At 44.6% G+C, this 144,179-nt stretch overlaps 1 protein-coding gene across 2 annotated transcripts; it reads left to right on the forward strand.

The window, feature by feature from the left end:
* Positions 1–15,356: 15,356 nt before the first annotated feature.
* Positions 15,357–94,343, forward strand: NSUN3 (NOP2/Sun RNA methyltransferase 3). Of its 2 annotated transcripts, XM_077294106.1 has the most exons (7): positions 15,397–15,485; positions 22,559–22,827; positions 28,788–28,892; positions 29,924–30,258; positions 56,836–56,990; positions 58,579–58,700; positions 94,076–94,343. In XM_077294106.1, the coding sequence occupies exons 3-7, from the start codon at positions 28,798–28,800 to the stop codon at positions 94,332–94,334; spliced, it is 966 nt and encodes a 321-aa protein (XP_077150221.1). In that variant the 5' UTR covers positions 15,397–15,485; positions 22,559–22,827; positions 28,788–28,797; the 3' UTR covers positions 94,335–94,343. The 2 variants fall into 2 exon arrangements, with proteins under 2 accessions (XP_077150220.1, XP_077150221.1); XM_077294105.1 differs by lacking the exon at positions 22,559–22,827 and having other exon boundaries at positions 15,357–15,485.
* Positions 94,344–144,179: the final 49,836 nt, after the last annotated feature.

Raw genomic sequence — 144,179 nt, forward strand, 5'->3', positions numbered from 1 at the left:
TGTATATTATATTCCCTGAGCCTGATAGGTGGGGAATGAACATGAAATATATGTAGAGAATAGAGGAATGAACACATATCCCATATATACAGGTGTATATTATATTCCCTGAGCCTGATAGGTGGGGAATGAACATGAAATATATGTAGAGAATAGGAGAATGAACACATATCCCATATATACAGGTGTATATTATATTCCCTGTGCCTGATAGGTGGGGAATGAACATGAAATATATGTAGAGAAGATAGGAATGAACACATATCCCATATATACAGGTGTATATTATATTCCCTGAGCCTGATAGGTGGGGAATGAACATGGAATATATGTAGATAATAGAGGAATGAACACATATCCCATATAAACAGGTGTATATTATATTCCCTGAGCCTGATAGGTGGGGAATGAACATGAAATATATGTAGAGAAGATAGGAATGAACACATATCCCATATAAACAGGTATATACTATATTCCCTGAGCCTGATAGGTGGGGAATGAACATGGAATATATGTAGATAATAGGAGAATGAACACATATCCCATATAAACAGGTGTATATTATATTCCCTGAGCCTGATAGGTGGGGAATGAAGATGGAATATATGTACATAATAGGAGAATGAACACATATCCCATATAAACAGGTGTATATTATATTCCCTGAGCCTGATAGGTGGGGAATGAACATGAAATATATGTAGATAATAGAGGAATGAACACATATCCCATATAAACAGGTGTATAATATATTCCCTGAGCCTGATAGGTGGGGAATGAACATGAAATATATGTAGATAATAGAGGAATGAACACATATCCCATATAAACAGGTGTATATTATATTCCCTGTGCCTGATAGGTGGGGAATGAACATGAAATATATGTAGATAATAGGAGAATGAACACATATCCCATATAAACAGGTGTATATTATATTCCCTGAGCCTGATAGGTGGGGAATGAACATGAAATATATCTAGAGAATAGGGGAATGAACACATATCCCATATAAACAGGTGTATATTATATTCCCTGAGCCTGATAGGTGGGGAATGAACATGAAATATATGTAGATAATAGAGGAATGAACACATATCCCATATAAACAGGTGTATATTATATTCCCTGTGCCTGATAGGTGGGGAATGAACATGAAATATATGTAGATAATAGGAGAATGAACACATATCCCATATAAACAGGTATATACTATATTCCCTGAGCCTGATAGGTGGGGAATGAACATGAAATATATGTAGATAATAGAGGAATGAACACATATCCCATATAAACAGGTGTATAATATATTCCCTGAGCCTGATAGGTGGGGAATGAACATGAAATATATGTAGATAATAGAGGAATGAACACATATCCCATATAAACAGGTGTATATTATATTCCCTGTATCTGATAGGTGGGGAATGAACATGAAATATATGTAGATAATAGGAGAATGAACACATATCCCATATAAACAGGTATATACTATATTCCCTGAGCCTGATAGGTGGGGAATGAACATGAAATATATGTAGATAATAGAGGAATGAACACATATCCCATATAAACAGGTGTATATTATATTCCCTGTGCCTGATAGGTGGAGAATGAAGATGGAATATATGTAGATAATAGGAGAATGAACACATATCCCATATAAACAGGTGTATATATTATTCCCTGAGCTTTATAGGTGGGAATGAAGATGGAATATATGTAGATAATAGGGGAATGAACACATATCCCATATAAACAGGTGTATATTATATTCCCTGTGTCTGATAGGTGGGGAATGAACATGAAATATATGTAGATAATAGGAGAATGAACACATATCCCATATAAACAGGTATATACTATATTCCCTGAGCCTGATAGGTGGGGAATGAACATGAAATATATGTAGATAATAGAGGAATGAACACATATCCCATATAAACAGGTGTATATTATATTCCCTGAGCCTGATAGGTGGAGAATGAAGATGGAATATATGTAGATAATAGGAGAATGAACACATATCCCATATAAACAGGTGTATATTATATTCCCTGAGCCTGATAGGTGGAGAATGAAGATGGAATATATGTAGATAATAGGAGAATGAACACATATCCCATATAAACAGGTGTATATATTATTCCCTGAGCTTTATAGGTGGGAATGAAGATGGAATATATGTAGATAATAGGGGAATGAACACATATCCCATATAAACAGGTGTATATTATATTCCCTGTGTCTGATAGGTGGGGAATGAACATGGAATATATGTAGATAATAGAGTAATGAACACATATCCCATATAAACAGGTGTATATTATATTCCCTGTGCCTGATAGGTGGGGAATGAACATGAAATATATGTAGAGAAGATAGGAATGAACACATATCCCATATAAACAGGTGTATATTATATTCCCTGTGCCTGATAGGTGGGGAATGAACATGAAATGTATGTAGAGAATAGAGGAATGAACACATATCCCATATAAACAGGTGTATATTATATTCCCTGAGCCTGATAGGTGGGGAATGAACATGAAATATATGTAGAGAATAGGAGAATGAACACATCCCATATTAACAGGTGTATATTATATTCCCTGTGCCTGATAGGTGGGGAATGAACATGAAATATATGTAGATAATAGGGGAATGAACACATATCCCATATAAACAGGTGTATATTATATTCCCTGTGTCTGATAGGTGGGGAATGAACATGGAATATATGTAGATAATAGAGTAATGAACACATATCCCATATAAACAGGTGTATACTATATTTTCTGTGCTATATGGGTGGGGAATGAAGATGGAATACTTGTAGATAATAGAGAAATTAACACATATCCCATATAAACATGCGCATATTATATTCCCTGTGCCTGATAGGTGGGAAATGAATATGAAATATATGTAGAGAATAGGGGAATAAACACATATCCCATATATACAGGTGTATATTATATTCCCTGTGCCTGATAGGTGGGGAATGAACATGAAATATATGTAGATAATAGGAGAATGAACACATATCCCATATAAACAGGTGTATATTATATTCCCTGAGCCTGATAGGTGGGGAATGAACATGAAATATATCTAGAGAATAGGGGAATGAACACATATCCCATATAAACAGGTGTATATTATATTCCCTGAGCCTGATAGGTGGGGAATGAACATGAAATATATGTAGATAATAGAGGAATGAACACATATCCCATATAAACAGGTGTATATTATATTCCCTGTGCCTGATAGGTGGGGAATGAACATGAAATATATGTAGAGAATAGGAGAATGAACACATATCCCATATATACAGGTGTATATTATATTCCCTGAGCCTGATAGGTGGGGAATGAAGATGAAATATATGTAAATAATAGAGGAATTAACACTTATCCCATATAAACAGGTGTATATTATATTACCTGAGCCTGATAGGTGGGGAATGAACATGAAATATATGTAGAGAATAGGGGAATGAACACAAATCCCATATAAACAGGTGCATATTATATTCCCTGTGCCTGATAGGTGGGGAATGAAGATGAAATATATGTAAATAATAGAGGAATGAACACATATCCCATATAAACAGGTGTATATTATATTCCCTGAGCTTTATAGGTGGGGAATGAACATGGAATATATGTAGATAATAGAGGAATGAACACATATCCCATATAAACAGGTGTATATTACATTCCCTGAGCCTGATAGGTGGAGAATGAAGATGGAATATATGTAGATAATAGGAGAATGAACACATATCCCATATAAACAGGTGTATATATTATTCCCTGAGCCTGATAGGTGGGGAATGAACATGAAATATATGTAGATAATAGAGGAATGAACACATATCCCATATAAACAGGTGTATATTATATTCCCTGTGCCTGATAGGTGGGGAATGAACATGAAATATATGTAGAGAATAGGAGAATGAACACATATCCCATATATACAGGTGTATATTATATTCCCTGAGCCTGATAGGTGGGGAATGAAGATGAAATATATGTAAATAATAGAGGAATTAACACTTATCCCATATAAACAGGTGTATATTATATTCCCTGAGCCTGATAGGTGGGGAATGAACATGAAATATATGTAGAGAATAGGGGAATGAACATATATCCCATATATACAGGTGAATATTATATTCCCTATGCATGATAGGTGGGGAATGAACATGAAATATATGTAGAGAATAGGAGAATGAACACATATCCCATATAAACGGGTGCATATTATATTCCCTGAGCGTGATAGGTGGGGAATGAACATAAAATATATGTAGAGAATAGGAGAGTGAACTGTGACGGGGTGTACGGCAGAGCGAGAAGGGACAACAGGCCAAGGGATGATTCAACAGATTTATTATCAAGAACGCTGGAACAACACATGCAGGTAGATCTACAGAGTCCACAATTAGTCCAACGGAAGCGGTTCGGGGGCACCTACCGATAATCCTTGTGCCAGCTAACAAAACAATAGTCCACACGAGTCCAAGGGATCTCAAAATAATCCCACGAACGACGAGATATGTCCTCAACTCAATTCTCGCCCCGTTCGCTTCCACAGTCCCAGATGGACATGGGGTCTTGCCTCAGCTAAGAATTCCCACTCCTTCTCTTCCAGTCTCCAACACACATCTGATCTCAAAATAAGAATGGACTGTCTGAGCTCCTGGGATCCGCCCCTGAAGGGGGTAGGGGTCACACCTTCTATTCAATGGCTGAGTCCACCAGAAGATTCTATTCTGGTCGGCTCCACTTAGTCTAGGTCTTATGTACATTTGACTAGCCCCCTGCTGAGAGGAAGAATGGCTATTCCTTCACTAGTGTTGACAAAGCTTAATTACATTAAAGCTTAGGGCTGCAAGTATTGGTGGAAGGAGACATTGTTACAGGTGACTCCCAGCACAAGAAAATACATATATTACAGCTAATAGAAACCAGAGAACAGTTACATACATCAAATGGCATATTATTCAAATACAGGACAGGGCAAAAGTACAGATCATGACAATATTCCCTGAGCCTGATAGGTGGGGAATGAACATGAAATATATGTAGATAATAGGAGACTGAACACATATCCCATATAAACAGGTGTGTATTATAGTACCTAAGCTTGATATCTCTTCAAATGTAACATGTTTGGCAAGAAAAAAAACAATACGACATGCCAAATTATCCCCTGTGTATAATGGCCAAAGTAATGGCACCTAGCCCTTTTAAGATACAACACTAACAATTCCCTAATCCAGTGTTTTTCCAGTTCTAGTTGCCTCTTGGGATTAGTCACCTTGTTGTGCAGAGGTTCTCACATCCTTCTCTGCTTAGCCCCATTTTATATTCTTATGAAAGTGTGGAATAAGGTTACTGAAATTGTGATTTTGAATTGTTTGTAATATTGTATATAAGTGAGGCCCCTTGCAGAGAGGATTAAAGACACACATACTCCTACCGTATGCAGGGCAGGGAATGCTAAATGAGATTTAATTATCTCCCATGTATCCTGAATGGGAGTGATTCATTGTTATAACCACTTTCAAATCTGGTGCATTTTAACTGGTTCCTCTGTTCTCCTGTATCATGTGATGAGCATGTAAATGTATGTGTAGAGGTGTGAGTCAGAATTTTCTGAAGGTTGTGCAGTGAGGAAGAGCTGACAGAGATACTAGCCTGAAAAACTAGTTCAGAGGACTCTCAAAAATGTCACCTACAATTATCCCATATATTTTTGGAGTGCATGAGCAATTAGCATTTGATGTAGTTGTCAAGCTTCTAAGCAAGACAGACCTAAATGAATCAAAAGTTATTTCTATGGCCCCTGCATTGCCTAAAGGAGAAGTATATGTGTACTGCTCACAGTCATCGGAAAGGGCACATCAAATGGACTTCAAGTATGATCAGTACAGGTGGGTTTGCAAAGGTTCTAATGTGACTTCACAGATGAAACATTTGCCTACAATTATCAAACAATACTACTACCTTAAAGATCCAAATGGAGTGAAAAAACAAACATTGTCTGGCTTCAAGAAACATGTATATTTTCTCAGAGAATCAACAGAGATGAACAGATTATATGTCATTCACTATCTTGGTGATGAAAAGCTACATAGACCCTCAGCCCATGGTAATCAGAAGTTGTCAAAACGACCCTTCATTCCTACAATGAAAACAGTGTTCACTGATGCTCACAAAGACATTATGATATCAAAGAACTGTAAAAAAACCTACAGCAGTTTGTTGGCCAATATGTTGCAGACTGAAAAACTGCATATGCCTGTGGTTTTACCACGTGATTTAAAACAGGTTCAAAATGTGGGCTACAAATTAAAGAAGGAGAAGAAAATCTGTAATGATGAAATATTCTGTTTGTTTGAGCTATGCAATCAATTGGATTCATTTTTTATTAGAATTCAAACATTTCCACAACTTACAGTATCATTTGGTCACCCAGACATAATCAAAGAAGCATGCACTCTTATTCAGATGTCCTGTCAAGATCCTAGTTTGCCACAATTATTATCATATGATACAACTTTTAACATAGGAGATTTTTATCTGTCTCCATTGGTTATGAGAAATGTAGCATTAGTAAGTGATCCTATATTCCTTGTTGCATTCCTCCTTCATGTAAAAAAATTTATGAGGGATCATGAATATTTTTTAACTGAAATTCTCCGCCAGCTACACTGCAAAAATATGACATTAGTGCCTTTGGTCACTGATAGAGAAATCGGAATTATAACAGCACTGCAGAAACACTTTCCTCAAATAAAAAATGTGCACTGTGTCAACCATATATTAAGAGATGTTGCTTTATGGATTCGGAATCATGGTGGAAAAAAAGATGATCTGAAGGTCCTTAGGGATCATATGATTCAGCTAATTAACAGCAATTGTATTGAGGACTACAATCAAAAATATGAACACTACAGCAAAATGTGGAGCAGTGCCTTTAAAACATACTTTGATCAACAATTCAAGATGGCTTTGCCAAAGCACTCAACAAATTTTTTTACAGAACAGTTTGCTGTATTTCGAAAAGACCGCACAGCAACAAACAATATAAGTGAGAGCTTCAACAAAATGGTGAAAGAGCAAACAGATTGGAAAGAATTACCTGTTGATGCACTAGTGCTTGCAATGTACCATATGCAGTGTTTTTACCTTTTTGAATTTCAGCGAGCATATTGTAACATGGGTAAATACCATGTGAAAGATCAATTTTCCTATTTAATTAAGCATTGCAGTGAAGTAGATTTTCCCAAATTTTATGAACTAGAAAAAATTGTTGAGGCTATAAAAGGAGAAGTTCCAGCTTCTGTTTTTACTGTGGAAAAAGGAAAAAATTTCAGACTGACACAGACATCAATTGCTAGAATGATTGTTAACTCTGGACATGTTTCACTTTGTGCACAGTCATCTACTTTCACAATTAGAGACTTCAGGGGTCCTAAAGTACAAGCGGTCAAACTTGCACCAGAACCAACATGCTCTTGTAACAGTACTGGAAAATGCTACCATATTATCGCAGCTGAAATTGCAGTTGGTCTAAATGATGGGAATGACAAACATACCTACTCATTAAGTTTGCTTCTAAAGGTACCGTCACATTAAGCGACGCTGCAGCGATAGCGACAGCGATGCCGATCGCTGCAGCGTCGCTGTTTGGTCGCTGGAGAGCTGTCACACAGACCGCTCTCCAGCGACCAACGATGCCGAGGTCCCCGGGTAACCAGGGTAAACATCGGGTTGCTAAGCGCAGGGCCGCGCTTAGTAACCCGATGTTTACCCTGGTTACCAGCGTAAAAGTTAAAAAAACAAACAGTACATGCTCACCTGCGCGTCCCCCGGCGTCTGCTTCCTGACACTGACTGAGCTCCGGCCCTAACAGCACAGCGGTGACGTCACCGCTCTGCTTTCACTTTCAGTTTAGGGCCGGCGCTCAGTCAGTGTCAGGAAGCAGAGGCTGGGGGACGCGCTGGTGAGTATGTGCTGTTTGTTTTTTTAACTTTTACGCTGGTAACCAGGGTAAACATCGGGTTACTAAGCGCGGCCCTGCGCTTAGTAACCCGATGTTTACCCTGGTTACCAGTGTAAAATATCGCTGGTATCCTTGCTTTTGCTGTCAAACACGGCGATACACGGCGACCTAGCGACCAAATAAAGTGCAGACCTTCTAGCAGCGACCAGCAATTTCACAGCGGGATCCAGATCGCTGCTGCGTGTCAAATACAGCGATATCGCTATCCAGGTCGCTGCAACGTCACGGATCGCTGGCGATATCGCCTAGTGTGACGGTACCTTTAAAAGAAAGCGAGGCAGAAGCAAAAAATCTGGAAGAAAGAAGCCAAAGCTGGATGATTATGATTATGATATTTTACCTGCTCCCGATTCTCATTATGCCACTGGTTCTCCAAGAAATTTTGAGGCAGATGATACAAATGGGCCTGTGAATGATTCATTTTCTAATGACTTTTTGGGGAAAAATTTACTCCCAAAACATTCAACACCAAAAAAAAAGGCAATGAAAGTTGACTTGATTAGCGAACCATGGAATGTGGAGCCTAAAAAAGATGACCTTGCGCTAATTGAAAATCTGAAGGAGGAGATTAAAGAAACTCTTGAACCATTTGCATGGCTCTGTGGAGAAGCTATAGAGGAAGCCATTATGAACTTTATTTGTAAATTGAAGTATACAGAAAAAATATTGTTGTGTCCAGTTTACATTTACCAAAGCATTGTGAGAGGCTGCAGTAGTTTATTCTACAGTTTCTTAGCAAACAACCATGCCCTTAATAAGGATCTTTTGCTAGTTCCTTTTAATACAGATGTATATGGAACTGGTCAGCACTGGTGCTTAGGAGTGATTATATTTAAAACAAAGGAAATTGTAATACTTGATTCATGCAAAAACTTTGAAAGAGCTCAGACAAACATTTCAAATCTTGTTTCAATTGCTGCAGCATGCTACCAGTTGGGTAATTTAAAATGTGACATGACTGAGTGGAGTACCTTATTGTGTGAGGATGCTGTGCAACAAAGCAATAGCTATGATTGTGGGGTTTACACAATACTAAATGCGTACACTATCATTACCGGACAATGCTATACTAATATAATTAGTGAACATGCAAGAGTATGGATAGGTGTAAATATTGCGCAACATAAATTATGCAGCTGTTCCAAAAAAAGATGGAAAAAGCAGACTGTCAATTTTAGTAAATTGCATCGGTCTTTAAAAAAAAGGCCCATAACATTAAACTGTCTGAGAGACCCTTGATGGATTACTTAATTACCTTTATGGATGCTCATAGCACATGGTCAAAATGTGAAGCTAAAACTTGTCATGGAAACTATACCCCTCTGCATGAAATGGTTTTTTGTTGTTGATGCAGAAATTGGTTGCATTTGGAATGTCTTAAAATAAATGCAAAAAAATTACCAACTTACTATATCTGCTCCAAATGTTCTCAGTAAGAAAGATAGTGGATTTACATTTAATAATACTCACTTGGCATAGCAGTATGTGATTATTGTGAAAACCACTTCCGTAATTTGGACATTGATATTAACAATGCGATTTCAATCTTTGTTAGTTTTGCTGTTCCTGATAATTATTACGTAGTTGTTAGTTTATTACTTCTATTTTCTTCTCATTTATTTATTTATAAAGTTTGTGAAGATCACTTGATGGCATGGTGTTTAACCCCTTACTGAAATTACCGTATTTTCTGGTGTGTAAGACGACTTGGCGTATAAGACAATCCCCAACTTTTCCATATAAAATATGGAGTTTGGGATATACTTGCCGTATAAGACGGGCTCATCTTATACGCCCAGTCATCTCATACGGCGTGTACGGTGTGGATGGTTCCCAGGGTCTGGAGGAGAGGAAACTCTCCTTCAGGCCCTGGGATCCATATTCATGTAAAAAAAAAAATACAAAAAAAATATATATAGGATATACTTACCCTCCGACTGCCCGCGGCTCTCAGCGGTGAAAGCGGCAGCCTCCGTTCCTAAGGATGCATTGAGCTAAGGACATTCGATGACGTCACGGTCACGCAACCGCGACGTCATCGAAGGTCCTTCGCTCAATGCATCCTTAGGAATGGAGGCTGCCGCTTGCACCGCTGAGAGCCGCGGGCAGTCGGAGGGTAAGTATATCCCATTTATTTTTTTCCTCTCCTCCAGACCCAGGAAACCATACAGGACCGCTCCCTGCACACGCCGTACCCAGAGTATAAGACGACCCCCGATGTTTGAGATTATTTTCAGGGGTTAAAAAGTCGTCTTATACGCCGGAAAATACAGTAAGTGCATACCCGCAAATGGATGTACAGGTACATCCTGACGATTAATGCAGGCACATGGGTCTGCAGCATCCATGGGAAAAAACCTTAATGACTGATTATTTTGCAGAACTATAATAACTGTTATTAATAACAGTAAGAGTGGTTTCATGCCCTCTATGTCCACTTGCATTGATCTGTAAAGCTATACTGAAATATGTACAGTACCAGCTGTCAAAAAGGGGCAAAGAATGTAGATGCAGCATACGTCATTTAGTTGGAATATTTAATATAATATAATTAGAATTGAGTTGGAATATTTCTAGGCAGTCATGTTAAGGCTGGATATTTGATGTATATTTATAGTGTCTATTAAACTGTTGTAAAAGATGTGAGAGTGAATGGGTCACTTACTGGGGTGGTCGTGTTGGTTATTGACACATGCAAGGAATGCCACCTGTCAAAGGCCATCCTTTTAATCTTGGTTTTTGATGTGAGGTCACTTTGAATAAAAAAAGTCTTGTAGGCAGACTGCAGTAAATACACAGAAATTTTTCTACAAAATGTCATCTTAGTAACTGCGGTATTTGGGCAATATTCGGAGCTGTCCATAAACCAATGGATATCCTGACTATGTCATGTAATACGGGCGCTGATGGGCGGGACTTCCGGCGCGCTTGCCGAAAGCGCTTGTTAAATTGCTGCTGTCAGAGTTTGACAGCGGCATTTAAGTAGTTAACAGCCACGGGTGGATCAAGATTACACCCGTGGCTGTTAGAGGCACATGTCAGCTGTTCAAAATAGCTGACATGTGCCGCAAAAGATGTGGACTCAGCGCAGGGTCAGAAAGGGGTTAAAGGGGTCCAAACATATATACACCTGTATATATGGGATATGTGTTCATTCCTCTATTATCTACATATATTTCATGTTCATTCCCCACCTATCAGGCTCAGGGAATATAATATACACCTGTTTATATGGGATATGTGTTCATTCTCCTATTCTCTACATATATTTCATGTTCATTCCCCACCTATCATGCATAGGGAATATAATATACACCTGTTTATATGGGATATGTGTTCATTCCCCTATTCTCTACATATATTTCATGTTCATTCCCCACCTATCAGGCATAGGGAATATAATATACACCTGTTTATATGGGATATGTGTTCATTCCTCTCTTCTCTACATATATTTCATGTTCATTCCCCACCTATCAGGCACAGGGAATATAATATACACCTGTTTATATGGGATATGTGTTCATTCTCCTATTCTCTACATATATTTCATGTTCATTCCCCACCTATCATGCATAGGGAATATAATATACACCTGTATATATGGGATTTGTGTTCATTCCCCTATTCTCTACATATATTTCATGTTCATTCCCCACCTATCAGGCATAGGGAATATAATATACACCTGTTTATATGGGATATGTGTTCATTCCTCTCTTCTCTACATATATTTCATGTTCATTCCCCACCTATCAGGCACAGGGAATATAATATACACCTGTTTATATGGGATATGTGTTCATTCCTCTATTATCTACATATATTTCATCTTCATTCCCCACCTATCAGGCACAGGGAATATAATATACACCTGTTTATATGGGATATGTGTTCATTCCCCTATTCTCTACATATATTTCATGTTCATTCCCCACCTATCAGGCACAGGGAATATAATATACACCTGTTTATATGGGATATGTGTTCATTCCTATCTTCTCTACATATATTTCATGTTCATTCCCCACCTATCAGGCACAGGGAATATAATATACACCTGTTTATATGGGATATGTGTTCATTCTCCTATTATCTACATATATTTCATGTTCATTCCCCACCTATCATGCATAGGGAATATAATATACACCTGTATATATGGGATTTGTGTTCATTCCCCTATTCTCTACATATATTTCATGTTCATTCCCCACCTATCATGCATAGGGAATATAATATACACCTGTTTATATGGGATATGTGTTCATTCTCCTAATCTCTACATATATTTCATGTTCATTCCCCACCTATCAGGCTCAGGGAATATAATATACACCTGTTTATATGGGATAAGTGTTCATTCCTCTATTATTTACATATATTTCATCTTCATTCCCCACCTATCAGGCTCAGGGAATATAATATACACCTGTATATATGGGATATGTGTTCATTCTCCTATTGTCTACATATATTTCATGTTCATTCCCCACCTATCAGGCACAGGGAATATAATATACACCTGTATATATGGGATATGTGTTCATTCCTCTATTATCTACATATTTCATGTTCATTCCCCACCTATCAGGCTCAGGGAATATAATATACACCTGCTTATATGGGATATGTGTTTATTCCTCTATTATCTACATATATTTCATGTTCATTCCCCACCTATCATGCATAGGGAATATAATATACACCTGTTTATATGGGATATGTGTTCATTCCTCTCTTCTCTACATATATTTCATGTTCATTCCCCACCTATCAGGCACAGGGAATATAATATACACCTGTTTATATGGGATATGTGTTCATTCCTCTATTATCTACATATATTTCATGTTCATTCCCCACCTATCAGGCACAGGGAATATAATATACACCTGTTTATATGGGATATGTGTTCATTCTCCTATTATCTACATATATTTCATGTTCATTCCCCACCTATCAGACACAGGGAATATAATACACACCTGTTTATATGGGATATGTGTTCATTCCCCTATTCTCTACATATATTCCATGTTCATTCCCCACCTATCAGGCTCAGGGAATATAATATGCACCTGTTTATATGGGATTTGTGTTCATTCCCCTATTCTCTACATATATTTCATGTTCATTCCCCACCTATCAGGCTCAGGGAATATAATATGCACCTGTTTATATGGGATATGTGTTCATTCCCCTATTATCTACATATATTTCATGTTCATTCCCCACCTATCAGACACAGGGAATATAATATACACCTGTTTATATGGGATATGTGTTCATTCCCCTATTCTCTACATATATTCCATGTTCATTCCCCACCTATCAGGCACAGGGAATATAATATACACCTGTTTATATGGGATATGTGTTCATTCCCCTATTATCTACATATATTCCATCTTCATTCTCCACCTATCAGGCTCAGGGAATATAATATACACCTGTTTATATGGGATATGTGTTCATTCCTCTATTATCTACATATATTCCATGTTCATTCCCCACCTATAAAGCTCAGGGAATATAATATACACCTGTTTATATGGGATATGTGTTCATTCCTCTATTATCTACATATATTTCATGTTCATTCCCCACCTATCAGGCTCAGGGAATATAGTATATACCTGTTTATATGGGATATGTGTTCATTCTCCTATTATCTACATATATTTCATGTTCATTCCCCACCTATCAGGCTCAGGGAATATAATATACACCTGTTTATATGGGATATGTGTTCATTCCCCTATTCTCTACATATATTCCATGTTCATTCCCCACCTATCAGGCACAGGGAATATAATATACACCTGTTTATATGGGATATGTGTTCATTCCCCTATTATCTACATATATTCCATCTTCATTCCCACCTATAAAGCTCAGGGAATATAATATACACCTGTTTATATGGGATATGTGTTCATTCCTATCTTCTCTACATATATTTCATGTTCATTCCCCACCTATCAGGCTCAGGGAATATAATATACACCTGTTTATATGGGATATGTGTTCATTCCTCTATTATCTACATATATTCCATGTTCATTCCCCACCTATCAGGCTCAGGGAATATAATATACACCTGTATATATGGGATATGTGTTCATTCCTATCTTCTCTACATATATTTCATGTTCATTCCCCACCTATCAGGCTCAGGGAATATAATATACACCTGTATATATGGGATATGTGTTCATTCCTCTATTCTCTACATATATTTCATGTTCATTCCCCACCTATCAGGCTCAGGGAATATAATATACACCTGTTTATATGGGATATGTGTTCATTCTCCTATTCTCTACATATATTTCATGTTCATTCCCCACCTATCAGGCACAGGGAATATAATATACACCTGTTTATATGGGATATGTGTTCATTCTCCTATTCTCTACATATATTTCATGTTCATTCCCCACTTATCAGGCTCAGGGAATATAATATACACCTGTTTACATGGGGTATGTGTTCATTCTCCTATTATCTACATATATTTCATGTTCATTCCCCACTTATCAGGCTCAGGGAATATAATATACACCTGTTTACATGGGGTATGTGTTCATTCTCCTATTCTCTACATATATTTCATGTTCATTCCCCACCTATCAGGCTCAGGGAATATAATATACACCTGTTTATATGGGATCTATGTTGATTTCCTAATTTTCTACATGTAATTCACGTTCAGTTCATATCCAAGATGCATAAGAAATCTATAATACCTCTCCATCTCTTTGGAGCTAAAAGTTATTATGTTCATTCTTTTTATTTATTCCTTTTCTTCATTCTTTTTAGTATGTCCCTGTGAACGTAGCCTTAGGCCTCGGTCACACTATCAGTATTTGGTCAGTATTTTACCTCAGTATTTGTAGCCAAAACCAGGAGAGGAACAAATAGAGGAAAAGTATAATAGAAACATGTCACCACTTCTGTATTCATCACCCACTCCTGGTTTTGGCTTATAAATACTGAACGTCGCCTCAGTTTGTCTCTTCATAAACCTAAACTAGTGTTGGAAGGACCGGTGTGCTGGCACTTGTAGTGCGCTGCTCGTACCTTCCCCTGGTTGGTAACAGTAATAGCCTCACACCAGTAACACCATGACATGACGGTAAGAACATCATGGCAGAGGCCGTGCTCATCACACTGTCACAGGGGACACAGAAGCCAAAACTAGGAAGACTAGAGCTAGCGAACAACTGAACTACAGAGCCCACAATGCGCCTCTTCCGGAAGTGACGTACTGCGCGCGGTCACATGACCACTATCTCGCTTGTTTAATTTTGACCCTTTCGATTCCGGAATGTCATCTAGTTACTACACGTGGAGATGATTGTGCGCGGTCAGTGGTTAGACCGCAGCAGGTGAGTAACTGCATAATACGCCGCAGTTCACATTACTCGGCTTGGTCCATGCGGTAGAGAATGTTCTGCTGCTCCAGATCAGACATGTGACCGCAGCCGCTGTGGCGGGGTACACCGATCGGGGAGACGCACAACCAAGGGAACGTGGGCGATCACACACATGACCACGCCCACACGCTGGACACCACGCCCACAATAGGCCCCTCCCTGCACCCGCAGATATTAAATGCGATCGTATTGTAGTGAAATTGTGGAAATCTCAGGACGGAGACGGGGAATGCTGGAATGGCGATGTCCAAACGTCTGGAACTATTCAGTATCCAGTGTCAGGCGCAGAATTCCCGGCACTCACCGCCCTGGCTGCTATCAGTCAGGTTATTAGTGACTGCGTGCACTTGGCCTGAAAATCATCAAAGTCCGCAGCTGGCAGCTCCCTGTGCATTGACGACTCATGCGGCCTGGTGATGTCCTGAAGAAAACGAGTCGCGCTGTTAGTGCACCTGCCATGAAGCCTAGAGGGGTCCGGCTGCCGTACATTTATACCACCTCACACCATAATCCCGGGATCCGGGTGACGTTACCTGGTAGGGCCACCACATGCAAGGCCAACGTGGTCTCTACACCAACCTCCATGTATGACTGCATCAAAGACAAAGCGGACTCACAGCTGACGAAGACAGACCCCCATACTGACCTCCGTACTGACCCCCGTACAGACCCCCATACTGACCTCCGTACAGACCTCCGTACTGACCTCCGTACAGACCTCCGTACTCACCCCTGTACAGACCTCCGTACAGACCCCCGTACAGACCTCCGTACTGACCCCCGTACTGACCCCCGTACTGACCCCCGTACAGACCTCCGTACAGACCCCCGTACAGACCTCCGTACTGACCTCCGTACAGACCTCCGTACTGACCTCCGTACAGACCTCCGTACTGACCTCCGTACAGACCTCCGTACTGACCCCCGTACAGACCCCCGTAATGACCTCCGTACTGACCCCCGTACAGACCTCCGTACAGACCTCCGTACTGACCCCCGTACAGACCTCCGTACTGACCTCCGTACTGACCCCCGTACTGACCCCCGTACAGACCCCCGTACTGACCTCCGTACTGACCCCCGTACTGACCCCCGTACAGACCTCCGTACTGACCCCCGTACAGACCTCCGTACTGACCCCCGTACAGACCCCCGTACTGACCTCCGTACTGACCCCCGTACTGACCCCCGTACAGACCTCCGTACTGACCTCCGTACTGACCCCCGTACTGACCCCCGTACAGACCCCCGTACTGACCTCCGTACTGACCCCCGTACTGACCCCCGTACAGACCTCCGTACAGACCTCCGTACAGACCTCCGTACAGACCTCCGTACAGACCTCCGTACAGACCCCCGTACTGACCCCCGTACAGACCTCCGTACAGACCTCCGTACTGACCCCCGTACAGACCTCCGTACTGACCCCCGTACTGACCTCCGTACTGACCTCCGTACAGACCTCCGTACTGACCTCCATACTGACCTTCAGTGCCGCCCCACTCTGCACCATGATAGCCTGTGAGAGCGCTGGTGTGAGGTCAGTGGCCTCCTGTGGCCGGTTGTCTGTCGTGTACCCTCGTGTTGGATAGATCCCTCCTGAGGGATTGTGTGGATGCTGTTTGATGCCTCAGGTCGGGGTCACACTTTGGAGTGCAATGCGAGAAACTCTCCGTACAGACCTCCGTACTGACCTCCGTACTGACCCCCGTACTGACCCCCGTACAGACCCCCGTACTGACCCCCGTACAGACCTCCGTACAGACCTCCGTACTGACCTCCGTACAGACCTCCGTACTGACCTCCGTACAGACCTCCGTACTGACCTCCGTACAGACCTCCGTACTGACCTCCGTACAGACCTCCGTACTGACCCCCGTACAGACCCCCGTACTGACCTCCGTACTGACCCCCGTACAGACCTCCGTACTGACCCCCGTACAGACCTCCGTACAGACCTCCGTACAGACCTCCGTACTGACCTCCGTACTGACCCCCGTACTGACCCCCGTACTGACCCCCGTACTGACCCCCGTACAGACCTCCGTACAGACCTCCGTACTGACCCCCGTACAGACCCCCGTACTGACCTCCGTACAGACCCCCGTACTGACCTCCGTACTGACCTCCGTACTGACCCCCGTACAGACCCCCGTACTGACCTCCGTACTGACCCCCGTACAGACCTCCGTACAGACCTCCGTACAGACCCCCGTACTGACCCCCGTACTGACCTCCGTACTGACCTCCGTACAGACCTCCGTGCTGACCTCCATACTGACCTTCAGTGCCGCCCCACTCTGCACCATGATAGCTTGTGAGAGCGCTGGTGTGAGGTCAGTGGCCTCCTGTGGCCGGTTGTCTGTCGTGTACCCTCGTGTTGGATAGATCCCTCCTGAGGGATTGTGTGGATGCTGTTTGATGCCTCAGGTCGGGGTCACACTTTGGAGTGCAATGCGAGAAACTCTCCGTACAGACCTCCGTACTGACCTCCGTACTGACCCCCGTACTGACCCCCGTACAGACCCCCGTACTGACCCCCGTACAGACCTCCGTACTGACCTCCGTACAGACCTCCGTACTGACCTCCGTACAGACCTCCGTACTGACCTCCGTACAGACCTCCGTACTGACCGCCGTACAGACCCCCGTACTGACCTCCGTACTGACCCCCGTACAGACCTCCGTACTGACCCCCGTACAGACCTCCGTACAGACCTCCGTACTGACCCCCGTACAGACCTCCGTACTGACCCCCGTACTGACCCCCGTACTGACCCCCGTACTGACCTCCGTACTGACCCCCGTACTGACCCCCGTACAGACCTCCGTACAGACCTCCGTACTGACCCCCGTACAGACCCCCGTACTGACCTCCGTACTGACCTCCGTACTGACCCCCGTACAGACCCCCGTACTGACCTCCGTACTGACCCCCGTACAGACCTCCGTACAGACCCCCGTACAGACCCCCGTACTGACCCCCGTACAGACCTCCGTACAGACCTCCGTACAGACCTCCGTACAGACCCCCGTACTGACCTCCGTACAGACCTCCGTACTGACCCCCGTACTGACCTCCGTACTGACCTCCGTACAGACCTCCGTACTGACCTCCATACTGACCTTCAGTGCCGCCCCACTCTGCACCATGATAGCTTGTGAGAGCGCTGGTGTGAGGTCAGTGGCCTCCTGTGGCCGGTTGTCTGTCGTGTACCCTCGTGTTGGATAGATCCCTCCTGAGGGATTGTGTGGATGCTGTTTGATGCCTCAGGTCGGGGTCACACTTTGGAGTGCAATGCGAGAAACTCTCCGTACAGACCTCCGTACTGACCTCCGTACTGACCCCCGTACTGACCCCCGTACAGACCCCCGTACTGACCCCCGTACAGACCTCCGTACAGACCTCCGTACTGACCTCCGTACAGACCTCCGTACTGACCTCCGTACAGACCTCCGTACAGACCTCCGTACTGACCTCCGTACAGACCTCCGTACTGACCCCCGTACAGACCCCCGTACTGACCTCCGTACTGACCCCCATACAGACCTCCGTACTGACCCCCGTACAGACCTCCGTACAGACCTCCGTACTGACCCCCGTACAGACCTCCGTACTGACCTCCGTACTGACCCCCGTACTGACCCCCGTACAGACCCCCGTACTGACCTCCGTACTGACCCCCGTACTGACCCCCGTACAGACCTCCGTACAGACCTCCGTACTGACCCCCGTACAGACCCCCGTACTGACCTCCGTACAGACCCCCGTACTGACCTCCGTACTGACCTCCGTACTGACCCCCGTACAGACCCCCGTACTGACCTCCGTACTGACCCCCGTACAGACCTCCGTACAGACCCCCGTACTGACCCCCGTACTGACCTCCGTACTGACCTCCGTACAGACCTCCGTGCTGACCTCCATACTGACCTTCAGTGCCGCCCCACTCTGCACCATGATAGCTTGTGAGAGCGCTGGTGTGAGGTCAGTGGCCTCCTGTGGCCGGTTGTCTGTCGTGTACCCTCGTGTTGGATAGATCCCTCCTGAGGGATTGTGTGGATGCTGTTTGATGCCTCAGGTCGGGGTCACACTTTGGAGTGCAATGCGAGAAACCCTCCGTACTGACCCCCGTACTGACCCCCGTACAGACCCCCGTACTGACCCCCGTACAGACCTCCGTACAGACCTCCGTACTGACCTCCGTACAGACCTCCGTACTGACCTCCGTACAGACCTCCGTACTGACCCCCGTACTGACCTCCGTACAGACCTCCGTACTGACCTCCGTACAGACCTCCGTACTGACCCCCGTACAGACCCCCGTACTGACCTCCGTACTGACCCCCGTACAGACCCCCGTACAGACCTCCGTACAGACCTCCGTACTGACCCCCGTACAGACCTCCGTACTGACCTCCGTACTGACCCCCGTACTGACCCCCGTACAGACCCCCGTACTGACCTCCGTACTGACCCCCGTACTGACCCCCGTACAGACCTCCGTACAGACCTCCGTACTGACCCCCGTACAGACCCCCGTACTGACCTCCGTACTGACCTCCGTACTGACCCCCGTACAGACCCCCGTACTGACCTCCGTACTGACCCCCGTACAGACCTCCGTACAGACCTCCGTACAGACCCCCGTACAGACCCCCGTACTGACCTCCGTACTGACCCCCGTACAGACCTCCGTACAGACCTCCGTACAGACCTCCGTACAGACCCCCGTACTGACCCCCGTACAGACCTCCGTACTGACCTCCATACTGACCTTCAGTGCCGCCCCACTCTGCACCATGATAGCTTGTGAGAGCGCTGGTGTGAGGTCAGTGGCCTCCTGTGGCCGGTTGTCTGTCGTGTACCCTCGTGTTGGATAGATCCCTCCTGAGGGATTGTGTGGATGCTGTTTGATGCCTCAGGTCGGGGTCACACTTTGGAGTGCAATGCGAGAAACTCTCGCCTCAATACCCGACACTGCCGCCGGCACTCGGACCGGAGCGTTCAGCTGCACAGAAATACAAGCATCCGCACAAGTGCCGGGTATTGAGGCGAGAGTTTCTCGCATTGAACTCACAAGTGTGACCCCAGCCTTAAAGGGATTGTCTGGTCCAAATTAATAAGTCGGCGGTTGCTCTGTGTGACTGCAGACTTATGAATCCCCCCCAAAGCATACACTGTGCGCTGCAGGGATTCTCCGGCTTCTGAGTTGGGATCGGAGGGTATATATGAGTTATACATACTCCCGGGCAGTGGGTGCGGCCTCGCTCTCCATACACTTCTATGAAGTGAGCCGGTGCCCTCTAGTCGGCCATGGCCACTGTCCGAGTCACTATAATATACAGGGGTCCCCAACCTGTAGCTCGGAAGCCACATGTGGCTCGCAGTCCCATGAATTGTGGCTCGCGGCTGTCTGTCAGCTTGGTGCATTAGCTCCAGTGTAGCAAACAGTTATGAAGAGCACATCTGAAAATGGTGAATTTTGTGAGCAGCCCTGCACAGAAGAGCAGATCTGGACGCACATATACTGGTCTTAGGGGTTGTGAGATGATTTGAGTATGGTACGCTGGAGACAAGATGACACCACCTGTCAGAGGAGATGCTTAAAGCTGCATGTGACAGTGACTTGGGAGTGCTTTATAGGAGAATATATCAAAGAAAAAGAAAAAGCATCACTGCAGTGAATCGCACACCTGCAAACAGTAAACGACAATATGTATAAAATACAAACTGTTTTATTAATAGCTCAAAAAACACATCACAAACAATAAAAACATAATTAAAAACATATAAGCACCATCAGAGACACACAGGAAAAATGGACCATAGCACAGTGTAATAACATGACCCAAAACCTAATGGCTCATGGGGTGTAGCGCAGACCTGTATATATAGTATAGAGACAGTGCCCAGAAAAAGGTACACTAAATGATGCCTAAGCAAACAAAAATATATATATTAGGCACAATGGATAGTCCCATAAAGAAATAGTACCTGAGGGTGAGCCAAAGGAAAAAGAAAAAAAAAAAAAAAGCCAATGGGTCACAAATATGCAATAGTACCACTAGGTCACAGCAGATATCACAGGAAATTTCCTGTGATATCTGCTGTGACCTAGTGGTACTATTGCATATTTGTGACCCATTGGCTTTTTTTTTTTTTTTTTCCTTTGGCTCACCCTCAGGTACTATTTCTTTATGGGACTATCCATTGTGCCTAATATATATATTTTTGTTTGCTTAGGCATCATTTAGTGTACCTTTTTCTGGGCACTGTCTCTATACTATATATACAGGTCTGCGCTACACCCCATGAGCCATTAGGTTTTGGGTCACGTTATTACACTGTGCTATGGTCCATTTTTCCTGTGTGTCTCTGATGGTGCTTATATGTTTTTAATTATGTTTTTATTGTTTGTGATGTGTTTTTTTGAGATAAAACAGTTTGTATTTTATACATATTGTCATTTACTGTTTGCAGGTGTGCGATTCACTGCAGTGATGCTTTTTCTTTTTCTTTGATATAGTCTTTTTATCACTGCCACCGCACCCGCAGAAGCTTCTTTACATTGTATATGTAGTGCGCCCAATCCTTTGTTGTTGCTTTATAGGAGAATACTGAATGTGGGTATTGTAGGAACCCCTGGATCTTTGTATACTGCTTTGGGGTGGTTGATTTTTGTGGAAAAGCTTTGGTTACCATTATGCTTGTAATGGGGGCTTTAGTTGCCACTACTGTGAGGAGGGCGGGAGCTGAATGTGGCTCGCGACCCTATCTCAAGTCTGGATGTGGCTCACGACCCTCTGTCAGAGCTGAATGTGGCTCTCAAGGTCAGAAACGTTGGGGACCTCTGCTCTATTTGATCAGCTGCCACTGCTCAATAGACGTGTATGGAGAGCCGCTGCGCCCACTGCCCGGGAGGATATATAACTCATACATACCCTCCACTCAGAAAGCGGTGAATCCCTGCACAGTAACTGCACACTTATGGATTTGCAATTCCTTTAAACTTGTCTTACAGCTCTGTCAAAAATTCAGAGACCACCACATCCAAACCCTGCCATGGGCAGCCCAATCTCCAGACCTGAACCCCATTGAAAACCTCTGGAATGTAATCAAGAGGATGATGGATAGTCACAAGCCATCAAACAAAGAAGAACTGCTTACATTTGTCTGCCAGGAGCTGTGCGAAAGATCGGTGGAAAGCATACCAAGACGCATGAAAGCTGTGATTAAAAATCATGGTTATTCCACCAAATATTGATTTCTGTACTCTTCATGAGTTATAACGTTAGTATTGTTGTTTCTAAATGATGATGACCTTGTTTTCTTTGCATTATTTGATGTCTGAAAGCACTGGGGGGTTTTTATTTTGACAATTTTTCTTTGTCAGAAAAAAATACTAAATTTATTGCTTGGAAATTCGGAGACATGTTGTCAGAAGTTTATAGAATAAAAGAACAATTTACATTTTACTCAAAAATATACCTATAAAGAGAAAAATCAGACAAACTGAACATTTTGCAGTGGTCTCTTAATTTTTGCCAGAGCTGTATTTCACTACTTCATTTCAGTATTTCAGTACTACATGCTATATGGCTACCTTTGCACACCATTTTTGTGGCTTTTTGGTGCTGGTTAGTGTTGAGCGATACCTTCCGATACTTGAAAGTATCGGTATCGGATAGTATCGGCCGATACCCGAAAAATATCGGATATCGCTGATACCGATACCCGATACCAATACAAGTCAATGGGACACAAGTATCAGAAGGTATCCTGGATGGTTCCCAGGGTCTGAAGGAGAGGAAACTCTCCTTCAGGCCCTGGGATCCATATTCATGTAAAAAATAAAGAATTAAAATAAAAAATATGGATATACTCACCCGTCCGGCGGCCCCTGGACCTCACCGATAGGAACGGAGGCTGCCGGTTACAAAGAACGAGGAGTTTAGGACCTGCGATGACGTCGCGGCTTGTGATTGGTCGCGTGAGCGGTCACATGAGCGTCACGCGACCAATCACAAGCCGCGATGTCATCGAGGGTCCTAAACTCATTCTTAGGAACGGAGGCTGCCGGTTACAATCGGTAAGGTCCAGGGGCCGCCGGACGGGTGAGTATATCCATATTTTTTATTTTAATTCTTTGTTTTTTACATGAATATGGTTCCCAGGGCCTGAAGGAGAGTCTCCTCTCCTCCAGACCCTGGGAACCATACACTGGGAACTTCCGATTCCGATTTCCGATACCACAAAAATATCGGAACTCGGTGTCGGAATTCCGATACAGCAAATATCGGCCGATACCCGATACTTGCGGTATCGGAATGTTCAACACTAGTGCTGGTATAAAAAATGGCCTGTTTGTCTTTTTTGTTTTAGAAGCGTTTTTTTTTGTTTTTGTTTTTTTTTTTGTCGTACACTGTTATGATCCTAAGTGGTTGAGGATCACAAATTACTCCAGCTAAGTAACAAACATAGGACAAGCTCTAGGGAGGTGGCAAACTGGACTGACCGCAAATCTGAACCTATCCAAACACACTAGAAGTAGCCGGTGAACGTGCCTAAAAATCCTAGACGTCTCGAGCCAACCTGAGGAACTAACTACCCCTAGAGAGAAAGAAAGACCTCTCTTGCCTCCGGAGAAATAATCCCCAAAGATATAGAAGCCCCCAACAAATAATAACGGTGAGGTAAGAGGAAGGCACATACACAGGGGTGAAAGCAGATTCAGCAAATGAGGCCCACTAATACTAGATAGCAGAAAATAGAAAAGGGAATCTATGCGGTCAGTAAAAAACCCTTACAAAATATCCACTCTGAGATTTCAAGAACCCCCACACCAACTAACGGTGTGGGGGGAGAAACTCAGTCCCCTAGAGCAACCAGCAAGCGAGGAAATCACATTTTAGCGAGCTGGACTAAAAACATAATGAACGCTGATAATCAAAAAATGATCAAACAAAAACTTAGCTTGTCTTGGAGAGACTGGGAGCAAGGTAGCCACAAGGAATCTGAAGAGCACTGAATACATTGATAGCAGGCAAGGAACTGAGTATCCAGGTGAGCTAAATAGGAAACCAACCAAGGATAACGAACCAGCTGATGCTGCAACCTGCAGAAAGACAACACTACACAGTACCGCTTGTGACCACTAGAGGGAGCCCAAAAATAGAGTTCACAACAGTACCCCTCCTTGAGGAGGGGTCACCGAACCCTCATCAAGACCCCCAGGGCGATCAGGATGAGCCGCATGGAAGGCACGAACCAAATCGGCCGCATGAACATCAGAGGCGACAACCCAGGAATTATCCTCCTGACCATAGCCCTTCCACTTAACCAAATACTGAAGCCTCCGTCTAGAGATACGAGAATCCAAAATCTTCTCCACCACGTACTCCAATTCGCCCTCGACCAGCACCGGAGCAGGAGGCTCAACAGAACGAACCACAGGTACCACATACCTCCGCAACAAAGACCTATGGAACACATTATGAATGGCAAACGATGCTGGGAGATCCAAACGAAAAGACACCGGGTTAAGGATTTCCAAGATCTTATAAGGACCGATGAAGCGAGGCTTGAATTTAGGAGAGGAGACCTTCATAGGAACATACCGAGAAGACAGCCACACCAAATCCCCAACACGAAGTCGGGGACCCACACCGTGGCGGCGGTTGGCAAAGCGCTGAGCCCTCTCCTGTGACAATTTCAGATTGTCCACCACATGGCTCCAAATCTGCTGCAGCCTATCCACCACAGAATCCACCCCAGGACAGTCAGAAGACTCAACCTGACCCGAGGAAAAACGAGGATGGAAACCAGAATTGCAGAAAAAAGGTGAAACCAAAGTAGCAGAACTAGCCCGATTATTAAGGGCAAACTCGGCCAAAGGCAAAAAAGTCACCCAATCATCCTGATCAGCAGAAACAAAACATCTCAAATAAGTTTCCAACGTCTGATTAGTTCGCTCGGTTTGGCCATTAGTCTGAGGATGGAAGGCCGACGAAAAAGACAAATCAATGCCCATCTTAGCACAAAAAGTCCGCCAAAACCTGGACACAAACTGGGATCCTCTATCAGACACAATATTTTCAGGAATGCCGTGCAAGCGAACCACATTCTGAAAAAATAGAGGAACCAAATCGGAGGAAGAAGGCAACTTAGGCAAGGGCACCAAATGGACCATCTTGGAAAAACGATCACACACCACCCAGATGACAGACATTTTCTGAGATACTGGAAGATCCGAAATAAAATCCATGGAAATGTGCGTCCAAGCCTTTTCGGAACAGGCAAAGGCAAAAGCAAACCGCTGGCACGAGAACAGCAAGGCTTAGCCCGAGCACAAATCCCACAAGACTGCACAAAGGAACGCACATCCCGCGACAAGGAAGGCCACCAGAAGGACCTGGCCACCAAATCTCTGGTACCAAAAATCCCAGGATGACCCGCCAACACCGAAGAATGAACCTCGGAAATAACTCTGCTGGTCCATCTATCCGGGACAAACAGTCTCTCTGGTGGACAACGGTCAGGTCTATCCGCCTGAAATTTCTGCAGCACTCGTCGCAAATCTGGGGAAATGGCAGACAAAATCACTCCCTCTCTGAGAATACCAGCCGGCTCAGAAACTCCCGGAGAGTCAGGCACAAAACTCCTAGAAAGAGCATCAGCCTTCACGTTCTTCGAACCAGGCAGATATGAGACCACGAAGTTGAAACGGGAGAAAAACAACGACCAACGAGCCTGTCTAGGATTCAGGCGCTTGGCAGATTCAAGGTAAATCAGATTTTTGTGATCAGTCAAGACCACCACACGATGTTTAGCTCCTTCGAGCCAATGTCGCCACTCCTCAAATGCCCACTTCATAGCCAACAACTCCCGATTACCAACATCATAATTCCGCTCGGCAGGCGAAAACTTTCTTGAAAAGAAAGCACATGGCTTCATCACAGAGCCATCAGAGCTTCTCTGCGACAAGACAGCTCCTGCTCCAATCTCAGAAGCATCAACCTCGACCTGGAAGGGAAGAGAGACATCTGGCTGACATAAGTCTGGAGCTGAAGAAAACCGGTGCTTCAGCTCCCGAAAGGCCTCCACGGCCGCAGGAGACCAATTAGTCACATCAGAACCCTTCTTGGTCAAATCCGTCAAAGGTTTAACCACGCTAGAAAAATTAGCGATGAAACGACGGTAAAAATTAGCAAAACCCAAGAACTTCTGAAGACTCTTAACAGACGTACCCAGGAGCTGTGTGTGTGATGATCAGGCTGTCATAGTACTGTGTAGTCACTGTAACCGCTCCCTGCTGCGCCCCGACGTCTAAAAGCGAGCAGCAGCAGGGAGGAAATACAGTGAAGGAAATAAGTATTTGATCCCTTTCTGATTTTTTAAGCTTGACCACTGACAAAGACATGAACAGTCTATAATTTTAAGGGTAGGTTAATATTAACATTGAGAGATAGAATATCAAAAATAAAATCCAGAAAATCACATTGTATAAATTATCTAAATTTATTTTCATTTTGCAATGAGAAATAAGAATTTGATTCCCTAACAACCATTAATAGTTCTGGCTCCTACAGACCAGTTAGACACTCCTAATCGACTCATTACCTGCATTAAAGACAGCTGTCTTACATGGTCACCTTTATAAAAGACTCCTGTCCACAGACTCAATCAGTCAGACTCTAACCTCTACAACATGGGCAAGACCAAAGAGCTTTCTAAGGATGTCAGGGACAAGATCATAGACCTGCACAAAGCTGGAATGGGTTACAAAACCATAAGTAAGATGCCGGGTGAGAAATAGACAACTGTTGGTGCAATAGTAAGAAATGATCCAAAGAACACCGTCCCCAATGTCAAGCATGGAGGTGGAAGCATTAAGTTTTGGGGATCTTTCTCTGCTAAGGGCACAGGACTACTTCACCGCATCAACGGGAGAATGAATGGAGCCATGTACCGTAAAATCATGAGAGACAACCTCCTTCCTCCGTCAGGACCTTAAAAATGGGTCATAGCTGGGTCTTCCAGCAAGACAGTGACCCAAAACATACAGCCAAGGCAACAAAGGAGAGGCTCAAAAAGAAGCACATTAAGGCCATGGAGTGGCCTAGCCAATCTCCAGACCTTAATCCCATAGAAAACTTATGGAGGGAGTTGAAGCTCCGAGTTACCAAGCAACAGCCTCAAAATCATAATGATTTCGAGATGATCTGTAAAGAGAAGTGGACCAAAATTCCTCCTGACATGTGTGCAAACCTCATCATCAACTACAAAAAACATCTGACTGCTGTGCTTGCCAGCAAGGGTTTTGCCACCAAGTATTAAGTCTTGTTTTCCAGAGGGATCACATACTTATTTGTCACTGCAAAATGCAAATACATTTATATAATTTATACAATGTGATTCTCTGGATTTTATTTTTGATATTCTATCTCTCAATGCTAATATTAACCCGCCCTTTAAAATTATAGACTGTTCACGTCTTTGTCAATGGGCAAAATTACAGAATCATCAAGGGATCAAATACTTATTTCCTTCACTGTATGTTCATTTTCTCCCCTGTATCCGCTACTCTTGTAAGCCAGCCAGACACATTATCACATGGTTTGACTGTGGGCTTATACATTTTGATCGTAATGTTAAGAACTGCATATTCACATTTGTATGGTTTGCTTGCCTACAGTACATGAATGTATAATATTTGGTTGATTCGTTTAAGGGGTGTTCCCATCTCCAAGACCATATCCCAATATGTAGTAGGTGTAATTATATTAACAAATACCTCCAATTTACGACCACTCGTATAGTGACAGTGGTCGTAACCAGTTAGTGGTCGTAACCATGGATAATGAAGCCACCACAATGCCCTGCACATGGGTTAACCAATGTAGCGAATCAGAAGAACTATCTACATTTCTAATTGGAGGTATATGCTAATATTATTATTACTACTATTACATATTGGGATAGGGTTTTGGAGATGGGAATACCCCTTTTTTGTTTCTAGTTATGATGTACCAGCATTTTATGTACAGAACCTGCATCTTCATAAAACACAGGTTACATAAAAATTCAGATAAGCAAAGTAGTCCGTAATGATAGTGAAATATACGGGCACAACGCTGCACCCCATGTCTTTGCTATACTAGCTTTACTAACTGACCTTTCGCAGGCGGCGGGTGCCGTCAGCAGGGTCATGGCTGCACTTATTTGTCTCTTCTTAAATTCTGTCTTTTTAGGTTTCCATAGATGGCAAGGCTGAGAAGACAGATTTGCCGTGTCGTGCTGGATCACTTTGATAAGGCGTATTCCCAGGAGCTGGGGGATCAGTGGCAGACAGTCAGGTAAGTTTAACGATCAAGTTACAAAGCCGTTGAAGAAAGCGGAGCACATTGGAGCGTACTTGGCAGCTTCCTGAAGGGTTTGTGCCGAAGAGCACACCGGGCATCGGAAACTTTCCTCCAAACCACACACTGCACCACTTTATGGACACCCCGCCCCTTCCCCATCACCATTTCTTGTGCCCCTAAATATGTACTTGGAGGACACCATCTGTCTGAAGATGAAGCCCTCCTGAATCTGATACAGGAGGATGCACACAACCTCTTTTTTTTTTTTCTGGTGGATTCCGATCCTGTTGAAAAAGCGCCACAGCAATGTAAGGCTACTTTGACACATCAGGTTTTTGCCGTCAGGCACAATCTGGCAAATTTTGAAAAAACTGATGTTTTTTTTTTCCACCGGATCCGTTTTTTTCTCATAGACTTGTATTAGTGCCGAATGGCCTAACGTTTCATCCCTTTTTTGCCGGATCCATCGAAAATTATTTTTCCAGCGGCCGGAGAAAACGTACAGAGGAACTTTTTTTCTGTCCAGCGAAAAAACGCCCAACGTAGCTGCATCTGCCCCGTAGCTGGATATCTCTCTCTTTCTCTTTCCCCCTGATGCCATGGAGAAGCTGCAGCTTCACCTCCCTCCTCCCCATCTACTGTTTACCATCGCATTAATATGGTGACGTTACACTGTCTCTCAGCAGCTATTCTCTACTACTAGTACTCTGAACAATGGCCGACTTTAGTCCAATATGTCTGGCCACATCTATGAGGTTTCTGACCATTCACAGGGAGTCTACAGGTGAGACGGAAGCTGCCGGAAAGCGGGTACATGCCTCATGAGATCTCTCGTATCGTTTAATGAATTCACATATTTTACAGATTTATTAAAAAAATATAATTTTAGGGAAACGCTCTGTCTTCTACATTTGAACGTTGGTTGTTATTGGTAGAGAGGAAGCATGTTTTTAGCTAAAAGGGTTTATAATAATAATAGGATAATATTGCTCTGCCGTCTATGTAATCATGTGTGCCATCCGCAGGGCAGTGCTGACGTCCCCCGGCCTCTGGCAGTACGCCGTCTTACTGAATAATTTCCAGTGCAGTTTGGAGACGGAGAAGCGTCTGTCGATGTGCGGTTACCACCAGCTCACTCATCATACCTTTCCTGCATCGTTGAGGTGCTACATCAACAGGAATCCTGGGAAATTTCCTTCACAGCGCCACCAAACCGGGGAGATTAAAGGGTATTACATCCTGAACGCTTCTTCCCTGCTGCCAATGCTGGCATTGGATGTCCGCCATGGAGAGAGAGTCCTGGATCTGTGTGCTGCCCCCGGTGGCAAATCTGTAACACTGCTGCAGTGTGCATCACCAGGTAACTGTCTGAGGTTGTCATAAAACCTGGACTTATGCTTAGTAGGATTTCCCGCTGTGTTAAAGTTACCACTGAGAAATAGTGATGAGCGAACATGCCTTACCTGAGCACGATGCTGAGTTATCCGAGAATCTGGGCGCGCTCGTATATTATGTTCGAGTCCCTGCGGCTGCATAATTTGCAGCTGTTAGACAGCCTGAACACACGTGGGGTTTCCCTAACAGCTGCAAATCATGCAGCCGCAGAGACTAGAACATCATATACGAGCACGCCCAGATAGTGTATCCGATAAGATAAGACATTATCCGAGAACGTTCGCTCATCACTATTGAGAAACCATCCTAACAAAAGAAAAAAGCCCCACGTACTACGAGAATCCGCTCACCTCTTCACTGCTGCCTCTCCCATAGTCTCAGCTGGACTGGATGTGATGACGTCCGGCTGACCACACATCAATCACCGTAGTCTGCTGCCAATTAGTGACCTCAGCGGTCAGGTCACCAGTGTTCATGACATCTTCACCTCTGGACCACCTGAGACTATTGGATCGGAGAGGCGAGCAGACCGCTGCCGATCACCTCCTATTCTCTGAAATATCGGATCGGCAGAGGCCCTAAATAATGTGACAGAGCTGCGCTGTTCCGCTCCTTACTCTAGTTACACCCAGCTGGCACCGGAGGTGATAATTGCTGATTGTTCGGTATGCCGGGTGTCAGACCACCACCAATCTTATACTGATGACCTATCTTGTGGGTTTCTATTAGGCCATGTTCACACATAGCGTAAACGCTAAAGAGCTTCTGCTACTTTTTTAGTGTGCATAAAATCAGCTGTGCTTTAGGCTATATACAAAACCGGACTTTTTCTGCAAGAAATCCGTTTGCTTTTTGTTTCCGGAACTTCCCCAATGTAGTAATATAGCGGAAAAAACGCAAAAAATCTGCAAAATTAATGAACATGCTGCGTTTTTACCGCAATGCGTTTTTTTCGCCGAAAAAAACTCATCATGTGCACAAAAATTGCAGAATGCATTAAAATGATGGGATGCTTATGTAAGCGTTTTTTTAGTGTTTTTTTCCGCGGAAAACGGACGAAAAAAACGTAAAAAATCCTGAACGTGTGCACATAGCCTAACAAGTTGTGTGATTTCATGAAGATTTATAGAAACCGTGTTTTAAGGCGCTGTTGAACCGTGCATTTTGTTTATTGCTTGCTCCCTATAGGCTTCTATGAAGAGCCTGAAAAAACGCAGTTACGCTTTTTACGCCTATCAAGAAAACCAAAGCTCAATAGTCAGAGCTTATTACTATAGTGTTTTTTTTATGCAGGAAAAAGTCCGTAGGAAAAAAAGTGTTTTCATATTATTATTAGTGATCAGCGAACGCACTCAGATAAGGAGTTATCCGAGCATGCTCAGGTGCTAACAGAGTGTCTCCGGCATGCTCAAAAAATATGTTCCAGTCCACGCGCCTGCATGTCTCGCGGCTTTTAAGACAGCCGCAACACATGCATGAATAGCCTAACAAACAGGCAATCCCTTCATGTGTACCCCACCAAATGCAAGAATGAAGGGGTATACATAAAAAAAAAAGTACAATAATCTTAAACAATACAAGTTATCACTGGTACAGTAGGAGAGAGGACCCTGCCCGCGAGGGTTCACAATCTACAAGTGATGGGTGAGAATACAGTAGGTGAGGACAGAGCTGGTCGTGCAGTGGTTTGATTTATCGGTGGTTACTGCAGGTTGTAGGCTTGTCGGAAGAGGTAGATCTTCAGGTTCTTTTTGAAGGTTTCCACAGTAAGCGAGAGTGTAATATGTTGGGGTAGAGAGTTCCAGTGTAGGGGGGATGCAAGGGAGAAAGCTTGTATGCAATTGTAAGAAGAGGAGATAAGAGGGGAGTAGAGAAGGAGATCTTGTGAGGATCGGAGGTTGCGTGCAGGAAAGTACCGGGAGACAAGTTCGCAGATGTATGGAGGAGACAGGTTGTGGATGGCTTTATATGTCATGGTTAGGGTTTTCAACTGGAGTCTCTGGGTAATAGGGAGCCAGTGAAGGGATTGACAGAGAGAAGAGGCCGGGGAATAGCAGGGGGGGGGGACAGGTGGATTAGTCAGGCAGCAGAGTTTAGGATAGATTGGAGGGGTGCGAGAGTGTTAGAGGGGAGGCCACAAAGTAGGAGGTTGCAGTTGTCAAGGCGGGAGATGCTGAGGGCATGCACTAGAGTTTTTGCAGATTCTAGGTTGAGGAATGTGCGGATCTGGGAAATATTTTTGAGTTGAAGTCGAGAGGAAGTGGAAAGGGCTTGGATATGTGGTTTGAAGGAGAGATCAGAGTCAAGGATTACCCCAAGGCAATGAGCTTGTGGGACTGGGGAGAGTGAGCAGCCATTTACTTTAATGGATAGGTCTGTTGGGGGAGTCGAGTGAGATAGGGGAAAGATGATGAATTCTGTTTTGTCCATGTTAAGGTTTAGAAATCTAGTGGAAAAGAAGGATGAAATAGCGGGCATACATTCTGGGATTTTGATTAGTAGGGAGGTGATATCTGGTCCAGAGAGGTAGATCTGTGAGTCATCAGCATTAAGATGATACTGAAAGCTGTGAAATTCTATGAGCTGTCCCAAGCCGAAGGTGTAAATGGAGAAGAGCAGGGTCCCTAGGACTGAACCTTGCCGGACTCTGACACCTAGGAGGCAAGGTGAGGAGGTGGTGTGTGAGTGGGAGACATTGAATGTCCGGTCTGTTAGGTATGACGCGATCCAAGATAGGGCCAAGTCTGTGATGCCAAGAGATGAGGGTCTGTAGTAATAGGGAGTGGTCCACTGTGTCAAAGGCTGAGGACAGATCCAGGAGGAGGAGGATAGAGTAGTGTCGCTTTGCTTTGGCAGTCAGTAGGTCATTGGTGACTTTTGTTAGGGCAGTTTCAGTGGAGTGACGTGGTCGGAAGCCAGATTGTAAGCTGTCGAAGAGGGAGCAGGAAGAGAGGTGGGAGGACAGTTTGAAGTGGACATGTTCCAGTAGTTTTGAGGATGGGTCAAGCGAGTGCTTTTTAAGGATGGGTGTGATTGAGGCATGTTTGAAGCATGAGGGGAAAACACCAGTTGTTGGTGATAGGTTGAGGAGATGTGTTAGGGTTGGGATGAAGACTGTGATGAGGTTTGGGATGAAGTGAGATGGGATCGGGTCAAGTGCACAGGTGGTGAGATGTGATCTCGAGAATAGGGTGGAAAGTTGATCTTCTGTAATGGTGGGGAAGCTGGTTTTGGAGGAGGAGGGCTGAGTAGTTAGGAGGAGGGACCATGGGGGTTGTAGGCCAAAGCTTTCTCTGATGTTATCAATCTTCTGTTTGAAGAATGGTACAAAAGTGATACAACATAAATCATACATAATAAATACACGCTAATACAATATGCATGTAAAAGATGAAAATTTCAAACGGCTGTTGCTTCACTCCAGTGAATCAAATTCTGTAATGCAAAGGGAAAATTGCAATTAAACAGCCTAATAATAATGTGATGCCTAAGCAGGGGAACCACTGGTATTTGAGATAAAAAAAAACCTGTAGGCTGATAAAATACATTTGTGATACTGTGGAAGAAAGATGGCTGACAGGTAAAACCGATAACACAAGAGCCAATGCATGTATTATAGTAGTTACCTTTCTCTGTATCCGTCGGGGCTCATCAGAAAAGCCTGGTGAGGTGGGAATAGCATGACCTAGCATGGTGGTGCATATCATGACATGCGTGATAGCGATTTCATATGCGCCATGTGCAGATCGTCCGAAAATAGCAGGAGAAATCCAAGCAGAAAAAGGAGTCTTGCGCAGTAGGGGGCGCGTTGGTGAGCCAGAGGAAGCCAAGAAGGACGAACCATAAAGGGATATATACGTTGTGCGAAGACAGATAGGAATGAAAAGAGACAAAAGGTGATACATATAAGACTAATAAGACACACAAGGGACAAAAGGATGTGAGAAAATGGACGGAAATCACACATGAAAAGCGTAGACACAAATACCTGGTAGACCCATATGGAACCCGTGACAAAGCAAAATATATTGAGTATGTGGTAGAGAAGGTAGTAACATAAGAGCAGTGAGAACCTAAATGAATGACCATGAACATGCCACATCAGTAAAAGATCTCATACTCCCTATTGAGACCAAGGGGTTCCAATGTCTGTAACTTGTAAATCCAGTAGGTTTCTCTTTGTTTTAATTTGAGAATTCTATTGCCAATCTCGTCCCGGCGTTGGAACGATTTCCAAAACCTGAAAACGGAGTTGGACCACATTGTTTCCAGCAGAAACAAAATGGGAGGGTATCGATAACATTGTCCTTTTGCACCTTATAGTGGATTTGTGCTGGGAAATAGGGTCTCAGATATGTTGCGTGGTCTCCCCAACATATCTGAGATCACACAGTCTTCTAATAATATGGAGAACGAATGACGTATCACACGTGAAAACATTCTTGATAGAAAATCTCTTACCTGTCCACGGGTGAGTAAAGGTGTCCCCTTTGATAATATTCGAACATTGTAGACAATGGAGACATGGAAAAGTTATTTTCCGTGGGGTCGACAAAAAGTTTGAGACCTATATCCGCCTTGTCTAAAAAGTCCCTCAAGTTCTGCGATTTCCTGTGACAAATTAGGGGGGATGAGAAAATTCCGGTACGTCAGAATATGATTTATGCAGTAATGGCCAAAGGATGGATAAAGGTGCATAAAAGGATGGTAAGTTTTCACAAATATGGAAGCTCTAGGAGCTCTGTTATGTTTAAAGTCTGAAGGTTGACGGTGTTTGTACATCATTGGGATAACTCCTCGAATGCAGACCCGGTCACAGGTATGACTGAACAAATTGTCTACAACATCTCTTCTCATAATTTGTCTTCATCAGAACTATTCCTTCTTCAAAAGAGTCTCTCCTTTTGCCCTACACCGACATTTAATGAATTTCTTTTGTACCAAAGGATTTAATAGGCCAAAATATTGGTCACTGTCTTTTTTTTTTTTTTTTTCTCACTGGTCGGTCGAATAAATGCATTTTTTAAAATAACTTTAATCTTTTGCTTCAATATTCTGCCGAATGTTTCTTCTACCAAGTTATTATACGATTTTCCTTCGGAGCACCAAATTATTTTGGTTGTGCAAGCCCTTAGTCTTATACATTATATTCCTGAGAAAGCATAGTTTGGAGTACCGGCTAAGGACCACAGGGAGAGATGTAACTAGGTGATTGAAAGGTTTCTCACGTGTGTGTACATAGGGAGAAACCTGTCAATCACCTGAGGAAGGGTTGAGGAGAATCAGTCCGGGGCGGATCCAGACTTGTCTTGTCCCTCCCTATAGTCCTCAACTAACTTAACAAACTTTGTTTTTTTTGAAAGTCATACCAACTTGTAATCATCGAAACCAAAGAAATGAGATGTTACATAAGCTGGTACACGTGCAATATGTAAGAGTACTTTTACACTGTGGCCATTTTACTGTCAAAACTAGTGATGAGTGAGTGTACTCGTTGCTCGGGTTTTCCCCAGCATGCTCGGGTGGTCTCCGAGTATTTGTTAGTACTCGGAGATTTAGATTTTGTCGCCACAGCTGCATGATTTACGGCTGCTAGACAGGCTGAGTACATGTAAGGAATGCCTGTTTGTTAAGGAATTCCCACGTGTGTTTCCAGGCTGTCCAGCAGCCATAAATCATGCAGCTGAGGTGACAAAAACTAAATCTCTGAGCACTAACAAATACTCGGAGATCACCCGAGCATGCTCTGGAAAACCCAAGCAATTATATACTTCCTCATCACTAGTCAAAACCCATGAAAAAAATGAAAATCGGCATATACCCTATAGTAATAGTACATGTAAATAACACAGGCTGTTTAGTTAACACAATTTTGATCAGAAAAGCGTAAAAGCCATCCCACCATACCACGGTGTACTCGTCCGGAGAGACCTATCCTGTCTCTAGTATGAAAACCTCACCTTGCGTCACTTGACCTCAATGTGAACAATGGCAGAGCAGGACGGGACCCGACTGAGACACCCGTCCATGGGAAGCTATACAGGTGCAATGCTTAGCTGAGAAAGGAGATCCACGTTCCTTTTTGTACAATGTTTAAGGCACTACAGCAAAAGCAAAGAAATTAGCCGCAGCACTAGCTGGTATAGTTTCTTGTGCTTTAGGCTACTTTCACACTTCCTTCTTTTGTCCTCCGTCGCAATCCGTTGTTATGGGCAAAAAACGGATCCTGCAAATGTGCTTGCCCATAGACTTGTATTAGCGACAGATGGGCACACGTCGCATCCGTCGTGCGACGGATCCGTCGTGTTTTGGCGGACGCGACGCACAAAAAAGTTCAATGTAACTTTTTTTTGTGTGACGTTTCCGCCATTTCCGACCGCGCATGCGCGGCCGGAACTCCTCCCCCTCCTCCCCGCTCATCACAATGGGCAGCGGATGCGTTGTATAACTGCATCCGCTGCCCACATTGTGCTAAATTTAGCACAACGTCCGTCGGTACGTCGGGCCGACGGTTTGCGACGGCCCCGTACTGATGGAAGTGTGCAAGTAGCCTTATATAAACAAAGTGTCCCCCTTTCTGATCCAGGCATTTCGTCTATATGGCTTCCCATAGGCAGGTGTCTGAGCATTCGGGTCCCTGTCCTGCTCTGCTCTTCTTCCAATTGAGGTTGACTAAGTCAAGGTCACCTTGTCGCGGTGGGATGGCTTTTACACATTTGATCAAAATCATGTTAACTAAGTACCTTGTGTTATTTAAGTGTACTATTACTATTTACTTCTTAGTGTATATGCTCATTTTGTTTATTTCTTGAGTTCTAGCTGCTATCATGCAGACATACACTGATTCACGCTACCCATGGTTTGGGGAGCACAAATCTAGAGACTGGTTCCCTTTAAGGATCTTACATTGGCCAATGGTTGGAAGAAAAATCATGTAATAAAACCCAGAACAATCTTTATTATTAAAATGAAGGGCAAACAATGCCACCACGAAGTGACCAAACCACAACAAAAACAAAAACGTGTTCCACCCAATTAAAAACTATGGGATGAAGCTAGCATTCCCTGCACCGGCTCCTAGATGATATCTACCTACCAGCGGAGGTTGGCACCCTAGGGGGGAGCGTATTGGCGCCCCCGCTCCTCGATGACTGACCCTAGGAGCCCTGGTATACCCTACAACCACTGGTGAGTCCCACTACCCGTAGGCTAAAGGACCACTATATCTATACAGACAATAGCTATTCTAGGGAAAGCTAGCACCCATAGACATGTAAAAACATTTTGAACACACGAGGACCAGACCGGTGTAAAGCTTGGAAAGTCTGAGCAGATGTAGGTAACTATTTATGGTGGCTGATTAACAGATGCACCCCTACCCCTCAAAACGGGGGTTACCTGGAAATATCAAACAGATACTCTAAACACTGAGCACCAAGTGTGTGTAAACCAGATCCGCTAATAACTGATCACCAAGTGTATGTGTCAGCACAATCCGGATCCACCTATACCAATTCAATTCTGATATCAATACATAGCCTGTTGATGCTTATAGACCACCATCTGACATCAATACACACACAATCTGCTATCAGTACACCCACTATTGGTGCTTAACAGCCACCATAACAAAAATACCGGAGGGAACCATTGATACTCATCTGCATCACGCCAGACTTCCCACACCGTCTGTCCTTTCAATATTAACGCCTCAACGCGTTTCGCCTGCCTAGGCTCATCAGGAGGCTTGATGAACTGATATCTTTGTGTCCCAAACAAAATGGCTAAGTGCCCGCCGATATCCACCTACTTTTTTCTCCCGCTTGTTGCGCCGTGTCCAGGCCACTCCCCCCCGCTTCCTGCTTTGTATTCCCGTCATCTCATACAGATAACTCGCAGGCGCATGCGCGGGCTGGAGCGCAGAACCGCCCGTCCATTCTATGCAAGCTCATCACAAGCGTGCGAGCGCTTCCGGTTCAACCGGAGATTACTTCCTGTCTGCGTCACACCAAGGCGCTCGCCGTGAGTGTAATCTATAGCGGGTTGCATAGCAACCACATGGAAGCGCCTGCTTATTTATATTCTAACACACACTATTGGATACCTTCGGAACGACTGGGGCAGAATGAAATCGAAAAGGGCTCACAAAGTCTCCAAATACGCATACACCAATTGTCACCTATCAGGGTGGGAATACTGTATCTAACAGCCTAGTATGCACTAGATCCCTACGAAGCTGCTGGGATATTAACAGAGCCCAAGATACGCATACGTACTATGTCACTTATGGGGATGGAATTGTATGAATGACACACTCTATAAAATATCTTCACCTATCCACCCACAAAATACCAAGCGTACATTCTGCCCAATCCAGGCACTCTCAAGTAGACCCCGCTCCATCTCTATAAATGGCGTGTAATAGGGAGAAAATAAAGAGGAACAAGCAATATCTACGATAAAATATATAAATATATATAATTTCTGAAAACTTAAGAAATCTAAACATCAATTTGCATGGTTCAGTTGCCGGAGACCCTGTCATATTCCTTTTATGTCCAGGCATACGGGGGACAGACCTCCCAGGGCATCACAGACATTTATAAAAAGCATGCATATGAAACCTGTTCATTTAGCCCAAGAGGTTCCCGGGACTCCATTCTGAAGATCCATTCACATTCGCGACGTAGAATTGATCTATCTATGTTACCCCCCCTGGGGTATTTACACTGACCACCTCCATAATGGTAAATCTAACTCCCGTTATATCATCACTATGGTGGGAGCGCATGTGTTTAGCTAGTGGGGTATCCCGGTTATTTCTGATGTCTCCCATATGCTCCCCCACTCTTCTCCTGAACTCCCTCTTTGTCTTGCCCACATAGTCTCTAGGGCACGGGCAGGAGGCCACATACACAACACCCGTCGTCTTACAGTTCGAAAACTCATCCACTTACAGAGGCTGCAGTCACCGCATTTGAAAAAACCGCAAGGTCTCCTGTCCAGCCATGTACTCCCAGTCTTAGGTCTCTGGTATTGGCTATGTACAAGCATGTCCCTAATTGACCTGCCCTTCCTGAATGTAATATTCGGGTGGTCACCAATCAGTTCCTTCAAGTCAGGATCAAATTTAAGCACGTCCCAATGCTTTGTAAAAATCTGTCTTACATCCTCATGTCGTGAATCAAAGGTCCCAATGACCCTCACCACGTCCCCAGGATCATCCTTTATACGTTTTTGTAACAACCTCTGGCGATCCATAATTCTGGCACAGTTAAATGCTGTATCTATGACGTGTCTCGGGTACCCCTTCTCATGGAACCTGTCTGACATATCTGCCGCCTGACTTTTAAACATATCCAATCTGGAACAATTTCTCCTCAACCTAAGGAATTGTCCCTTAGGGATCCCTCTCTTAAGTGGAGTAGGGTGGTGACTATGCCAGTGCAAAAGGCCATTCGTGCTTGTAGGCTTACGGTATATGCTAGTAGAGACTCCTCCATGTAGTCCATGAGCCAAGAACCAAATTTGACGATATCGGTACCAAGCGGAGTGACTAATTCTCTTTGGTATTTTTAGGTAGATGCATGTCTGTAGTTTATTTTTTGATATGATAGCCCTTACATATACGTAGCTTATTAACCCCTTCAGCCCTAGGCCTATTTGTACCCAAGTGCCTAAGCCAATCTGACCTGTGCCACTTCATGGGCTAATAACTTTGGAACGCTTTCACCTATCCAAGCCATTCTGAGATTGTTTTCTCGTGACATATTGTACTTCACGTCAGTGCTAAATGGGAGTCAATATATTTTACCTTTCTATATAAAAAAATGCTAAATATTCGGAAATTTTGGAAAAATCGGCAATTTTTTAACTTTGAAATTCTCTGCTTTTTACAAAAATACTGATACCCCCCATAATAGTTATTAATTTACACTCCCCACATGTTTACTTCATATTGGCATCATTTTGAAAATGAAACCTTATTGTTTTACGACGTAATAGGGCTTATAGTTTTATGCGCAATTTTTCACATTTACAGCAAAACCCACTTTTCAAAGGACCAAGTCACTTCTGAAGTCACTTTAAGGGGCTTACATAACAGAAACCACCCATAAATTACCCCATTTTGCAAACTACACCCCTCAAGCTGTTCAAAACTCATTTTTAAAAACTGTTAACCCTTTAGGTGTTCCACAGGAATTTTAGCATGAGCCAAGAACCAAATATGACGATATCGGTACCACCCGGAGTGACTAGATGTAGTATTTGTAACAAAATTTAATCCAAGTTATGTAAATACACACTGAACATGTCATGTGCATATATATATATATATATATATATATATATATATATATATATATATATATATATATATATATATATATATATATATATATATGTTACTCCATAATATCTTCAACATCGGACTCTGAATCTGACTGTTGTTCTACTGGCTCGTCTTCAGTACCCTTGTTCTGGCATGTCTGTAATCTGCACATGTCTGTGCACTTCAGGCCATTGCTGAGGCAAGTACACTGAGGAAGTTCACATGACCGCACACACTTGCAGGACAGTAGCTGTATAATAGCTTCTGGTGCTGGTGCCCCTTGCATCCACTTGACAACAAGCTTTCCGTCGTTATCTATCATCCAACCGCAGTCTGTTGGGTTTGCAACCCATGGCTGGCTCTGCAGACTTCTCCTCCAGATCGCAGCCTGGTAGTTTGCACGCAGTGCATGCATGAAAAGGCAGTCCTGGCAAGGAGGGAGTTGACTTGACTCTACCACTCCACGTCTGGCACAGAACAGCTGATAACGGAGCCTGTTTACCTCAGTTGTTTGGGTAGTTGGCAGGTACATGTGGCAGGTGATTTCCTGTAACTTCTCAAAAAGTTCGGTAGACACTTCCCATGAACGACCAACTTCCTGAAAGGCATCCTGGTATGTCTTGTTCATCTTCAACTGCTTGAGTGTCGTCATCTTCCCACGGCCAGCGAATGCACTGACGGTGTCACAGCCTGTAAATGCATGCATACCAATCAATGAATCACATACGCTGCCTCCCAATGTTCGGCTCAGAGTGGTGATATCCAGGAATCTTGTCCGGTTCTGTGTACCGCATTTCTGGAACAGGTGGGATGGGATTTTGTGGCACATGCCCAGACACAGGACCATGACATCAGTATCCTCCGAAGTGATGATGACCGACTTGTAACCAGATTCTGCTGCATGAAGAGCATGGAGAAGGAGGCGTGTGTCTGCTTCTTCTTGATTTGACTTAAGGTCAGCAGCCTCTTCCCACTGTTCTTTGGTGATCTTAAAGCAGAGCTGCTCACATGTGACATACAGCTCCTTCTCCTCAAGCTTCTCCCTGTGGTGTTTCGCCTTCCATTCTTCTACCAGAAACTTTATGAGACTTGCCTTGTTGGAGGAACTACTTAGAAGCTTTTTCCACTGCTGGATGTTGTGCCCATGTTGAATGTTCTTGAAATGGATCCCTGTGCCTTCATATCTGTTGACTCTTTCTGTATCTTTGATGGATGTCTCCTTGTAGACGTCAAAGACAATATCAATGCGCTTGCTCTTAGCACCCTCATGGATAGCGCGACTCATTGCTGTGCCTGCTAGCTGGCCAAATGTTGCATTGTTTCCCTTCAGTTTCTGAACCAGGCTCATCCCATCAATGATGGTTGCAGAGGGCTCGGGGATCACTTCTGCAGGACGAGCATTCCTCTCCAACTCCCTTGCGAGGGCAGCCTTGTTGGTCTTGCGGATAGACCCATCACCATTGGCAAGTGCCCATGGCAATGGACCCAGGGGATGAGTCAAGACATCACTCATTTGTAGCTTTCTGTTCTCAGCTACAAGTATCATCTGGCCAAATAGGTTTCTGTCAGCCTTCAAAATTACCTCCTTGCCAAGACCTTGTCTGCGTGTCTTCATTTGGATGTTAGAGAACGTTTTAAGTTTGTTCTTCGTCATCTTGTCATGAAACAATGTAGTTGGCTTATCGGTACCCAAACGCTCATCCTTGAATGTTTGATATGCATCCTCTCCTATACTGTATGCCCCTTGAAGGTCTTTGGCTACATCTGGTGGTGCTACAGTCGCTGTTGACAAACTGATAAGTTCACCATTATGCTCTTTGTTGAAGGGGTTCACCCAACCTGTCTCCAGCAGTTGAACGAAAGATTGGACATCGGCTTCATCTCTTCTAATCCTAGACACCTGTAGGTCTGAATGGCTGAAGTCAGTATATTGTTGGCCTACCAGGGCCCTCAGCTGCCTCAAGTACATACTGCGGTACTCTGATGTCAGGTAGAACCTGGAAACAGCTCCAACTTTGAGGCTGAAGCCTTTTGTGCCCCCTGGTGTCTGGGTGTCTTTGTTGATTGTCTCTTCAATGGTCTGGTCCACAGGAATTCGTCCAAAAGGATTCTTGCTACCGATCTGGACCGAAAAGCCACCTTGCATGAAGTATTCATGGACCTCTGGGTGTTCTATGGGCAGCCGAGACATTGTGGCATAGTAATAGGTTAGGTATCGGGCATAGTTGACCTTGTCATAGGCAAAACACCATGGTATCATCTGTCGGATTGCTCCTAGGTGAAGCATCCAGTTGCCTTCTCTTGAAGCTCGAACCAGGGCCAGCATGGTCTCGACCATGTATGTGTCAGTGTGTACGTGTATGTGTCAGTGTGTGTGCGTGTGTTGGGGCACCTCAGGGTGTCTTCAAATGTGACATAGCCCCCTAGATTTCTTCCAGTAAAATTTGCACTCCAAAAGTCATTTGGCGCTCCTTCCCTTCCGAGGCCTGCCGTTCCCCAATACTGCAGTGTACGACAACATATCGGGTGTTGTTGTGTTCGGGAGAGATTGGTGAACAAATAGTGGGGTGCATTTTTTGCTGGTACACCTCTTAAAAATAAAAAAATGAGCCTAAAATGACACCTTCATGTAAAAAATGCACTTTTTCCATTTTCTCAACCAAGTGTTTCCAACTACTGTGAAACACTGGTTGGGTCAAAGTGGTCACTATACCCCCTAAAAGATTCCTTGGGGGTGTAGTTTCCAAAATAGGGTCACTTTTTGGTGTTTCCACTGTGGGGGTACCTCAGGCAGCCTTCAAATGTGACATGGCCCCCTAGATTTCTTCCAGTGAATCCGCCACCCAAAAACCACATAGCGCTCCTTCCGTGTTGAGCTGTGCTGTGTGCCCATACTTTAGTTTACGAGTACATGTGGGGTGTTTCTATAAACTGCAGAATTAGGGTAACCAAGTTTGGGTTTGCCGTTAACCCTTGCTAGGTTGCAGGTAAAATTGGATTACAATGTAATATCTGGAAAAAAAATGAAATTTTGAAATTTCGCCTTCATTCTGCTAAAATTCCTGTGGAACACCTAAAGGGTTAACAGTTTTTAAAAATGAGTTTTGAACAGCTTGAGGGGTGTAGTTTGCAAAATGGGGTAATTTATGGGTGGTTTCTGTTATGTAAGCCCCTTAAAGTGACTTCAGAAGTGACTTGGTCCTTTGAAAAGTGGGTTTTGCTGTAAATGTGAAAAATTGCGCATAAAACTATAAGCCCTATTACGTCGTAAAACAATAAGGTTTCATTTTCAAAATGATGCCAATATGAAGTAAACATGTGGGGAGTGTAAATTAATAACTATTATGGGGGGTATCAGTATTTTTGTAAAAAGCAGAGAATTTCAAAGTTAAAAAATTGCCGATTTTTCCAAAATTTCCGAATATTTAGCATTTTTTTATATAGAAAGGTAAAATATATTGACTCCCATTTAGCACTGACGTGAAGTACAATATGTCACGAGAAAACAATCTCAGAATGGCTTGGATAGGTGAAAGCGTTCCAAAGTTATTAGCCCATGAAGTGGCACAGGTCAGATTGGCTTAGGCACTTGGGTACAAATAGGCCTAGGGCTGAAGGGGTTAATAAGCTACGTATATGTAAGGGCTATCATATCAAAAAATAAACTACAGACATGCATCTACCTAAAAATACCAAAGAAAATTAGTCACTCCGGGTGGTACCGATATCTGGCCCGGCTCATGGACTAATGCGCCTCCTTTTTGATTTTAATATCCAGAAACGCTAGTTCCGCCTCATTAATTTCAAAGGTGAATCTAAGGCCCATATCATTGATGTTAAGGACTCGCAAGAACTCATGGAACTCCTCCTTTTGCCCCGTCCACACTACAAGCACATCATCGATATACCTATACCACATAGATATATGCTCATGCCACCACTCCTCCTCACCCCCAAACACCACAGTCTCCTCCCACCAGCCCAGGAACAGATTAGCATACGATGGGGCACAGGGACACCCCATCGCAGTGCCCCTGAGGTGGTGGAAGTGCCTGCCGTCGAAGGTAAACGCATTATGCGTCAATATGTACTCAAGTAGTGACAGAACAAAGTTGTTATGCCTGGTGCAGGTCACCGACCTCTGCTGTAAAAAGTATTTCACACCCTCTATCCCTGCTTGGTGTGGAATGCTGCTATATAATGCTTCTATGTCAATCGAAGCCAGCCACGCATTTTGGCCCAGGCATACCCCCTCCAGTTTAAGGAGTAAATCCGACGTGTCCCTCAGATATGATGGGATAGAAATCACGAAAGGGCGAAGGATCTGATCTATATATAGTCCACAATTCTGTGTAAGGGAGTCCACCCCCGAGACGATAGGTCGTCCCTTCAGGGGGTGGAGACCCTTATGGACCTTGGGGAGTACATAGAATGTTGCGGTGATGGGAAATTAGGAATTGGGATTGGGAAGTAGTCTCCGGTTGAACCGGAAGTGCTCGCACGCTTGTGATGAGCTTGCATAGAACGGACGGGCGGTTCTGCGCTCCAGCCCGCGCATGCGCCTGCGAGTTATCTGTATGAGATGACGGGAATACAAAGCAGGAAGCGGGGGGGAGTGGCCTGGACACGGCGCAACAAGCGGGAGAAATAAAAGTAGGTGGATATCGGCGGGCACTTAGCCATTTTGTTTGGGACACAAAGATATCAGTTCATCAAGCCTGATGAGCCTAGGCAGGCGAAACGCGTTGAGGCGTTAATATTGAAAGGACAGACGGTGTGGGAAGTCTGGTGTGATGCAGATGAGTATCAATGGTTCCCTCCGGTATTTTTGTTATGGTGGCTGTTAAGCACCAATAGTGGGTGTATTGATAGCAGATTATGTGTGTATTGATGTCAGATGGTGGTCTATAAGCATCAACAGGCTATGTATTGATATCAGAATTGAATTGGTATAGGTGGATCCGGATTGTGCTGACACATACACTTGGTGATCAGTTATTAGCGGATCTGGATTACACACACTTGGTGCTCAGTGTTTAGAGTATCTGTTTGATATTTCCAGGTAACCCCCGTTTTGAGGGTAGGGGTGCATCTGTTAATCAGCCACCATAAATAGTTACCTACATCTGCTCAGACTTTCCAAGCTTTACACCGGTCTGGTCCTCGTGTGTTCAAAATGTTTTTACATGTCTATGGGTGCTAGCTTTCCCTAGAATAGCTATTGTCTGTATAGATATAGTGGTCCTTTAGCCTACGGGTAGTGGGACTCACCAGTGGTTGTAGGGTATACCAGGGCTCCTAGGGTCAGTCATCGAGGAGCGGGGGCGCCAATATGCTTCCCCCTAGGGTGCCAACCGCTGGTAGGCAGATATCATCTAGGAGCCGGTGCAGGGAATGCTAGCTGCATCCCATAGTTTTTAATTGGGTGGAACACGTTTTTGTTTTTGTTGTGGTTTGGTCACTTCGTGGTGGCATTGTTTGCCCTTCATTTTAATAATAAAGATTGTTCTGGGTTTTATTACATCATTTTTTGCAATTTGAAAAACCCTTTAATCCATTATAAACGATATAGACAATGGTTGGAAGAATTAACCTTCATAGGAACATTTGTTTCCGATGATTCCAACTTATCAATCAGCTGACAAACAATTAAATCACATTTTCTATGTGGGCATAAAAATAATATATTATCGAAAGCAGATCTCTTGGTATAAACAGAGAGGTAACGCAGACAAGAGTGTAAACTGTATGGGGTGAACAATTTTCGCAAAGATCATTTGTCCAAATACAGTTCACATAATCTGCGTGATCGCTTCATGTAAATGGAGATAAAAAGAATGCCTGTAAACTTGATATATCATCGATTGCTGCCCTGTTTCAGCAGAAAATCTGTTTTCTGGAAAAAAATATTCTGTTTTGTAAGACCTTGTTCATATGTTGTTCCGACATAAATAGGCTGTGACAAACTCACTGGCAAAGTAGTGGAAGGAAGATATGTATCACTGTGGTTGTTGGCTTCAGTGATATGAACCTAGGAAAATTCTCCAGAGGTGTATTTTCATGATTAGGAAAGCTGAACTTCTTTTGTTTATTCTCGCAGGAACACAGACTTTGACACACGTTAAAGGGCCACTGTCCCCCCCTCCAGCCGTTATAAACTAAAAGAGCCACCTTGTGCAGCAGTAATGCTGCAGTCTAACAAGGTGGCTCTTTTAGTTTTTGATTCAGTTATTCCCTCAATAAAGCGTTTTAAAATTTGTACAAAATAACCTGTCCTTAGACCTGGAGGCGGTCCGAAGCTTCCTCGGTGAATCTCCCAACGGCCGTCACTCTTCTCTTCTGGGGATGTGGTCGCCGCCCCCTGCGCGCTGTTTCTTCTTAAATCCGGCGCCTGCGCTGTGCGTGCCTGCCTGGGACAGGCGCAGTCTTCATTGTCCGTCATAGGTCAGATGCAGGGTGCCTGACTGCGCCTGTGCGGGCAGTGTGGCCACCCTGTTGCTGAATCCCCGCACTGTTATTCATTATGCACAGTGCGGGGCTGGGGTTCCTGGGCATGCGCACTGCGCTGTTCAGACGCTCCCCCGGTCCCCCGCCTTCCAGCGTTGCCGTAATATACAGGTTTCCTTGCCAGCGTTTGGAATGAAGCAGCCGCAAATAACAACGCTGGAAGGCGGGGGAGCTGGGGGAGCGTCTGAACAGCGCAGTGCGCATGCCCAGGAACCCCAGCCCCGCACTGTGCATAATGAATAACACAGTGCGGGGCGGGGATTCAGCAACAGGGTGGCCGCACTGCCGGCACAGGCGCAGTCAGGCACCCTGCATCTGACCTATGACGGACAATGAAGACTGCGCCTGTCCCAGGCAGGCACGCACAGCGCAGGCGCCGGATTTAAGAAGAAACAGCGCGCAGGGGGCGGCGACCACATCCCCAGAAGAGAAGAGTGACGGCCGTTGGGAGATTCACAGAGGAAGCTTCGGACCACATCCAGGTCTAAGGACAGGTTATTTTGTACAAATTTTAAAACGCTTTATTGAGGTAATAACTTAATCAAAAACTAAAAGAGCCACCTTGTTAGACTGCAGCATTACTGCTGCACAAGGTGGCTCTTTTAGTTTATAACGGCTGGAGAGGGGTGACAGTGGCCCTTTAAGTTTTAGTTTTCCCATTAGGCCAGGAAGGCCGTATTTGTTTTGCTAATGCTCCACTGGTTTATGCAGTACCTTTAATAAACCAGTGTAAGATTTAAAGAAACAGCGTTCCTGTGTCTATCTGTATGTGCAGCCTAGTGAAACAATCTACCACAGTGCATACAATATTGTTTTTCACATATTGAAAAAATAGTGTATTTGTGTACAGTATATCAGTATTGAGTGGCTTTACCTGCATCATTGTTGAATGCTACATTTATTTTGTGGCTTTAAATGTCTGATATAGTGCTTTTACTACTATGAAAGCCAGCTTACGGATTGTGGATAAGATGTGACAAGGCGATGTGCGGTACAATACAGAGGTGCTTTCTAAGGAGGTTTTTTCTTTTTCCTTTAGATCAGTACAGATTATTTAGCCTCTCGTTGTCACATCTCTGTCGTCTTCACTTTTCAGCAAGTCTTTGTGCTGTCATCCATAACCGGATTTATGAGCGACATCACATTCTTATTACTACTCTGATCTCTTTCTATCATCATTTTTGTCCAAAACTTACCTTTCTGTACAATAGTGAAGCAATACAAGAATAAACACTGAGGATTCGGTGTATATACAGACGGGCACATGAAGGCCACAGTTATTTGCTTTATCTTTACTTTCTTGAGGTGCCATGCATACAAAGATTTTGCCAGGTTATAGCGGTTGTCCGACATCTTCACAAAATTTAGAAGCATTGTGGACGGTTCCAAAACACCAAAATTCTGCTCCAACCTGCATGAAATCAGCTTGGATCCCTCTGGTAGTGTGTGTCGAGAGAGGAGACAAGGACATCCTGGACTTTGGTTATCTATCCGCTGATTCCTATGATTGACTGCAATGGTCAGATGACTGTAATGTTGTGTGGCTTCCCGGCAACCTCTATTCTTTCTGGCAATCCTTGCCTCACGTCTGGGCAATCCGTGCCTCGCGTCTGGGCAATCCGTGCCTCGCTTCTGGGCAATCCGTGCCTCGCTTCTGGGCAATCCGTGCCTCGCTTCTGGGCAATCCGTGCCTTGCTTCTGGGCAGTCCTTGCCTCGCTTCTGGGCAATCCCAGCCTCGCTTCTGGGCAATCCCTGCCTCGCTTCTGGGCAATCCCTGCCTCGCTTCTGGGCAATCCCTGCCTCGCTTCTGGGCAATCCCTGCCTCGCTTCTGGGCAATCCGTGCCTCGCTTCTGGGCAATCCGTGCCTCGCTTCTGGGCAATCCCTGCCTCGCTTCTGGGCAGTCCTTGCCTCGCTTCTGGGCAATCCATGCCTCGCTTCTGGGCAGTCCTTGCCTCGCTTCTGGGCAATCCCTGCCTCGCTTCTGGGCAGTCCTTGCCTCGCTTCTGGGCAATCCCTGCCTCGCTTCTGGGCAATCCCGGCCTCGCTTCTGGGCAGTCCTTGCCTCGCTTCTGGGCAATCCGTGCCTCGCTTCTGGGCAGTCCTTGCCTCGCTTCTGGGCAATCCGTGCCTCGCTTCTGGGCAGTCCTTGCCTCGCTTCTGGGCAATCCCTGCCTCGCTGCTGGGCAGTCCTTGCCTCGCTTCTGGGCAATCCCTGCCTCGCTTCTGGGCAATCCCGGCCTTGCTTCTGGGCAATCCCGGCCTCGCTTCTGGGCAATCCCGGCCTCGCTTCTGGGCAATCCCGGCCTTGCTTCTGGGCAATCCCGGCCTCGCTTCTGGGCAATCCCTGCCTCGCTTCTGGGCAATCCCTTCCTTGCTTCTGGGCAATCCCTTCCTCGCTTCTGGGCAATCCCTTCCTCGCTGCTGGGCAATCCCTGCCTCGCTTCTGGGCAATCCCTTCCTCGCTTCTGGGCAATCCCTTCCTCGCTTCTGGGCAATCCCTTCCTCGCTTCTGGGCAATCCCTTCCTCGCTTCTGGGCAATCCCTTCCTCGCTTCTGGGCAATCCCTTCCTCGCTGCTGGGCAATCCCTTCCTTGCTTCTGGGCAATCCCTTCCTCGCTTCTTGGCAATCCCGGCCTTGCTTCTGGGCAATCCCTGCCTCGCTTCTGGGCAATCTCTAACCCGTCCATGCCTTTAGGCCCACCAGCTTCCTGCCATTCCCCTGATCCGGCTTTGAATCTCTGCCGTAAGCTTTGGATCCTCCTCAGAACAGTCCTGTTCAAGCTGATGACCTGCATGACACTCAGCCTGGGTCCCCTTCTTGCCGCAGCAACCTTATCCCCACGGCTGGCAGACTGTCCTCTCTCACTGCTGCATGCTTACTGACTCTAACCAGGAAGTCCCAGCACTAAAACCCCTATACTCTACACCACAATGCTCTGTAACTCCTCCCAGTCTGGAACCCCCTATACTAGCTATATCTGCTCGAAGACTTATTCCCTATCACTAATGCGCCCCACTAATCTAATTCCACTATTGTCCTATACTAACTTCTATCCTATCCCTAATTCTGTACACAACACACATCAAACACATTCACATTATAGTGCATAAACACAATAACACTTATAAACACTCTGGAATCACACGCATCAAATGTCCACCATGTCCAAAGGGAGGGAAGCATATTACAGCCTCCATCACCTCCTTACAGTGCCATGTTCTTTCCATTTTATGATGATGTATTTGATGGTGCTTCGGAGGATCATCAGAAATTAGTTGTTTTTTTTTATAACCCATACCTGACTTGTACTTCTCAATAACGTTCTCTCTGACTGGTTTGGAGATGTCCTTGGTCTTCATGGTGTTATTTGGCTACTGGTGCCTCTTAATGGCCTCTGCGGCCTTTCAACAAAGTTGTGTCTATACTGACAGCCCATGTGACACTTAGATTGCACACAGGTGGCCTTCCTTTCACTAAGCATGTGACTTATCAAGGTAATTGCTTGCATCAGAAATGTTTAGGGGCTTCATAGCAAGAGGGGTGAATACATATGCACATTATTATTATTATTATTATTATTTATTGTTATAGCGCCATTTATTCCATGACGCTTTACAAGTGAGGAGGGGTATACATAATAAAAACAAGTACAATAATCTTGAACAATACAAGTCATAACTGGTACAGTAGGAGAGAGGACCCTGCCCGCGAGGGCTCACAATCTACAAGGGATGGGTGAGGATACAGTAGGTGAGGGTAGAGCTGGTCATGCAGCGGTTTGGTCGATCGGTGGTTACTGCAGGTTGTAGGCTTGTCGGAAGAGGTGGGTCTTCAGATTCTTTTTGAAGGTTTCGATGGTGGGCGAGAGTCTGATGTGTTGTGGTAGAGGGTTCCAGAGTAGGGGTGATACGCGAGAGAAATCTTGTATACGATTGTGGGAAGAGGAGATAAAAGGGGAGTAGAGAAGGAGATCTTGTGAGGATCGGAGGTTGCGTGTAGGAAAGTACCGGGAGATGAGGTCACAGATGTAAGGAGGAGACAGGTTGTGGATGGCTTTGTACGTCATGGTTAGGGTTTTGTACTGGAGTCTCTGGGCAATGGGGAGCCAGTGAAGGGATTGACAGAGGGGAGAGGCCGGAGAATAGCGGGGGGACAGGTGGATTAGTCGGGCAGCAGAGTTTAGAATAGATTGGAGGGGTGCGAGAGTGTTTGAGGGGAGGCCACAGAGCAGGAGGTTGCAGTAGTCAAGGCGAGAGATGATGAGGGCATGGACTAGGGTTTTTGCAGATTCTTGGTTGAGGAACATGCACATGCCAATTTGTAGTTATTTGATCCCACAAATTTAGTTTAGGCCTATATTTTCTCACTTCACCATCTTAGACTATCCAGTGCTGCTGGATTATACCCAAATCGGATTACAGAAATATTTAAACACAGGTTGTAATGTAACAACATAGGTTAAAAGCCAAGGGGGTGAATACTTTTGCAAGCCATTATATGTGCTTAGTTCATACTGTTAGTTCTGTAGCTGACAGACTCCCTTTTCTTTTCTGAACATTTCAAAATATTGAAAAACCTCATCTCTGACGACCCTCTGAAAATCTTGAGAGATGCATGTCTAGATTCTGAGGACCCTTGGCCAATAGGACATTTAGCCAGATATGCATTTCTCCAGCAGTGGAGCGTTATAAAGCGGCCATTGAGTATGCTTGTCGTCCCCTTTTATGATAACCACATTGGCACACTTCTATCACTTTTTTTGCACCGGCCGAGAAAAATATTTATTTTAAAAAATATTTTTGTACAGCCCCATTCCCAAGTACTTGGGACCCTGTATAAAATTTGATGGAAGCCAGGAATGCAATGATTTGTCAAGCAATTAGGAGGCAACTCATCAAAACTTTTCTGCCAGCTTTGAAAAGTCACAATTTTGGGGGAAAAGGGAGGTTATACAAAATAATATACATCTTCTGGGATTTTCACGACATTCTCGCCCCACCTCCAACAAAGTGGGCCAGACTGGGGCGTGACTCTGCTTGGCGACCCCGTTTGTCAAAGTCCTGACCGGTGGCGGTGGTTGCTTCACCACAAATCTTACTCCAGCAGACATAGCAGCGCACACCGCTACGTTCTTCACCTGATTCATTAGGAGCTGGTAATCCATTAGAAGCTCTTAATGAATCAGGAGCGTCCCCTCCAATATGCCCCCACATCAAGAGCAAGGAGAGAATCGCCCGTCTTGAGGAATCGTCTCCTTCGTCTCCTCACTTTTACACACTGATGGTATAATAAAATGGGATGGTACACAATGGTGGACGCGTCACTGTCCCAAACTTTTTTTGACATGTGTTGTCTCCATCCTTCTTTCGAAAGTGGCCATTTTTCCATTTTGTTTGAGTTCTCGAACGTTCTCCTTCTGATCCATGTTCTATGTTGTGAATAAAATCTATTTGTAAGAGATTTCATATCATTGCATCTTTGTTTTCTTTACACAGCTTTTTTTGGAATTGGGGTTGTAGGATGGGAACAATTTGGACAAAAGCTCGGAATTTGGACGGATGTCTCCGCAATTAGTCTTGGTGCGAGCCGGATTAGTGCTTTTTATGGACACCTGATTGGTAGAGCGCACAGGTCGATGTACGTATTCAGAATGGAACATTGTTATAAATCGGCTCTTATGTTCTGAGTCTTCTTGCAATCATGATCATTTGTGTATTACAGAAGGGGCTCATTATCTGCATTTAATGCTCGAACACTGCAATTTTTCAGCCGTTCCCCTAATTTTATCTTTCACGGTTGTGACGATGACCCTTCTTTTATCGCTGCGGTTAGATGGACATATTGCAATCTGAGAGATGACATTTTCGAAAGAGCGAGCGATCTAGTGGAGTCAGTCGGGCGCAGGGGAGACAATAGTCCTTATCTAGCTGCCAAGATCAACTCACTTGTCAGAATCCGTGCTCCGCCGCGGCGCAGCCTGCTGATAGCTGCATCTGAAGTGCATCTCTCCAGCAGAGATTAATGTTACACAGTGTCAGGCTGGAACTGCTTAGTAGGACGTTACGGGGAAATGAGCTGAAAGAGACATGACCACTCTCAGCAACCGCATCAGCACTTTCCATATTTCTGCTCTGTAATTATATACCAGTAAGTTCCTAAGCGTTTTACCTTCAGCTAATTGTTTTCGGTTGTCTTTTATTTTTCTTTCGAGGTGTATTGATAGGTCTCCCGCTGGCTCCAAGGTTCTTGCATTTCTCAAGAAAAACCAAACAAAACTTCAATGTCATCAGAATTGTATTAGAACCTTCGCATCAGCTAATTGTTAATATTAATTACTGATATCTGAAGTCTTCATAACCCTTTCATGACCAAACCATTTTTTTTCTCCGTTTTAATTTTTTTACTTCCCAATTTCTAAAAATTTTGAAAAACTTTGTTTATGTCGTTGTTTTGTGAGATCCATTACTTTTTTTTACGTTTTCTGTAAATGGAGCTGTTCCGGGGCTTTTTATTTTGCTTGATGAGTTGTTGTTTTTAGTGCTACTATTTTGGACTACATAAGCAAGTTTTGATTGCTTTGTGCTGCACTTTTTGGTGGTGCGGTGATAAAAAAAAACATCAATTATTTTAATTTTTTTCCATTATCACATTTTAACATTTGCCTTCAATACATTTTTTTTTTACAATTTCATAGAATGGAGCTTTAGGTTATGTTCACACGTTGCATTTTTGCTGCTTTTTATTCATGCTAATTTTTAAGCTGCGTTTTGTTTTACAGTACCAGCAAAGTCGATGAGATTTCCGAAATCTCATGCACACACATTTCGTTTTATTTTGCTGACTGAGTTGGAAAACTGCTGCATTTTTGAAAAAAACTGCAGCACGTCGCTTCTTTCAGCATTTTTTTCTACGTATTTGCAGCTTTTTTTTTGTCATGGTAAAACAATAGGTAAGTGCAAAAACGCAGCAAAAAAAGGCAGGGATCAGTTTTTGTTGTGTTTTTGGTGCAAAAACCTTAAGAAAGTTGCATCATGATTTTTTGGGGGGCGCTAAACTTCATAAGCAAGAGACAACAAAAACGCAGCAAAAAAAAAAAGTAGCTGAAACGCAGCAAAACCTGCTTTTTTTGTAGCAGCGTGGAGCAGGTTTTGCCTGCAGTAAATTAAAAAAAAAAAAAAAGCCCAAAACGCACCATGTTAACATAGCCTTATGTATATGGAAATACCAAACTTTTTTTTACAAAAAATAACTGATTCCTATGAAGCCCATTCTGTGGCTGAGATTTATGGGAGAACATCGATGTCGGAGACCCCTTGCTCTAAATGGCAACTCATCAACACTCCGTAATCCAGAGGTGTCAAACTGCATCCCTCGAGGGCTGCCAACAGGTCATGTTTTCAGGATTTCCTTAGCATTCCACAAGGCTCTGGAATCATTCTGTGCAGGTGATTAAATTATCACCTGTGCAATACAAGGAAATCCTGAAAACATGACCTGTTGGCGGCCCTCGAGGAATGCAGTTTGACACCTCTGCCGTAATCACATTGCTGGGGCTGGGTGGGGGGCAATGATGAAGTAACAGACACCCCAAGTGAGCAATGTAGGTGTTAAACATCAGCAATCAGAACCTGTTGTGACCATTGCTGTTAGACCTAGGTGCCACCTGTATAGCACAGCAGGCACCTCCCATGTATGGGGCAGGCTCAGCTCCTGTGGCCGTTCCATAAACCCCCTGTACCCATATAATGCATATTAACATTGTATGCTCATGAGCTAGAATCACCTTCTCACCTGATTCTTCTAACTATTATGGGAGTCTGAATCTCTAAACAAGCGAGCTCAGTTATTTTTGTTATTCTTGTAGATGTCAATTGAGAAAGACACAACTAACATTGTGGGGCCTTTACTTTAGTGACTGTCTATTGTTTGAGAGGAGAGAGGCTAAATAGAGCGTCTCCTACTCTGGAGGACCCAGCACACCTATTTCCTGCAATACCTTGTTTTCCCTGCGGAGGCACTGCAGGGTAATTTAATATTTCCTTCCAGGTTCCACTACAGGTTACAGCTGATTTCTGGAACTCTCAAGAATTTGAATACCTTTGATCATATGCCTAAATTAAGAGTCCCAGCCAACACTGCTTTAATTCTGCAATATTGCACTTTCTTTATTGTATCTGTTGAGTGGAACACACAGCACCTGTAGTTCTCTTTTGTTTTTTCTGCAGCTGTAATGAAAGATTTCATCATTTTTTTTTTTTTTTAATTTAATAAAGCTTCATCCTTAAACTACATTTTACACTGGTCTTATATCAGGAATGACCGTTTCTAGGATGCTTGTTTCAGGCCTGTTTAGGGGGTCACATTCTTGATTCTTCTCACTGAACGAGAGGTTTGAAGAAGCAATGTCTCTCCATGCAGCATTACGCCCCGTTAATTATTTACCAGACTCTGCTCCTTGCTTTAAAAAGTAACCATTGGTTTATTATTTTTCCATAATCAATAATTCACTTGAAAATAAGCAATTTGTAATGTACGGTATCTTGTCACAGAAATGTGCTTCTTTCACCTCCTGGACTGATCTATCACTCATTGTTGGGTAACGTCTGTGTTCGGTGAAGACAGATTTTCTTATTAGTAAAATAGGAGATGACAGTTGGTGCTTTTGAAATTCTATGGAAATGGGAGAGGGAGGAGCTGGAGGCAGACAGACATTCTGCCGCAAGTTGTCCTGAAATGACAACTACAGTCCTTCATTGGAGATGACAGCTGGTGTTCATGAAGTTCTATGGAGAACTGTAATAGGCATTCTGCTGCACATTCTTATCTGCCTCTAGATCCTCCTCCCTCTCTTCTTCATAGACTGTAAGAAGCACTAACTGTCTTTATCTCAGTAATGTGAAAATCTGTAGTCACTAAAGAAACATTTTACATATGATTGAGAAAATTGAGAATTTTGAGAATCTAATATTTATCATATGTACTATTGATTGATTAAATACAAATTAAATCAATGGTTACCCTTTAAAAGAAGCCTCCTCCCATCAAAATTTTTATCCTCATAATATATTACAGTCATCATATTATATAGCACTGTGTACTAACAATTGCTCATTTCGCCTTTCTACCTAGTTAATTCTCTTTCCCTTTAGGTCTATCACATCGCCTGATTAAAAACTGACTAGCTGAATCCTTCTAAGCTCTGTAGAAACAGGAGGTCAATTTTCCCTGTATGAGTCACTGTGAAAGTCCCTGGTGGAGAGGAAGAGCAGAGCAGCTGGGTCAGGACTCGAAGAGGGCAATAATAAATGTCGGGGAAAGAGACTTCCTGTTTCTACATAGAGCAGAGATAAGAGAAGATTAATTGGGTAGAAAAGCAAAATGTGCAATTGTAAGTACACAGTGCTGTATAATATGATGGCTGCAATATTTTAAGTGGATAAAAACTTTGATGCTTGTTTGAATAGTGTCTGTGCCTGATCTTACGTGGACGCAGCACAGTCTCGCTCCCGCTTGAATAGGGCTGAGCCGCAGTACCATGTGGGGGTGCAGATATGGAATAAAATGTTACGTGACTGCTTCTTGATTGTGTCATTAAGAAAAAAAAAAAAAACATAAAATTGCAGCACAATGATTTTTCTGTTAGACATTTCTCAACCGTCTGTATTTATTGTGCACGTGTTATTCTTATTTTTGCCCAGGGCATCTTCATTGTAACGAACCGGATATCCACAGATCCCGATGGATGAGGGAGACATTGGAATCCTTTGTGCCATCGCTCTATATGAATGCCATCTCCACTTCTGAACTGGACGGGAGGCTTGTAGGAAAGCTACATGCCAAGTCATATGACAAGGTCTGTATTGTTAGAGGATGGCTGTCGTTTCAGGTAACTCTTCAGAATAAGCTGTCATGGAATAACACCGTTACTGGCCATTCCTGGAGTCGTTTTTTTGCTGTCATTTTTCACAAGGTTTTCCTTCTTCTTACCTTAAATTTCAGTTGACTCTGAGCTGGTGGGTGAAGACTAACTGCTGTTATATCTGCTATATACAGTACACAGAGACATGAGAAATTCCTGCTCTAATGTCTCAAGGTAGCACATGGAGGACATCATACTGAGCAGTGTAGCTGTGCTAAAATAAACACTACAAGACCTCAGTGCCATCTGTTTTGAGTCTGTACCTCTCTACTCCTCCACTTTCCTCTCTCTATAGACTTCAATAGGCAGCTGTAATCTGATCCCTCAGTGAGATTTTTTTTTATCTGGTTTTGACTAACGTAGACTTTCACTGTACAGAATGGCAGTGAGTATTTTGTCCATATTATCATTTTTATGCAGATTTTTCATCTCCAAACTGTATAAACTTGAATGCTTATTGGATGAATCTGATCAGGTGATGTGCATTTGTGTAATGACAGAGGGTGAGGCGTAAGGACATAACGCCCTTTATCAAGGCGCGCAGAATAATTAGGCAGCTTGGACCAAAATGGGTGAAAAAGAGATTTATCTGACTCTGAAAAGTAAAAAAATGTTCCAAGTCTTACAGAGGCGAGCAGCACGTATGCCATTGCTGAGATACTGGGTGGGGAGTGATCTCTCAGATCAGTGTCGGGAGGCTGAGGTTGGTGCTGCCAAAAAAGATTCAGAAACTGACAGACTCCATGGATGGAGCTTATGACTGGTATTGGAAAAAAGGGCAGCTATTGATCATTGATATTTTTAAAGAAAATGTCAGAAACCTATTTTTCATCCTTTTTGAAGTGGCAATCCACGTTCAGCTTCAGAATAAATGGAGACATAGCTAAGCATGAGCGTGACTCTCCGGCTTTCTCCATTTTAGACTATAAGAGTTGGAAAATGGGATGAAAAGATTGTTTGCAGTTTCCGGTAACTACGACAGACGTGACTTTAAGGGATTGTCCGGGACTTTAACACTGACGGCTTAACCTTAGTCGGACATTGGGGGCAGATGTGCAGTACCCGGCCGCGGCCACTATGCAGTCGGCGGAGCTGTGCTGTAACTGAGCAGTTTCGGCTGCCGCCAACACCGGGTACAGCTGACCGGCGGGGGTGCCGGATGTCACACCCCCACTGATCAGACAAGCCTTCAATGTTACAGACCTAGATAACCTCCTTAATGTAGCTAAGCACATACTTGGTCACCATTCCTTTAGAAGTCTCTTTGGGGTTGAACAAGGATCAAGAGACCCCATTCTGATACCTGGACATCCCCATATGTGGATATGTTACAATTTTCTCCAAAAAAGGGGGAAATTCTCCTTACCGCTATGGCTATACAGATTATTCAGATTCTAAAATTAATCACAACATTTTGGGCCCAAAAATAAAGGAGAAACTCTCTAACACTTTGTGCGTCAGTATGTTGTTGGTGTTTTTCTGGTTTCTCCTCTACAGGTGATGGTGTGTGTTTGTGCCACAGGTCTTGGTCGATGCCCCTTGTTCCAATGACAGAAGTTGGTTGTTCTCATCTGATGCGGAGCAGGCAGCGGAGCGAATATCCCAAAGGAAAGTCCTCCCTGAAATACAGACGGCGTTACTCAGGTACAGGACACTTCTATTTCTTCTTCTCTGTAACCTTCTTTATTTTCTCTCAATTTAAAAACTCATTAGTAATCCTATTTTTTAAGCTTCATTATTTATCTGAAGGGCTCACATTTGGTAGGAACATTCAATGCAATTTTTGTCAAATTTGTCAGGACCAACAACATGCTGTGCTATTTTTCTGGTCAAAATGAAAGGCATCGGGTCTCCAGTTAGGTCCATCGAGTGTCTCTCACCAAACGGTAAATGTACAGTGCGGGCACTGCTGTGTGTTACAGCTACCACTCTGCTGCAGCGGCCGGGATCAGAAATAACTAGGATCAATGCAGCAGTTGTGATAGAATCAGAGTTATCTCTGCTGCAGAGCTTGGAATGCTGTGCCCTCCATAACCCCGCCCACATCCCTGTATAGCCCCGCCCACACCACTGATTGGCAGCTTTCTGTGTACACTGTATATTGACAGAAAGCTGCTAATCCATGATGGGATGAGTGGTTGGACCAGCAGGCACAAGGCATCTAGTCCTATAGTGATAATCTCCTGCTCATAAATAACTGATTGTATTGAACCAGCAAAATACAGCCCAGTTAGTGACAAATCTCTAGAATCAGGGTCTCAACCCCCCAACAAAATATCGTAAAACAGCTTCCAGACAGTTCTCGAAGAAATCAGATAAACTGTAAACTATGCTCAAGTTTGGAAACTTTTGTGACTTTTCTGTTTCTCGTGTCTTTCACTTGTTTTGGTTGACGTGCTGCTTGACTTGTGTTCTCTGCTGTAAATTTGTGATATTTCTCTTTTCTAGCCCAGGTAGATTGATATTGTGTGGCTGCTATTCTCGTACCCTGAGTCTGGCAGTATCCAGCCAGAGAGCACGACCTCTTGTTCCTGCATTTGTCTTTCTCTGAAATATGCTTTCCTACTGGACTGTGCTAAATCCATTAACGTTCTTGAGCGCTTCTGTCCCGTCCACTTCTCCCTCTGTCATCCGGCCAGCACAGCTGTAGGGAGATGGGCTGGGATATTTTTACCCAGATAGAATATGTTGTGAGTCCTGGATCTAATTAAAATAAATCATTACAGAAAACAAGGTTGGAATATAGTAAAAGACAAGGACCGGATTAAAGCCTCCTTTCCCTAACACCCGGCTGCACACACAGTCTCTGCCAGCAAGGACATACTCTGGAGTAGTATACAATCATGCTACACTAGTCTTGCTGAAATAGAAGGCGCCAAACTCATTAAAGGAGTCTATATGTAGTCGGTGTAATATTAACCCCTTCACCCCCGGAGCTTTTTCCGTTTTTCCATTTTCGTTTTTCGCTACCCTCCTTCCCAGAGCCATAACTTTTTTATTTTTCCGTCAATTTGGCCATGTGAGGGCTTATTTTTTGCGGGACGAGTTGTACTTTTGAACGACATCATTGGTTTTAGCATGTCGTGTACTAGAAAACGGGAAAAAAATTCCAAGTGCAGTGAAATTGCAAAAAAAGTGCAATCCCACACTTGTTTTTTGCTTGCCTATTTTGCTAGGTTCACTAAATGCTAAAACTGACCTGCCATTATGATTCTCCAGGTCACTACGAGTTTATAGACACCTAACATGACTAGGTTATTTTTCACCTAAGTGGTGAAAAAAAATTCCAAACTTTGCAAAAAACAAAACAAAACAAAATTGCGCCATTTTCCGATACTCGTAGCGTCTCCATTTTTCGTGATCTGGGGTCAGGTGAGGGCTTATTTTTTGCGTGCCGAGCTGGCGTTTTTAATGATAGCATTTTGGTGTAGATACGTTCTTTTGATCGCCCGTTATTGCATTTTAATGCAATGTCGTGGCGACCAAAAAAACGTAAATCTGGCGTTTCGAATTTTTTTCTCATTACGCCATTTAGCGATCAGGTTAATGCTTTTTTTTTATTGATAGATCGGGCGATTCTGAACGCGGCGATACCAAATATGTGTAGGTTGGGTGTTTTTTTTATTGATTTATTTTGATTGGGGCGAAAGGGGGGTGATTTAAACTTTTATATTTTTTTTATTTTTTTCACATTTTTAAAAACTTTTTTTTTTTACTTTTGCCATGCTTCTATAGCCTCCATGGGAGGCTAGAAGCAGGCACAGCCCGATCGGCTCTGCTATGCAGCAGTGATCATAAGATCGCTGCTACACAGCAGATTTGCAGGTGTGCTGTGAGCGCCGACCACAGGGGGGCGCTCACAGCCACCGGCAATCAGTAACCATAGAGGTCTCAAGGACCTCTATGGTTACCTTCCTGATGCATCGCCGACCCCCGATCATGTGACGGGGGTCGGCGATGCGCTCATATCCGGCCGCACGGCCGGATGCGGTAGTTAAATGCCGCTGTCTGAGTTTGACAGCGGCATTTAACTAGTTAATAGCGGCGGGTGATCGCGATTTCACCCGCCGCTATTGCGCGCACATGTCAGCTGTAAAAAACAGCTGACATGTCGCGACTTTGATGTGCGCTCACCGCCGGAGCGCACATCAAAGCGGGGGTCCCGACATGTGACGTACTATACCGTCACATGTCGGGAAGGGGTTAATAATATTAGCAAATTCATCCAATTAGAAATGTAGTATAGTTCTTCTGATTCTCTATGTCAGTTACCCCATATGCAGGGAATTGCAGTTACTTAGGTATACAATGTCTTATAGTTACAGTTAGTCATAACCGTGAATACCTAAGCTACTGCACATGGGGTGAGCAACATAGCGTATCAGAAGAACTATACTATATTATAAGAGCTTTTGAGAATTGAAATGGAAGAAACTCCCATCAGAAAGGTGATAAAAAGCAAATAAATGGCTACAAAAAACGTAGGCGTTGCGTCATCAAAGCTTTTACACCTGATATAAAAGCTTTGAAAAAAAAAATCTAAATTTTTCATCTTTTGGAGGTTTTTTTTTTTTTTTTGCAACTTTGACCCAGTGCTGACAAAATAGACAAAGCATCACACACTTACTGTGGCAGTACTCACATGGCAGTCTCTGGCAGGGTCTTGCTTGCTGGCTGCTGGCAGGGTCTGTCTTGCTGGCTGCTGGCAGGGTCTGTCTTGCTGGCTGCTGGCAGGGTCTGTCTTGCTGGCTGCTGGCAGAGTCTGTCTTGCTGGCAGGGTCTGTCTTGCTGGCTGCTGGCAGAGTCTGTCTTGCTGGCAGGGTCTGTCTTGCTGGCTGCTGGCAGAGTCTGTCTTACTGGCTGCTGGCAGAGTCTGTCTTGCTGGCAGGGTCTGTCTTGCTGGCAGGGTCTGTCTTGCTGGCAGTCTGTCTTGCTGGCAGGGTCTGTCTTGCTGGCTGCTGGCAGGGTCTGTCTTGCTGGCTGCTGGCAGAGTCTGTCTTGCTGGCTGCTGGCAGAGTCTGTCTTGCTGGCTGCTGGCAGAGTCTGTCTTGCTGGCAGGGTCTGTCTTGCTGGCTGCTGGCAGAGTCTGTCTTGCTGGCAGGGTCTGTCTTGCTGGCTGCTGGCAGAGTCTGTCTTGCTGGCTGCTGGCAGGGTCTGTCTTGCTGGCAGGGTCTGTCTTGCTGGCTGCTGGCAGAGTCTGTCTTGCTGGCAGGGTCTGTCTTGCTGGCTGCTGGCAGAGTCTGTCTTGCTGGCAGAGTCTGTCTTGCTGGCTGCGGGCAGGGTCTGTCTTGCTGGCAGGGTCTGTCTTGCTGGCAGGGTCTGTCTTGCTGGCAGGGTCTGTCTTGCTGGCTCCTGGCAGGGTCTGTCTTGCTGGCTCCTGGCAGGGTCTGTCTTGCTGGCTCCTGGCAGGGTCTGTCTTGCTGGCTGCTGGCAGGGTCTGTCTTGCTGGCTGCTGGCAGAGTCTGTCTTGCTGGCTGCTGGCAGAGTCTGTCTTGCTGGCAGGGTCTGTCTTGCTGGCTGCTGGAAGAGTATGTCTTGCTGGCAGGGTCTGTCTTGCTGGCTGCTGGCAGAGTCTGTCTTGCTGGCAGAGTCTGTCTTGCTGGCTGCTGGCAGGGTCTGTCTTGCTGGCAGGGTCTGTCTTGCTGGCTGCTGGCAGAGTCTGTCTTGCTGGCAGGGTCTGTCTTGCTGGCTGCTGGCAGAGTCTGTCTTGCTGGCAGAGTCTGTCTTGCTGGCTGCTGGCAGGGTCTGTCTTGCTGGCAGGGTCTGTCTTGCTGGCAGGGTCTGTCTTGCTGGCTCCTGGCAGGGTCTGTCTTGCTGGCTGCTGGCAGGGTCTGTCTTGCTGGCTGGCACTGTGTTTTCTCTGCTTCTTCTCTGCTTGATGGCACATTGAGGAATGAAGCCCACCTGTCCTGTTTATATAGTTTTGGGGTTGTCTGGGCAAAGTATCTACTTTTTGGAGCATGCTCAATTGAAAAAAGCGGATTGGGGCGACGGATCCGCCAAATGACGGTTCGCGACGGAGCCGTCGCCCATAGGCGGCCATTCTATGAAATGGCGGTCGCGATGGATCCGTCGCGAACCGCCAATTAGGCGCAGACAAAAAACATTACAATGTCCGTCAATGTCTAGACAACGTCCGCCAAATTTCGACGGATCCGTCGCATGGCGGATGGAACGGACGACTATCCGCCACAATCCGTCGCTAAAGTATGTCTATGGGAAAATAGCGGATCCGCCCCCCAAAAATGGCGGATCCGCTATTTGAGAAAAATGGCGGTTTCAGACTGACGCCAAAAGACTGAAGTGTGAAAGAGGCCTTAGGCCATGTTCACACTTTGCGGTGTGCTCTGCGGGTTTATCCCGCAGCGGAATTGATAAATCTGCAGGGCAAAACCGCTGCGGTTATCCCTGCAGATTTATCGCGGTTTGTTCCGCGGTTTCCGCTGCAGGATTACTCCTGTACTATTGATGCTGCATATGCAGCAATATGCAGCATCAATAGTAATGATAAAAATAATAAAAATGGTTTATACTCACCCTCTGATGTCCGGATCTCCTCGGCGCTGCACTCGGCGGTCCGATTCCAAAGATGCTGGGCCGAGAAGGACCTTCGTGACGTCACGGTCATGTGACCGCGACGTCACCACAGGTCCTGCTCGCACAGCAAGTGAGACCGGACAGCCGCGTGCAGCGCTGAGGGGTGAGTATAGCATCATTTTTTATTTTAATTCTTTTTTTTTTTTTACACTATTCATGCTTCCCAGGGCCTGGAGGAGAGTCTCCTCTCCTCCACCCCGGGTAGCAACCGCGCATTATCCGCTTACTTCCCGCAACGTGGGCACAGCCCCATGCGGGAAGTAAGCGGTTCAATGCATTTCTATGGGTGCAGAATCGCAGCGATTCTGCACAAAGAAGTGACATGCTGCGGGTTTTTAACCGCTGCGTTTCTGCGCGGTTTTTCCCGCAGCATGTGCACTGCGGTTTGCGGTTTCCATAGGGTTTACATGTTAATGTAAACCCTATGGAAACTGCTGCGGACCCGCAGCATCAAAATTGCCGCGGATCCGCGGGAAAAACCGCAAAGTGTGAACATGGCCTTAGTGTTTTCTCATCACTTCTCCTCTTTCCACCATGCCCTGGTATGTTCTTTATTGTTCCATGTGTAGCAAATTTCATGGTAACATTTTGAACTATTGAACCCAAGAAGAAAAGGTTTTCAGATCTAGTTTTGTAGCCTTTAGGCTGCTTGCAATTGGTAATAAAAGCATTTCTAATTGGCTCAGACAGCTCTCTTGTATTTTATAATTCTGAACAAAGTACATGGAATAAAACTGACTTTTTAAAAAATTGTTGCCACCATTCATAGACTAAGTAATGTCTGCACTGCCAATTTGAGGATAAGTGACCATCATTTTTAATTAATCACAGCTAAGGGTCGGTTCACACACACACACACACACACACACACACACACACACACACACACACACAGTACTTTCCACTGAGCCACGTGTCGGGGTTTCCGTCGGAATCCACAAAAACAGGATTTTAATAGAAATCCAGACAGAACCTGATGGAGCCAATCATTATTACGTGGATGATGGCGTCACTTTTGGCCTCCATCCTGACAGTGTCCATCTTCTCAGACATGAAAAAAATGCTACAAAAATTCTGCAGTGTCCAATGGAACTCAAAATCCTGCATTTTATGGATAGCAGCAAAATTCCTGACTCAGTTCTTAGCGGAGAGCACGGTATGTGTGTGAACCTTGCCTTACTCTGCTGATTTCCTGCTTTGTTTCAAGCTGAACGGAGAGAACCAGAAATTTTGTCCTGGCACTGTCTTCATTTCTCTATCCTTTTTTTACTGCCAAGTCTTCATTTTATTTTTGGGCCTTGTTCTTTTTTTGTATCTTAGGCTGGTTTCACACTTGCGTTTTTTGCCGCTGCGTTTTAGCGCTAAAAAACGCATGCTTTTTTTTCTATACTTAACATTAAAGACGCATGCGTTTTTTTGCATGCGTTTTGACGCGTTTAGTTGCAGAAATGCAACCTGTAGTAATTTCTAGCGGCGTTTTTTTGCGTTTATTCGCGGCAAAAAAATGTATTGCTATGTAAACGCATGCGTTTTTAAGCACATGCGTTTGCATGCGTTTATAAACGCATGCGTTTCTATAGAAAAACTCAAGAAAACACAAAAAAAAACAAGAAAACCCTAACCCTTGGGTTTCTAGGGATCCTAACCCTAACCCTAAGGTTAGGATCCCTAGTAACCCTAGGGATCCTAACCCTAACCCTTAGGGTTAGGGTTAGTATCCTAAGCCTTAGGGTTAGGGTTAGGATCCTTAGGGTTAGGATCCCTAGGGTTAGGGTTAGGATCCCTAGGGTTAGGATCCCTAGGGTTAGGGGTAGGGTTAGGGTTTGGATCCCTAGGGTTAGGGGTAGGGTTAGGGGTAGTTTTTAGGGGTAGGGTTAGGGTTAGGGTTTGGATCCCTTTATCACCTTGATGGTGGGGGGTGGCTTATCAGTGACCTGGTGACCAGGACATTCTTCTAATAAAAAGCTACCCCTAACCCTAACCCTAGGGATCCTAACCCTAACCCTAACCCTAGCTAATTCTATTAATAGTGGGTTTTCTAGTTGATTTTGATGATTGGCAGCTGTCACACACTTCTCAGCATGCGTTTCAAAAACGCAAACGCAGGAAAAAACGCATGTAAACGCGTCAAAACGCCGCGTTTTTTTCTGCATGCAAAAAACACATGCGTCTAAAAAACGCAGCGTTTGCATGCGTTTGCATGCGTTTTTTCACCACTTGCATTTTTTTTTAAAACTCTGCAGATCAAAACGCAAGTGTGAAACCAGCCTAACACTTGAATTTATTCATATTCATGCAGTTTCATTAAACATTTTGGGTCTGAGTCTTCATTTTTGTTTTATTAAACTCCCTTTTTCTTATTTATGTCTTTGTTATATTCGTTGATGGCTTTTGAATCAAATTCTTGAAAATAGCGCACATGGTTCATGAATTGGGCATTGGGCAAACCTATTAACCTTTGTTATTATGTAACTACTAGATGGTGGCCCGATTCTACCGCATCGGTATTCTAGAATATGCATGTCCACGTAGTATATTGCCCAGTGACGTAGTATATTGCCCAGTGACGTAGTATATTGGCCAGTTACGTAGTATATTGCCCAGTTACGTAGTATACAGCACAGAGCCACGTAGCATATTGCCCAGTTACGTAGTATAATGCCCAGTTACGTAGTATATTGCCCAGTTACGTAGTGTATTGCCCAGTGACGTATTATACAGCACAGAGCCACGTAGTATACAGCATAGAGCCACGTAGTATATTGCCCAGTGACATAGTATACAGCACAGCCACGTAGTATATAGCACAGAGCCACGTAGTATATTGCCCAGCCATGTAGTATATTGCCCAGCCACGTATGTCACACGTTAAAAAATAAACATATACTCACCTTCTGAGGGACCCCTTGTAGTTCTGTCGCCTGTGTTCGGTTCAGGCGGCAGCTTCCGGTCCGAGGGTGTGATGACGGTCACCTGACCATGACGGCACGGCAGGTCCTTCTCGCGCAGGGCCTGCGATGACGTCGCGATCACATGACTGTGACGTCATGGTAGGTCCTTGTCGCACACCAACCTTAGCACCGGAACCTGCAGCTTGCATGGACCGGTCACCGGAGCATCGGAAAGGCGGCGGAAGCTGAGTATATAATGATTTGTTATTTTTTTTTTATTATTATTATTTTTAACATTAGATGTTTTTACTATTGAGGCTGCATAGGCAGCCTCAATAGTAAAAACTTTGTCACACAGGGTTAATAGCGGCGGAATGGAGTGAGTTACCCGTGGCATAACGCGGTCCGTTACCGCTGGCATTAACCCTGTGTGAGCGGTGACTGCGGGGAGTATGGAGCGGGCACCGGGCACTGACTGCAGGGGAGTAGGGAGGTAGGGAGGGACTAATCGGACTGTGGCCGTCGCTGATTGGTCACGGCAGCCATGACAGGCAGCTGGTGAGACCAATCAGCGAATGAATATCCGTGACGGAAGTTGCTGACAGAAAGACGGAAGTACCCCTTAGACAATTATATATATATATATATATATAGATAGATAGATAGATAGATAGATAGAGATATATATATATATATATATATATATATATATATATATATATATATAGATGTACATTTTTCACAAAATCAAAAATGTTCGTTATTTTGAGTTTTAATTTTTTATTTTTTTTGCAGCCTTTTAGATGTTAAAGGGAACCGGTCACCCCCAAAATCGAAGGTGAGCTAAGCCAACCAGCATCAGGGGCTTATCTACAGCATTCTGTAATGCTGTAGATAAGCCCCGATGTATCCTGAAAGATGAGAAAAAGAGGTTAGATTATACTCACCAGGGGCGGTCCCGCTGCGGTCTGGGGCCTCCTATCTTCTTATGATGACGTCCTCTTCTGGTCTTCACGCTGCGGCTCTGGCGCAGGAGTACTTTGTCCTGTTGAGGGCAGAGCAAAGTACTGCAGTGCGCAGGCGCCGGTAAAGGTCAGAGAGGCCCAGCACCTGCGCACTGCAGTACTTTGCTCTGCCCTCAATAGGGCAGACAAACTACGCCTGCGCCAGAGCAGCAGCGTGAAGACAAGAAGAGGACGTCATCGTAAGAAGATGGGAGGCCTCGGACCGGACTGCAGCGGGACCGCCCCTGGTGAGTATAATCTAACCTCTTTTTCTCATCTTTCAGGATACATCGGGGGCTTATCTACAGCATTACAGAATGCTGTAGATAAGCCCCTGATGCCGGTGGGCTTACCTTACCTTCGATTTTGGGGGTGACAGGTTCCCTTTAAGCTAAAATGTTGCAAAACATAAAATCACTTCAATAGGAGATTGCTGTACATTTGCCAAAGATTGTTAGGATCACTATCGACCAGTACAGGGGCGTAGCTAGGGTTTCGATTCGGGGGGAGGGGGGAAACTTCTGTGTGGGCCCCTGATTATAACTATGATGGCGCACCCTAATAGTAGATGTAGGAAATCCTCAGCAGATGACCGCGTTGTTACTGAAAATAATCTCTATACAAAGACCAACACTGATATTACCGCCATATGGTCAGTGGTAGATACCAGTCCTACAGAACATATAAAAGATCAGAGCACAGTTATAGATGGTGTCTTACCGCTGACGTTCTTTATGATGGAATCATTCACTTTCCCCGTATTTTCCATCTGGCCCAGACCGACATGACAACTTCTCCAGCCAGGACTCTTCTGCAGAGAATACAACAAAGACACATTTCACTTCTCACATTTTCAGCCCCATCACCATCTATCCCCAACCTGCACAAACTCCTCATCCCACTGATACCCCAATGCTGCTGCCGTATGTGTCCTTATTACTGCACCTGCTGTGTGGTACTGTGTGCCCTCTAAATGGTAAAACAAACCTCCAGAAAATATTGATGCCCAATGCAAGTATCATAGAAAACAGTGCCCATATTTTGCAGCCTAGAAAGTAATAATGCCCCGTGTGCTCCTTTGATAGTCACAATAACCTGAGTTCCCCTATAACAATAAGTGTCCACTATTCAGAGGTGCCAATAATGCTAACCACAATAGTAGATGATTATGAGTCTATTATATAATATTTCATAGTCACTAGAGTCTTAAAGAGGACATTTCACCATATTTTTCATGTTGAACTGGACACATGATGCAACAGTGACTGCAGAGCGGCACAATTTTTTTATTTTTTTTAAATTTTTTTTTAAGTTTTCTACTCTGTTGGAGAGATATTAGAAATCGAAGTATTTGGCACCTGATGAGTTAATTTTCCACTAAGTTCAACTCAGCGTCATCATAGAGTTTTCACTGGGAGCGCGTACTTCTATTCCCTGTATGATGTTGCCCAATCATAAGCAGGCAGAAACTTTCAAAAGAAAGAATAACACAACCCCCTCTCCACCATAGGTTGGAGCAGGTTTCTCAATGTGTGAGATGTATGATAGACAGTCTGATCTCTCGAGCTAACCTCCTGCATGATGCAGCACTACTGAGTTAAGCTGTGTCACATTACAAACCCTTTTTTCAGCTCTCCTCCTCTCATAGCACTGGCACCGTTGCTGTACTGACCCTCCCTATACTGCCTGCCAAGAGCTGAAAGCTCAAACATGTCAGAAATCACATCTTATGTCTGTTTCCATGATGATGTCTCATTCAGAGACTCACATCTCCCCTTCATTACTGAATGCACCTATATTATTATATATGCATCCAAAAATTATTTGAGGTGAGGTACATTCAAATTTGTCTCTGTAGAAATTTTCCAAAGAAATTTGAGTTGATTCCAATGTGTCTTACTATGTCCTGTGGTCAATCCAGACCCCAGAACATAATCGTCATAAAAGAAAAAAAATGGTATTCTCACCTTGTATCGCTCCCAGCCCGTTCCTCCACTAGTTCTCTCTGGCTCTGGTCTCTTCTGATCTTCATGGCATGCGACATCCTCTTCTCTGTTTCCATGGCCTCAGCTGATGTATGTCACTATATGTGTTGCCCGCCCAAGGCCTAGTCAGCACCTCGGGCACTGCAAGTCGTGACCTAATGACATACATCACCCAAGGCCTATTCAGCAGGAGGAGGCGCTCGCAGAAGAGGACACTGAAGAGCACGTTGCTTGCCATAAACGTGAGAAGATACTGGAGCTGTACGACTAGGCAGAGATAAGTGAGTAATGTATTTTTTTTTTTAATCCCTTTTCCTGGCCTTCACAGTCCAGCAACATGGCGGAATGACATCCTACATATTGCTGGATTATTGTGCGGGAGCTGTGGAGCAAACAAGTGCAATAGGATCTTAGCTGATATCAAAGGAAATATTTATAAAGGGATTTGGTAACCTGATACAGTTGTGTGACACACAACAGTTTTTGAGTAGACAGCTGCTGCAGATGCACAGGTCGCCAGATCAGATTGGAATGATGAAGGAAATTTTGTGGATTTTCAGTGCTGCTGGAAGTACGATGAAAGGATCCAGGATATAAGGAACTGTATTATTGCAGTTTAATTGTCAACTTGTTTCAAAGTATGACACACTTCTTCCAGATACAGCCACATCTTTCTGTTTTATTATCGACGCGTTTCGAAATATAACATATGTTGATAATAAAACCACATCTGGTTTCATCCTGAAGAAGTGTGTTATACTTCGAAGCGCATCAATAATAAAACCGCAACAATACAGGTCCTTGGTCTTCGTAGAGACTCTCGAGATGGTTTTATTAAGAACTGAAGTTTTATACGATATTGTAAAAAAGAAAAAAGTAGTTAATAGTGATGAGCGAGTGTGCTCGTTACTCGAGATTTCTGAGCATGGTCGGGTGGTCTCCGAGTATTTTGGGCGTGCTCGTAGATAATGTTTGAGTCCCTGCAGCTGCATGATTTGCTTCTGCTAGACAGCCTGAACACATGCAGGGATTGCCTGTTTGTTAGGGGATCCCCACATGTATTCAGGCTGTCTAGCAGCCGCAAATCATGCAGCTGCGGGGACACAAACATAATCTACGAGCACACCCAAGATACTAGGAGAACACCCAAGCATGCTCGGAAAACCCGAATAACGAGCACACTCGCTCATCACTATTAACTACTTTTCACTAGTAGTTAATTGTTCCAGGAGTATGACCTCTAAATATATTTAGTGAATGTAAGACGATAATAAACTTAGAAAACAAAATCTATGAGCAGGAGCAGATTTGCACAAAAATTTGTCATATTTTCCGGCACAAAGTTTAAGAAATCTGTATAGACGTTTTTGGCCACACCACAATGCTTTTCCAAGAATTTGTGTAAATGAAAACTATTTTTGGAGCTCAAAAGGCCGAAAACCTTTTTTAAACTGTTTTTTATAAATGTGACCAATGTCCTTTACTAAGAAGGATCCGTTCTTGTTGTTTTATTTACTTTGATGAGTGCTCTGTATGCAAGGAAATTAGGTTAAATTCATACCTGTATTGGAGGATCCATTCTGTTTCCATTCCTGATTTAATGATCTTTAATCTGGAAATTAGCACAATGGGTGTCCGTCAGGCGCCAGTAGTATCTGTCATCTGGTGGATTCTAGTAGATGGCTCCTAGTAGATGCAAATAGAGCCTTGGGGCGCTTACATATTGTGTTTATGCACCCGTCCAGTGGCACCATTGGGGTTTACGTCCGAACCTTGCTTGAAATGGGGTTCGGAAATATGCGATAATGGGGCCTAGACTGTAATGGTGCCGGCAGAGCAAACGTGCACTGTGTCGTGCATCATTTTCAGGATTGAGCACCTACTGGAAGGTTGTAGACACACAGGTCCCTGCTGACAGCTGCCCCTTAATCTCACAATGGGTATGATAGCGTGTTTTCGTCTTCTCCTCCATTTAGTCCCCAGTGTGGCGAGCAGTCTATGGAGAAGGATGATTTAGACATTGAAAATATTTCATAAACTGGGACATAAAAGCCGCCGTGGATTTTCTGAACAATGGTGATTTTTTTCCCTTAGTAAAATGAAAAATGCTGAGTTCAAAGAACATTCTGATTGATCTGCAAAATACCTGAGTGTCTTATTGGGGTAATGCATCATGTCATTTATTTCTTGGGGAGGAATCAATCACAAGCCTTAGTCCTCCTTTATAATTTTCTCACTCTAGATTTGACATGAAAAATCAAATCTGTGATGCTGTAGGGAAAGCTGAAGCATACATCATCGTTACTGGTGCTAACCCTCCAAGTTCTGCAGACGTGTCACTGTGAATATCTCTTCAGCTCCATGATGGTGCTGATCGTTATCCTAAGGTATTACGCCGCCGCTGCAGAGGTTGTGACACTGTGTGAATACACGTTGGAAGGTCTGAAGGTGGAAAATAAACCACAAATTCTAATCCGTCATTGCCATGCTAAACCGAATTGTATGCACTGAAATTCCAATAACCTGACAGCATCTTCGGAGATCATAATTAGCAGGATTTTACGAACCGCTATGTATTTTTTTTTCGTACACAACCCCTGCCCCTCACTGCAGGTTATCACGTAATGTTCTACATTTTCCTTTCAAAGCAAAGCAGTTCTGCAGCAACTGTGGTGTGCATTATACAATACAGTTCTCCATTGCTCTAAACAAATTATATATTTTCATTATCCAGTAGCTGACATACGGCTTTCCCTGTTTCTTAAATTTATCATTGGAAGATTGCCTGCTGTTTAAAGAGTATTATTTTATCATTTTCTTCATTTAAGAAATCTGCTTCTTTTTCCTTCCGAACTGATCTTCCGTTTTCAGCATTCTTAATTTACGGGTAAGATCTGTCTTCAGTGACTACAGATGTTCCCATTACTGAGTCTAGTGCTGTGAGCTGACAGTTGGTGCTCATAACGTTCTATGAAGAACTGTCACTGACCTTCCAGGAGAACGTGCAGTAAAATGTCTGTGTCTGATTCCAGTAATGGGAAAATCTGTGTTCACTGAATTTTACTCAAAAACTGAGAGTGAAAGATCAGTCCATGAGGAAAAAGAAGCAAAATTGTTCTGATAAGAATTGGGCGTGCTCAGATATTAGGTTTGAGTCCATGTGGCTGCATGTTTTGCAGCAGTATAGACAGTCTGAACACACGTGGGGATTGCCCAAGATACCCGGATAACACCCGAGCATGCTCGGATAACACGTGATCCCAGCACGTTCGCTTACTAATCACGATCATTAAAGCATAAAAACAACTGTGCTGCACAGCAAACCCTGTGAAGGTCTAGGGCAGTGCTCCCCAATTCCGATCCTCAAGAGCCACCAACAGGTCATGTTTTCAGGATTTCCTTAGTATTGCACAGGTGATGGAATTCTTGCCTTTCCGGGTAATGCCATGATCACCTGGGAAATACTAAGGAAATCATGAAAACATGATGTGTTGGTGGCTCTTGAGGACCGGAGTTGGGGAACACTGGTCTAGGGACTTGGCTGCTTCTTTTACCCAGTCCAAAATGACTAACTAGGTTGGAATGAAACCCAAAGGATGTACTACAATTGCTATGGATGTATACTTCCTCTAAAATGTAGTGGGAAGAGTATGACGAAAAAATAGGGACGGAAGTGTAGGAAGCAGTCCTGAAGTCTGTAACACAGACCCAATGCCAAAGCTGAATCTAGACATAATCAGGAAAGTGGTAGGGCAACACTGGTATGTGGTAATATAGAGGGTGATACATGCAGGTGGTCCAACGTGCCAAGGACAATTGGAAAATGGTGATCAGGCGGAATAGGTATGCAGTACCTTAGCGAGTGAAGCAGAAGAAGGAAACAAGCCAGATCAGACAAGGAGTCCATAAACAGGTCACCAACCGCTGCGAAACAAAAGCCTAACTAGACATAATATCCCTACTCCTGGCACTGAGACCAGTGTGTAGCCAGTTTAAAGATGGCGCCAGTCCTCTGACTGCATTCAGCATCTCATGTCTTTTTAAGGTGGTGCAAAGATGCATTATTGGGCCTTTATGAAGAGTCTGGAAGTGTAAAATGGATGAATTTAAGGGTCAAATCGCATTAATAGAAACAGAATTGTGCTTTATGTCAGGGCACGATGCGTTACTTTTTACTAGACGTATATTGGCGTTTAATTTTCAGCACAGATCGTTTTTAGAGGGCAGTGACTGAAAGGGACATGTTCTGAGGAAAATGGAACATCAGTCTTCATTACATGTTACCTGGCAGGGGGATGTATTGGTGAGGTATAAAATGTCAGTGTCGGGGCAGCTCTGATCCATATTGTCCATTAGTTACATACGGTTTTCATGTGTCTTCTAAATCTGCAGTAATTTTTACTCCTGTTTTTGTGTTCCTTGAATTTTTCACTCATCCTGTTATTGTCGTGTAAAAAGTGCTCCTTGTTGGGACAATTTAATCCGTGCTAGTCCTGGATTATCAGACGTCACCGTCTCAGACCTGCTCGTGGGATGTTGCGTGTCAGTCAGCCCGTGTTCAGTGCTCGTTAATAGAAATGTCTCCTGCTTTCCCTCCAGTTTAATTAGTTAATTGGTCTGAGATCTTGGACTTATTAGATAATAGAATAAATAGAAAATCTGCAAAGCACAAATAATGTAATCTCAGCCCTAAAAAAGAATTACGGTACTAGGTGTGTCCGTTCTGTACAGATTGCTATTCACTGCCTGTTGTCAAGTGTAATCCATCTTTGGCAGCAGACACGCTAGATCAGACAGTGAGGCCCAGGCCCTCTCCTGATTGTCAGTATGCATACAGGCATAAGAGCTATGGCTTTCAGTTTTGGACAAGTCTGCCTATGGACAGTGCAAAGAGCTACACATGGCCGAGAAAGGAAGTTCTAGCACCTGTACTGCTGGACGAATGATGACAGAGGAATTGTCAACTCAAAAAAAGTGCATGTGAAGTTACAGAACTTGATAATTGGTACAGTTCTTGAACATATTAAATTGTTTTTTACAAACAAAGCTGTTTTAATTTGTGGAGGAAGAGTGCTTATTAAGGGAAATGTCAACACCAAAGGAGTGTTTTAAAGGAAACCTGTCAGCTGATACTTGCTGCCCAAACCGGTGACCGAGCCGTTCTAATGACTAGTCGTACAGTCGGGTCCCAGGCGGCTTCTCTCCACCTGCTGACGGAGATCTGCCTGCATGCACGTATAGGCAGAAACTTGCTAGTGTCTGGCGGGGAGAAGCTGTCAGGGACCCGCCTGTAAGACTGGCCTATAGCGCGGCTCGGTTAAAAGTATCTTTTTCTGTGAAACGCTGAGATCCTACAGCCGGTATCTGATACATGCTTCTCACGGTTCGAGCAGCAAGTATCAGCTGACAGGTTCCTTTTTAACTGTTACCCGAGTATCCTGGGCTCCTCTTCCTTTCCCTATGTCTGCTGCCCTGTGTTGTGCTCCTTGTTGGGTTTTGCAGGTTGGCCGGTGTGGATCATTGGCATCATCTCTTTAGACTTATTTAAAACCCAGTAAGAGACACACCCTTGTTTTGGGATGGAATCTCCAGACCTCTATGCTTGGTGCACCTCCTTCTGTGCCTTACGTGCTTCCACCTCTGCTGGGTTCCACTTCATTCGTCCTGCTTCTCCTGAGATTCCCGAGGATGCCAAGTCCTCGCTGCCCACATGCATTGTAGCATCCACACCTGGGGTCTCAGTGCCTACTCGGACCTGGGGCTTAGAGGATCCCCCTCTCCTGGTGAGCCTACTACATCTGTTCATAGGTTGTTGAGTCCTCTTGGATTTCTGCTTCATTCAGTTTAATGGAGCAGAGAAGACACAACCCATTGGCCGGCATGGTACTGGTTTTGGAAGAAGGCAGCCATTATTTTTTTATCTGTCTATCTACTATCATATATCTTTTTTTATTATCAATATTTTATTATTGTGTTTTATCACCTTTTCTGACCTGCCATGTAAAGATAAAGTATACCTATCAGGCACATCATTGCCCTTCTTCAATAAAACCTGGATCTGAAGCAAGACTTACACATTTTATTTGCAATTGCCTTCGCGTTTATGAACATACTCGGCTGCTGCTCTCGGAAGCAGATTGAAATGTTTTGTGTTGGAATAAAACTGAAAAGGTAATTGGAAAAAAGTAACATTCCTGCCGCATTGGAAAGCAAACAAAATAAAACCGTGAAAATGAGCATTAAACAAATAATTGAAAGAAAGCTTTGAATTGCTGCAAATATCGGCCTTTGTGGAAAGTGCAATATTTCCTACAAGTTTATGAGCTGTATCGAGCTGGTGTACAGTACAGGTAGTGTTGGCATGCGAGCGGGCAGCGTGCCCTGTGGAACAGAAGATGGCAGTATTGGCACACAAATACGGTCTAATTAATGCAGTTGGGACTTCGCCGGAGTGATTCGTTTCAATTTCCTTTTAACATTGAAAACGGTTAAATTATGGTATCATTAAATCTGACTCTGGTCTCCGAATACGGCATATCTGTTCTTACATTAGGGCGCACTATATACTTAAGGAGCCAAAATACTAAGGATGGAAAATAGTTTTTTTTTTAATGTAAAAAGTAAAGTCTTTTTGTCTCCTTGTTTTTCTTCATCTCTTCTCCGTGTAAAGCCATCAGCTCTTCTTGTGTCATTGGCTGCGCGTGGGCATGCATATTTTATCTTAATAGGGTGCATATATTAAATAGCGGGTTGCAGGATTACTTGACATTGAAGTGGTAATATATGAATGTGGGTGGAAAGTGACAGCTCAGTATTTTAGGAGATCAAAGTATTGGTTGAAGATTTAAAGGGGTCGACAACTCTGACCATGTGGCCCGTTACGGCCTAAGGATATTAGAATGCAGCCCTGTTGGCCAAAGTGGAGAGCTTCTTGCCTTGGTTGAGTAATCCGAGTTACATAGTCATGGCTGAAGCCGCAAGGCACACATTCGCAAAATGTGTGCAACCTTCAACAAGTCCCAATCTATCATAACTTGTACTGGAGTCTGAAATGAAGTCCCGCGACCAAGAGTCCAGGTTGGAATATTTTGCAAGTATTTCTTGTCACGATCAGATTGACAATCGTGAGATACGGTATCCCAATGCGATCTTCTTGCCGAGCGATCATAATCCTTATGGGCTAGGTGTCATACATAGCTGAGGAAACAGGACGATGGTCATAGATCTTTCTTCAGAGAATGGGTCGAGTCAATGTTTAATAAAGAGAACCTTCAGGTCTCCCTACCCTCCAGTAGATCTCCACCTACATTTTATTCTAGAGCAGAGGTCCCCAACCTGTGACTCAGAAGCCACATGTGGCTCGCGGGCCCTGAATATGAGGCTCGCGACTGCCAGCTTGGGGCATTAGCACCAGATCTAGCCACCAGCTATGAGGAGAAAGTTTCCATATGGTGAGTATTTGTGAGCAACACCACACAGAAGAGCAGATCTGAATGTGTGCGTACTAGCAGGGGCGATGGGGAGATAAATAGGATGATACGGTTAGTTAGAGGAGTGCTTGAAGCTGGATATAATAGTGTGGTGACTTCTGCCTCTTATGGAAATACCAAATGGGGGTCAAGTTGGAACCCTCGGATCTAAGTATACTACCTATTTGAGAATGGGCACAAGGTCTCTATTTGCATTCTGTCAAGAAGCTTTTCCCGTCATCACACCGGTCATGATGGGTACCGAGTGCCACTATTGTGGGGGTTGTAGGTGCTAGATGTGGCTGACTGTCATCTGTCAGAGTTCAGTCTGACTCTCCAGGTAGAATAGGCTGGAGACAGCTGTTCTAGAGCTATCTGATTCCATGACACAACTGGGACATGATTTTCTATCTCTCGGGCTGCGTTTTTTGCTTTTGTTAAATTTACTTGCTGTAAAAAAGCAAATGTTTCCATGTTTGAAAACCAGAGGCCTTTGATGGATGCCGAACAGTGACCTCCATCACACAGACGTTTTATCACTGGAAGCCACTATATGGAATGGCCCAGTCTATGTGCTATTCCATACGCTACAAAGTCAAAGAAACTTACCCGTGGACTTTGTAGTGATGCATCCCACTTGGCCTACAGATGGTCTCCATGTTCTTTGTCTCAGTTCCTGTATATGTTCTCATTAGTGTTGAGCGATACCGTCCGATACTTGAAAGTATCGGTATCGGAAAGTATCGGCCGATACCGGCAAAGTATCGGATCTAATCCGATACCGATACCCGATACCAATACAAGTCAATGGGACTCAAGTATCGGACGGTATCCCTGATGAAACTCTCCTTCAGGCCCTGGGATCCATATTAATGTGTAAAATAAAGAATTAAAATAAAAAATATTGATATACTCACCTCTCCGACGCAGCCTGGACCTCACCGAGGGAACCGGCAGCGTTCTGTGCTTAAAATGCGCGCGTTTCCTTCCTTCCGTGACGTCACGGCTTCTGATTGGTCGCGTGCCGCCCATGTGGCCGCGACGTGACCAATCACAGCAAGCCGTGACGTAATTTTGAGGTCCTGGAAGCCTAATTCTAGGCATTCAGGATTTTAAAATTACGTTCCGGCTTGTGATTGGTCGCGTCGCGGCCACATGGGCGGCACGCGACCAATCAGAAGCCGTGATGTCGCGGGAGGCAGGAAACGCGCGCATTTTAAGCAAACAACGCTGCCAGTTCCCTCGGTGAGGTCCAGGCTGCATCGGAGAGGTGAGTATAGCAATATTTTTTATTTTAATTCTTTATTTTACACATTAATGTTGTATTTTACACATTAATGTTGTTTCGATACCGATACCCGATACCACAAAAGTATCGGATCTCGGTATCGGAATTCCGATACCCGCAAGTATCGGCCGATACCCGATACTTGCGGTATCGGAATGCTCAACACTAGTTCTCATATTATCATATGTCCTAAGTGCCCATATGGAGTTTCAATACTTGTTACACACATCTCTGCGCCCCTCTTTAAGCATCCCTCTTTTTAAATTGATAAATGGATTTACAGGTAACAGAATAATAGTCTAAATTGCTTCATAAAACATCTTTCTGGTTTGTAACATCACACATTTCAGCAGTTGGGCAATAAAACGATCTTTTCAGATAATTTTTGTGCTAATGCATGAATTAGAACTTTAGGCATACAGACACACATGTTCCCACAATGAACAATTAGTTTACGTTTACACAGGTAGCAAAATTTAGCACCTGTCCATTTATGTAAATTGACCGGCATAAATCCATGTGTTTGCTGTAAAGACAACTCCATTCAGATTCTTAGGCCACGTTCACACGTTCAGTATTTGGTCAGTATCTTAAATCAGTATTTGTTCCTCTCCAGATTTTGACAATCAGAGGAAAAGTATAATAGAAACATGAGCACCATTTCCACAAATACTGATGTAAAATACTGACTAAATACTTTATGTGGTGTTAAAGGGAGTCTATCCATACAAAATGACAGTGCAAACCAAGCACAAGCTATTGGAGCACCCTTGGTGTAGCCAAACTGTTCTGTGCATCTTCCCACATATAGCTGTCTCTGCTGTCCTCTGGCTCCAGTAAATCCAGATTTGTCAGTCAAGGATGGTGGGGGGTGGTTTTCCATCTTTAACTTGCCTGTGAGCTGTTGTAGGTGACTTTCCTCAAACTTGAGTCATGCATCTATCTGGACTCAAATAAAAAAGACACTTGGCTTTTTTTTCGTTGTGTTGGAAACCAGGGATTCAAGCTTGAGGAGGATAATTTGCATATTCCAGGTGCCTTCTGGGAAAAGCGAAGAGTCTCCCTCAGCAAGAAGATCGTTGGGTACAGCCGGGACCAGCTGCTTGGAAAGCATCACCAAACCAGGGATTCAAGCTTGAGGATAATTTGCATATTCCAGGTGCCTTCTGGGAAAAGCGAAGAGTCTCCCTCAGCAAGAAGATCGTTGGGTACAGCCGGGACAAGCTGCTGGGAAAGCATCACCAAACCAGGGATTCAAGCTTGAGGAGGATAATTTGCATATTCCAGGTGCCTTCTGGGAAAAGCGAAGAGTCTCCCTCAGCAAGAAGATCGTTGGGTACAGCCGGGACCAGCTGCTTGGAAAGCATCACCAAACCAGGGATTCAAGCTTGAGGAGGATAATTTGCATATTCCAGGTGCCTTCTGGGAAAAGCGAAGAGTCTCCCTCAGCAAGAAGATCGTTGGGTACAGCCGGGACCAGCTGCTTGGAAAGCATCACCAAACCGCGCGCCTTACGGCGTGCAAATTTTTGCCTGTAGGACATTATTGCAAGAAAGCTTGGCTGAGTAGATTACACAAGAAGGAAAGCACACAGCAAGTCAGCAGGATCTGGGAGCAACATGGCAGATGTGACAACCTACATGGTGAGCTGCAGCATGTGCTACATGTTCGCAGATCGACCAGAAGAAGAATCCAATTTCACCTGTCAGAAGTGTAGACTAGTGGCCCTTTTAGAAGAAAAGGTGCGGGGTCTGGAAGAAAGAATAGCAACTTTGAAACTCATCAAAGAGAATGAAGACTTCCTAGACAGAACAGAAGCATCTCTACTGGTCACAGAAGGTGAAAAAAGTGTCAGAGAACCTCCAAAAGCAGATGAGTGGAAGCATGTGACCAAAAGAAGCAAGAAGACCATGGAGAAATCAACCAACCACACAACTGAAGAACCGATATCAAATCTTTGTAGAGGTTGAAGATGGCACACCTAAGGATGAAGCACTACCAGCAAGCAAAAAAGAAAAGGGTACGCAGCAACAAGTGACAGCAAAAAGTACAGCCAAGAAGCAACGAAGAGTGGTGGTGGTGGGAGACTCACTACTGAGAGGCACAGAAGCAGCCATCTGCAGACCGGACATAACCGCAAGAGAAGTATGCTGCCTTCCAGGTGCGATGATCAAGGATGTGACTGATAGGATACCAAAGCTCTTCAGCTCCAAGGATGTCCACCCATTTCTTCTGATACATGTTGGCACCAATGACACCGCAAGGAAGGACCTACCGACAATCTGCAAGGACGTTGAAGAGTTGGGGAAGAAAGTAAAGGAACTGGATGCACAGGTAGTTTTTTCTTCTATCCTTCCAGTAGACGGGCATGGCACCAGGAGATGGAACAGGATCCTTGATGCGAACAACTGGCTAAGACGATGGTGCAGACAACAAGGATTCGGATTCCTGGACCACGGTGTGAATTACTTGTACGATGGACTCCTCGCCAGAGATGGACTACACCTCAACAAACCTGGGAAACAGACATTCGCCAGAAGACTCGCTACACTCATCAGGAGGGCGTTAAACTAGAAGAAGAGGGGACGGGAAGAAAAACATTAGACTCGAACAAAGAAGACCCAGGAAAACATACTCAGAAGGGAGGTAAGAACATTTCTAAAACAATCCACAGCGAGGAGATTGGAACAAAACAAAATCCTCTAATCTGCATGCTCGCAAATGCCAGAAGCCTGACAAACAAGATGGAAGAACTAGAAGCAGAAATATCTACAGGTAACTTTGACATAGTGGGAATAACCGAGACATGGTTAGATGAAAGCTATGACTGGGCAGTTAACTTACAGGGTTACAGTCTGTTTAGAAAGGATCGTAAAAATCGGAGAGGAGGAGGGGTTTGTCTCTATGTAAAGTCTTGTCTAAAGTCCACTTTAAGGGAGGATATTAGCGAAGGTAATGAGGATGTCGAGTCCATATGGGTCGAAATTCATGGAGGGAAAAATGGTAACAAAATTCTCATTGGGGTCTGTTACAAACCCCCAAATATAACAGAAATCATGGAAAGTCTACTTCTAAAGCAGATAGATGAAGCTGCAACCCATAATGAGGTCCTGGTTATGGGGGACTTTAACTACCCGGATATTAACTGTGAAACCCATAAAGGCAACAGGTTTCTGCTAATAACCAAGAAAAATTATCTTTCACAATTGGTGCAGAATCCAACCAGAGGAGCAGCACTTTTAGACCTAATACTATCTAATAGACCTGACAGAATAACAAATCTGCAGGTGGTCGGGCATCTAGGAAATAGCGACCACAATATTGTACAGTTTCACCTGTCTTTCACTAGGGGGACTTGTCAGGGAGTCACAAAAACACTGAACTTTAGGAAGGCAAAGTTTCACCAGCTTAGAGATGCCCTTAATCTGGTAGACTGGGACAATATCCTCAGAAATAAGAATACAGATAATAAATGGAAAATGTTTAAGAACATCCTAAATAGACACTGTAAGCGGTTTATACCTTGTGGGAATAAAAGGACTAGAAATAGGAAAAACCCAATGTGGCTAAACAAAGAAGAAGAGGGGCAATTAACAGTAAAAAGAAAGCATTTGCACTACTAAAGCAGGATGGCACCATTGAAGCTCTAAAAAACTATAGGGAGAAAAATACTTTATCTAAAAAACTAATTAAAGCTGCCAAAAAGGAAACAGAGAAGCACATTGCTAAGGAGAGTAAAACTAATCCCAAACTGTTCTTCAACTATATTAATAGTAAAAGAATAAAAACTGAAAATGTGGGCCCCTTAAAAAATAGTGAGGAAAGAATGGTTGTAGACGATGAGGAAAAGGCTAACATATAAAACACCTTCTTCTCCACGGTATTCACGGTGGAAAATGAAATGCTAGGTGAAATCCCAAGAAACAATGAAAACCCTATATTAAGGGTCACCAATCTAACCCAAGAAGAGGTGCGAAACCAGCTAAATAAGATTAAAATAGATAAATCTCCGGGTCCGGATGGCATACACCCACGAGTACTAAGAGAACTAAGTAATGTAATAGATAAACCATTATTTCTTATTTTTAGGGACTCTATAGCGACGGGGTCTGTTCCGCAGGACTGGCGCATAGCAAATGTGGTGCCAATATTCAAAAAGGGCTCTAAAAGTGAACCTGGAAATTATAGGCCAGTAAGTCTAACCTCTACTGTTGGTAAAATATTTGAATGGTTTCTGAAGGATGTTATTCTGGATTATCTCAATGAGAATAACTGTTTAACTCCATATCAGCATGGGTTTATGAGAAATCGCTCCTGTCAAACCAATCTAATCAGTTTTTATGAAGAGGTAAGCTATAGGCTAGACCACGGTGAGTCATTGGACGTGGTATATCTCGATTTTTCCAAAGCGTTTGATACCATGCCGCACAAGAGGTTGGTACACAAAATGAGAATGCTTGGTCTGGGGAAAATGTGTGTAAATGGGTTAGTAACTGGCTTAGTGATAGAAAGCAGAGGGTGGTGATAAATGGTATAGTCTCTAACTGGGTCGCTGTGACCAGTGGGGTACCGCAGGGGTCGGTATTGGGACCTGTTCTCTTCAACATATTCATTAATGATCTGGTAGAAGGTTTACACAGTAAAATATTGATATTTGCAGATGATACAAAACTATGTAAAGCAGTTAATACAAGAGAAGATAGTATTCTGCTACAGATGGATCTGGATAAGTTGGAAACTTGGGCCGAGAGGTGGCAGATGAGGTTTAACAATGATAAATGTAAGGTTATACACATGGGAAGAAGGAATCAATATCACCATTACACACTGAACGGGAAACCACTGGGTAAATCTGACAGGGAGAAGGACTTGGGGATCCTAGTTAATGATAAACTTACCTGGAGCAGCCAGTGCCAGGCAGCAGCTGCCAAGGCAAACAGGATCATGGGGTGCATTAAAAGAGGTCTGGATACACATGATGAGAGCATTATACTGCCTCTGTACAAATCCCTAGTTAGACCGCACATGGAGTACTGTGTCCAGTTTTGGGCACCGGTGCTCAGGAAGGATATAATGGAACTAGAGAGAGTACAAAGGAGGGCAACAAAGTTAATAAAGGGGATGGGAGAACTACAATACCCAGATAGATTAGCGAAATTAGGATTATTTAGTCTAGAAAAAAGACGACTGAGGGGCGATCTAATAACCATGTATAAGTATATAAGGGGACAATACAAATATCTCGCTGAGGATCTGTTTATACCAAGGAAGGTGACGGGCACAAGGGGGCATTCTTTGCGTCTGGAGGAGAGAAGGTTTTTCCACCAACATAGAAGAGGATTCTTTACTGTTAGGGCAGTGAGAATCTGGAATTGCTTGCCTGAGGAGGTGGTGATGGCGAACTCAGTTGAGGGGTTCAAGAGAGGCCTGGATGTCTTCCTGGAGCAGAACAATATTGTATCATACAATTATTAGGTTCTGTAGAAGGACGTAGATCTGGGGATTTATTATGATGGAATATAGGAATATAGGCTGAACTGGATGGACAAATGTCTTTTTTCGGCCTTACTAACTATGTTACTATGTTACTATGTGTCCAATTGTTTATTGACATCAATGATACAAATCATGGATTTGTTCAGCGTTTTTCTTCTGTTAGAATAGCGGTCTCTCCAAAAGTAAGTCTACTGATGGAATAAGAGGCGTAAGCGCTGTTCACATTATATGTTGTCAATTATCTTCAGGAGTATTCGCTGATGCTATTGTATTACCATATAGCGGAATGGAATGTCATAGGGGCCTTCCAGTTTCAGATACCCCCTATACCCATGGACAGGTAAGTATTAAGAAACAAACTGAGCTTTAATTACTCTCCTCTGGTCCAGCACTGAGTCTCTTCCGCTGCTCTTAGTCACATTGACAGCACTGCAGCCAATCAGTGACCTCAGCAGCCCCGCGCCGCACTTGCCGTCTACTCAGGCAAAGCCTAGGGACAGAGGGGCTATCTGATACCAAAAAAAATACCTTTAAGAAGCCGATTGTATAAGAAAGGACTGTTTGTTTTACCTATGTTATAAGTAAAGGCACAACAACGAATATTACCACAGAGGCCAAAAAAACACACACTGAACCTCCGCGGTGAAAGGGAGCCCATGGCTAGTATACAAGCTGGGAAAGTTACCTGCAAATATGCAGAACGTGTTCACATAATGTGGAAATAGCCTTAATGATGACAACTTCATTTACACCATTAGGGTGAAATCAAACGTATTAATTGAAATGTTTATAATTTTCTATAAATGCAGTGAGATAGAACAATGTAGATACAAAATTCTTGTGTGAACAGAGCCCGATTGCATACGATCATCCCATCTCCCTGTCTTCCTCATTATGCATTTATACATTTACTGGAAGAACTTATTTAGATTGGATAAGCTGATTTTGTCATGAGGCTGAAGAATCGTGGAGATGAAGTAGGAATCAATAAAAAGAAATGGAGGAAAAAACTACGTACAACATTCTTGGCACAAGAGAAAGAGAGGAGGTTATTACAAGGCGTGAGAATAGTGTCAGCGATCTATCAGCCAGAACGGAGAAGAGAAATCTCCTCTGTGACATGTATTCTTGAATATATGGCTTATGATTTACTATGGAAAAGCATATTGCCGCCAATGAGCAAGAATGTCCAAATGTAAACTCTATGGCCCGAGACGTTAAGGCTGATACGCCAGCCTTATTGAAGGCAGCCGTGAAGTAGGATGCGACCGAAATCAATGAGATGTACACCTCTTTAGTGAATTTGGCGCATCTCCAACTGCCAGAAACTCTAGCTCCAGAAACGTCCAACAGGCAGGAGCTGTGTGTACATTTTCTCGGAAATTGACACCACTTTTGTGTCATAGATTTTATGGTGCTCTTTGGTGGCCATTGTTGCTGTGGTGCTTTGCCTGTGAGGTGGTGTGGCCTGGATTCATGGCGGCCCTGCCTTGAGCATGGGTGCTGCCGGCGCCAAGTTGTTCCCCTAGTTTGTGCGCTATTGCTCCAGCCAAGGTTGATGCAAGGCTGTGCACCTTTAAGGTCAGGAACTCTCAAAGAGGTTCAACATGATGTGGAGGTGGGATCACACAGTCTGATCAGAATATTAACGAAAAACCTCATGTTCAGTTGGGAGAGGGGAGGAGGGATAAGGGAATACTTCCCAAGCACTGCAGTTTTAACCCCTGGGACCCCCACCTAACCTAAGAACCAGCTATTTCCATCACACCTGGAGCCGCAGTTAGCATGACTGGCCACTACTAAATTCACACAGGGCCCTTCAGAGCCACGAGTTCTCAGGTTCAGTGGGAGTCACAACGATCGGGAAGATATCCCCTATACCACTGATATGGGATAACTTTCAAACTTGAGAATACCCCTTTAAGTTCAGCTAAATTCTAGCATTGTCAAGCAGCTTATTCGCTTTAAAGCACCACTCCAATGTTTTTTTTATTGCAGCACTGGAGTGGTGTCACTAAGTTCCCTACCCTTAGTATTATACTCATCAGCCACCATATTCATCTGTTAACGGTGCCACACCGGTCATCTCCTGCATATTTATTATGAGTGACCTGCCGGATGGTGCCAGTGTCCAGAAGTCACTAATCAATGTAAGGCTATGAGAGCCAGAGTGAAGCCGAACGAGACTCTCATAGACTTGCATTGAGCTTGTGATTACCTCTGACTTCCGGTTGGTCAGAAATTGCAGTCACAAGATGGCAAATTGGGACTGGAGCGGTGTCGGGGGCAACTGAAGGTGGCAGGTGGGGAGTATATTATTAAGGGCTGGAAACTTACATTAGTTGCGACTCCTATACTACTGCGATTGTGAAAAATAAGTTGCAAAACTCCAACTTAGTGTGATACTTTTGCACCTTGCTTGTCCCATTAGTCTAGATATCGCAATTCGACCCATTCACTTCTATGGTGCTGCGATGTACCAGCGGCACCGATCGAATTTCGGTCACACAACAGCTGTCATGACCGAAGTTGCCAAATAGCTATCTTTAAAATACCCCGCCAAAAGGTCTTTTAAGACCTCATGGCAGGCATAACGTGCAAAATAAATGAAAAAATAAATAAAACAAAATTAAAATGGGGGGAAAAGCTTGAATGAATTAAACAAAACTTGAAAAAGAGATACTTCCAGTCTGAATAAGTTTCTAGCTCCACCCCTGTCCAAAAAACAAAATATGTTCAAGATATAAAAGTATTTCTACAGAAAGAGGAATGCAATTTTTGTTCTTTTTAGCAATGCATTTTGAAAAATAAGGTGAAAAATAGACACATTTCCTATTTTTCTTTACATTTTCCTCTAACAGCATCTCAGACAGAACACATTCAGTACAGACCAAAAGTTTGGACACACCTTCTCATTTAAAGATTTTTCTGTATTTTCATGACTATGAAAATTATAAATTCACACTGAAGGCATCAAAACTATGAATTAACACATGTGGAATTATATACTTAACAAAAAAGTGTGAAACAACTGAAAATATGTCTTATATTCTAGGTTCTTCAAAGTAGCCATCTTTTGCTTTGATGACTGTTTTGCACACTCTTGGCATCCTCTTGATGAGCTTTAAGAGGTAGTCACCGGCAATGGTCTTCCAACAATCTTGAAGGAGTTCCCAGAGATGCTTAGCACTTTTTGGCCCTTTTGCCTTCACTCTGCGGTCCAGCTCACCTCAAACCATCTCGATTGAGTTCAGGTCTGGTGACTGTGGAGGCCAGGTCATCTGGCATAGCACCCCATCACTCTCCTTCTTGTTCAAATAGCCCTTACACAGCCTGGAGGTGTGTTTGGGGTCATTGTCCTGTTGAAAAATAAATGATGGTCCAACTAAACGCAAACCGGATGGAATAGCATGCCGCTGCAAGATGCTGTGGTAGCCATGCTGGTTCAGTATGCCTTCAATTTTGAATAAATCCCCAACAGTGTCACCAGCAAATAACCCTCACACCATCACACCTCCTCCTCCATGCTTCACGGTGGGAACCAGGAATGTAGAGTCCATCCGTTCACCTTTTCTGCGTCGCACAAAGACATGGTGGTTGGAACCAAGGATCTCAAATTTGGACTCATCAGACCAAAGCACAGATTTCCACTGGTCTAATGTCCATTCCTTGTGTTCTTTAGCCCAAAACAAGTCTCTTCTGCTTGTTGCCTGTCCTTAGCAGTGGTTTCCTAGCATCTATTTCACCATGAAGGCCTGCTGCACAAAGTCTCCTCTTAACAGTTGTTGTAGAGATGTGTCTGCTGCTAGAACTCTGTGTGGCATTGACCTGGTCTCTAATCTGAGCTGCTGTTAGCCTGCGATTTCTGAGAATGGTGACTCGGATAAACTTATCCTCAGAAGCAGAGGTGACTCTTGGTCTTCCTTTCCTGGGGCGGTCCTCATGTGAGCCAGTTTCTTTGTAGTGCTTGATGGTTTTTGCAACTGCACTTAGGGACACTTTCAAAGTTTTCCCAATTTTTCGGACTGACTGACCTTCATTTCTTAAAGTAATGATGGCCACTCGTTTTTCTTTACTTAGCTGCTTTTTTCTTGCCATAATACAAATTCTAACAGTCTATTCAGTAGGACTATCAGCTGTGTATCCACCAGACTTCTGCTCAACACAACTGATGGTCGCAACCCCATTTATAAGGCAAGAAATCCCACTTATTAAACCTGACAGGGCACACCTGTGAAGTGAAAACCATTTCCGGTGACTACGTCTTGAAGCTCATCAAGAGAATGCCAAGAGTGTGCAAAGCAGTCATCAAAGCAAAAGGTGGCTACTTTGAAGAACCTAGAATATAAGACATATTTTCAGTTGTTTCACACTTTTTTGTTAAGTATATAATTTCACATGTGTTAATTCATAGTTTTGATGCCTTCAGTGTGAATTTACAATTTTCATAGTCATGAAAATACAGAAAAATCTTTAAATGGGAAGGTGTGTCCAAACATTTGGTCTGTACTGTACATGAAAAACGGATGTCTTATTGAGGCCTTTTATATAGCATCTCAAGCTCATCTCTTCATTTTTATTGCAGAGCTCCAGTACACCAGATTTTCGTATTTCGTCAGACCTATGGCAGGCCAACTACTGAAAAACACCATTGTTTACAGAGAGAAGCCGGAGCAGCCCCCATGTGACGAGATTGGGAGCTTTTTGGCTTTTCTACTTACACTTTTGGCTAATATGCTTTTATTTTTTTTCCAGTTAACAATTACGCTGCTCTCTTACTCTGTACTGGTAACTGTAGAGAGCGGACGGCTTCTGAGCAGAAGAATGAGCAAATCATTTCTTTTAACCACTTGAGGGTTTCCGAATCCAGAAGCTGCTTAAAAAAGTGACATAAGATAGAACTTGTGCACAATGTCATTTTGACATTGCCGTGCACTACATTCATTTTATGAGATGCTTTTGCTGCACTTTTTCTGCAGATTCCAGGGAAAATCTTCCTGAAAAAGACGTTGTTTGCACATGGCCTTAGGGTCATCAAACTAATTACATTGTTAAAATCCAAAAGAAGAAGGCAGCACTTCAATAGTCTTCAATATGGTAAACCAAGTTTTAATAGCCCATATGTACATCTGTGATGTTTGGGCTCAAATAAGCCTTTGTCGAGCCCTCAGTTCAGCCAAAACATATAACTAGGTTATGCTTCATGGTGTATGGAAACACGGTGCCAGGAAAGGATACCACTCCATATCCACATACTGAACATGGACAAAACAGAATTTTCATCTCACTCTACCCCTCCACCAGACCTATCCATCAATGTCATTGGCTGCTCACTTTGCCCAGTCCCGCATGCTCTCGGTGCCTCGGGGTGATCTTCGAATCTGCCCTCTCTTTCAAGCCACATATCCAAATCCTTGCCTCCTCATGCCGACTCCACCTCAAAAACATTTCCCGGATCCGTACATTCCTTGACCAAGAAACTGCAAAAACGCTTGTGCACGCCCTCATCATCTCCCGCCTTGACTACTGCAACCTCCTGCTCTCTGGCCTCCCCTCTAGCAATCTTGGACCACTCCAATCTATCCTAAACTCTGCTGCCTGACTAAACCACCTGTTTCCCCATTATTCCCCAGCCTCTCCTCTCTGCCAAGCTCTTCACTGGCTTCCTATTGTCCAGAGGCTCCAGTTCAAAACCCTAACTATGACATACAAAGCCATCCACAACCTGTCTCCTCCATACATCTGTGACATGGTCACCCGGTACTTACTTACAGGCAACCTTCGGTCCTCTCAAGATCTCCTTCTCTACTCCCCTCTTACCTCTTCTTCCCACAACTGCATACAAGACTTCTCGCGTGCTTCCCCCATACTCTGGAACTCTCTACCACGGAAACTTTCAAAAGGAACCTGAAGACCCATCTCTTTCGACAAGCCTACAACCTGCAGTGATCCTCAGTCTACTAAACCGTCGTACAAACAGCTCTACCCTCTACTAGTGTATCCTCACCCATCCCCTGTAGACTGTGAGCCCTCGAGGGCAGGGTCCTCTCTCCTTCTGTACTTGTGTGTGCATTGTATTGCTCATGTTGACTGTACTTCCCTATGTATGCCCCTTTTTTCACATGTAAAGCGCCATGGAATAAGTGGCACTATAAAAATGAATAATATATATACAGTGCCTACAAGTAGTATTCAACCCCCTGCAGATTTAGCAGGTTTACACATTTGGAATTAACTTGGCATTGTGACATTTGGACTGTAGATCAGCCTGGAAGTGTGAAATGCACTGCAGCAAAAAAGAATGTTATTTCTTTGTTTATTTTTTTTAAAAATTGGGAAAAGTTTTTTCAGAGGGTCATTTATTATTCAACCCCTCAACCCACCAGAATTCTGTTTGGTTCCCCTAAAGTATTAAGAAGTAGTTCAGGCACAAAGAACAATGAGCTTCACATGTTTGGATTAATTATCTCTTTTTCCAGCCTTTTCTGACTATTTAAGACCCTCCCCAAACTTGTGAACAGCACTCAAACATGGTCAACATGGGAAAGACAAAGGAGCATTCCAAGGCCATCAGAGACAAGATCGTGGAGGGTCACAAGGCTGGCAAGGGGTACAAAACCCTTTCCAAGGAGTTGGGCCTACCTGTCTCCACTGTTGGGAGCATCATCCGGAAGTGGAAGGCTTATGGAACTACTGTTAGCCTTCCACGGCCTGGACAGCCTTTGAAAGTTTCCTCCCGTGCCGAGGCCAGGCTTGTCCGAAGAGTCAATGCTAACCCAAGGACAACAAGGAAGGAGCTCCAGGAAGATCTCATGGCAGTGGGGACATTGGTTTCAGTCAATACCATAAGTAACGTACTCCACCGCAATGGTCTCCGTTCCAGATGAGCCCGTAAGGTACCTTTACTTTCAAAACGTCATGTCAAGGCTCGTCTACAGTTTGCTCATGATCACTTGGAGGACTCTGAGACTGACTGGTTCAAGGTTCTCTGGTCTGATGAGACCAAGATCGAGATCTTTGGTGCCAACCACACACGTGACGTTTGGAGACTGGATGGCACTGCATACGACCCCAAGAATACCATCCCTACAGTCAAGCATGGTGGTGGCAGCATCATGCTGTGGGGCTGTTTCTCAGCCAAGGGGCCTGGCCATCTGGTCCGCATCCATGGGAAGATGGATAGCACGGCCTACCTGGAGATTTTGGCCAAGAACCTCCGCTCCTCCATCAAGGATCTTAAGATGGGTCACCATTTCATCTTCCAACAAGACAACGACCCAAAGCACACAGCCAAGAAAACCAAAGCCTGGTTCAAGAGGCAAAAAATCAAGGTGTTGCAGTGGCCTAGTCAGTCTCCTGACCTTAACCCAATTGAAAACTTGTGGAAGGAGCTCAAGATTAAAGTCCACATGAGACACCCAAAGAACCTAGATAACTTGGAGAAGATCTGCATGGAGGAGTGGGCCAAGATAACTCCAGAGACCTGTGCCGGCCTGATCAGGTCTTATAAAAGACGATTATTAGCTGTAATTGCAAACAAAGGTTATTCCACAAAATATTAAACCTAGGGGTTGAATAATAATTGACCCACACTTTTATGTTTAAAATTTATAAAAATTTAACTGAGCAACAAAACTTTTTGGTTTGTAAGATTTATGCATCTGTTAATAAATCCTGCTCTTGTTTGAAGTTTGAAGGCTCTAACTTATTTGCATCTTAGTAAACCTGCTAAATCTGCAGGGGGTTGAATACTACTTGTAGGCACTGTATATATATATATATATATATATATATATATATATATATATATATATATATATATATATATATATATATATATATATATATATATATTATAGAATCCGACACTATTTATAGTTGTAGGAATGTATGTCCCTATACCATACAGTGCTGTTCCATGCAGTATTCTGTCTGCAATCCATCTGAAGGTCTTGTTGACCAAAACGTTGTTTTTTGTTGTATTGCAATTCTGATTAAATTCCATTATAATTTTTTGCCAGATTCTATTTCCCCTTAAGTCAAAACTTTGAAATCTCCCATTGCAAATATAACACAATACTTTATTATTTCAGTGTATTGGGAAATTGATACCCCATAGGCACGAAGACCAGCCATAAGCACCTATGGCCATCAAAACTGATGACGCATCCTTGGCATGTTATCTAGCCGAGTGGGGGGGCTCTGTGGAACAGTTGACAGAATTCTCCCTCTGGACAAGCCACTACCCCTTCCTGCTGCACTGCTGTGCTCGCTAGTCATGCCACCATGCTACTTTGGATCAGTGGACTCATCATCGACCACGTCATCTTCCAATTCCTCAGTCTGATCCTCCTTCTGAGTTGCGATTTGAGGCTGACCTAATGGCAACTGTGCATCATGATTATCCTCCACCTCTTTGGACATGAATTGATCTTCCCCAACGTGGCTTTCTCCTAGGCATGGGTGCTCAAATGTTTGGGCATCACTGCACTCCACCTCCTTATGATCCTCTTTAATGGTGCACGTTGAGAGGCCTGGCAAATTACAAGTGAACGTAAACAGTTCCTCAGAGTGGCCAGCATTGGGGTCATATGTCTCTTGAGACTCTTGATGGTAGGAGGAAGGAGTACCAGGTTAAGGATTCAGAGGCCCAGCCTCTTGGCTACTGAGACTGGACCGCGTGGAAGGCTTTATGGTGCTGCTTGTCAACACACTGGAGCCTTTGTCTGCCATCCAGCCCACAACATCTGCACACTTGTCTGGGTTCGTTAGGAGTGTAGCCCACTGACCAAATTTTGACAGGGATCTAGAACGAGATACAGTAAACTTTGGATCTGTCACACGGCCTTGGCAGGCACCGCCACATCCACGTCCCTTAATGTCACCCTTTCTCATATTGAATGCGTTATGCTTATGAAACCAAAAAATACTGGCTTTTGTTATTACTAAGCACCCTCACAGAGGTGTTATGTACAGATTCACTATATCTAGCAATATGTGGCTATTTGTTTGGAGATCTCAGCTTTATTATACACAGCAACAGCAGACTGATGTAAATTACAGGTAAATAGTCACGTTTGTGTATCTCTGCAGGCTTTGCGCCTGTCGCATAATTGCTAGATAAAAATTCCAAATTTATTAAACCAATAGAAAATTAAGATTTTTTTAGACCGCCTTGCTGACACACTCTAAATGCGGAGTAATGAAGATTATTGTTGCAGCTACTAAATTGTCAAGTAAGATTATCTCTACCTGGATTGCGCGAATCACACAACTGCTAGATAAAGATACACTATTTAATAAATCAATAGAAAATTTTTTTTTTAGCCAAGTTTTTGGAATTTTTTTTTTACCACTTATAACCTAGACATGTTTGGTGTCTATGAACTCGTAATGACCTGGGGAATCATAATGGCAGGTCAGTTTTAGCATTTAGTGAACATAGCAAAAAAGCCAAACAAAAAACACGTGTGGAATTGCACTTTTTTTTGCAATTTCACCGCACTTGGAATTTTTTTCCCGTTTTCTAGTACACGACATGGTAAAAGTACAACTCGTCCCGCCAAAAAATAAGCCCTCACATGGCTATATTGACGGAAAAATAAAAAAGTTATGGCTCTGGGAAGGAGGGGAGCGAAAACGAACACGGAAAAAAGGAAAATCCCAAGGTCATGAAGGGGTTAAATATCCCCTATGATGCTGGAAGGCCAGCCAATCACAGTAATGCCACACCAAAGATGGTGCTGGCATTACTGTGATTGGCAATCCAGCCCAGCATGTTCATTGGCTGCAAATAAAGCGCCAAACATGTTGGGAGGATCACTCGAATATACCGAGGCGAATACCAAATTACTTGCCGAGTAACAAATAGCCCGAATACCGTACTATTCGTGCGAGTATCGAAGAGTGCCGAATGTATTCGCTCATCACTAAATATTATCATGTATTTGCTGCACATATACTGCGGGAAGTGTTCTGCTTTACACATGTAGCTCGGGAAGTCCCAGCATAGTTTCTTTTCAGTTAGTGGAGCAGGACATAGCAGTATCCTCGCTGCAGATGGTGCGTCTAGGTGACAATATTTGCTTGCTAAGTTCTTTGCTCCAAATTGAAAGACACTCAGCACCAGGTCCGCTGTCACTGAGGGTCAGGCTTCCACCATTACAGTTTGGAGCATAAATGTTTGAGAATTTGTCAAATAATTGAATTTCCTCCCTGACCTTGCATGCAGGATAATCTCTTTTTAATAACACTAATTTGTCTTTGCTCTTGTTTCTAATTACACACAGGTCTGCGATCCATGCCCTTCGTCCCGGAGGATCAGTAGTGTATTCTACATGTACATTATCGGAAGCAGAAAACAGTGCCGTGGTTTCCAATATCTTGAACTCTTGCAGAGATGTCATCCCGGTGGACCTGAGCGACATGGCCAATACCTTGTCTCACGAGTTCACCTTTGCAGCACATGTAACTCATGGACTTTTAGTTCTTCCACACACAGGAAAAGCCTGGGGACCTATGTTTGTATCTAAGTTTATAAAACTATAGTTCAGCCTTACGTTGTCGGTATAAATTGATTTTGCACACTCAACTAACCTCTACTTAAAGGGGTTGTCTAATAAGAAATATACTAGGAAATGTAAAAAGTAGTAAACTAAAGTAAAACATTACTCCCCCAGAAACCCCCCTGCCACATAGACGCCTATGCTTCAGTGGTCCACTTTGCTTTGCTTACTTTTTGGGGATAAAAACGTGACGCAGAGTTTCATGACCACTGCAGCTAATTACCGGACTTTTGCTAGCAGGTAAGGAATTTGATCATGGACCATCAGAAAATTGACACAGGAGTGACAGGGAACTAACAGGTAAGTATTGTGTGTGGTTTTTTTTGTTTTTTTTTTTTTACAGATTTACCTTCAATTTGTGTATGTTTACCCTAACAGTTCCAGTATTGTATGGCAGCTTCTCATCAAGTAGAATGTCCAAGGGCAGTATTTGCTGAGTTACATCATTCTTGATCATTCACATAAGTCCATGTGGTGTACGTTCACTTTACACACAAAAAAAAGTTACAGAAAAGACCCTAAAATGTTAATTGGGCCCAGAGTTATGCATAGAAATCATAGGACCCCATAGCAAAAGTCCTAATTAGACTAAATCTTTGGCGGGGGCACAGAAGAGCATATGATACAATTTTGCCCCTATTGAAGTACCTCAGTGTTCCCATACACAATAATGGCCCCCACTAGCACTCCAAACCGTATAATGGCTACCAAATAGCCCTTAAGATAGTATCATGGCTTCCACATAGCACTTCAGATAGTATGATGCCCCCCCACATACCCTCCAAATAGTATGATGGGTCCCCACATAGACATCCAAATACTATGATGGACACCAAATAGCCCTCCAAATAGTATGATCGCTTCCACACACATAGCACTCCAAATAGTATGATGGACCCACAAATAGCCCACCACATAGTATGATGGTCCCCACAAATAGTCCTCCACACAGTATGATAATCCCACAAATAGCTCTCCACATAGTATGATGGTCCCATAACTCGTCCTTCACATAGTATGATGGCCCCACAAAAAGCCCTCCACAAAGTATGGCCCCACAAATAGCCCTCCACATAGTGTGATGGCAATATAAATAGCCCTCCACTTATTATCATGGCCCCATAAATAGTCCTCTACATAGTATGACTGCCCAATAAATAGTCCTTTATAAAATATGACGGCCCCATAAATAGTCCTCTACATAGTATGATGGCTCCATAAATAATACTCCACATAGTATGATGGCCCCACAAATAGCCATCCACATAGTATGATGGTCACATAAAGTACTTATTGATTAAAAAAATAAAAATACTCCTCTCTCCTCGTTTCCCCGATGCTCCAGTCTCTGCAGTGTGTGGCCTGCACTGCGGGCAGAATGCAATGACATCATTGCACCTGCAGCGCTGAGACGTTCGACACGGAGAATGACAGAGGAGCGAGCATCAGTTGATGGCTCCCTCCTCCATCATTGCTTTCAGCTGTATCTGCATCCAGGATGCGGATACAGTTGAAAGTCAGGCAGCAGGGAAAGTGATGGCGCTGGAACTGGGCCGCCCAGAATCTTGGGCCCCGAAGCAGCCGATTTGCCTGCCGCTACACCATTGATTCAACCAATCATACCAACAAGTGTCCTTATCTCACACAATTAGGCAGCAATGTTGGTATGTTTTTTTTTTACTATATTTACTTTTGCTATGCTTTTGAATATAAGGGTACACAATTTGGGTTGCTGCATATCGATTCGCAAGACCCGATCCATCAACATCAGTAATTTGTGGCCGGTAAATGGGAGCCTTGAGAACCGTCTTCTATATGATGGCATCCGCAACTTTTCTTTTGATTAGTCGGCCCATCGTTTCACGTGATGAAACGTGATGTTACACCGGCCGGCCAATCAAATGAAGAGCCATGGATGCTGTCAGGTAGGAGGTACTTCTCAGAGTTCCCATCCGGCGGTCTCAGATTACTTACGTGGCCACTGGACTGGTTCCTCCAAATCAGTTTGCACCAACTAAAGTCCTCGGCCATAGAGTGTTTCTCCGAATACGAATCTAATGTGTATAAATTGCAGGTTGTTGTATTTTATTAATGAGTGCGCGGTCTGTGGTTCTTAATTCCAGTCTGTGTACCAAGACTGGCACTCACACAAGATGTGCGGTACACTGTCTTGGCACATTGTGTCCCCAGTACAATAACACACTGACACGTTGGAGCCCGGCGAAGAGGTCGTCTCATCTGCCATTACCGTTCTTGTTTCCAGTCTTCAGAATGGAAGCTTTATTTATACATTACCGCTAACTGCCGATGCTTTAGTATAACTCATGCATGAACATTAAGTCTTCTTTCATTTTAAATTCATAAAGACTTGTACTTTCGAATGATGATTTATATTCCGGCGCTGTCATAGGAAGCCTAAAAAGCCTTCGTTGCTAAGTTGTTTACTGGTAACGAGAGACTTGTGTTTACTGCAAAGGTCAGAGACTCTATTGACATTGCCTTTCATCTCTTCCAGATTCACTAAATAGGAATTGAAAGGTTAAACTATGTCAAAAAAATAGCTTGAAGTTTCCTCCTTTTGCTTTTTAAGGAGTCGCTTTGTACCAGGATGTAAATTGAATTACCAAAGATGATTAGTAACAATAATTGTTTTGTGTTCTGCATATAAAACCCTTGGAGCATGAGGATCGCTTTATAGTCTGTATCTCTTCCCTTTGTAATTATCTTGGCTTTAGTTTTATAGAACATCACAACACCCTTTTACATATGTAGTGTACTTTTTCTAGACTTTCATTTTTTCTTGTTAATCTTTCCTTATATAAGGCATCATATTCCTCATCGCTTTACAGACATTATTATCGCTGTGCCCATTGGGACTCTCAATCTAAATTACCTATCAGTAAGTCTATGGAGTGTGGGAGGAAACCCACGTAAACAAACATCTCCTTGCAGATGCTACCCTCGGTGGGATTTGAACCAAGGACCCCAGCGCTGCAAAGTAGCTGTGCTAACCACTGAGCCACTATGCTGCGATATCTATGTACTTGATCTATAGATATCACAGCTAAAACATTTCCTTCCTATTGTCTATAAAGCGCCAACATGTTCAACAGTTCTTTATTAAGATTGCCACCTTTCTCAACAGTTCCCGGGTGATAGCAAACAATGGCAGTCTTTATGCGGGCTTTAAAGTGGATTTGTCAGCAGACGACCTGCATTACATTATTACATAGATCTCTTAGACCTGAAAAAGATCATGTATTTACTTTGAAACTTCATGTTTGAACAGCCGTATAATCCTATCTGAAAGTTTAACTCAATCTCTGCCCTTCTAGCCTGATATACAGCTCCTCAGTGTCCCTCCTCCACGCTGAGATCTCACACTGCTCAGTACAAGCTGCAGATCAGGCTCTGTGCCAGAGACTTAATTAATTTGCTCAAGTGAACAATTTCACTCTATAGCTGGACTCATTCTCATCTTACTATAAGGATTATGCAGCCATTCTAGACAGTGATTTTCAAAATAGTACAGCAGTCTCATCAGGTCTAAGAGGTCTACCTAATAATGTATGCATTTGTAGTGGGAAATCTGATGTCAGATCCTCTTTAAAGTGAACCTCTCATCTCCCCAAACGCTATTAATCTGCAGATAGAGGGTAAATCTGCAGGTCTGTAGCATTAGAATGCTGGTTGGACGGCACATTGAAAGCGTGGCTGCCATGAGAAAAGTAACATTTCCCCCTGTGTGCCACTGGCTTTCAGTTGTAGATGCGTGTACAGACCCATTACAGCCACCGATAACAGCATGTGAGCAGCGGCTATGAGCACGCCATGCAGCGTATATTTGCAGAGCGAGCTGTCAAAGTGCCAGGTGTGCTTATATCCGCTCTGGGTACACCTCTATGACTGAAAGCCGGAGGCTCCTGGGAGAAATAAAGTTAATTTTCTCCCAGTAGCCACACTTTCAGGAAGGCCGCTGGACGGCATTATAATGCAATTATTCTGCTCATTACCTTACCTCTGCAGGCTAATAGCATTTGGGAACATGACAGGTTCTTTTTAAAGGGGGTTTTCAACCTTGAGATTTATTGTTAAAAGGTCACAGATCTGTTAACACGTATAAAATAAAAATGTGTTTTTACTGATGCCCCACTCATTCTTTTCCAGTACATTTTTTGTGCTCGCTGGTCTATGCTTCCTGGACCCGTCGTTGACACAGTATAACTAGCTGGAAATGTCTCATCATCGATCGGCGCTCGTGACGTCCACGGGAAAGGAAGTCAGCAGTCCTACCCTGATTCATTTGTATATATTCATTTCCGTTGAAGCTTCACTATTCAGATGCAAGTTTCGAGTTCCCATATATAGCCATAGAATGATATAGTAATACTCCATGAATACTTAATAATAATTTTATTTATTTTATTAATTAACATATTCCACAGCACTTTACAATTAAGTGGGGACATGTACGGACGATAAAGACATTACAATATAACACATTCAGCAGTTACAGCGGTAGTGAGGGCCGTGCTCACAAGCTTACAATCTATACCATGCAATCTATATAATACTTACAGTACATGTTCACCCACCTGGATCCAATAGTGGGCGCTCTAAGCCACAAATGGGGGAAGCTTCAAGGTCATAGACACCTTTGACTGAAAACAAAATCATTATTACGGATGCTAGTACTCATCCTTAGTTCAGACTATTGCAGTAGGTTTCAGTCTGCAATCTTCATTCAATCTTCGACTTCTTGATATACAAATCACCGATCCAAGTTTCTGTTTTTTCTCTTGAGTGAATGTCTCTCCTGTGAATATAGGCTGGATGTGAGGTCCGTGTGTATTCAGGTTACTGCTGTCTTTTCTTGCTTTCAAGTGGGAAGCAGGAGGGTGGAACAGAGTGAGAACCATAGTTAAGAGAGAGATGATCCATGCTACTGCTTTATAGTAAGTGTTTTAGCTCAACCCAATGCTGGATTCTCAGCTACACCGCTTAGTACTTCTGTATGTTCTCCATGTTCTTGCAACTTCTCAGCTTGCAACATGGAGATAAGAAAGCAGGAATCCCTCATATCTCTGTGAGGGATGTATGCAGGAGACATAGCTAGTCTCCACTCACTAGCTCAGTCACCTGAAAATTGAAATCTGCTCTGGTCTTGCACAAGATTTAACATGCTGTGGATTTAATAACGCCCCCCAAAAAACAATTTTCATGGAGATTCTGATCTGAAAAACAAAAGCATAGCATATGGATAAAATTAAGTTAAAACACATTCAATGGGAATTTTCTGTTTGAACAATTCACACCAAAAATGCATTGTGTGAACCTAGCTTTTATGCACGGATTTTTCACACTGAAACTGACAGCGTTTCTGCGTCTAAAGTCCACGTGTGTTTTCCACACTAATGCAGGTGTTTTTTCTTATGGAAACACACCAACATTGCAAGAAATTATTGCCAGACCAGCGGTTTAACCCCTTAAGGACCAGGGGTACTTCTGTTTTTGCATTTCCATTTTTTGCTCCCATTCTTCCCAAACTTTTTTATTTTTCCATCAATATGGCCGTGTGAGGGTTTGCTTTTTGCTGGACGAGTTGTACTTTTGAATGACACCATTGCTTTTACCATATCGTGTACTGGAAAGCGAGAAAAAATTAGAATTGCGGTAAAATTGCAAAAAAAATATGCAATTCCACAATTGTTCTTTTATTTTTTTACCATGTTCACTAAATGCTAAAACTGACCTGGCAAAAATAAAAAATTTAAGGAAAAAAATAGCCCCATTTTCCGGAGCCCGTAGTGTCTCCATGTTTCGAGATCTAGAGCTGGGTGCAGGCTTATTTTTGCACGCCGTGTGCTGACATTTTTATTGACACCCTTTTGGGATAGATATGATGTTTTGATCACCTGTTATTGCATTTTATTGCAATGTTGCGGTGATCAAAAAAACTTAATTCTGGTGTTTTGATTTTTTTCTCGTTATACCGTTTACGGATCGGATTAATTCTTTTTATAGCTTGATAAATCAGGCAATTCTGAACGTGGTGATATCAAATATGTGTATTTTTTTAAGAAATTGCTTTATTTTGAATAGGGCAAAAAAGGGTGATTTAAACTTTTTTTTTTTTGCTTTTCATTGCTTCAATAGTCTCCATTGGAGACTAGAAGCTGCGATCATCTGATCGCTTGTGCTACACAGAGCAGAGCTGCAGCCCTGGTTTGTATAGCTAAAATGCTCATCTGCTTTGAGCGCCGTCTGCTGGGCAGCGCTCATGGCTATCTATCAATGACAACCACAGGGGTCTCCGGGTCATGCCAATCCATTGATGACCCATGGTAATGTGACAGGGTCGCCTATGGGCGGAGCTAGGACGTGCATCCGTTTTGCGCGTGTTAAATTTAACTAATTAACAGCTGTGGGTGGATCGCGATTCCACCCGCGGCTGTTAATGGCACATGTCTGCTGATTAGATAAGCTGTCATGTGCCAGAAAAGGTGCGGGCTCATAGCTGGAGCCTGCATCAAAGAGGGGGAGGTGACCTGTGATAGACACTGCACGTCATAGGTCATTAAGGGGTTAACCTGTAGATATAGTGTTCCTATTGAAATGAATGGGTGAAATATGAACCAAAAAGGTGCATTACTGCATCAGAAAGTGACGTGCTGTGACTTTTAACAAAAAAACACAACAATAGCCAACTTCAATTCCACACCAGGAAGAATGCAGTATGTGGGTGAGAATTAATTAAAACTTGCCCGCTTTTGGTGTTACGTTAAAATGCTGAAGATCTTACCTGTAAATTCTGCACCAAATAAGCAAGTTGCCAATCCAGTCATATAATGGCCACAAACAATGTAATTTCTCATGTAAACAAACATCACAGATTATTTTGAACATCCAGAAATGACAAATATACTAATTATGTAACTGATTAAAGTGGAAAGCCAGTAAAAAGGGAGGATAGGTCATAACGAGGCCATCAAGTGACCTTGACTAGTCATCTGTAATGTAAATCCATCTTATTGACATATCATGGCTTAACACTAGCGCATTATAGCATTTTGCAGACCCATATTATGAGGCATGTAGCTATGGGTCAGGCGTCTCATGTCGTGCCCAAGTCCCTGCTTGCCGGTGAGTGGTTCATTGGATTTCTCTTTCTTATGTCTTATCTAATGTCAGTTGCATTGATTTAGCCGGTTCAAGGTTAATCGTGAATTGTAGGGATTCGCACATGCACAAAAGCTCTTTCAGAGCACAAAAATCTCTCTGCCACATAAAAAAACACCAGTATTATGAATGGCGCATTTTTAGGATGTAAGGGGACGAACTGTTACCCATTTTGTACTGTAAATACCTGATGAAGGATTGTGACAAATGCCATATTGTCACATCCTTCACCCAAGGGTCCCAATGTGAAGAAGTGTGCCACACAAACAGTAATAAAAGGTAATTGTATCTGCTCTACTTTACTAACCAATTTAATAATTGGTATTCCTACTCATGCCACCCAGACAGAAGCCAGATGGACGTTTGGTGTAAGTTTTCCTAGTGTGTGAATGAAAGCTAGGCAAGAAATGCAGTGTGCACTGCTCCGAAGGCTAGTTCTGTAGGGTGAATGAATTTCTAATCCAACATTGAAGGCCCTCTGACAGCAGCAGATCAGAATAAATCTCAAAAACTCCCATCTGTTTGGAAAATAGTTCCAACATGCTAATACGATGGAAATTGAGGCTCTTAGAAATAGAAATCCCACATCTGAAAGCATCTCGTTGTTGAAGCCATTAAACTTAACATAGTTCTGGAATGATCCTCGCTGTTCTTCAGGGTAGAATGTTATGTTCAGTTACAATAATCTAAAAAGTGTAATTACATGTAAATTGTCTTGTCTCCATCCTCTGTGAATACATGAGCAAAACGTATTGTGCCTGAAATAGATCCACATTTTTCAGTATGAACAGTTCTCCATGTCGATATCATTATCGTGTTTTCCTCACCATGATGCTAATCAGTCACCGCTGATCTTTCATTATGCAGGTTGTCTCTGGGATAAGATTGAGCTTTTACCATAAAATGGCAGGCTCTGTCCCTGTTAAATCACTTTGTCCATTCCATGATACAGCCTGTAAATCATCATAAAAAACATAACCATTAGTAAAGTCCATTATGACTTCCTACTCTGTGTGATGAATCAAGCTCAATATTTGGTTCTCAAATCCTCAAAGATGACTTTCCTCGCAGTTAATGGAGAAAATCCTGCTCATCGAAAAACATTTATTTCATAAATTAGCCCTGTTTGGGGAGTTTATTTGCTAAATGAAGAAGCAAACGTTTCACAAGGCATCCAAAAATTATCCCTTTAGGGAGCAGAAACAAGTGTTCTCAGTTATTTTGAAAGTAAAAGCAGTAATTCTCAAATAGTGATAACATTGTCTTTAGAATCAGCAACAGGTTTGCTGTTCTCAAAATCGGTAAACAATTACAAAGTATTTTATCCAGCCTTCCAAAAATTATCTCAGTAAAGCGCACTAAAACACAGTGGTAAGGCAGGAGATTTGTGGGTGCTGCGGCTGTAGAACATTAGGATGGTAGGCAAGATGTCTCACAGTGTAGGGCCAGCAAAGAACAGTCCTGGCAGCAGCAGTACAAATATAGCACTGTAGAACACAGTGGGCCGACAGCCATGACATGTGTGGCTAGCGTGGCTGTGCAGTGGTGGAAGATGCACAGTAGAGCATTGAGAATTTCTTTGTCATGTCTTGTGGTTGTTTGTCTTTGGTAATAATGATAAATATAAATAGGTTTATTGAAATGAATCTATCCTGATTTGGCTGTGAATTTGAGGGTCGCCTAGAACTACAGGAGCAATTTTGCTGTATAGACATTCACATTGCATGAAGACCAAATAGGGATCTATGGGCCTATTAATGTTCCTTACAAGCATTATATTTGTAGTAATCATTCTCATACTCTAATTTCATTGAGTTCTTAATGTTTGTTAAACTTTATAATCTTTAATAAAAATTATAGTTAAGGAAAAAAAAAAGAATGGGCATTCAGTGCGATGTCTGGCAATGTAGGTAGGGCCAGCAACATCAACTCTGGCAACAACAGTACATTATAGTTGACAAGATCAACACGAAGTAGATGCCCGGCTAAACATGCACCTTCGACACTGGCACCAGCTGTCATAACTAAATGAAAGTTGGCACTGATCCATACCTGATTCATTTTGATGTGTAAGGTTTTCCGCTTTTGCGGAGGATAACATGCTCCGATTCAGTGTGACAAAGCCAACGGCCATGCTGAATACCCTTTCTGACATTACACTACAGGCTGGATATGACAGTACGCTGATAGAAAACTGTCCCAGTACTTGCCACTGGTCCAGTCTACTGACCCATGAATCCATGGACCGCTCCTCAGGATATATGCTACCACTCTCCTCAAGCATGTATATTTCTGACAGAAATATTGAACTATTAAATTCAGCGTGTGAGACATACAGGGAAGTGTTACTTTGCCTGACTTTAAGATAGTGAGGATGATCCAGATATTATTGCTGATGACAATTCCCAGATGCCCTTGACAGGGAGCCAGAGATCATGAGAGACGTCACTTGATGCACAGCAGTGACTCATCCACTGTATGGATTTTCTCTCACAGGCTTTAAAGCTGTAAAACAGCTTGGCAGCACTTAATGCATGAATGAAAGGTCATGTCTGTTGAGTTGGATCCAGAGAAGGTGTAGGAAGAGGCAGATAACCTCCACATGGTGGTGAAAACAGACATAGCTCCAAGTTGCCAAAGCTTCACCACCTGTCCCGGATTGCAGTAGTGCATCTATGTCTCTTCAGACATCCACAAAGTTGGCCATAAATCTTATGTATTGTACCTGCTCATGGTTACTGCTCCACATACATGTGTTTGGTGGAGGGCAATTTGCGGCTTATAGACTAGTCAAGAGAGCAGCCTACATTCTCCTGTATATGAAAACAGATAACAGGCACCTCTTTCTGTGAGAAATAGCTAGATATCTTCCAGAAAGGCTGAGTGCACACCATTATCTTTTGAAAGATTGACAACTCAAGGTGGTGCAACAGCGACTTCGTCACCAGGAACGTAACCAGCTTGAGGGTTTAATTCTCAAACCAGTGTATGACTGGTAGCATAAGCCTGTTTCCTCAACACAAAATCATGGATGGATCATAGCGGGTGCAACAGAGAAAAAGGAAGAGCCGTATTCGAAGTACGACAAGTAGTTGTGGATGAGGATGATGGTGATACCAACTAGGCACTACACGAGAGTTCAACTGATATGACAGAAAGATGAGCATAATGAGATGGTAGAGGAGGACAACTTGCTGGTCACTTTGCTTTTCTGAAATGAGCAGGTGATGTAGCTTTGTGTGCTGTTAGAGAGCTGTAGTTTCTAAGCTATGCGAGCTAGGATGTTAAAGATTTATTTTCTTCTATCAAAGCTTGCAGACTGCCAAAGGATTGTCTGGTGGCAACGTGCAAAAGAACTCTCACACATGAGATGCCACACGTATGACTTGCCACCACCAACAGATTTTTCATGACTACAGTGCACATGACTGCTGAAGCCAATTACTTAATCCATCTATGTTGCTGTTACTGCTGTATATGGTGAACAACTGCAGCAGTCATGTGCGCTGTAGTCATGATCTCACCGCTGCAGACTAACAGCAAATTGATGAAGTAAAGGCAGAGATATTGTGCTGGAGCAGGAGTTGAAAAGATGATAGATGGTAAAACTCTTAAAGGCCGTATCTCCTAATGCTTAAGCTCATCCATCCATTGACATAACTCTAGGCTAGCACTTATGGTACCTGGGATGGTCTTACCACACAGAGATAAGTACGGTAATCTACTGGCCCCTACGTATGAAATCATTTTCTTATCCTAGACCCATTGGGATGTTGCATATGCACATCAACTTCCCTGGATAATCAGGAATTTTATAATAAACTTCAGTACCTTTTTAAAACCAACGATAATGCAAAGAGCATTGGATAGAAATACAGTAGTGGCCAAAAGTATTGACACCCCTGCAGTTCTGTCAGATAATACTCAGTTTCTTCCTGAAAATGATTGCAATCACAAATTCTTTGTTATCATTATCTTCATTTAATTTGTCTTAAATGAAAAAACACAAAAAGAATTGTCCTAAAGCCAAATTGGATATAATTCCACACCAAACATAAAAAAGGGGGTGGACAAAAGTATTAGCACTGTTCAAAAAATCATGTGATGCTTCTCTAATTTGTGTAATTAACAGCACCTGTAACTTACCTGTGGCACCTAACAGGTGTTGGCAATAACTAAATCACACTTGCAGCCAGTTGACATGGATTAAAGTTGACTCAACCTCTGTCCTGTGTCCTTGTGTGTACCACATTGAGCATGGAGAAAAGAAAGAAGACCAAAGAAATGTCTGAGGATTCGAGAAACCAAATTGTGAGGAAGCATGAGCAATCTCAAGGCTACAAGTCCATCTCCAAAGACCTGAATGTTCCTATGTCTACCGTGCGCAGTGTCATCAAGAAGTTTAAAGCCCATGGCACTGTGGCTAACCTCCCTAGATATGGACGGAAAAGAAAATTTGACAAGAGATTTCAACACAAGATTGTGCGGATGTTGGATAAAGAACCTCGACTAACATCTAAACAAGTTCAAGCTGCCCTGCAGTCCGAGGGTACAACAGTGTCAACCCGTACTATCCGTCGGCGTCTGAATGAAAAAGGACTGTATGGTAGGAGACTCAGGAAGACCCCACTTCTTACCCCGAGACATAAAAAAGCCAGGCTGGAGTTTGTCAAAACTTACCTGAAAAAACCTAAAACGTTTCAGGAAGGATATAATGGAACTAGAGAGAGTACAAAGGAGGGCAACAAAGTTAATAAAGGGGATGGGAGAACTACAATACCCAGATAGATTAGCGAAATTAGGATTATTTAGTCTAGAAAAAAGATGACTGAGGGGCGATCTAATAACCATGTATAAGTATATAAGTATATAGTATATATATATATATATATATATATATATATATATATATATATATATATATATATATATAATATATATATTATATAAATATATAATATATAAGTATATAAGGGGACAATACAAATATCTTGCTGAGGATCTGTTTATACCAAGGAAGGTGACGGGCACAAGGGGGCATTCTTTGCGTCTGGAGGAGAGAAGGTTTTTCCACCAACATAGAAGAGGATTCTTTACTGTTAGGGCAGTGAGAATCTGGAATTGCTTGCCTGAGGAGGTGGTGATGGCGAACTCAGTCGAGGGGTTCAAGAGAGGCCTGGATGTCTTCCTGGAGCAGAACAATATTAAATCATACAATTATTAGGTTCTGTAGAAGGACGTAGATCTGGGGATTTATTATGATGGAATATAGGCTGAACTGGATGGACAAATGTCTTTTTTCGGCCTTACTAACTATGTTACTATGTTACTATGTTTTGGAAGAATGTTCTCTGGTCAGATGAGACAAAAGTAGAGCTTTTTGGGCAAAGGCATTATCATAGAGTTTACAGGAGAAAAAAAGAGGCATTCAAAGAAAAGAACACGGTCCCTACAGTCAAACATGGCGGAGGTTCCCTGCTGTTTTGGGGTTGTTTTGCTGTCACTGGCACTGGACTGCTTGACTGTGTGCATGGCATTATGAAGTCTGAAGACTACCAACAAATTTTGCAGTATAATGTGCCCAGTGTGAGAAAGCTGGGTCTCCCTAAGAGGTCATGGGTCTTCCAGCAGGACAATGACCCAAAACACACTTCAAAAAGCACTAGAAAATGGTTTAAGAGAAAGCACTGGAGACATCTAAGGTGGCCAGCAATGAGTCCAGACCTGAATCCCATAGAACACCTGTGGAGAGATCTAAAAATGGCAGTTTGGAGAAGGCACCCTTCAAATATCAGGGACCTGGAGCAGTTTGCCAAAGAAGAATGGTCTAAAATTCCAGCAGAGCATTATAAGAAACTCATTGATGGTTACCGGAAGCGGTTGGTCGCAGTTATTTTGGCTAAAAGTTGTGTAACCAAGTATTAGGCTGAGGGTGCCAATGCTTTTGTCTGGCCCATTTTTGGAGTTTTGTGTGAAATGATCAATGTTTTGCTTTTTGCTTCATTCTCTTTTGTGTTTTTTCATTTAAGACAAATTAAATGAAGATAATGATACCAAAGAATTTGTGATTGGAATCATTTTCAGGAAGAAACTGAGTATTATCTGACAGAATTGCAGGGGTGTCAATACTTTTTGCCACAACTGTAGCTCTGACTTCTGATATTAGCTATTATTGAAGCTATATACTAGACACTTCAGGTGTTACCAACTCAAAGCTTCCTGTTAAAAAGAAGTTACCTAGTTTTTCAACTCCTGTATACGTGAAGCAAATTTGTCTCCAGATTTCACAATACAAATTGCATAGATTATTAAATGGAAGTCTTTGTCTTGATGAGGCTGGTGTATATTGTTTGAAAATCCATGTCAGAATATTTTTTTAATCTTTACAATCCTGACAATAAGATGAGCATTTTGTGAGTCCAGCTTTAGAATGAAAAAGACCATGACTTCAAGTGTATTCAGTCTCCACCAGCTCAGCATTACTGACAACTACAGATTGTACAGAGGAGTGTGTGATCTCAGCAGGGAGGAGGTACTCTGAGGTTCCATAGGTAATAGATTAGGAGCCAGGATTGGCCATATTCGGAACTTGGCGCCACTTGTTTTGATTGGTAGGACCCTGTGAGGAAGTTTGATTCATTGGCTAATGAATACCATGACAACGGAAACGCAACATATAAGCACATGGAAATTGGGAGGTAAACACCATGAGTTTATATATGTGCTGCTTTGGTATTGCAGTTTTTTGAACGGTGATGAAATGTATTTATCTTACCAACGTATACACAATTGTCCGATGTCTGTTATTTGCGTGTTTTTAAAGTTGTATATAAAGATAAATAAAAATGGGTGGGCACTTAGTGGTGATTGGCTCCCTGCGTGGTGTCCACACTACTTAAGACAGCCCTGTATACCATGTTTTATGCTTGAAAATGACCGGTTGATCGGTCGAAACGTTGCTGTTTTTTATCATGGCTGAAATAAAGATTCTTTTTATTGGACTATAAACACCTGGTTGGAGCGCTGTCCTTTCGCTTTGGTACTCTGAGGAGCTGTCAATTAATGGGGACCTGTCAGGTCCTCCATGCCCTCCAATCCAGCCATATAATTCTGTTAAATAAATGCTCTAAAAAAGCATTAATAACCTTTGCTTTCCCTACGCTAATGAGGGCTTTGACTAGTCAATGGGGCGTTAGTTCCCCAGACTATTCAGTCCTCTTTCAATTGATAACAATTTGCATGAGCATCATCATGACAGCTTATGCAAATCTAGCGCATGCGCACGGCTCGTTCCGGCAGCGTCACTGCCTCTCTGACGCCGGGTGTACACTTCCCAGCATCAGAGGCACGCACTGCGCCTGACCGGAAGCTATCTCGTAAATGTCCGGTCATGCGCAGTGCGCCTCTGATGCTGGGAAGCAGACACCTAGCTTGAGAGATGCAGTGATGCTGTCGGAATGAGCCGTGCGCGTGCACAGATCTGCATGAACCCCAATGACGCCGGCTCATGCAAATTATGTTATCACGCCCACAGGGACATAACATGGAAAGATGACTGACTAGTCTGGGGAACTAATGCCCCATCGACTCGTTAAAGCTGTCATTAGCATAGGAAAAGCGGAGGTTATTAATGCTTCTTTAAAGCATTTATTTAACTGAATTACGCTATACAGGGCTAGGCAGGGAGGGAGTTTAATCACACATGGCTGAATGCTGCTGGGTTGGAGGGCATGGGGGACCCTTTAAGATAGGTGACCAGAGATTGGGTTTAAGCATTTATAAAGGATTATACAACCATTCCTACATTGATTGTCAAAACAAAGGGACCCGTCTCATTTGGTGTAAGAAATATACGGTGTTGTGCGCAGTTTGTATTCAGAAATCTGGTGACAGATTCATTTCCAGGGAATTGTAGATCTGGGATTCCTCAGGATGTGTCCTGGTGGTCTTCAGTAATTAGTAACTAACTACAGGTCTAGCCACTAAAGAAGCCTTTTTAAAAATGTATTAGGAAATGATAATCCTGAATATCATGAATAAATACAGTGCACACAAGTGGTGATAAGACGGCACTAGAATATGATGGCCTTCGTCTGCCGGTCAGAGATGTTTCTCCATTGAAAGCAGCGTCTGTGAACCGTAAATTCTACTGTAGGAGTTATTACAATTATATTTAGGACATAAAGACTCTTTATCTTGGAGAACACTAGTATTTAAAGAATCAGACTTGTCCGGGGCGCTGTCGGTCCCCATCAAGCCTTTTCATTCCCTTATGTATCTATGATGTTATCTCACTTGGGACAGCTGCTCGTTTCCATCTGTCCAGTATAATGAATGGGTTAAACCATCAATGTTATTTTTAGATGTGGACATCTCAGGAATCTCAGTGGTTTGCCGAAAATCTTTTCTTTCTTGCGTTTTGTCCGTTGTTCAGATTTCCCTGCCTCTAACACTCACTTAAAATACACAATTTTGACAACTTGCTGTGATTTTCTCCCCACAAATTCCTAATCTTCTGACTGCTTGCTGGGATTCCCTTTTTGTGCGCTGGGTAAAAACATCATTTCTGAAAGCTACATATTGGCATGAGTCCCAGAAAATGATTGTTAATGTCCAACTGAGACAGAATGGCACCTCCAGCTACAAAGGTTCTGTATCTCTCTTATCCTTGCCAAATTGTCTACTGCGAAATCCTAAACAAATCTATAAAAGTGAAATGTTATAAATGATTTTTTTAGTAATATGCTAATGAAATAAGACCATATTGTTTTCACACTCGGCGTCCGCTCCTGAACTCTCTATAGCACAGTATTGGGAGAAGTGGAATAAATGGCGCTATAATGATAATAATAACCTTAAAGTGCACAGGATGACTGACATTGGAAGCACTGTGTCTGTGCATGGGAATGCCAATAACACTGAAGCTCTAAAAGTATTAAACCATGAAAAATATCAGCGCTGTAAATCAAAGTTATATTATGGTCAATAGGATAGTGATAAAACACTTTGAATCGAATCTGTCAGCAGGATTCCACCTCCAAACTATTCACATGCACATGTAGCTCTTTCCTAGACAACTCCAGCAATACATGGCCGGTCAGTTCCTCTGTTACTGATAAATCAGGAATTTAATTCATATGCAAATCAGGCTGAAGAAGAACCATGGTAGATCTGAAGCCTCTGTCACTCCAGCTCTATTCTAAACCCAGCACCGACTCCTCCTGCTTGAGTGACAGTCTCTATGCGGTGTGACTTCAGGCAACGGAGCTGCCAGTTAATCAGTAGGAGGCAATGGCGGTGCTGGGTAGGGTTTCGAGCTGGAGTGATAGAGGCTTCAGATCCACAGATAGTTAATCAGCCTCATTTGCATATCAATTATTATTATTATTATTTATTGTTATAGCGCCATTTATTCCATGGCGCTTTACATGTGAAGAGGGGTATACATAATAAAAACTAGTACAATAATCTTAAACAATACAATTCATAACTGGTACAGGAGGAGAGAGGACCCTGCCCGCGAAGGCTGACCATCTACAAGGGATGGGTGAGAATGCAGTAGGCGAGGATAGAGCTGGTCATGCAGCGGTTTGGTCGATCGGTGGTTACTGCAGGTTGTAGGCTTGTCGGAAGAGGTGGGTCTTCAGGCTCTTTTTGAAGGTTTCAATGGTAGGCGAGAGTCTGATGTGTTGTAGAGAGTTCCAGAGTAGGGGTGATACGTGAGAGAAATCTTGTATACGATTGTGGGAAGAGGAGATAAGAGGGGAGTAGAGAAGGAGATCTTGTGAGGATCGGAGGTTGCGTGTAGGTAAGTACCGGGAGACGAGGTCACAGATGTATGGTGGAGACAGGTTGTGGATGGCTTTCTACGTCATGGTTAGGGTTTTGTACTGGAATCTCTGGGCAATGGGGAGCCAGTGAAGGGATTGACAGAGGGGAGAGGCCAGAGAATAGCGGGGGGACAGGTGGATTAGTGGGGCAGCAGAGTTTAGAATAGATTGGAGGGGTGCGAGAGTGTTAGAGGGGAGGCCACAGAGCAGGAGGTTGCAGTAGTCAAGGTGAGAGATGATGAGGGCATGGACTAGGGTTTTTGCAGATTCTTGGTTGAGGAATGTACGGATTCGTGAAATGTTTTTGAGTTGAAGTCGGCAGGAAGTGGAAAGGGCTTGGATATGTGGTTTGAAGGAGAGATCAGCGTCAAGGATTACCCCGAGGCAGCGAGCTTGTAGGACTGGGGAGAGTGGGCAGCCATTTACTGTAATGGATAGGTTCGTTGGGGGGGTCACGTGAGATGGGGGAAAGATGATGAATTCTGTTTTGTCCATGTTAAGTTTCAGAAATCTAGCGGAGAAGAAGGATGAAATAGTGGACAGACATTGAGGGATTCTGGTTAGTAGGGAGGTGATATCTGGTCCAGAGATGTAGATCTGTGTGTCATCAGAATAGAGGTGATACTGAAAGCCATGAGATTCTATGAGCTGTCCCAGGCCAAATGGAGAAGAGCAGGGGTCCTAGGACTGAACCTTGTGGGACTCCAACAGATAGGGGGCGAGGTGAGGAGGTGGTGTGTGAGTGGGAGATGCTGAATGTCCGGTCTGTTAGGTATGATGAGATCCAGTATAGGGCCAAGTCTGTGATGCCAAGGGATGAGAGGGTCTGTAATAATAGGGAATGGTGCACTGTGTCAAAGGCAGCCGACAGGTCGAGAAGGAGGTTGACAGAGTAGTGTCGCTTGCTCTTGGCGGTTAAGAGGTCATTGGTAACCTTAGTTAGGGCAGTTTCAGTGGAATGGTGTGACCGGAAGCCAGATTGTAAGCAGTCAAAGAGGGAGCAAGAAGAGAGATGGGAGGACAATTCAAGGTAGACGTGTTGTTCCAGTTGTTTGGAGGCATAGGGGAGAAGTGATATAGGGCGATAGCTAGATACAGAGGATGGGTCAAGAGAAGGCTTTTTGAGGATAGGTGTGATGGAGGCATGTTTAAAGATTGAGGGGAAAACACCAGTTGTTAGTGATAGGTTGAAGAGATGGGTTAGGGTTGGGATGAAGACTGTGGTGAGGTTTGGGATGAAGTGGGATGGGAGCGGGTCACGTGCACAGGTGGTGAGATGCGATCTTGAGAGTAGAGTGAAGAGTTGATCTTCTGTAATGGTGGAGAAGTTGGTTTTGGAGGTGGTGGGCTGGGAAGTTGGTTGGAAGGGCTCTGGGGGTTGTTGACCAAAACTGTCTCTGATGTTATCAATCTTCTGCTTGAAAAATGAGGCAAAGTCTTCAGCTGAGATAAGTGGGGAGGGAGGAGGTGCTGAGGGACGGAGGAGAGAATTGAAGGTGTTGAATAACTGTTTAGGGTTGTGAGACAGGGAGGATATGAGAGATGAGAAGTAGGTTTGTTTAGCTGTGGCGAGTGTGGTCTTGAAAGTAGTGAGGGACTGTTTGCGATGAAGTGCTCATTGGAGTGGGATCTTTTCCATCTGTGCTCAGCAGCCCTGGAAGCTCACCTCAGTTCTTTGATCAGGCTGGTGTGCCAGGGCTGTCTGATGATTTTGCGAGCTTTGGTATGTGTAAGTGGGGCAGCAGATTCCAAAGCTAGATATATTCTGGTGTTAAATAAAGCGGCAGTGTCATCCGCATCGTGTAAGGAACTTATATCTGTGAGAGGGAGGAGGGATTCAGAGAATGAATGTAGGTCAAGATGTTTAAGATTTCTGCAAGGGTGTGAATGTTTGTGGGGTGGGGATTGTAGACATGGAGTGGAGAGGGAAGAGAATGTGAGAAGGTTGTGGTCAGAGAGAGGACGAGGTGTGATAGAGAGGTTAGATAGGGAGCAGAGGCGGGTGAAGATGAGGTCCAGTGTGTGACCATCTTTGTGGGTGGCTGTAGAAGACCATTGAGTGAGGCCAAAGGAAGAAGTGAGAGATAGAAGTTTAGTGGCAGCTGAGGGGGAAGTGTCAATGGGGATGTTGAAGTCGCCCATGATGATAGTGGGGATGTCTGCAGAAAGAAAATGAAGTAGCCAGGTGGTGAAGTGGTCAAAGAAGGTGGTGGCTGGCCCTGGGGGGCGGTAAATGACAGCCGGTTGGAGGGGGAGTAGATGCGCACAGAGTGCACCTCAAAGGAAGGGAGGGTAACAGAGGGTGGCAGTGGGATTGGGGTGAAGGAGCAGTTATCTGACAGGACAAAACCAACTCCTCCGCCATGTATGCTGCTGGGGCGGGGTGTGTGAGAAAGGTGGAAGCCACCGTAAGAGAGTGCAGCAGGGGAGGCTGTGTCAGAAGTGGTGAGCCAGGTTTCGGTGATGGCGAGGATAGCACCCTGTGTTTACTGCTGCAGTAGCAGTGAACACAGGATGCTATCAATGATATGAGATAATCCACGTGACATTAGTCCACATAAAATTAATGAAGTGCAACCCTGCCCACTAAATAGAACAGGACAACTGATAGTTGAGTGCACTAGACTTTAGGTGCAACCACAGGAGTAGGGCGTTGGAGTATGGAGTTCAGTGGTTAGCACTATAGCCTTGCAGCGCTGAGGTCCTGGATCCAAATCCCATGAAGGACACTTAGGACAGCATCTTTAAGGAGTTTACGTGCTCTCCCTGTGATCTGTGTTTTGCGTATGGGTTTCCTCCCACACTCCAAAGACATATTGATAGAGAAATTAGATTTTGAGCCCCAGTGAGGGCAGTAATAATATTAGCTGTAAAACACTGTAATGTGATGGTGCTTCATACGTTAAATACAAAAATTAAAAATGTGTCCATATTGATCTGCCCTATCCAGTGATCACTGAACCGTGCCAACACCAGGAATGACAGTTTCTGTAGGGCGCATTTCCATATAGTTGTGGTTCTGCCATGGAGGCAGATGGGCAGGTTTTTTTTCTACTTCCAGCAGGTTACTGTTACTCCTACAAAGCCCTTTAATTATCATAAGTGGCAGTGTCCATCCCTGTGCGCCTGTTGGCACCGCTCGAGCCCCGTTACTGAGTACAGTCTGAATTCCTCTAGGCACGTCTCACATTTATAATAAATATGGCATGTAACCATCGCTGTCGCTGTGTTTCACACCACCCCATGAAGATTAGTGAAGATTTAAGACCCTTCTCGGCAGGCTTATTGTCTTACATTTCAGTGTCATTTTATCTGTTTACTATCAGGCAAGGTGGAAAACGAATATGAGACTTATTCCATTACCTGAGTAAATCTTATCTTAAAAAATTCCTGTTGTAGCCTAAAGGGACATCTCCAGATGAAAATTAGTGATAAAGTTTTTACAGGTAATAGAATAAGCCCCGACCAGGAGGGAAAGTGTCATTTCATGCTCATGTTTATGTTAGGAGCACAAGGAGCGTGGCACATTCTTCAGGAAGACGGATGAGGGAATATAAGATTATTGTCTGCCGCTCTGACACTTATGTGTACAATCAGATTTAGGAAGAGCTAACACAAATAAAATGTCTGTGCAGCCAGCTGCCGAGCTTCATTTTAACAGTTTGATATTTTTATGCCTTTAAGCCTTTGTGTTAGAGAAAAAAAAAAAGATTTCGGGTTGTGACGAGCACTTACCGGGCTTCTCACATGTCTCCATTTTGTACCGCGCTGTCAGAGGGATATTATGCTGCTAATATAACACAGAGCTTATTCTGAGATAGACAGATGTTATTTGCGGGTAGAAGTAAAGTACTTCTTCTGCAGTGAGATGACTTATATTATTGGAGTGTCAGACACTTCTGATGATCTCTACTTTATCATGATTGTGAGGGTGATCGTTCTATAAGAGGAGCTGTCACCTCTACTGACATGTCAGTCTTGGTAAATACTTACGTTCCCGAAGAAATACCAACGTTGGAGCAACCCTCACAGAAATGCGGTGGTTTTCGGTTAATCCTCCATGTCAGAATGCTCCGCCCACTTGTCCTGTTTTAAGAACCCTAAATAGCCCTATATATTTCCAGATTTTTTTTTAAAGCGAACGTACAGTCAGAAAATGACTTGTCTTTATGATAAATGTATTTTTTTTTATATTTTCTTTTACACTGCATTTTTCAATTTTCCATTTCATTATATATATACACAGTATATCTATCAGAAAAAGATAGAGACAACACACCAGCTTGAAAAGGTGAAAAAAGCGATATTTAATAGCTAGTGTTGAGCATTCCGATACCGCAAGTATCGGGTATCGGCCGATACTTGCCGCGTATCGGATACCGGAATCGGAAGTTCCCAGGATTCAAACTGCACAAATTTGTACGAAATCAGCCAATGAGAATGATTCCAAGTGTGGGCACATCCTGTTCAGCATGGAGGGCCTGAAACTACTGGCAAGGCTGTGATTGGCTGCTGAAATGATGTCATGATGCAGTTTAAAAGTCGCTGGCGCCATTTTGCGATCACTCTGCTGTGAATTCAGTTAGTGACAGGACGCTGTTTGCTGACTGAGGGCCAGTTTAGAGATAGCGATTTGCTTCTTTGTGCTTTTCAAAGGCTAATTTAGCAACCGCTGTGTTCACCTACTAATCACCTTGCTTTTGCCTTGTAGCGCTGTTTTCACAGCGATCTGCAAGGTCTGTGTGTGTGTGTGTGTGTGTGAGTGCAGCCCACTCTCTAGTCTGAGTGCAGCCATAGGCCATCCATAGCTGGTTGTATTCAGTTCAGGGAGGGTGGTTCATTGCCTCATACTGTTCTTTTTTTTTTTTTTTTTTCAAGTAGTGTAGTCTGCTGCTCATTTTTTCAAAAAATTCCTATTAGTGTCTTTCCACCCGTCTCCAGCTAACTTGTGGAAAAACACTACATAGGATAACGTAGAGGAGGGTTTTTGGGCCTTGCAGCGCCGTTTATGGCTGTCTGCACGGTCTCCGTGTGACTGCAGCTCGCCCTGTAGTCTGTGAGCAGCCATAGCCTGGTTGTCTCCAGCTCAGGGTTCTTCACTGCGTCATACCGTAAAATCAATTTTCCTTTTGTTTTAAGTAGTGTAGTCTGCTGCTCATTTTTTCAAAAAATTCCTATTAGTGTCTTTCCACCCGTCTCCAGCGAACTTGTGGAAAAACACTACATAGGATAACGTAGAGGAGGGTTTTTGGGCCTTGCAGCGCCGTTTACGGCTGTCTGAACGGTCTCCGTGTGACTGCAGCTCGCCCTGTAGTCTGTGAGCAGCCATAGCCTAGTTGTATCCAGCTCAGGGTTCTTCACTGCATCATACCGTAAAATCAATTTTCCTTTTGTTTTAAGTAGTGCAGGCTGCTGCACATTTTTTCAAAAAATTCCTATTAGTGTCTTTCCACCCGTTTCCAGCTAACTTGTGGAAAAACACTACATAAGATAACGTAGAGGAGGGTTTTTGGGCCTTGCAGTGCCGTTTACGGCTGTCTGCACGGTCTCCGTGTGACTGCAGCTCTCTCTGTTGTCAGTTCAGCTCCCAAAAAATAAATAAATAATAAAGTTCACCAAACACACCAGTGACACCACTTTACATTTGTGTAGGCCACATTAGCTCATATTAAAGTCTAGTCCACACTTTAGAAAATTAGTGTTTCTTATACCTGTTAGGAGTTGTTCAGGAATAAGCACACAAAGCCGTTAGTACTTTTCTGCTTATCTTTATCAGTCAACCAAGATGAAGAAGGCAGTGAGTAAGGCACGTGGGCATGGGCGCGGAGCAGGGAGAGGACGTGGGGATTCTGTGCCTGCTGCGGGCACCGGTGACTCATCAGCACCCACTTTCACCAGGGAACAGTCCTTCATGTGCAGCTTTGTCGCAGAGCGCCGTACACCGCTGCTGCGTGAAGAACAAATTGAAGCCATTGTCGGATGGATGGCAGCTAATGCATCAACTTCAATTAGTGCCACATCCTCTCAGACACAGAGCACTGGAGAGCAGCCATCTGTCTCTTCACCACCTGCCAAATTGCCCAGGCAGACAGAGATCCCAGGACAGGAGCCGTCTCTACTTCTGTTCTCTGAATCTCTTGGCTTGGAAACAGGGGGCCAGCCAAGCAGCATTGGAGAAATGGAAGAAGAGGCAGGGTGCAGTGATGCCCAACCGCTTTTTCTCTCTTCCTCTGAAGAGGCGGGTGGGCCAGTGCCTCCGGTCACCACATCGCAGGACGCATCCGCTGATGACACTCAGGTGCCTGTTGTGAATTTGGATTCTGGGCTCCCCCGGTGGCTACTGGTGGAATTGAACTGGTGTCTTCATCTTCTCTGTTCACCTGTTCCCATCAAGATGTGGGAGTCGCTATATAACCTTGCTGCTCTGTTAGTTGCTTGCCGGTCAACAATGTTATCAGAAGCCTCTCTGTGCTTGTTCCTGCTCCTAGACAACTACTAGATAAGTTGGACTCTTGTCCATGTTTGTTTTTGCATTTTTGTTCCAGTTCACAGCTGTAGTTTCGTTACTGTGTCTGGAAAGCTCTTGTGAACAGGAATTGCCACTCTGGTGTTATGAGTTAATGCCAGAGTTTTAAAGTAATTTCTGGATGGTGTTTTTGATAGGGTTTTCAGCTGACCATGAAAGTATCCTTTCTGTCTTCTGCTATGTAGTAAGTGGACCTCAAATTTGCTAAACCTATTTTCATACTACGTTTGTTATTTCATCTCAACTCACCGCCAATACATGTGGGGGGCCTCTGTCTCCTTTCGGGGTATTTCTCTAGAGGTGAGCTAGGACTAATATTTTCCTCTGCTAGTTTTATTTAGTCCTCCGGCTGGTGCTGGGCATCTAGAATCAACGTAGGCATGCTACCCGGCCACTGCTAGTTGTGCGTTAGGTTTAGTTCATGGTCAGCTCAGTTCCCATCTTCCAAGAGCTAGTTCCTATATATGCTTATGCTATGTTCTCTTGCCATTGAGATCATGACAGTTTGACCGGCCCTCAAAGTGTTAATTGTTTGGGCTGAAGCAGGAGAAAAAGAAGTGTTGAAGGGAAATTTTTTTTTTTTTTCCCCTCAGAGTTTTGCTGCCTAGCCCTTAATTGCTGTCTAGCTGCTTCTTACCTCCTCTTAACCCTTGAATGGCTCTGTGTCCACCTGTTTGTAATGGATCTTCAGAGTGTAGCTGCAGGTTTGAATAATCTCGCCACGAAGGTACAAAATTTGCAAGATTTTGTTTGTCATGCACCTGTATCTGAGCCGAGAATTCCTTTGCCGGAATTTTTCTCGGGGAATAGATCCGGGTTTCAGAATTTTCGAAATAATTGCAAATTATTTTTGTCCCTGAAATCTCGCTCTGCCGGAGACCCTGCACAGCAGGTCAGGATTGTGATTTCCTTGCTCCGGGGCGACCCTCAAGACTGGGCTTTTTCATTGACACCAGGGGATCCTGCGTTGCTCAATGTGGATGCGTTTTTTCTGGCCTTGGGGTTGCTTTATGACGAACCTCATTTGGAGCTTCAGGCAGAAAAAACTTTGATGTCCCTATCTCAGGGGCAAGATGAAGCGGAAATTTACTGCCAAAGATTCCGTAAATGGTCTGTGCTTACTCAGTGGAATGAGTGCGCCCTGGCGGCGACTTTCAGAGAGGGTCTCTCTGATGCCATTAAGGATGTTATGGTGGGGTTCCCTGTGCCTGCGGGTCTGAATGAGTCCATGACAATGGCTATTCAGATCGATAGGCGTTTGCGGGAGCGCAAACCAGTGCACCATCTGGCGGTGTCCACTGAGAAGTCGCCAGAGAGTATGCAGTGTGATAGAATTCTGTCCCGAAGCGAGCGGCAGAATTTTAGACGGAAAAATGGGTTGTGTTTCTATTGTGGTGATTCTACTCATGTTATATCAGCATGCTCTAAGCGCACTAAAAAGCTTGGTAAATCTGTTTCCATTTGCACCTTACCGTCTAAATTTATTCTATCTGTGACCCTGATTTGCTCTTTGTCATCTATTACCACGGACGCCTATGTCGACTCTGGCGCCGCTTTGAGTCTTATGGATTGGTCCTTTGCCAAACGCTGTGGGTATGATTTAGAGCCTTTGGAGACTCCTATTCCTCTGAAGGGGATTGACTCCACCCCATTGGCTAATAATAAACCACAATACTGGACACAAGTAACTATGCGTATTAATCCGGATCACCAGGAGATTATTCGCTTTCTGGTGCTGTATAATCTACATGATGATTTGGTACTAGGATTGCCTTGGCTGCAATCTCACAACCCAGTCCTCGACTGGAGAGCTATGTCTGTGTTGAGCTGGGGATGTAAGGGGGCTCATGGGGATGTACCTGTGGTTTCCATTTCATCATCCATTCCCTCTGAAATTCCTGAGTTCCTGTCTGACTATCGTGACGTCTTTGAAGAATCCAAGCTTGGTTCGTTACCTCCGCACCGAGAGTGCGATTGTGCCATAGATTTAATCCCGGGTAGTAAATACCCAAAGGGTCGTTTATTTAATCTGTCTGTGCCTGAACATGCTGCTATGCGAGAATATATAAAGGAGTCCTTGGAAAAGGGACATATTCGTCCATCGTCATCTCCCTTAGGAGCCGGTTTTTTCTTTGTGTCAAAAAAAGACGGCTCTTTGAGACCATGTATTGATTATCGGCTTTTGAATAAAATCACTGTTAAATATCAATACCCATTGCCGTTGCTGACTGATTTGTTTGCTCGCATAAAGGGGGCCAAGTGGTTCTCTAAGATTGACCTTCGTGGGGCGTATAATTTGGTGCGAATCAGGCAGGGGGATGAGTGGAAAACCGCATTTAATACGCCCGAGGGCCACTTTGAGTATTTAGTGATGCCTTTTGGTCTTTCTAATGCTCCGTCAGTTTTCCAGTCCTTTATGCATGATATTTTTCGCGATTATTTGGATAAATTTATGATTGTGTATCTGGATGATATTCTGATTTTTTCGGATGACTGGGACTCTCATGTCCAGCAAGTCAGGAGGGTTTTTCAGGTTTTGCGGTCTAATTCTTTGTGTGTGAAGGGTTCTAAGTGTGTTTTTGGGGTACAGAGGATTTCCTTTTTGGGATATATTTTTTCCCCCTCTTCCATTGAAATGGATCCTGTCAAGGTTCAAGCTATTTGTGATTGGACGCAGCCCTCTTCTCTTAAGAGTCTTCAGAAATTTTTGGGCTTTGCTAACTTTTATCGTCGATTTATTGCTGGTTTTTCGGATATTGCTAAACCATTGACCGATTTGACTAAGAAGGGTGCTGATGTTGCTGATTGGTCCCCTGATGCTGTGGAGGCCTTTCGGGAGCTTAAGCGCCGTTTTTCCTCTGCCCCTGTGTTGCGTCAGCCTGATGTTGCTCTACCTTTTCAGGTTGAGGTCGACGCTTCTGAGATCGGAGCTGGGGCAGTGTTGTCGCAGAAAAGTTCTGACTGCTCCGTGATGAGGCCTTGTGCCTTCTTTTCCCGTAAATTTTCGCCCGCTGAGCGGAATTATGATGTTGGGAATCGGGAGCTTTTGGCCATGAAGTGGGCTTTTGAGGAGTGGCGCCATTGGCTTGAGGGGGCCAGACATCAGGTGGTGGTATTGACTGACCACAAAAATTTGATTTATCTTGAGACCGCCAGGCGCCTGAATCCTAGACAGGCGCGCTGGTCATTATTTTTCTCTCGGTTTAATTTTGTGGTGTCATACCTACCGGGTTCTAAAAATGTTAAGGCGGATGCCCTTTCTAGAAGTTTTGAGCCTGACTCGCCTGGTAACTCTGAGCCCACAGGTATCCTTAAGGATGGAGTGGTATTGTCAGCCGTTTCTCCAGACCTGCGACGGGCCTTGCAGGAGTTTCAGGCGGATAGACCTGATCGTTGCCCACCTGATAAACTGTTTGTTCCTGATGATTGGACCAGTAGAGTCATCTCTGAGGTTCATTCTTCTGCGTTGGCAGGTCATCCTGGCATTTTTGGTACCAGGGATTTGGTGGCAAGGTCCTTCTGGTGGCCTTCCCTGTCACGAGATGTGCGAGGCTTTGTGCAGTCTTGTGACGTTTGTGCTCGGGCCAAGCCTTGTTGTTCTCGGGCTAGTGGATTATTGTTGCCCTTGCCTATTCCTAAGAGGCCTTGGACGCACATCTCGATGGATTTTATTTCAGATCTGCCTGTTTCTCAGAAGATGTCTGTCATCTGGGTGGTGTGTGACCGTTTTTCTAAGATGGTCCATTTGGTTCCTCTGCCCAAGTTACCTTCTTCTTCCGAGTTGGTTCCTCTGTTTTTTCAAAATGTTGTTCGTTTGCATGGTATTCCTGAGAATATCGTTTCTGACAGAGGGACCCAATTCGTGTCTAGATTTTGGCGGGCATTCTGTGCTAGGATGGGCATAGATTTATCTTTTTCGTCCGCTTTCCATCCTCAGACGAATGGCCAGACCGAGCGGATTAATCAGACCCTGGAGACATATCTGAGGTGTTTTGTGTCTGCTGACCAGGATGATTGGGTTGCTTTTTTGCCATTGGCGGAGTTCGCTCTCAATAATCGGGCCAGCTCTGCCACTTTGGTGTCCCCGTTTTTCTGTAATTCGGGGTTTCATCCTCGATTTTCCTCTGGTCAGGTGGAATCTTCGGATTGTCCTGGAGTGGATGCTGTGGTGGAGAGATTGCATCAGATCTGGGGGCAGGTGGTGGACAATTTGAGGTTGTCCCAGGAGAAGACTCAGCTTTTTGCCAACCGCCACCGTCGTGTTGGTCCTCGGCTTTCTGTTGGGGATTTGGTGTGGTTGTCTTCTCGTTTTGTCCCTATGAGGGTCTCTTCTCCTAAGTTTAAGCCTCGGTTTATCGGCCCGTATAAGATATTGGAGATTCTTAACCCTGTTTCCTTCCGTTTGGACCTCCCTGCATCCTTTTCTATTCATAACGTTTTTCATCGGTCATTATTGCGCAGGTATGAGGTACCGGTTGTGCCTTCCGTTGAGCCTCCTGCTCCGGTGTTGGTTGAGGGTGAGTTGGAGTACGTTGTGGAGAAAATCTTAGACTCTCGTGTTTCCAGACGGAGACTCCAGTATCTGGTCAAGTGGAAGGGATACGGCCAGGAGGATAATTCTTGGGTGAATGCATCTGATGTTCATGCCTCCGATCTGGTTCGTGCCTTTCATAGGGCCCATCCTGATCGCCCTGGTGGTTCTGGTGAGGGTTCGGTGCCCCCTCCTTGAGGGGGGGGTACTGTTGTGAATTTGGATTCTGGGCTCCCCCGGTGGCTACTGGTGGAATTGAACTGGTGTCTTCATCTTCTCTGTTCACCTGTTCCCATCAAGATGTGGGAGTCGCTATATAACCTTGCTGCTCTGTTAGTTGCTTGCCGGTCAACAATGTTATCAGAAGCCTCTCTGTGCTTGTTCCTGCTCCTAGACAACTACTAGATAAGTTGGACTCTTGTCCATGTTTGTTTTTGCATTTTTGTTCCAGTTCACAGCTGTAGTTTTGTTACTGTGTCTGGAAAGCTCTTGTGAACAGGAATTGCCACTCTGGTGTTATGAGTTAATGCCAGAGTTTTAAAGTAATTTCTGGATGGTGTTTTTGATAGGGTTTTCAGCTGACCATGAAAGTATCCTTTCTGTCTTCTGCTATGTAGTAAGTGGACCTCAAATTTGCTAAACCTATTTTCATACTACGTTTGTTATTTCATCTCAACTCACCGCCAATACATGTGGGGGGCCTCTGTCTCCTTTCGGGGTATTTCTCTAGAGGTGAGCTAGGACTAATATTTTCCTCTGCTAGTTTTATTTAGTCCTCCGGCTGGTGCTGGGCATCTAGAATCAACGTAGGCATGCTACCCGGCCACTGCTAGTTGTGCGTTAGGTTTAGTTCATGGTCAGCTCAGTTCCCATCTTCCAAGAGCTAGTTCCTATATATGCTTATGCTATGTTCTCTTGCCATTGAGATCATGACAGGTGCCACTTTCTGGTGCGTGCTCTGCTGCTGAGACTACCCAGGAGGAGCAGTTGGGGGCAGAGGGTAGTGTAGATGATGAGGTCCTTGACCCATCTTGGCGTGAGGGACAGGAAGGTGGTGGGAGCAGCTCTGAGGAAGAGATTCCCCGTACGGCCCAAAGAGGGAGAGGGAGGGGGAAGACTGCGGATCCTGCAGCCTCCGCTTTGGCACCCGTTAGGAGCATGTCTTTTCCAAAAGCCAAAAAGGGCGCTCCCAAGACTTGCAGTGCCTGGTCCTTTTTTGACACAGTTGCAGATGACATTTGCTATGTCAAATGCAAGGTGTGTCATCACAAAGTAAAAAGAGGTCGAAATGTCAGCAACCTCAATACCTCCAACATGTGGAAACATGTGCGCACCAGGCACGCGGCGGAGTTAGAAAAACACACTGAAGAGCTAGGCCAACCAACAGCGGCAGCTACCACCTCTTCAGCTCGTGTTGCCTCTTCCTCCAGCTCACACGCAGCTGGTTCGGCTTCCTCCCAGGATCGCCGTGGAAGAACCTCTGGCCCTGTTGTCCAGAGACCCGCTGTAATTCCACCCGCAGCTCCACTTTCCCAGTCATCCACACACTCCCAGCCCAGTGTACAGCCATCGGTAGTACAGGCATGGGAGAAAAGGCGGCCTTTCTCGTCAAACCACCCACGAGCACAGGCTCTGACTGCAGGCATTGCCAAATTTCTGTCACTGGAAATGCTGTCATTCAGGCTGGTGGAGACTGACAGCTTCCGTGACTTGATGTCATTGGCAGTCCCACAGTACAATGTGCCCAGCCGCTTTTACTTCAGCAGGCAAGCTGTCCCTGCCCTGCACAAGCATGTGGAGGGACACATAAAACACACGCTACTGAATGCCGTCAGTAGCAAGGTCCACCTCACCACCGATGCGTGGACCAGTCAACATGGACAGGGGTGATACCTTTCCCTCACTGCCCATTGGGTTAATGTCGTTGAGCCGGGTACAGATCGTGCGAGTGGCGCAGGACGTGTCCTGCCCACTCCAAGGATTGCAGGAATCCATTCTGTACGCATTGACTCCTCCTCTTACACCAGTTCCTCAGAATCATCGCTGCAGGAGCCGTCACAGTCCACCTCCACATGGACCCGTGATGAACGTTTACCTGTTACGACCGACATGAGCACAGCCATGGCCAAACGTCAACAGGCCGTCTTGAAATTAATTTCTTTGGGGAATCGAAGCCACACAGCGCAGGAGCTCTGGAATGCCATCAAGCAGGAGAGCGATGTGTGGTTTGTGCCAGCGAATCTCCAGCCAGGCATGGTAGTGTGTGATAATGGCCAAAATCTGGTGGCAGCTCTGGGCCTCGGCAACCTCACTCACATCCCATGTCTGGCACATGTGCTCAATTTGGTCGTGCAGAGTTTTTTGAGGGACTATCCGGATCTTGATGCACTGCTGCACAAGGTCCGCCTAGAGTGTGCTCACTTGCGGCGTTCCAGCACGGCAAAAGCGCGCATTGTGGCTCTGCAGCGCCGACACCGCCTGCCGGAACATCGCATCATATGTGACCTACCTACCAAGTGGAATTCCACGTTACATATGTTGGAGCGGTTGTGTGAGCAGCAGCAAGCTGTAATGGAGTACCAGCTGCATCAGGCGCAAAGAAGTCGCACTCAGCGCCGTTCAGACTTCACAACCACAGAGTGGGCCACTATGAATGACGTCTGCCAGGTTTTGCGTCCCTTCGATTATTCCACGCGGATGGCGAGTGCAGATGATGCACTAGTCAGCATGACTGTCCCCCTTATCTGCCTGCTTGAAAAATCACTGCAAGCGCTAAGGGATGATGTTGTGGAAGAGGTGGAGGATGAGGATTCACCATTTCCATCATCTTCTGGACAGTCAGCACCACGTGGTTCCTCACAAACGCGCAGGCAGGGGACAGTTTGTGAGGAGGATGAGGAGGAGTGAATGGAGGAGGAAGACATCCGTCCAGAGGAGGGAGTTACACAATTGTCCAGTAGTCAGTGTGTACAGCGAGGGTGGGGTGATGACGAGCGGGCAGAGATCACGCCTCCAGCAGGGGACAGCGTTTCTTGGCCAGTTGGCAGATTGCAGCACATGGTGGATTACATGCTGCAGTGCCTGAGAAACGACCGCCGCATCGCCCACATTCTCAACATGTCTGATTATTGGGTGTTCACCCTCCTCGATCCTCGCTACCGGGACAACGTAGAAAGCCTCATCACACCGTTGAACCGGGAGCGAAAAATGCGGGAGTACCAAGACACACTGGTGAATTCCATCATCTTCTCCAGTCCAACTGAGAGAAATGCTGCTAGTGAATTACAAAGCAGCTCAGTGCGTCCAGGCAGTGGTGGAGGCTCTGCACAAAGAGGGAGCAGAAGCAGTGCCTCTGCCCAAGGCAAGACCAGTATGGCCCAACTGTGGCACAGTTTTCTGTGCCCGCCACAAAAGTTTACACCATCACAGACGGCTCCAGTCAGCAGGAGGCAACGGTTCCGTCAGATGGTGACAGACTACATGTCTTGCCCTCTTGCTGTACTCCCAGACGGCTCTTCACCTTTCAAGTTTTGGGTCTCAAAGCTGGATACATGGCCAGAGCTAAGCCAGTATGCATTGGAGGTGCTGGCTTGCCCTGCGGCTAGTGTATTATCGGAACGCGTCTTTAGTGCTGCAGGTGGTGTACTAACTGACCGTCGCATGCGACTATCCTCCGATAACGTTGACCGGCTAACTTTCCTGAAAATGAACAAGGCCTGGATCTCGCAGGAATTTGCCACTCCTCTTCCTGATTAAATAATTAGGTGACTGTCTACGTTATCCAGGTCTCCTGTTGTGTTCATCTTTCTACCACCTGAACTTAAATTCCTGGGCTCCAACACCGCCAGTTGAGGCTCAGAAGTGCCGTCTGCACAGTCAAAACATACGACCCAGTGTTATTGGGTTTCAGTAACGTCAGCTGATCCCCAGCTGTGTAGCCGGCAATGTGTCCTGCGACCGCCACGCTGACACAACAACTGAAATGTAAGGGAACCTGTCCCCCCCCAAGGCGTTTGTTACTGAAAGAGCCACCTTGTGCAGCAGTAATGCTGCACAAGGAAAAGGTAGCTATTTTTGTTTAGCTCCTTGCACACGCAGAACTTAACACTTATAAAATGTGTCCACTGATACCGTAAAACCGTCCCGGAGGTGGGACTTTCCTTCGTAATATGACGCAGCACAGCTGTCATTCCTACCCCCTTGGCACCGTGCCCCGGCTCCTCAGCGTTGTTTGATTCCGTCACGGAGCCTGCGCTGTTATGTTATCCCTTGGCCAGGCACACTTAGCGCTGCCCGTCTTCTGACATCATTTGGTGTCAGGCTGGCTGCGCCTGTGCGGCCGCGCTGGCCGAGAGCCCGCCTCGCATTGTCTTCTGATTTAATCCCACTGGGGGCCTGAGATCCATGGACATGCGCAGTGCATATCTGAACCTCCGCCTCTCACTCATCTCCCTACGCCTTCTTCAGACTGTGCGCCGTCAGCTGATCCCTAATAGCATGCCACGGCCGTGACGCCGCACAGTCTGAAGAAGCTGTAGGGAGGGGAGTGAGAGGCGAGGATATGCACTGCGCATGGCCACGGATCCCAGGCCCGCGGTGGGATTACATTAGACGACACTGCGAGGCGGGATCTCTGCCAGCGCGGACGCACAGGCGCAGCCAGCCTGACACCAAATGATGTCAGAAGATGGGCAGCGCTAAGTGTGCCTGGCCAAGGGATAACATAACAGCGCAGGCTCCGGGACAGATTCAAACAACGCTGAGGAGCCGGGGCACGGCGCAAAGGGGGTAGGAATGACAGCTGTGCTGCGTCATATTACGAAGGAAAGTCCCACCTCCGGGACGGTCTCACGGTTTCAGGGGACACATTTTATAAGTGTTTAGTTCTGTTTTTGCAAGGAGCATAATGAAAAGAGCCACCTTTTCCTTTTGCATCTTTTGTGCTGCACAAGCTGGCTCTTTCAGCTACAAACGCCTTGGGGGGGGTTAAAGATTCCCTTTCTCCAATCAGGCTTCGGCCTACATTTTGTTCCTCTGCTTCTCCTGCTGTCCCTGGGCTCCAACACCGCTAGTTGTTGCCTGGTAGTGCTGTACGCACAGTCAACAGTCGCTCCTCTGTTATTGGGGTTCAGTAAAGCCTGCTGCTCCCCTGCTGTGTGTGTGGCAATCCCTCCTATCTCCTCCACCTCCTCCTCCTCCTGTCCCTGGGCTTCAACACCGCTAGTTGCCGTCCAGAAGTGCTGTCCGCACAGTCCCAACAGTCCCTCCTCTGTTATTGGGGTTCAGTAAAGCCTGCTGCTCCCCAGCTGTGTGTGTGGCAATCCCTTCTATCTCCTCCACCTCCTCCTCCTCCTCCTGTCCCTGGGCTTCAACATCGCTAGTTGCCGTCCAGAAGTGCTGTCCGCACAGTCCTAACAGTCGCTCCTCTGTTATTGGGGTTCAGTAAAGCCTGCTGCTCCCCTGCTGTGTGTGGCAATCCCTCCTATCTCCTCCACCTCCTCCTCCTCCTCCTGTCCCTGGGCTCCAACACCGCTAGTTGCCGTCCAGAAGTGCTGTCCGCACAGTCCCAACAGTCCCTCCTCTGTTATTGGGGTTCAGTAAAGCCTGCTGCTCCCCAGCTGTGTGTGTGGCAATCCCTCCTATCTCCTCCACCTCCTCCTCCTCCTCCTGTCCCTGGGCTCCAACACCGCTAGTTGCCGTCCAGAAGTGCTGTCCGCACAGTCCCAACAGTCCCTCCTCTGTTATTGGGGTTCAGTAACGTCAGCTGTTCCCCAGCTGTGTGTGTGGCAATCCCTCCTATCTCCTCCACCTCCTCCTCCTCCTCCTGTCCCTGGGCTCCAACACCGCTAGTTGCTGTCCAGAAATGCTGTCCGCACAGTCCCAACAGTCGCTCCTCTGTTATTGGGGTTCAGTAAAGCCTGCTGCTCCCCTGCTGTGTGTGTGGCAATCCCTCCTATCTCCTCCACCTCCTCCTCCTCCTGTCCCTGGGCTCCAACACCGCTAGTTGCCGTCCAGAAGTGCTGTCTGCACAGTCCCAACAGTCCCTCCTCTGTTATTGGGGTTCAGTAAAGCCTGCTGCTCCCCTGCTGTGTGTGTGGCAATCCCTCCTATCTCCTCCACCTCCTCCTCCTCCTGTCCCTGGGCTCCAACACCGCTAGTTGCCGTCCAGAAGTGCTGTCCGCACAGTCCCAACAGTCCCTCCTCTGTTATTGGGGTTCAGTAACGTCAGCTGTTCCCCAGCTGTGTGTGTGGCAATCCCTCCTATCTCCTCCACCTCCTCCTCCTCCTGTCCCTGGGCTCCAACACCGCTAGTTGCTGTCCAGAAGTGCTGTCCGCACAGTCCCAACAGTCGCTCCTCTGTTATTGGGGTTCAGTAAAGCCTGCTGCTCCCCTGCTGTGTGTGTGGCAATCCCTCCTATCTCCTCCACCTCCTCCTCCTCCTGTCCCTGGGCTCCAACACCGCTAGTTGCCGTCCAGAAGTGCTGTCCGCACAGTCCCAACAGTCCCTCCTCTGTTATTGGGGTTCAGTAACGTCAGCTGTTCCCCAGCTGTGTGTGTGGCAATCCCTCCTATCTCCTCCACCTCCTCCTCCTCCTGTCCCTCGGCTCCAACATCGCTAGTTGCTGTCCAGAAGTGCTGTCCGCACAGTCCCAACAGTCGCTCCTCTGTTATTGGGGTTCAGTAAAGCCTGCTGCTCCCCTGCTGTGTGTGTGGCAATCCCTCCTATCTCCTCCACCTCCTCCTCCTCCTGTCCCTGGGCTCCAACACCGCTAGTTGCCGTCCAGAAGTGCTGTCCGCACAGTCCCAACAGTCCCTCCTCTGTTATTGGGGTTCAGTAAAGCCTGCTGCTCCCCTGCTGTGTGTGGCAATCCCTCCTATCTCCTCCACCTCCTCCTCCTCCTGTCCCTGGGCTCCAACACCGCTAGTTGCCATCCAGAAGTGCTGTCCGCACAGTCCCAACAGTCCCTCCTCTGTTATTGGGGTTCAGTAACGTCAGCTGTTCCCCAGCTGTGTGTGTGGCAATCCCTCCTATCTCCTCCACCTCCTCCTCCTCCTCCTGTCCCTGGGCTCCAACACCGCTAGTTGCCGTCCAGAAGTGCTGTCCGCACAGTCCCAACAGTCCCTCCTCTGTTATTGGGGTTCAGTAAAGCCTGCTGCTCCCCTGCTGTGTATACGGCAACGTGTCCTGCGACCGCCACGCAGGCACAACAAGTTAAATTTAAGGGAACCTGTCCCCCCCCCCCAGGCGTTTGTTACTGAAGGAGACACCTTGTGCAGCAGTAATGATGCAAAGGTAAAAAGTGCCTCTTTTCGTGGTGCTCCTTGCACATGCTGAACCTAACACTTATGAAATGTGTCCCCTCACACGGTTAAACCGTCCGGTCGGTGGAACTTTCCTTTGTCATGTGACGCAGCACAGCCATCATTCTTACCCCCTTGGCGCCGTGCGCCTCCTCCTCAGCGTTGTTTGAATCTGTCCCGGAGTCTGCGCTGTTATGTTATCCCTTGGCCAGGCACACTTAGCGCTGCCCGTCTTCTGACATCATTTGGTGTCAGGATGGCTGCGCCTGTGCGGCCGCGCTGGACGAGATCCCGCCTCGTACTGTCTTCTGATTTAATCTCACTGCGGACCTGTGATCCATGGACATTAGCAGTGCATATCTTAACCTCCGCCTCTCACTCATCTCCCTACGCCTTCTTCAGACTGTGCGCTGTCAGCTGATCCCTAATAGCATGCCACGGCCGTGACGCCGCACAGTCTGAAGAAGCCGTAGGGAGGGGAGTGAGAGGCGAGGATATGCACTGCTCATGCCCATGGATCACAGGTCCGCAGAGTGATTACATTAGATGACACAGCGAGGCGGGATCTCGTCCAGCGCGGCCGCACAGGCGCAGCCATCCTGACACCAAATTATGTCAGAAGACGGGCAGCGCTAAGTGTGCCTGGCCAAGGGATTACATAACAGCGCAGACTCCTGGACAGATTCAAACAACGCTGAGGAGGAGGCGCACGGCGCCAAGGGGGTAAGAATGACGGCTGTGCTGCATCACATGACAAAGGAAAGTTCCACCGACCGGACGGTTTAACCATGTGAGGGGACACATTTCAAAAGTGTTAGGTTCAGCATGTGCAAGGACCATAGTTAAAAGAGCTAAGTTTACCTTTTCCAGCATTAGTGCTGTACAAGATGGCTCTTTCAGCTACAAACGCCTGGGGTGGGGGGGTTAAAGGTTCCCTTTCAACTTGCTCCAGTGCAGGCTGCGGCCTACACTCTGCTCCACCTGCAGAGCCCGGGCTCCAACACCGCTAGTTGCTGTCCGGAAGTGCTGGCTGCACAGAGAAAAACACCCGCCAATGTGTCAGTGGGGTTCAGCACCGCCAGCTGTTCCCCTGCTGTGTAGCCGGCAACGTGTCCTGCAACAGCCACGCAGACACAAAGCTGCCGCCAGTGCAGGCTTCGGCCTACACTCTGCTCCCTCTCCTCCTCCTGCTGACCCTGGGCTCTAACACCGCCAGTTGGTGCCCGGTACTGCTAGCTGCACAGAGAAAAACACCAGCCAATGTGTCAGTGGGGTTCAGAACCGCCTGCTGTTCCCCTGCTGTGTAGCCGGCATCGTGTCCTGCAACAGCCACGCAGACACAAGAACTGAAATTGAAGGGATCCTGTCGCCCCACCCCCAGGTGTTTGTATGTTTTACAGCCACCTTGTACAGCAGTAATGCTGCATGTGTGCAAGGTGGCTCATAAACTTATTCTCCTTGCACCCGTGGAACAGAACACGTCTACAATGTGTCCCCTGAGACCATTAAAACGTCCCTGAGGTGTGACTTTCCTTTGCAATGACACGCAACGACCCCCTTGGTAGCACAGCCCTTCTTCTGACATCATTGTTTGGCTGGCTGCGCCTCTGCGGCCGCCCTGACCCACACAACGCCCCTCGGTGTCTTATTTATTTTGACTGCGAGGGTGTGATTGACGGGCATGAGCAGTGCATATCTTCGCCTGTCCCTCATCTCCTTCCGCCTTCTTCAGACTGTGCGGCTTCATGGCCGTGGCATGCGATAAGGGATCAGCTGACGCCGCACAGTCTGAAGCGGGTGTAAGGACCCGAGTGTGAGAGGCGAACATATGTACTGCGCCAGGCCATGAATCCCAGCCCCGCAGTGGTTTAACTATGTAAAGACACTGCGGGGCTGGGATTCATGGTCATCGTAAACCGCAACGGCCGACATTAAATGATGTCAGAAGATGGGCAGCGCTAACAGCGCAAGGCCAAGGGATAACACAACAGCGCAGACTCCTGTACAGCAAATAACAACGCTCAGGAGGCTGCGCCCAGCACCAAGGTGGGATTCTTGACATCTGTGCTGCGTCTCATTACGAAGGGAACTCTCGCCTCCAACACAGTTTGACTGTATAGAGGGCTAAATGTTATACGTGTTTCATTCAGCGTGTGCAAGGAGAAAAACTAAAAGAGCAACCTTTGACTTGTGCAGCACTACTGCTGCATAAGCTGTGGCTCTTCTAGTTTGTAACACCTGAGGGGGGTTAAAGGTTACCTTTGAAATTGGTTCAATTAGGCTTCGGCCTACACTCTGCTCCCTCTGCTCCTCCTGCTGACCCTGGGCTCTAACACCGCCAGTTGGGGCCCAGATGTGCTGGCTGCACAGAGCCAAACACCTCGCCAATGTGTCAGTGGGGTTCAGCACCGCCAGCTGTTCCCCTGCTGTGTAGCCGGCAACGTGTCCTGCAACAGCCACGCAGACACAACAGACCCAAAGCTGCCGCCAGTGCAGGCTTCGGCCTACACTCCGCTCCCCCTGCTCCTCCTGCTGACCCTGGGCTCTAACAACGCCAGTTGGGGCCCAGATGTGCTAGCTGCACAGAGAAAAACACCTCGCCAATGTGTCAGTGGGGTTCAGCACCGCCAGCTGTTCCCCTGCTGTGTAGCCGGCAACGTGTCCTGCAACAGCCACGCAGACACAAGAACTGAAATTGAAGGGAACCTGTCCCCCCTCCCCCAGGCGTTTGTATGTTTTACAGCCACCTTGTACAGCGGTAATGCTGCATGTGTGCAAGGTGGCTCATAAACTTATTCTCCTCGCACATGTGGAACTGAACACGTCAAAAATGTGTCCTCTGTGACCATTTAACCGTCCCGGAGGTGTGACTTTCCTTTGTAATGACACGCTGCAACCCCCTTGGTAGCGCTGCCCGTCTTCTGGCATCATTGTTTGGCTGCCTGCGCCTCTGCGGCCGCCCTGACCCACACAACGCCCCTCGGTGTCTTATTTATTTGGACTGCGAGGGTGTGATTGATGGGCATGAGCAGTGCATATGTTCGCCTGTCCCTCATCTCCTTTCGCCTTCTTCAGACTGTGCGGCTTCATGGCCGTGGCATGCGATAAGGGATCAGCTGACGCCGCACAGTCTGAAGCGGGTGTAAGGACACGAGTGTGAGAGGCGAACATATGTACTGCGCCAGGCCATGAATCCCAGCCCCGCAGTGGTTTAACTATGTAAAGACACTGCGGGGCTGGGATTCATGGTCATCGCAAACCGCAACGGCCAACATTAAATGATGTCAGAAGATGGGCAGCGCTAACAGCGCAAGGCCAAGGGATAACACGACAGCGCAGACTCCTGTACAGCAAATAACAACGCTCAGGAGGCTGCGCCCAGCACCAAGGTGGGATTCTTGACATCTGTGCTGCGTTTCATTACGAAGGGAACTCTCGCCTCCAACACAGTTTGACTGTATAAAGGGCTAAATGTTATACGTGTTTCATTCAGCGTGTGCAAGGAGAAAAATTAAAAGAGCAACCTTTGACTTGTGCAGCACTACTGCTGCATAAGCTGTGGCTCTTCTAGTTTGTAACACCTGAGGGGGGGTTAAAGGTTACCTTTGAAATTGGTTCAATTAGGCTTCGGCCTACACTCTGCTCCCTCTGCTCCTCCTGCTGACCCTGGGCTCTAACACCGCCAGTTGGGGCCCAGATGTGCTGGCTGCACAGAGCCAAACACCTCGCCAATGTGTCAGTGGGGTTCAGCACCGCCAGCTGTTCCCCCGCTGTGTAGCCGGCAACGTGTCCTGCAACAGCCACGCAGACACAACAGACCCAAAGCTGCCGCCAGTGCAGGCTTCGGCCTACACTCTGCTCCCCCTGCTGACCCTTTGCTCCAACAACGCTAGTTGGGGCTCTATGAAGACAAGCTTGAATAGGTCTCCATCCTGGTTCCAGCACCGTCAGCTGGTTCCGGGTAGAGCCTTTGGCTTAGGTGCCTCCCTCTGGGTATCCGAGTTCCACCAACGTCAGGTGGTCCTTGGTAGTGCTTTCAGGCACGGGTACCTCCTGCTTAGTAACCGGGTTCCAGTAACGTCAGCTGGTCCTCGGTAGTTCCATTGGCTCTTGGACCTTCGGCTACCCATCCGGGTTCCAGTACCATCAGCTGGTTCTCGGCAGTGTCTTTTGCTCTTGTACCTTCTGCTCCCCATCTTGGTTCCAGTACCGTCAGCTGGTTCCAGGCAGAGCCTTTGGCTTAGGTGCCTCCCTCTGGGTATCCGAGTTCCACCAACGTCAGGTGGTCCTTGGTAGTGCTTTCAGGCACGGGTACCTCCTGCTTAGTAACCAGGTTCCAGTAATGTCAGCTGGTCCTCGGTAGTTCCATTGGCTCTTGGACCTTCGGCTACCCATCCGGGTTCCAGTACCATCAGCTGGTTTTCGGCAGTGTCTTTTGCTCTTGTACCTTCTGCTCCCCATCCTGGTTCCAGTACCGTCAGCTGGTTCCAGGCAGAGCCTTTGGCTTAGGTGCCTCCCTCTGGGTATCCGAGTTCCACCAACGTCAGGTGGTCCTTGGTAGTGCTTTCAGGCACGGGTACCTCCTGCTTAGTAACCGGGTTCCAGTAACGTCAGCTGGTCCTCGGTAGTTCCATTGGCTCTTGGATCTTCGGGTAGCCATCCGAGTTCCAGTTCCATCAGCTGTTTCTCGGCATTTTCTCAGCCTTCTTGTACCTTCTGCTACATTTCCAAGTTCAAGAGCCTAAAGACGATGACCCGGAAGACCACCCCTAAGATGACGACAACACCAGAGACGACAACCACCGAGATGACGACGACCCTGGAGACGATGACCCTGAAGACCACCCCGATGACGACGGCCCCGGAGACGACGACCCTGGAGACGACGACGACCTGGAAGACCGAGAAGCAGAAGAACAAGAGGCTGCAGAACAAAGAGCAGAAGAACATTAAGCATAAGACTAAATATCAGAGCAAAATATATTATCTAAATTATAAGCAGAAGAGGACTAAGCAGTGTATGGGGGTGAGTCCGTTCCTCCTCGTGGTGCCCCTGGATAAAGCCTGATGCTGCAGGCCAAACTGAACGCGGACAAATGTAACTCTTTTGTGACAGGCAGAACGGAAGGTGGAATCTTCAAACTTTTATAGATAACAACTACGGGAATGCCTGTCACAAATAAGAATATGATGAAGAAGTTGAATACGAAGAAGATAATAGTTAAATAAAAAGAATATGAACAATGTAAGAAAAAAAATAATAGGTAGAAGATGAAGAAGAAGATGAATAAGGTGAAGAAGTTGATGTCAAAGAAGCTGATGATGAGGATAATGAAGAAGAAAGTGTGAGAGAAGTAAAAAAGAAGGTGAAGGGCGTGGAAGTAGTGAAACATCAATATCTGACAAAATAAAAAAAAAATTAACATAGTCAAAATCTTTCTAACGCCGAACGTCATAAAAAACAAAACAAAATCCTGCTATTCTATTAGATTGGGCTAAACCTCTGTGCCTTTAATGTCTCCGCCACGTCCCCCAATACATCCTACATTATTCTTAGTTGTTTTCCTTCATGTAGAATGAACCTACAAGTTAAGAAAGGGTTTATTTTAATTCCGATATTTTCGTCCCATTGACTTGCATTGGGATCGGGTATCGGTATCGGATTAGATCCGATACTTTGACGGTATCGGCCGATACTTTCCGATACCGATTCTTTCCGATATCGGAAGGTATCGCTCAACACTATTAATAGCCCATAATTGTGACGTTCTGGCTCCTAGTGTGAAGCTTTCTTGGAGCCGAAACATCACCATTATGGTCTATTGAATAGCACTTTTTTCTCCTGTACAAGTTAGCGTGCTGCCTACAATTTGTTCTGATATATACACTCACTGGCCACTTTATTAGGTACACCTGTCCAACTTCTTGTTAACACTTAATTTCTAATCAGCCAATCACATGGCGGCAACTCAGTGCATTTAGGCATGTAGACATGGTCAAGACAATCTCCTGCAGTTCAAACCGAGCATCAGTATGGGGAAGAAAGGTGATTTGAGTGCCTTTGAACGTGGCATGGTTGTTGGTGCCAGAAGGGCTGGTCTGAGTATTTCAGAAACTGCTGATCTACTGGGATTTTCACGCACAACCATCTCTAGGGTTTACAGAGAATGGTCCGAAAAAGAAAGAAAATCCAGTGAGCGGCAGTTCTGTGGGCGGAAATGCCTTGTTGATGCCAGAGGTCAGAGGAGAATGGGCAGACTGGTTCGAGCTGATAGAAAGGCAACAGTGACTCAAATCGCCACCCGTTACAACCAAGGTAGGCCTAAGAGCATCTCTGAACGCACAGTGCGTCGAACTTTGAGGCAGATGGGCTACAGCAGCAGAAGACCACACCGGGTACCACTCCTTTCAGCTAAGAACAGGAAACTGAGGCTACAATTTGTACAAGCTCATCGAAATTGGACAGTAGAAGATTGGAAAAACGTTGCTTGGTCTGATGAGTCTCGATTTCTGCTGCGACATTCGGATGGTAGGGTCAGAATTTGGCGTAAACAACATGAAAGCATGGATCCATCCTGCCTTGTATGGAGCATCTTTGGGATGTGCAGCCGACAAATCTGCGGCAACTGTGTGATGCCATCATGTCAATATGGACCAAAATCTCTGAGGAATGCTTCCAGCACCTTGTTGAATCTATGCCACGAAGAATTGAGGCAGTTCTGAAGGCAAAAGGGGGTCCAACTCGTTACTAGCATGGTGTACCTAATAAAGTGGCCGGTGAGTGTACTGTGTAATGAAATGGGAAATTGAAAAATGCAATGTAAAAGAAAATATAACAAAAGCATACATTTAACATAAAGACAAGTTATTTTCTGACGAACGTTCGCTTTTAAACAAAATCTGCAATTACAGTATATAGGGCTCTTTAGAGTAGAGTTAGTGTGCTGCCTCCAATTTTTTCTGATATATTGAAGATTTGGTACTTGCCTGGGAGGCACGGCACCCGGTTACATGGATGTTGCTGCTTTTGCTTTTTTTCTTTATATATATATATATACGCATGTATATATATTGCAATCTTCACACTGACTAATCTTAGACTCATGCTTTTTCTGCATAGATGACTTTTCAGCAATCTCACTATCATCACAGACAGGATTACACTGTAAGGCAGCACTTCTATACTCAGTAGATATTGATGACAGCATGCTCATTACATGCATCATTACAATTCAGTAGGATCCGAGAGAGTCTATTGCAGCTAACATCAATGTGCCGCGACCACACAAGTGTCAGCTGCGCTCAGACAGCGCTCGGGATGCAAGTGCTGTCAATCATAGATGGGAAGAGAACCCCAATATGCAGAGGAGGAGGGGTAATGATGCATCAAACTCTTGGCCAAAGTGGTGCACTGAATCCACATCATTTGCATATAAATTAAAAGTAATTTTCTCAGGCACTGTACCAGTAACGGCTACACTGCTAGTTTGGTTGTCATAGGGGCTAATTCCCTTACAATACTGAATAGTCCATTTAAAATGCATTTTGGGGGCGACAGACTCCTTTTAACCCCTTTCCGACGTTGGGCATAATAATACGCCCACGTCGGAATCCCTCCCTTTGATGTGGACTCCGGCGCCGACCCCACATCTTTCCCGGCACATGTCAGCTGTTTTGAACAGATGACATGTGGCTCTAACACCCGCAGGGGGACTCGTGATCCTCTCGCGACTGTTAATCCTTTAAATGCTGCTGTCAATCTCTGACAGCAGCATTTAACTTTCGCTTACCGTACGCGCATCGGAACTTTATGGACCTAGGTTTTTTTCAACCTATGTAACTTTGTAACTATGGAACTCCTGCCCATCGGCGACCCCGTCATGTGAACGTGGGTCACTGATGGGTCGGCATGACAACCAGAGGTCTGGATTACTATGTGCGCCGCCCGGTGGTCGGCGCTCATAGCAATTGAGCATTTCTGCTACACGCAGGTGATCTGATCATTGCCTGTATGCAGCAGAAGTGATCAGACAACTGCAGCTTCTAGTCTCCCATGGAGACTATTGAAGCATGCAAGAGTAAAAAAAAAAAAAAAGGTTTAAAAATATTTAAAAAATTTAAAAGTATAAAAGTCGTAAGAAGAAAAAAATTCAAAATGCCAGAATTCACGTTTTTTGGTTGCCACCACATTGCATTAAAAAGTAATGACGGGTGATCAAAAGATCTGCACCAAAATAGTATAAAAAAGTCAGCTTGGCACACAAAAAATAAACCCTCACCCAACCCCAGATAACGAAAAATGGAGACGCTACGGGTCTTGGAAAATGGCGCCTTTTTTATTTTACCAAAGTTTGGATTTTTTTTTCACCCCTTAAATAAAAAAGAATCTACACATGCTTGGTGTCTAGGAACTCACAATGACCTGTAGAATCATATTGGCAGGTCAGTTTCAGCATTTAGTGAACATGGTATAAAAAAACAAAAACTGTGGAATTGCACTTTTTTTTGCAATTTCACCTCACTTGGAAATTTTTTCCCATGTTTTCCAGTACATGATATGTTAAAACCAATGGTGTTGTTCAAAATTACAACTTGTCCCGCAAAAAAACAAGCCCACGCATGGCCATTTAGACAGAAAAATAAAAAAGTTACGGCTCTGGGAACAAGAGGAGCGAAAAACAAAAATACCTCGGGTCATGAAGGGGTTAATATAGACAGTCATATTAAGAATAAAAAAAATCCAAACATTAAAATTTTTTTTTAATAGATTAAGCAATTTATCATTTCATGATGACATATTCCATTTCAAGGGAATCAGACTAAGAGGCGAGCAGCACACAACCTGTGGACTGATCTCCCAATGCTTCTGTTTTCGAATCAGTTCAAACCCCTTTAAAAATATATAATTCCAGGTCAGCTCCATGCTGAATCCCAGGTACGTATTAAAGATGCTTCCAAAGTGACCAATTGTTCTGAAATCACGTTGATTTTTGCATTCCCAGAGATACATTTAGAAGAGATTTAGCTGGTTACATACACGGCTGGCTCCATAACGCCGAAAAATAAATCAGGACTTGCAGCAGATGTCAGGAGTCTTGAAATGAATGTATTCTCTCACTGCTAGCAGATGTCACAGTGCGGCGGAAATTTATAGGAAACTATAGGGAATCTTCCAGAGATTCAAATTAGCAGCAGTGAAAGATGTCAACAAAAGGAGAAATGTTACCTAAGCACCTTGCGCCAACATCCTAACCTAGACATATGCTTATTTGTATTCATCTCTTACTTTTTTGCATAATAAGGAGTTTAAACTCTACTAAAAGCTCCATTTGTCTTGCTGCGAATGTGAAGAGAATCGTAACTGAAGATCCAGACACTTTCTATCTTCCCGTCTTGCTTGATCACTTTGAGCATTGCACCTCTCATTACACAGAGCTGAAATTATTTATGCCGGCGATGCCACCTAGCAGAACATGGGACTTTTAAGCTGGCGCCGAGAGCCCAGGGTTGAGTGCTTGTCACAAGTAATGTAATTGGTAGAGAAGTGACAGTCAATATGCAGACAGCGACTTTTTCTGTTCGGTTCAATGGAATAAAAAAATCTTTAAACTAAGTAATTTCTGCCGAGATCCATGCAATGTATAATTTATTTCTGGGTTGTTGTGTTTACAAAGAAATTAGAAAAAGATATAAGGTAGGAATGAGAGTATCCGCGTCAGTGATTGTCAGTTACACTATATGGATAAAAGTACTGGAACACTTAACATTACACCAACATGACATCCAATCAGAAATGTACAAGCATTAGTAGAAGACTGGACCCCATTGTGTGGCTTCCAATTCTTTGGGAAAGTTGTCTACAAAATTTTGGAGGTGTCTATAGGAATTTTTGCTCATTCTTCCAGAGAAACATTTGGGAGGTCAGACACAGATGTTGAAGTAAAGGCCCAACTCACAATGTCATGCTCTCGTTTATCCCATAGGTGTTGAATGGGGTTGAGGTCAGAGCTATGTGTTGTCGTTCATGTTCTTCCACATCAAACAGCCCCAACCATGTTATTATGGACCTTATAGTGTGCACTAGGGCACAGACATTGGGAACAGAAAATGGCCAAATTGTTCTTGCAAGGTTGGAAACCACAGTTCTACACAATGTATTGGTCTGCTGAATTGTTGAGATTTCCCTTTGCTGGACCTAAGGGGCCTAGAACAATCCATGAAAAATAAGCCCATAGCACCTCCTCCAACAAACTTTACAGCTGGCACAATGCAGTCAGATGGGTTATGCTCTCCTGGCTCTCGCCACTCCCGACTCTTCTATCAGATGCAAGATAGAGAAGGGTGATCCGTCACTCCACAGAACACTCTTCCACAATTCCAGACTCCAATGGCGACTTTACACCACTCCATCTGACATCAAGTATTGTGCTTGGAGATGCAAGGTTTTTGTCCATATAGTGGCTAAAATTATGTAGCCGATCATGAAGAATATGAGATCAGTTGGTACTACATCATTTTAGGACACTACAAAGGTAGTGCTGTTTGTATTTTAACCAATAGGTGGCACTAATATATATATATATATATATATATATATATATATATACTAGATTGTGGCCCGATTCTAACGCATCGGGTATTCTAGAATATGCATGTCCCCGTAGTATATGGACAATGATGATTCCAGAATTCACGGCAGACTGTGCCCGTCGCTGATTGGTAGAGGCAACCTTTATGACATCATCGTTGCCATGGCAACCATTATGACATCTAAGTCGATACTGTGCCCGTCGCTGATTGGTCGAGGCCTGGCGGCCTCGACCAATCAGAGACGCGGGATTTCCATTATGACATCATCGTCGCCATGCTGTGCCCGTCTCTGATTGGTCGAGGCCCGACAGCCTCAACTAATCAGAGACGCAGGATTTCCAGGACAGACAGACAGACAGACAGACAGACGGAAAAACCCTTAGACAATTATATATATAGATATATATATATATATAGAGAGAGAGAGAGAGAGAGAGAGAGAGAGAGAGAGAGAGAGAGAGAGAGAGAGAAAAAAGCCAACCAGCACTCCTAATGTGAACACATACAAAGCTGCAAGCTGCATCATGTAGATAAAAAAGAACACAGCAGCACATGTACATGAATCTAGGCCATGTGAAAACACAGACAAATATTCAATATGAATTATACTTCTCAAAAATATTTTTAACGCAAATTTTTTCAAAATTTTTTTTTTCATAAAACTTACACTAATAGATGAAATGAAGATTCTTAGCGCATAAATTGGCCAATTCATGTGTGCCCATCAACCACGGCAAGGTGATCTCCCTCTGATGGGTCCTACTCTACCGTACATGCCACTCTTGGGCCACCAGCCTACAACTATGGACAAAACAAGTCACTCTGGGCTAAGCCTACAATTTATGGGCAGGTAGAGTTGATTACCGCCACCTGCAAGGTCAATGGGGGAGTGCAAGATCAGTCTGGATGCAGCCACATCTGTTATGGACCTGGTGGTTAGGAGCACCTGAAATGACCTGAAGGATAAACTAGAAATAAAGACAAGCTCTGGGGAAGTGGGAACTCTGCTGACCGCAAACCCTACTCCTATCACACACTAGAAATAGCCGTGGAGCGTACCTAACTCTCCCTAGACGCCTCTTCACAGCCTAAGAGCTAACTACCCCTAAAGATGGAAATAGAAGCCTTACCTTGCCTCAGAGAAATTCCCCAAAGGAAAAGGCAGCCCCCACATATATTGACTGTGAGTTAAGAGGAAAGTCACAAACACAGGAATGAAACAGGTTGTAGCAAAGGAGGCCAGTCTTCACTAAATAGTCAGAGGATAGAAAAGTGAACTATGCGGTCAGCACAAAAAACTACAAAAACCATGCAGAGTCTGCAAAAAGACCTCCACACCGACTCACGGTGTGGAGGTGCAACTCTGCACCCCCAGAGCTTCCAGCTAGCAAGGAAATATCATGATAGCAAGCTAGACTAGAATTTAGCAGTACAAAGAAATATATTCAGGCAGCAGTAGCAACAAATGAACTTGCAGGGACTTAGCTTCTGCTGGAGTAGACAGGTCATCAGAGAAGTCCAAGAGAGATCTGAACCAATACTGAGACATTGACAGCTGGCATGAAGTAACGATCTGAGTGGAGTTAAATAGGGAAGCCAGCCTAGCAATAAACGAGGCAGCTGAGAAAGCCAACCTCAAGGACCAGCAGTTCCACTCACAGCCACCAGAGGGAGTCCAAGAACAGAACTCGCCAAAGTACCATTCATGACCACAGGAGGGAGTCCGAGAACGGAATTCACAACACACATCCAATAACTAAATAGAGAAAAAAAAGCCAACCAGCACTCCTAATGTGAACACGTGCAAAGCTGCAAGCTGCATCATATAGATATTCAATATGAATTATACTTCGCAAAAATATGTTTTTCGCAAATTTTTTCAAAAAATTTTTTTTCATAAAACTTACAGTAATAGATGAAATGAAGATTCTTAGCGCATAAATTTTTATCTATATATATATATATACAGCTGAGAACACTGATGATGAAGGTAGTATCAGATTTGGTAAAAAAAAAGTATCAGACAATAAGCTGTCCTTTATGGCCATTATAAATAGGGAGGGTTAATCATCCCTATGGCTCTATTCCCATATTTTGGTCAAGTGCAGTTTGGTCTTCATAGCTGTACTAGATGGTGGCCCGATTCTAACGCATCGGGTATTCTAGAATATGCATGTCCGCGTAGTATATTGCCAGCCACGTAGTATATTGCCCAGCCATGTAGTATATTGCCCAGCCACGTAGTATATTGCCCAGTCACGTAGAATATTGCACAGCCCACGTAGTATATTGCCCAGCCATGTAGTATATTGCCCAGCCACGTAGTATATTTCCCAGTCACGTAGAATATTGCACAGCCCACGTAGTATATTGCCCAGCCACATAGTATATTGCCCAGCCACGTAGTATATTGCCCAGTCATGTAGTATATTGCCCAGCCACATAGTATATTGCCCAGTCACGTAGTATATTGCCCAGCCACGTTGTATATTGCCCAGTCACGTAGTATATTGCCCAGCCACGTAGTATATTGCCCAGGCACGTAGTATATTGCCCAGTCACGTAGTATAGTGCCCAGCCACGTAGTATATTGCCCAGTCACGTAGTATATTGCCCAGCCACATAGTATATTGCCCAGCCACATAGTATATTGCCCAGCCACATAGTATATTGCACAGTGACGGAGTATACAGCACAGAGCCACGTAGTATAGAGACTTATAATAAAAAATAAACATAAACTCACCTTCCGAAGGCCCATTGAAGTCCTGGCCCTGTGTGTGGTGCACGCGGCAGCTTCCGGTCCCAGGGTTGGTATGAGCGCAGGACCTGTGATGACGTCGCGGTCACATGACCGTGACGTCATGGCAGGTCCTTCTCGCAGGACCTGTGATGACGTCGCGGTCACATGACTGACGTCATGGCAGGTCCTTCGCGCATACCATCCTTGGCACCGAAACCTGCCGCTTGCATAGAGCGGTCACCGGAGCGTCGCGAGGAGCGGGAAAGGCGGCGGATGGTGAGTATAGCAGGTTTTTTTATTTTTTTATTTTTATTTTTAACATGATATTTTTACTATTGATGCTGCATAGGCAGCATCAATAGTAAATAGTTGGGGACACACAGGGTTAATAGCAGCGGTAACGGAGTGCGTTACACCATGGCCCGTTACTGCTGCCATTAACCCTGTGTGAGCGGTGACTGGAGGGGATTATGGAGCGGGCGTCGGGTACTGACTGCAGGGGAGTAGGTAGGTACTAATCGGACTGTGCCCGTCGCTGATTGGTCGCGGCAGCCATGACAGGAAGCTGCCGAGACCAATCAGCGACGTGGGATTTCCATTACGGAAGTTGAGGACAGAAAGACGGAAGTACCCCTTAGACAATTATATATATATATAGATACTGACTGTCGCTGGTGTTATATGGTAAATGATATACTTACAAACTAAGCTAAAACATATACATTGTAAAATTCCCATTGTACTCAATTATTAGGTCTCGAGACCTAAAAAATCATATATTCTGGATAACAGGATGATCAGATGAAAGTCCATAAAATTTACTTGTTTCACAAGCAAGAAGAGAATGCTAACACCCAATATGTGTCTCGGTCATCTTTGCTAAGTCCACTTTGTATTTGTGTAGTGTAGGAGTTGTAGTGTGTGAACAGCTGGCCTTGTTCTAAAGACTACTGGACCAATGGACGTAGAGTGGAATCCACAGCTCTAAGGGATGCAGACTTTTTCCAGTACAGAGCACCGGTCAAGTCAAACTTATTGTTGTGTTTTATTAGAGATTTTCTCGCTCATCAGTTTAAGTTAACTAATTTCACCTGCAAAGTGTTCAGCCTCTGGAATCAATGTTTCCAT

This window comes from Ranitomeya variabilis, chromosome 3 (genome assembly GCF_051348905.1).
Source record: "Ranitomeya variabilis isolate aRanVar5 chromosome 3, aRanVar5.hap1, whole genome shotgun sequence".
Classification (NCBI taxonomy): Eukaryota; Metazoa; Chordata; class Amphibia; order Anura; family Dendrobatidae; genus Ranitomeya; species Ranitomeya variabilis.

Coding starts and splice junctions, on each gene's coding strand:
- NSUN3 (XM_077294105.1), top strand. CDS start 28,798: ATGGCAAGGCTGAGAAGACAGATTTGCCGTGTCGTGCTGGATCACTTT. Junction 30,259..56,835: donor GCTGCAGTGTGCATCACCAG/GTAACTGTCTGA, acceptor ATTTTTGCCCAG/GGCATCTTCATTGTAACGAA. Junction 56,991..58,578: donor ATGCCAAGTCATATGACAAG/GTCTGTATTGTT, acceptor TTTGTGCCACAG/GTCTTGGTCGATGCCCCTTG.